Here is a 144,179-nt window from a genome sequence, read left to right as displayed (position 1 = left end):
AAATCGTTGTTATAAAATTTAGATGATCAGAACAATTTACTGTATTTACTTGTGTAATTATTTCATATGGCATTAATCTTCAATCATCCCAAAAAACCACAAATTTTGCCAGATTTTGGTGGCTTGCGTGTCGCGACGGTGCAGATATCCGTACAGTTAGTGCAAACCATAACGGAAGGGGAACCCATGGAGAGGCAAAACACGATCCAGCCATATTCCTCTTCCACTAATCGCCCCTCGTTCACAGTGTCTTCATCTTCACTTGTGTGAGGTACATAATCATCATCTTCATCAATGAAGTCAATATCCGATTCAACTTTGGAATTCTCTAAGAGATGTAACACTATTTCATCAGAAAGTCCACGCAGACGACACATGTTCAAAAACGTGTTTCACGGACAAAGACTGCCTGAGTGACACAACATAAGCTGTGGCGGACTGAACCGTACACGTGCCAAGTTGCAGCAGCGAGGAGCAAGTGCTATGCGTTACTGCTCTCTGTTGCCACTGTATTGTTGGATGGTTTACTTATATTCAGAAGAGAAATTACAGTGGGGTCAAATTGACCCCTTCCGCTGTTCTAGGTATACGAAATGAAATGGCGAAGAAAATTAAAATATTTTGTAAATACTACAATATCTTCAGGAAGGAGGAGAAAAAAATTAGAAAAAGTCATATAATTTCATTAACGAAGTAAATAAATTGATTATGACAGCGAGCCAAAAACGTATGAGAGGGGTCACTTTGTCCCCTTCCGCCGTTCTAGTGTTAATGGGTAGCTTTGAAAGATGAAATAGTTAAGGAATCGACAGATGACATAAGGCCAAAAAAGGAAGAAAGATAAGGGTTTAATATCCCGTTGACAACGAGATCATTAGAGGCAAAGCACAAGCTCAGTGTTGTATACACGGCAAGAGGTACACAGCAATACCACGAAAGCCGCCATCACAAATGCACTATCACACACCTGCCATCTTCTCCGTTCTGTGCAGCCACCTCCAGATTTCGCTCACTAATAGAAACTAAATTCTGCTTCCACACCATGCCCATCAGCACGTCGTATTCGCCTGCCGGTAATGTTTCCAGATGCCAGACAGAGCAATGTGAACAGTGGAATACACTGTCGGAAAAAACTCACAACACCAAAAACTAATAAATGTTGTTGTCGTTGTGGTCTTCAGTTCAAACACTGGTTTGATGCAGCTCTCCATGCTGCTCTATTGTGTGCCAGCCTCTTCATTTACGAGTAACTACGGCAACCTACATCCATCTGATTCTGCTCGGTATTCATCTCTTGGTCTCCCTCTACGATTTTTACCCTCCACGCTTCCCTCCAGTGCTAAATTGGTGATCCATCGATGCCTCAGGACGTGTCCTACCAGCCGATCCCTTTTTCTAGTCAGGTTGTGCCACAAATTCCTCTTCTTCCCAATTCTATTCTGTACCTCCTCATTAGTTACGTGATCCACCCATCTAATCTTCAGTATTCTTCTGCAGTACCACATTCTTCTTGTCTAAACTATTTATTGTCCATGTTTTACATCCATACATGGCTACACTCCATACAAACATTTTCAGAAAAGGCTTCCCGACACTTAAATCTACACTGCATGTTAACAAATTTCTGTTCTCTAGAAACGCTTTCCTTGCCATCGCCAGTCTACATTTTATATCCTCTTTACTTCGACCGTCCTCAGTTCTTTTGCTGCCAAAATAGCAAAACTCTTCTACTACTTTAAGTATCAGTGTAAAGAAATTTTGAGAATTCGTTTGTCTTTATAACATATTTAAATGAGTAATGTTGCAGTATCACAGGTTTATTTAAGTACGAGATAAGTCATTCCAAATGTGAAGTGCTGGTACAACAGTAACCGGTGTAACCACTAGAATGTAGAATGCAAGCATGCAAATGTACATGTATTGTGTTGTACAGGTGCAGGATGTCAGTTTGTGGGATAGAGTTTCTTGCTTGTTGCACTTAGTCTGTCAATGCAGGGGCGGTTAATGGTCGCTCAATACAGGGACGGTTTATGCTGGTGATGGATGACGCTGGAGTCGTCGTCCGACGACGCCCCACATGTGCTGGGTTGGAGACAGATCTGGTGATCGAGCAGGCCAAGGCGACATATCAACAATATGTAGAGCATGTTTGGCTACAACAGCGGTATGTGGGCGAGCATTATGATGCCGGAAAACACCCCCTGGAATATTCATGTGTGGTAGCACAACAGGTCGAATTACCAAACTGACATACAAACTTGCATTCAGGGTGCGTGCGGTAACCACGAGAGTGCTCTTGCTGTCATACGAAATAGTAACCCAGACCATAACTTTAGGTGCACGTCCAGTGAGTGCAGCACGCAGACAGGTTAATTACATGTCCTCAACTGGCTTCCTTCTAACCAACATACGGCAGTCACTGGCACCGAGGCAGAACCAGCTTTCATCAGAAAACACAACAGACCTCCACCCTGCCCTCCAGTGAGCTCTCGCTTGACGCTGTTGAAGTCGCAGATGGCGGTGGATTGGAGTCAGAGGAATGCACGCTACAGGGCATCCGACTCGGAGATATACCTGAAGTATTCGATTTTTAACAGTTCGTTACGTCACTGTGGTGCCAACTGCTGCTCAAATTGCTGCTGCAGATGCAGTACGATGCGCCAGAACCGTACGCTGACCGCAGTGGTCTTCAAAATCTGTGGTGCCACGTGACCATTCGGAGGGTGGTCTTCTTGCCACTGTACATTCTCGAGACCATCGTTGTCAGCGATCATGAACAATGGCTACATTCCTGCAAAGTCTTTCTGCAATATCGCAGAGGGAACAGCTAGCTTCTCTTAGCCCTATTACACGACCTCGTTTGAACTCAGTGAGCTGTTGATAATGGCGTCTCGTCGCCTTAAAGGCATTCTTGACTGACATCGACTCACCATGTACACTTTCAAAGATAACTAACGCGCACGACTGTTACAAGGCATATTTAAAGCAAACTCGATCTGCATCCTCATAGTGACGCTACAAGCGCCACTCTTATGCGTCTGACGCGAAATCTGAACAGACATCATCTTTTAGATGCTGAAACACGCCTACCAACTATCGTTTATGTCGCTCAACTTCTTCTTGGTGTTGCGATTTTTCTTCCAGAGAGCGCGTATTGCTTCCGCCTAGTACTCGCACAGACGGAGATTCTTCTGCCAACGCCGACAAAAGACGATACGCCACCGACGCTCATTCAGTTCGTGCAGTTCACCTCTTCTGACACTGCCGGCATCTCCTGCAATTACTCTGTGGAACACAGTCCCGGGAGTTACACTGAGAAGAATGCAGTTCCATCTTTGCAGTCGCTGTTTGTGGAGAAATAGAAGCAGTTAACGGGGGTCTGCTTAGTACTTTCAGTCGCAGTGACTAAATCATAGACTGCCACGAGACCGCAAAGTTATTTAGTTTCACTATATTGGCTATAGGATCTCAAGTGCCACGAATCAAACTGCTGCCAAAGTTAAGTTAAAAGTTTATTTTCACTTTTTATAAATTGTATTGATAATTACCATATCTTCATTCTAGTGCAGCCCTGTCAAGCAAATATTAAATAGATTTTAACGAGAGTACATACTGCTACCTTTTTAGTGAACTATAGTAGAAATAAGTTTTCTGCTATATTGGAAGTTTGGGCTGAATTGATAATAACATTCAGTTACACATCCCAATACTCTGACTTTTTTTTAAGGATGAGTAAGGATTTCGGCCTTGCCCTTTCAAAGGAACTATTCAGTCATTTGTCTGGAGCAATTTAGGTAAATCACCGAAAACCGAAATCTCAATGGTCGGACGCTGATTTGAAACGTCTTCCTCTCAAATGTGAGTCCAGTGTTCTAACCACTGCCTCACCTCGTTCAGTCGTTTTGGCCCTATACCTTTAGATAAAACATCAGGTACTGAGTTTAATTGACGGAAGGAAAGCATGTAAAAATGCAGCTGGCAAAAGGGAACACTGACGTCTGTAAGTTGTGTTTGACAGCAGGTGCAAATAGCTAAGCAGGAATGGCGAAAAGAGAAAAGAAAAGCTATAGAGACATTCAAGAGTATGGGAAAGATAGTTGCCGCGTAAAGGAATATTAAATAAACTTTTAATGAGAAGAGACTCAGCTCTGTGAATAACAATAAGGATGGCGAGCGAAATGTTAGTAAAGAATAAAGTGCTGAAAGGTGGAAGGTATGTGCAGAAGTACTATAAAAAGGAAACAGACTTGAAAGCTCTATCATGGGAAGAGAAGAAGAAGTATATGTTGATGATATGGAAGATACTGTGAGAAGGAAGTCTCATAGCTCTGAAAGACAAAAATTGAAACAGTGCACATAGGGTACATAAAATTCCAACAGAGTTATTGAGATCGTTTGTAGGATCAACCATGTGAAAACTATTCTACCTCGTGTGTATATGAGACTGACAAAATATACTCAGACTGCAATAAGACTGTAATAATTCCATTTTCGAAGAAGACAGTTGTTAACAGGTGTCAATATCTTCGAACTGCCAGTTTAATAAGCCAATCGTCATGGATAGCCATGCACATTAGCGTGCCACTTTCAGCATTCAGGGAGGCGTGCCGCCCCTATGTCTAATCCACTCAGCGGATTAACGACTAGGGCCGGCGGTGCTGGCCAGCCCTGATGTGTGTGCGTGTGTGTATGTGTGTACGTGTCTGTGTGTGTGTGTGTGTTTTCTGCGACGTCTAACTTCGGGGATGCTGGGCTGGACCCACAGCCCGACTCAGTTACACGATTCGCAAATGTTTAGAAAACGTTCGCAGACTAGCATGGGATATACATCTATTGCTGGAATTCAGTACCCTGCACTGCCTTATATTTAGTCACCAAAGTGTTTTTCATTTATGGAAATTTACGTATATTTGTGAAAAATAATAGCCTGCACCATCACCAGACCCGTCAGTTCAGTGAAGTATCTGTAATTAGTCAACAGCAATGTAAGGCGCATGGGAGTTCTTCCATACGACAAGCTATCAGAAAGCTTAAGCCGAATAGAGAAGGATTGAGAGCAATAGTGAAAACGTTACTTCAGAAGTGCTGCTTGCATTTAGTTGAAGAATTTATGAATGCCGGTCTAAAATACCAAGATGAAAATTTTCTTCTGTACCATAAATTTATGGCTGGTTAGTGCTTCAGATGTTATATTTCGTACTGTAAGTCGAAAATAGCCAAGTTAAATGTTTTCTTGAATACCATTGGTTTTTAGTTGTTTTTTGTTTTCTTTTCTTATCATGAATAATTGTACCTTAATACTGTAACTTGCCCCACATCCACATCTATTGTCTTTCTCGTATTATGCGTTAATTAAAACATTTGTACAAACTGTAATTGTAACTTGTCCCATATCCATAGGTAACAGCACACAACAGGATTTCTGGAGTCAACAAGAATCAAATCAGTTGACCCATTTCACATCATACATACTGACATATGTGGAGCCGCCGACGCGAAAGCATTATAAATGAACGTGTGGAATTTTGAAATTGCTCTCATACGGTAGGTGTTTCACATGATCACATTCAAATAAATCCATTATAGAATATTACAGCATACTCGTGTGTGTTTTCTTCCATAAATACATTAGTGACAGTTCCGGATATCTAGTCTTCTGCTTTACAGTCATTGATTAAATATATGGGCGTAAGTGGCAAAGCGATATGAAATAGAACAAGCGTCTAATAATGAACTTACTATGGAAGGAGAATGGTCGACTTAAGTTCTTTTTGGAAGAATTATAGGAAAGTGTAGATCATGTATAGGAGTCTAAGACAAGAACGTGGCGTAATCTTTACCAATACGACCGATCGCTCGATTTGGTAGCTGCTGATTTAAAAACATGCGAAACTCCATACCTCAATTCATGTGTGTCAGTGTATGGCGAGGGGAGGTTGGAGGTGTTCCATCGTACTGAGAGACGTAATGTGTTTGAAGATGTAGCATCACCCATCGCAGAAGAGTGGGACATAAGAAAGGCTTGAACTTGCACTGTACCCGAAATCGCTTTTACACAGACACGATGAATAAATATAGGCCTATATCATAAATACTGCTGCGATACGATTTATCAAATCCGTTCCTATATCTTCGTCACTATAAAATATCCAGATATGCAAAATCCTATGGGATCCCACTATTAATGCCACAGTACTGTAATTTGTGAATTTTTTTTAATGAACGAAAATGACATAGTGTGTGTACTGACATTATAACAGATCGATTCAGCTGCAATCATATTCACTTTGATCGTTTTACATTTGAGCAGCTCACAGTTATTAAGGGTAAAGTTTTTCGTTCCATGATAGTAGTCGAAAGACTTGGTCGTTAGAGTTTTCCTTTTTCCTCTCCTTCCCATAATGCGGTTAAAAAATACGGGAGTGTGAAATGCATGCTGAAAAAATAATTTTATAAACGTGTGTAATGATGTAGATGTGCGGAATAATTACATTTAACAGAGTTGGGAAAGGCGAAAATGCCATGTAATAAATAGTTGGAAGAGACAGTACAGGTACTCCGTAGTGTCAACGAGAAATAGAGTGCATTGTTCATGGCTGGAAATTCTACGTACTGTAGAATGTTGCTTTAAGAATGTTCAAAAACTACTGCTCAGCGGATGCTTTGTATTACATTTAAGGTTCAGAACGGGTAACTGAAACGCACAATGTACAAATAAGAGTAGCAGCAACAACAGCTGGATATTTAAAATGTGATGTCGGTGCTACTACAATGACGATGAACTGCAGAAGGTAATGTAAGTAACTTGGATTGATACCATTCTTAAGTTTGGCTGTTGCTGATGTAGCAGTGCCATGTATGCCGTCATTTTTTATATCACGATTAGAATGTTCGGGCGAGATCAACAGCAATAGTGCACATTAAACTGATGGTAGAATCTGAAGTGTACTGTATATAAATTCACCTGTAATTCGTTTATTTTTTAAATACATAACCTTGTACTGAGCTACTCTATATTTTGTGTGGATGGTTAAGAATGACCGACCATGAAGTCAAAAACTCTACAACTGACGTCAGGTATTACTAGATAGCCGCTACACAGGGCGGCCAGCAACAGTCTGAAAAGCTTGTAAGACAGTTGCAGGGGAGACTGTGCTGAGAAATATTTCGTAAGAAAAATATTCGATACGTTGCACCGTATCTGAGTTATTTAGCGTTAAATTTAGCCAATCATGTCCTTGCGCGCGAAAATTCACGCACTAAACTGCGGTAATGGACAAACATCTGTAGGACCGTGAGCTACCACTTGTTGAAACGCCCATTACCGGTGTAAAATGTGCATGATTTAGAAGTGATGAATTTGAGCTAGGTGAGCAAAAGCTACGTTTGTTCCCCAGAACCTCTGCTTAAACCTAACTAACCTAAGGACATCACACACATCCATGCCCGAGGCAGGATTCGAACCTGCGACCGTAGCGGCTGTTTTAGTCTAACGCATGTGACACTCTTTCCATTGCTTTAAATACATAAAAGTGCACCTACTGGTGGCTTTTCCGTTGTATGCTGCAGTTGGTAACAGTGGATCGTACATGTAAGATAATTTAAGATTTTGCACGAACGTACGAGCCACACTTCGGATCGCAAATCTATTGTACGATAATTTGAAACGCTTATTATTGTTAAGACTTGATCTTTCTTATTGTTTTAATTTTATGGTTTATTTAATTTTTGACATTTTATTTCACAAATACAATGAGCAGCCTACATTGCGAGTCCGTCCATCCGTGGGATTCCCTAAGTTCATTACGCTCCAGGTGCACAAGTCAGCTTGGGTTATTCCCCGAGATGAATCCCCAGAGAAATTCACCATATTGACTGCTTTGCACCCTGAACGGTGTTCATACATAAGTGAAAAAGATTACAGTTAACTTGATGGCTTAGTTGAGAACAGTGAGCGAGTCATAATGCGTAAAGTTGTGCAAAATTGAGTCAGTGGTAACAGAAGAAAGTGACAGTGACCCTACTACTCCCAAGAATTCTACAGCGGGCGTGTTTCAATGTAAGAGGCGAAAACAAAAGTATAGAAAAGTCTCGGAAACTAATCTTGAATTTAAAGGTTGGTTGTGCGCTGATGAGTAGAACACTGAAAGGGATAGACGTAGAATTTGTAACGTAACTTTCGTGTCTGAATTGGAATGTGTTAAAAAACATTCGAAAAGTGAAAATCATGTCAAACGGGTGAAGGTGGTAGCATCTAAAAGTCAGACAATTTTGAGTACATTTATGAAATCAGCTACAAGTAATGTGCCTTAAAATAGTTAGGCTCTCATTGCTGAAATTAAAAAAAAAAAAAAAAACTGGCTCTGAGCTCTATGGGACTTAACATCTACGGTCACCAGTCGCCTAGAACTTAGAACTACTTAAACCTAACTAACCTAAGGACATCACACACATCCATGCCCGAGGCAGGATTCGAACCTGCGACCGTAGCAGTCGCGCGGTTCCGGACTGTAACGCCTAGAACCGCTAGACCACCGCGGCCGGCGCTGAAATTAAATTGGCAGGATTCTTGGCAGGACATAATCTTCCTTTCAGTATTGTAGATCATGGGGAGAACGTTGTTAAGAGTTGCTTTGCCGATTCTAAAATCGCAGATGCTATGTATATGAGTCGCACTAAATGTTCCCAGATCGTAACGAACGTGATAAGAAAGAGCCATAAGAACGAACTTTGCAGAAAAACTGAGACATACAAAATTCAGTGTTCTTACTGACGAGTCAATAGACGTAGGGTCTATAAAAACGTCGGGCGTCGTGGTTGGATATTTTGATATAGACACAAATAAAGTTAAAAGTAAATTTTTAAATCTTTGTGAAATTCGCAAGCAGGGTGATAATGATAAGGCAAACGAAAGTGCAACAAGAGAAAACCTTTATTCTAGTCTAATGGTTTTGTTTTCTGAGTACAATGTTTCCGAAAACAGTATTATGGCATTTGTTTCCGATGGTTGTAATTCTATGATGGGGGCAAAACCTCTGTTGCTACTCGGATAACTGAAAAATGTTCTGGGCTAATTTTTCTGAAACGTATACGTCGCTCGCTTTACGTATGTGCCAGTGAAGCCTCTAAATCTCTGCCCAGACGTTGTGAAGACCTAGCTAGGAACATTGATAATCATTTTAAAGATAGTGCTAAGAGACAGGGACAAGTGCATGAATTTCAAAATTCATAAAATGTTGGATCCATCACAGATATCTTTGCGGGCCGTTGCAGTGAGAATTTTAGGACACTGCAATGTTTTGCGTCTCTGTTTTGATTCTTAATACCAGGAAGAGGGGCTGGTTGCGGCAGAAGAAATTCGCCGATCCCCCAATAACAATTTTTTAAATTATTTATTTTTGGCCTATATTTTACAGAAATTTACAGATTTAAATAAGTATTTCCGGAGTGGTAAAGTTGTTATTATTGACTTGCATGAAAAGATGATAGAAGAGAACAAGGACAAGTTGCTTTGATACGTGGACTGGAAGTATATCGTATCCAATAAATTGACTGACATTGACCCTAACAACAGGTGGAAGTTCCTTCCTGACAGCCAAATGAATGTAGGAGTTAAAGTTCTGAAAGCAATTCAGAAACCAGGAATATATAAGAAACGGGATGCTGTGAAAGACTTTTACCGCAGATGTAAGGATTTCACGCAAGCAGGATAATCGGAACTGAAGAAGAGATATAACTTTGATGATGATTTATTGCCATTACTTGCGGTTTTGGCATTTAAAAGTGTTCTTTCAAACAAACTCCCTCTCTTATATACGTCTTATGTCAAAATTGCCAAGAATAGTCTCTTTAGATTATGATAAGCATCTACGACAAATCGATGATGACTAGAGGAAACTTTCTATCGGAAGAATAGACGAAAATATTAAGAACTATTCAGAACTGGACGTATTTTGGGGGAACATACTCAACGTAAAAGCTTTGTTGGGCGAGAGAGAATTCCCAGCGCTGCCAGAGTTTGCGCTCTCATGTTTATCACTTCCACACTCAATTGCTGACTGCGAAAGAATTTTTATTAACAGGAATTTTATAAAAATGAAAAATAGGGGTAAACTAGTTACTTCCACAGTGAATGAATGTTTGCAAGCCAGCCAATGTGCGAGAAGCAGCAGCACATGCAAAAATTTTATTCGTATCGAAAATATGCTCAGTAGCATGAATAAATCGCAGTTACATTCGCGGCCATCCACTTCCAGTTCTTCTGTTCCTGGTCATCCAGAGATTGAAGAGCACTGAAACCACGAGTAGGCGACAAGTTGGGCGTCCATAACTCATCACAGAACACATGGATCAGGGGTTTGCCCTTTCTCTAAAGCAGAATATGGGGCGATGTGGCAGATCTGACGACAGAGCACAGTGCTGCCACATGCACATGTGTGTAGGAGCACACCGTTCTGCGCACACAGTTCGGTGTTCCGCATCAGAGGACCCCTACGTGTTCCCATGTTGATCTGACAACATCGTGAATTATGATTACAGTGGGCCCGGGATCATCGAGATTGGACCGTTTATCAATGGAATCACGTCGTGTGGTCAGATGAATCCTCTTTATTATTAAACCAGGTCAATGGTCATGTCCAGATACGCCCTCATCCAGGCTGCTCGAAATATGCAGCTTGACACGGACGCAGGCCAATGGGAGCAATATTATGTTTAGGGGGAAATTCACCTGGGCCTCCATGGAACCTGTAACAGTAACCAAATGCACTATGGCAGCTGTGGACTACGTGAACTTTATTAGACACCACCTGTAACCTCTTATGCTTGATGTCTTCCTCAACAGCGATGGCACCTTCCAGCAGGACAACTGTCTGTGTTCCAAGACCACTATCGTGATGCAGTGGTTTGAGGAGCGTGATAGTGAACTCTCGTTGATGTCTTGATTATCAAATTCGGCTTATCTGAATCCGATGAAACCCAACTGGGACGCTATCGGGCACCAACTTAGCATCCACAAATCAGCCGCCCGTAAACTACGGGAAGTGAGTGACATGTGGATAGGCATCTAGTGTTACAAACCTATCAAGTACTTACCGAATCCGCGGCATGCAGAATCACTGCCGAACTGCATTCCAGAAGTGGGCCAACACGCTTTTAAGTTGGTGGTCATAATGTTTTGGCTCATCAGTCCATGTAGAAAATGTGTACAAAGTGTGTTGCGAATGTCAAACTACTTAAGAAGTAAAAAATTAAAACTTCATGGCAGACGCTGAATTTTGATCACACGAGCAGCGAAAATGTAGTAAGTGATATTTTTTCTCCTTCCGGTATTTTGTGGGGTCTGTCAGCGAGAAAATGTTCTGTAAAGATTTAAAACATATGTGATGTGTTGGCAGTCACGAAGTGTTACCATTTTCGAGTCATGGATGAACCAAGTTGGAATACACTACTGGCCATTAAAATTGCTACACCAAGGAGAAATGCAGATGATAAACGGGTGTTCATTGGACAAATATATTTTACTAGAACTGACATGTCATTACATTTTCACGCAATTTGGGTGCACAGATTCTGAGAAATCAGTATCCAGTACAACCACCTCTGGCCGTAATAACGGCGTTGATACGCCTGGGTATTGAGTCAAACAGAGCTTGGATGGGGTGTACAGGTACAGCTGCCCATGCAGCTTCAACACGGTACCACGGTTCATCAAGAGTAGTGACTGGCGTATTGTGACGAGCCAGTTGCTCGACCACCATTGACCAGACGTTCCCAATTGGTGAGAGATCTGGAGAATGTGCTGGCCAGGGCAGCAGTCGAACATTTTCTGTATCTAGAAAGGCCCGTACAGGACCTGCAACATGCGGTCGTGCATTATCCTGCTGAAATGTTTGGTTTCGCAGGGATCGAATGAAGGGTAGAGCCACGGGTCGTAACACATCTGAAATGTAACGCCCACTGTTCAAAGTGCCGTCAATGCGAACAAGAGGAGGCCGAGACGTGTAAACCAATGGCACCCCATACCATCACGCCGGGTGATACGCCAGTATGGCGATGACGGATACACGCTTCCAATGTGCGTTCACCGCGATGTCGCCGAACACGGATGCGACCATCATGATGCTGTAAACAGAACCTCGATTCATCCGGAAAAATGACGTTTTGCCATTTGTGCACCCAGGTTCGTTGTTGAGTACACCATCGCAGGCGCTCCTGTCTGTGATGCAGCGTCAAGGTTCACCGCAGCCATGGTTTCCGAGCTGATAGTCCATGCTGCTGCAAACGTCGTCGAACTGTTCGTGCAGATGGTTGTTGTCTTGCAAACGTCCCCATCTGTTGACTCAGGGATCGAGACGTGGCTGCACGATCCGTTACAGCCATGCGGGTAATATACCTATCATCTCGACTGCTAGTGATACGACGCCGTTGGGATCCAGCACGGCGTTCCTTATTACCCTCCTGAACCCACCGATACCATATTCTGCTGAAAGTCATTGGATCTCGACCAACGCGAGCAGCAATGTCGCGATACGATAAACCGCAATCGCGATAGGCTACATACAAGCTCCTAACCAACACAAGTTCGAGTTTCTGTCTTCCACTGAAACCAAAAATGAGCCAGTAAGACCTCCATTACCTTTTGGGAATGGTGAGTCTCCTGTCAAGGGAAGACTAACAGAGAAGGTTAAAGGTCTGTTAACGGTTGGCAGTTCAAACTTATGGTGAATAGTGATGTCCCTTAGGGAAATGACAACAAGTGATAGGACGAAACACCGTATTCACTCAGTGTGTGTGTACCTGGGCGCCTCATTTAACATGTTGAAGAGGCTATTCTGGTAGCCACTGAGGGAATAGGGTGTAACCAACTGCAGATTGTGACGCATCTTTTAACAAACAATGCCTGTATATCTCTGTTCGGAGGTCATACTCGGACCATTCTAGCGTCTGGCAGAGAAGGTGCCCATGGTGTATCAACAAAGCTCACAATCTTCAGCAGTGTCCCTGGAACAGATTGTCGCCTTCTGGTTTTTAGTTGAGTGGAAAGCTTGAACCAGAGTCTACGAAAGTTTTGTGAGAAACTAGGCTGTGACTTCCTGGGTGTACATCTGAGTGGTGACAACTGTAGGGTTCCCCTAAATGTATCAGGTGTACACTTTTTTAATAAGAGGCTGCTACCCAGGTAGCTGACTGCGTGTGGGGTCCATGCAAGCGTTTTTTTATTAGGTGACTCTTCATCCGGTTCAAATTTGGAAATTTGTCGTAAGATACTATGGAACCAAACTGCTGAGGTCACCGGTCCCTAAGCTTACAAACTGCTTAATCTAACTTAAACTAACTTACGCACCCATGCCCGATGGAGAGAAAGAAGTATTAGTGTAAGAACCTGTCCCACAGGTGAGAGTATAAAAACCCTAGTGATTGGCTGTTGAAGCATTCGGAACAAACTGCCAGAGTTTGGAGCACTCCGAAAAGGCAGTGAAGCGCACATAAAATACTAGGTTCAGAATGCTAGTTAAACCCGAAGTTGGTAGCAGATACACTTTTGGGGAATATTTAAGCACATATCGAAAAGATAGGCTAATGGGAAATGGAGGTGTTGTCTTTGTCGCAGTAGACAAGAAACTCGAATCGACCGAGATAGAAACTGAAGCTGCACATGAGATCGCATTGGTAAATTTTAGTGTCAAGGATGGGCATAAAATTATAATTGGATCATTCTCTCGACCAGCAGACTCATCTCTCTGTAACCGAAATATTTAGAGAACAAGTCAGTTTTCAGTTTGCTAGTATGTAAGTTCCTCAGTCATATTGTAATCATCCAACAATCTGTTGGGGTAAAGACAGTTTTGTTAGTCGGTGCAATGACAGGACTTCCAGTGAAATATTACTAAATTCGACTTCCTGTGAAATATTACTAAATTCGTTCTCTGATAACTGTCTAGAACAGATGGTTTGGAACCGCGCTCATGATGAAAATACATTAGGTCTATTGGTAAAAATAATCCTGATCTCTTTGAGGATGTCAACATTGAATCTGGTATGAGTGATCATGAGGCAGTTGTAGCAATAATAGTTATAAGAAACAAATGACATCTATAGTAAGGTTAAATGATGATGATGACATCCTATTGGGTTAAATATTCCACAGGTAAAATAGTCCCCCATTCGGATCTCCGGCTGTGGACTACTCAAGAGGACGTCATTATCAAGAGAAACAAAACTGGAATCCTACGGACTGGAAAGTGGAATGCCAGATCTTTTAATCGGGCAGATATGTCAGAATAATTAAAAAGGGAAATGGATAGGTTAAAGTTAGCTGTAGTGGGAATCAGTGAAGTTCAGTGGCAGCAGGAACAGGACTTCTGGTCAGGTAGATGCAGGGTTATAAATACAAAATGAAATAAGGGTAATGCAGGAGTAGGTTTAAGAATGAATAAAAAATAGGAATGTGGATAAGCTACTATGAACAGTATAGTGAATACATTATCTTAGCCAAGATAGACATGAAGCCCTGGCCTACCATGTAGTACAAATTTATATTACGACTAGCTCCTCAGATGCTGAAGAGATTGAAGAAATCTATGATGAGATAAAATAAATTATTCAGTTAGTTAAGGGAGACGAAAATTTAATAGTCACGTGGGACTGGAATTCAACAGAAGGAAAAGTAGTAGTTGAATATCGACTGGGGGAAAAGAATGAAAGAGGAAGCCATCTTGTAGAATTTTGCACAGAGCAAAATTTTATCGTAGCTAACACTTGTTTTAAGAATCATGAAAGACTGTTTTAGGTTGATAATGTAAAGGTAAGACAGAGGTTTTGGGACAGACATTTCCAGCGTCAGATGTGGACTCTGGCCACAATTTATTGGTTATGAGCTATAGATTAAAGCTGAAGAAGTGCAAAAAGGTAGGAATTTAAGAAGATGGGACCTGGATAAACTGAAAGAACCATAGGCTGTAGAGAGTTTCAGAGGGGGCATTATGGAACGAAGAACAAGGGAAAGGAATACAATAGAAGAAGAAGGGGTAGCTTTGGGGGATGAAATGTCGCCCCGATAGCTGAGTGGTCAGCGTGACGGATTCCCGTACTACGGGCCCGGGTTCGATTCCCGGCTGGATCGGGGATTTTCTCCGCTCAGGGACTGGGTGTTGTGTTGTCTTCATCATCGTTTCATCCCCATCCGGCGCGCAGGTCGCCCAATGTGGCGTCGAATGTAGTAAGACCTGCACCAAGGCGGCCGGACCTGCCCCGTAAGCGGCCTCCCGGCCAATGGCGCCAAACGCTCATTTCCATTTTCCAGAGATGAAATAGTGAAGGCATCAGAGGATCAAGTAGGTAAAAAGACGAAGACTATTAGAAATCCTTGGGTAACAGAAGAAATATTGGATTTAACTGATGAAAGGAGAAAATATAAAAATGCAGTAAATGAAGCAGGCGAAAGGGAATACAAACGTCTAAGAAATGAGATCTACAGGAAGTGCAAAATGGCTCAGTAGGAATGGTTGAAGTACAAATGTAAGGATGTAGGAGCATATGTCTCTGGGGTAAGATAGATTCCGTCTAGAGGAAAATTAAAGAGACCTTTGGAGAAAAGGCAGCCACCTGCACTAATGACAGGATATCAAATGGAAAAACAGTCCTACACAAAGAAGGAAAAGCAGAAAGGTGGTATGAGTATATGGATGATCTATACAAGGGAGATGTACTTGAGGGAAATATTATGGAAATGTAAGAGGACGTAGATGAAAATGAGATGTGAAGAATTTCACAGAGCACTAAAAGACCTAAGTAGAAACAAGGCCCCGAGGGTAGACAACAATCCGTTAGAGCTGCTGATAGCCTTGGGAGAACCAGAAATGACAAGTTGGTGAACAAAATGTATGAGACTGGCGACATGCCCTCATACTACAAGAAGAATACAATCATTCCAACTCCAAAGAAAGCATGTGCTGAAATACGTGAGTATTACACAACTATCTGTTTAATAAGCCATGGTTGCAAAATAATAACACGAATTCTTTTCATAAGAACGGAAAAACTGGTAGAAGCCGACCTCGGGGAAGATCCGTTTGGATCCCAGAGAAATGTGGGCACACGCGAGGCAATACTGACACTACGACTTATCTTAGAACATAGGTTAAGGAGAGGAAACACCTACCTTTATAGTTTTTATAGAGTTAGAAAAAGCTCTTTAAAATGCTGAAGGTGGCGGGGTAAAATAGCGGGAGCGAAAGGCTATTTAAATATTATAAAGAAACCAGGTAGCAGTTATAACAGTGGAGGAGCACAAAAGGGAGGCAGTGATTGGGAAGAGAGTGCAACAGGGTTGTAGCGTATACCCATTGTTATTCAATCTATATATTGAGCAAGCGATAAAGGAAATAAAAAGAAATTCAAGTAGGAATTAAAGTCCAGGGAGAAGAAATAAAATCTTTGAGGTTTGCCGACGACCTTGTAATTCTGTCAGAGACAGCGAAGGACCAGGAAGGGCAGTTGAACGGAATGGGAGTGTCTTGGAAGGAGGATGTGAGATGAATATCAACAAAAGCAAAACGAGGATAATGGAATGTAGTCGAAATATATCAGGTGATACTGAGGGAATTAGATAAGGGAATGCGACACTTAAAATAGTAGATGAGTTTTGCTACTTGTGGAGCAACATACCTGATGATGGTCGAAGTAGAGAGGATATAAAATGTAGACTGGCAATGGCAAGAATAACGATTCAGAAGAAGAAAAATTTGTTAATATCGAGTATAGATTTAAGTGTCGGGAAGTCTTTCCTGAAAATGTTTTTGTGGAGTGTAGCTATCTATGGAAGTGAAACATGGACAATAAACAGTTTAGACAAGAAGAGAATAGAAGCTTTTGAGATATGGTGTTGCAGAAGAATGCTGAATATCATATGGGTAGATCGCGTAACTAATGAGGAGATACTGAATAGAATTGGGGAGAAGAGAAATTTTTGGCACAACCTGACTAGAAGGAGGGAACTGTTGGTAGGACACATTCTGAGGCATCAAGCTATCACCAGTTCACCAGTTTAGTACTGGAGGGAAGCCTGAGAGGGGGGGGGGGGGGGGGGTAAAATCGCAGGGAGAGCCCAAGAGATGAATACAGTAAGCAGATTCAGAAGGATGTAGGTTGCAGTAGTTACTTGGAGATAAAGAGGCTTGCACAGGGTAGAGTAGCATGGAGAGCGGCATCAAACCAGTCTTTGGACTAAAGACCACAACCACAACTGTGCCATGTCTCAATGAGAAAGTTGAAACTTTAAGCTCAGGTCAGGAGCATGTAGAGGAACTATGGATTAAGTTTAAAAGAGCAGTTAACCATACTCAGGATATATATATACCCAATAGAACTGTCTGTTGTGGGAAGGATCCTCCATGCTAAACAGTCACTTTTAAGAAACTTCTAAAGAAACGGAGACTACTGCATAGTAAGTATGAAACAAAACAAACAGCTATAGATATATAAATCCTCAACGGAATTCATTCGGCTATCAGGAGAGAAATGCATGAAGCCTTCAAGAACTACCATAACAGAATACTGTTGAACGATATTTCACAAAAAAACAGAGAAATTATGGTTGTATCTAAGGGCTGTCACTGGCAGGCACCAAAATCGGTGTCCAGTCACTCACGTGTGAGAAATGGACTGAAATTGAGTGTAGTGGAATTGGTTAACAACATTTTTTAATACTCCTTTGCAAAGTAATAGCCAGGAGTATTGCCTCAATTTAGTTCTTGTGCCACTAAAAAGATGAGTAGAATTATTATTATAATGTTGTTCTACCAAGAACCGACGGAAGATTCTGTTAATATGATAAAATGTGCCACAACAGCACAATTATCCGTCTTTTATAGTAGATTACTGAGACAAAAAGCTAAATCAACACAACACATTTGGTTTAACAAACAGTGTTTGCAACGCAAAATCACGCCAAAATACGTCTCCATAAAGTCAAGAGGAACATCCGCCGCAGCAAACAAAGCCGTTGACGTCGCAAGATACACGTGGATAAAGGAAGAAATGAAGAAATGGTATCGTGTTCGTGACAACGTGTGTACACATCTAAAAGTGGTACATATGGCAATCACATCTAAGTTACACCCGTGTGAGTTCGATGTTTTCGATCGAGAAGTTCGTCAAAGTGTAAGTGATCTTATTCACGACGTATTTTTGCGTCAGAACAAGAAATTATCTATGATTAGGAAGGTGAGTGAACCTCTAACCTCAAACGGTAAACAAAATTTTTCGCAACGTGTAATTAACTTATCGAACTTGGTTCTGTCCCCAAAGGAACAAAAAGTGCTTGAAAAAGGTTTTAAATATGCTCCTCCCCACCCTCCATCAGAAAAACAACTGGATGTTATGAAAGTTGATATTGAATATGCCTTAAGGGGAGTTGGAATGCCGGAAAATGGAAAAAATTCACATTTTCAGTTTTTAACCTTATAACTTAATTTGAAATTTTCTGCTTAAAATGGTGCAAAATTTGTTAAGAAATTCCAATTGGAAGTATTTTTATTTAATTTTTCAAAATTACATGTGCGCCCAGCAAAGTTACCCATCTTGTGATTTGTACACATTTAAATCTTCGCATTTCCGAAAACATTACATATAGAAGGCTGTGGATTTCACTCTTCAGTTGTAGAATCTTTGATCCTTCCATAGGTACCATTGTTTTTACGACTAGCTGTGTTTATTGTTCAGTTTTTGATCTGTGAGTGTTTGTTTTGAGCCTCGAGTTTAGTTTGTCGCTCATTTGGAGTTTGTTATCTGTCTTGTTTTGACTTTCAGTGGTGAGTGCGTAGTTTCTACGATGCCTAGGAGTGCATCATTATTTAAAAAGCGAAAGTTTCGCGGTAATAGATTTACAAATAACGTTTGTTCAAGTGATTCTGCTTCAGCACCTGTTGATGCTGGTGAAAGTTCTGACGTTTGTACAGCTGAGATGTGTGAAGGAGACACGCCCACCAGTGCATCAAAAAAGAAGTTATCAAACTGTGCAAGTGAAATTACAGATGAAGCTTCTAATGAACAATATGTTTTAGTCGACTTTCCTGTTTTTACTGAGTTTATGAAGAAATGTTTGTGTTGTAATCTTTGTGGAGGTTCTTTTGATATGAACATAACAAAATCTATAGGACTTTCCTGCAAAATTGCTATAGTTTGTGCCAGTTGTGAAAATGAGACCTGTTTTTGGAGCTCTAAAACATGCAGTAGCAATTTGTTTGAGAGTAATATCAGGCTAATGTATGCAATGAGAGCAATTGGTAAAGGACATACTGCTGCTCAAACATTTTGTGCCATAATGAATCTTCCACCTCCACCTGCTAAAATTGACAATTACACTGAAGTGATAGGAGATGCTGTTCAGTCTGTAGCAGATTTATCAATGAAAGCTGCTGCCAGTGAAGCAAAATATATAAATGAAGGAAACCCAGATATCCCTGTTGCTTTTGATGGAACCTGGCAGAAAAGGGGTCACACATCCAAAAATGCTGTTGCTACTGTTACTAGTGTGGACAGCGGTAAAGTTTTGGACTATGAAGTGCTCACTAAACATTGTTACCATTGTGCATCTGGTAAGATAGAAGCAGCTCACATATGTAGCAAGAATTATGAAGGTACGAGTGGAGGCATGGAGGCTGCCGCTGCTGTGAAAATGTTTAGCAGATCAGAAAAAGAACGGGGAGTATTTTACACAAAATTCCTTGGAGATGGGGACTCCAAGGCATACAAAAGTGTTACAGAATCCATGCCATATGTCAATAAGACAATAACTAAACTAGAATGTGTCGGTCATGTTCAGAAACGAATGGGCACTCGTCTAAGGAAACTGAAACAGAATCTGAAGGACAAAATTTTGTCAGATGGTAAAACCATTAGAGGTCGCCTGTCAGATAAAATTATAAATGAATTACAACAATACTATGGTATGGCAATAAGAAATAATGCAAATAATTTGCAGGAAATGAGACAAGCTGTATGGGCCACATATTTACATCGATCATCAACTGATGATAATCCTCAACATTTTGCTTGTCCAGATGGTCCTCAGTCATGGTGCAATTATAGAAAATCTCAAGCTACTGGGGATCCTTATCACCATAAAAATTATATTCCATTGGCTGTTATGGAAGTAATTAAACCAATATATAGAGACTTGGGGCATCCTGATCTTCTGCGAAAATGTCTTCATGGTTGTACCCAGAATCAAAACGAGTCGTTCAACAACCTCATTTGGACTCGTGTACCTAAGAATGTATTTGTTGGGATAAAAACATTGAAATGGGGAGTCAGTGATGCTGTTATTTCATTCAATGATGGTCATATGGGTAGGCTAAAGGTCATGGCAAGGCTCGGCATTGCTCCTGGTATCAACACCATCAGAGGTCTTCAGCTTCTGGACAGCGTGCGAGTAAGGAAGGCTCAGTATGCAGCTGAATTTAATACAAAAAAAGCAAGGGCAGCAAGGAGAAGAAAGCTTCTAGGTGAAGAAGAAGAACTAGAAGATGACCCTGATTACTCTGCTGGACACTTTTGATAATAGAATAAAAGGTATTTGTGAATTTTCATAATAAATTACTTTAATCGCATTTTCTGGCATTTGACATTTTTAGTGTTACATGTACCTTTATCTCATAAACCACTCAACCAACAACATTCAAATTTTCAGAAATGCTGCAAAACAGTTCAAAGAGGCCACTGAACTAGAATCATGACAAGAACTGGCTTATTCTCTGAACTAGGGAAGTTTATGTTATACTTTTTCCAATAAAAAATGGCTTAATGGTAAAAAATTCATAAATACTATACCAACAAAAAGAAAACATTGGTTCTAGTTCAGTGGGCTCACAATATATGCTGAAAACCTCTGCCAGAATTTCAAAGTTCTGAAGATAATAGTTCCAAAGAAAAAGGTACACAAAGTTAGCAAATTTAACATTGGCGAGATAGGGCATTCCAACTCCCCTTAACGAAAGACACCACTGCAAAATATATAGTTGCCAATGCACTAAAGAACGAAACCAAATTCGTGTGTAACATCCCACGGTCTATTGACTTTCACACCCTCAAGTCCTTAAAACAGAAATTACAACACCAAGGTATCATTGCCACAAAATCTGATAAAGGCAACAGCATTGTGCTTTTGAACAAATGTGATTATGTGGATAAAGTTAATGATTTTCTGAATACCACAGGCTTCCAAGTCTGTCCTAAAGACCCTACTAAATTGTTCATACAGAAGCATATTCTCTGAATTTGAAGTAAAACTGTTAACTAACATGAACCCAATGCCTCCTAGAATGTACGGCCTTCCTAAACTGCATAAACAAGATATTCCTATTCGTCCAGTTGTATCATCATTCACTGCTCCATCTTACAAACTAGCCAGTAAACTTGATGTCCTAATTAAGAGCAAGACTAAATTTAAACCACAGCATGGTATTTCAAACTCTGTGGACCTAGTAAACAAGTTAAAAGGTATATCTGTCTCACACAGTGATAAATTAGTATCCTTTGATGTCAGCAGTTTGTTTTCTAACATACCAGTAGTAGAATGTATAGACATTCTGACAGAGCTGATGCACAAGTCTAATGTCAATCCTGTGGAATTGAATGACTTGAGACTTGCCACACAGACCTGCCTTGCACAGAATTATTTCCAGTTTATAAACAATTAGATGGCTTAGCTATGGGTTCCCCTCTTAGTCCACTGTTGGCTGAAATATTTATGGACCATTTTGAACAAAATTTTCTAAAAACAGAACCTTTGAGTGCAAACATCAAATACTGGTTTAGATATGTAGATGATGTCCTGTGTATGTGGACTGGTACTACAAGACAACTCAACACATTCTTGAAAAACCTAAACGGTCAACATAAAAATATCCAGTTCACTATGGAAATTGGCAACAAATCCATAAACTTCTTAGATCTCACCATTGACATCAGTACACACACACATTGTTTCAAAATTTACAGAAAAACAACAACTACAGACACAGTAATACCTTCTTGCTCACAACACCCCATAGCTCACAAACATGCAGCTTTCCACTCAATGGTACACCGTCTCATATCCATCCCCATGTCCAGAGATGATTTTAAAGCAGAGTTAGATACAATAAAATTTATTGCCTCAGCCAATGGCTACAATCCAGTTCTTATTGACCACATCTTGCACAGGAAACAAAAACGGAAAATTATTCCCCTCCTCTATGCCCCACCTGCTTCCCCATCCACTGTCTGCAAGAAATGGTGTACTCTACCATTTCTAGGTAAGGTATCACAGACTATAGCCAAAGCACTGAAATCCTGCAAGTATAGGGTTTCCTACTATGTCAGGAACACTACAGCCCAGTGTGTTTTTAATAGCAAAGATAAGATCCAGTTATTAGCCAACAGTGGGGTATACAAAATCACCTGTTCTGATTGTGACAAATTTTACATTGGTCAGTCAGGCAGAGACATATCAACTAGGCTGGCTGAACATGAACGCAGCTGGAGGTTGCAGAATTCAGACTCTGCATTTGCTGAGCATGTACTGAGTGAGGGTCACAACTACCAGCCAGTGTCCCATGTACTTCACTTAGCAAACAAAGGCCCTAAACTCAACCTGCTGGAAGCCCTGGAAATTAACAAACATCTTGCTCACAGTCCAGATCTCATCCTAAATGACCAGACACAACTCAACACTTCCCCTCTCCTAAACTTCATATAATCATCTTTGTTGTTCACTACTTCCCACACCCTCTCTTCCTACATATTCCCATTTTCCTGTAGTCATTAAGTTGTTTTATTTGTTGCAGTTGTCTTTGTATTCCACATATGCTGTAGTTTCAATAGTTAAGGGTTTGCTTTTAACTTGTACTTGTATTACTGTCCATGTTTAACTCCCCTTGTAGTTGTCTCATCAAATACTGTTCATATTTTACTTTGCTCATTTATTTAATGTAAACTGGTATACAGCCACTGCTTTGATTATAAAGTTAATGTTAAAATGCAGTACCACCACACTCTCAAACTGTAGGTTCCCTCAAACACCTCAATTTTCCTGCATTTATTAATTTCTGTTTATCGTATTGATATAGCTTAAGTTCTTCGTGTATTCTGTATTTACATTGACAACTGTCTCTTCTTTTTTAATTGGTTGTGTATCACTCTCCATGTTTCATACCTCTTGATGCAGCCTTGCCTAGTACTAAGTTTATCTTAATTCAATAGTTTTGTTTATCAATAGATACCGTTATGTAGGCATGTTATTCTTATATTGTGCTAAATGTTTTCGTGTCAACTCCATTGTTATTTATGTACTGTTCAGTTTTTACTATTTCATTGCAAAGATGTTACTCATTGTATGTTTCTACTTCACTCTAGATGTGTTACTTCTCTTCCAGTGTTGTCTGCTAACATTTAACTTCTTTGGTGATAATACTCAGTAAATGCCTGAAGATGGCCTTGTAAGCCGAAAACCGGTTAGCAATAAAAATAATATTGTAGAACAAAAGCAAACTGGTGCTTTTCATTTATTATGAGTAGAACAGCTGTTAGTTCCAGTGACAATGAGAAACAGCTGAAATCGTTCAAACTTAACGCTCCAGGGCCTGATGGAATCACCAGCAGATTATATAATTAATTTGTGGCAGAGTTAGCCCCTATTCTAACTATAATCTGCAGCAGAGGCTTTGGGGGTGGGGGCGCCCAGTATGGTAGTTACAAACAAGCACATGTCATATTCATCTACAAGAAGGGTAGCAGAAGCGCTCCACAAAACTATCACGCATTATCCTTGCCATCCATTTGTTGTAGAATCTTATAATAAATGCTGACCTCAAATTTAATGACGTATATCAAGCAGAGGGACCTCCTCTGTGCCAACCAACATCAGTCCGAAAACATCGATCGTGTGAAACCCAACTCGCACTTTTCTCACAGGACATACCGTACTGGAAGCCACGGATTAATACAATCAGGTAGATACAGTACTTCTCCAATTCTGAAAGGAATTTGACACACGACCTCATCTACGCTTATTATAAGAAGTATGATCGTGTGAGGTATTAACTGAAATTTGTGACTGGACTGGGGGCCTCAGACTTTTCGCAGGTGATGCAATTGTCTACAAAGAAGTACTGTCCCAAAGAAGCTGCACAAATACACAATGAGACATTGATAAGAATTCAAAGTAAGTCATCAACTGGGAACTTGCTTAAGAAGTTCGGAACTATAAAATTGTGTATGTCACAAAAGGAAAAACGTAGTAACAGTAACTATAATGTCAGTTGCAGTTGGAATGGGTCAACTCATACAAAGACGTGGATGTCAAAATTTGTAAGGGTATGAAATGGAATGATCACATAGGCTCAGTCATAGGTAAAGCAGGTGGGAGACTGCGGCTTATTGGTACAATGCAAGGGAAGTGCAACAATCAGTTTACAAACCATACTGCATATAAAAGTTTCGTGTGATCCATCCTACAGTACTCCTCAAAGGCGTGAAACCCATACCAAATAGCTCAATCAGGCGACACTGAAATGAACGACGACAGCATGAATGGCCACAGTTTTGTTCGACTCATGGGAGAGTTTCACAAAGATGCAGAAGGAAATGAACTGGCCAATACTTGAAAATAGGTGAAAATTGTTCTGTAAAAAGCTATTTAGAAAGTTTCTAGAACCAACTTTAAGTGATGAATCTAATAATACTTCACAACCCCCAACATTTCACTCCCGGAGAAATTGCAAAGAGAAAACTAGTCTAATTATTGCATACAGAAGTATTTTAGCAATCATTCTTCCCATGCTTCATACATGAATGGAATGGGAAAAAGCCCTGATACAATGTGATGTACCCTCTGCCAGACACTTCACACAATATTTTCCAGAGTACTGTTATATATATAGATACCAAACATAATCAGTTCACATCTTCTGCTGAAAGAAGTCATCAGCCCAAGTGATTGTCATCGTCTACCGTATATTATCACCCAGTTGGCTTCGGCCAAATCGACAAATTGCCAAAAGCAGCACGCACTGCCAGGGTTGCCAACACATTATTTTCTTTACTTAACGATGGCCATGAAAGTGTATAGACTGCCATAGTGTTTGTTTCAGTTTCATACATGTGACACTTTGTTTTAAATTTCCTTATCGTTTTAGAGTTATTTTTCATTGCTTTATATTGGGATATAAGCTGCAACAGGCAGAAGACGTGCTTTGTTGGTGCTATAAATTTCAGCGTTTTTGACTGAGATAAATTCACGCTGCAGTGTTCTTTTTCGGCACGCCATGTAGAAGTTTGCACAGAAACAACTAAGTGAAAAACCGTGCAATTCGCACGTTTATTTGTATAAAAAAGCCGACATCGGGATTATTTTTTGCATGAGACCGTATGTGCAAGATTCGTGTGCCGATCGTAAGTAGTAGATTCGAGTGTTTGGCAGTGCACGTCGCCTCTGTGTATAATCTTTCATTGATTGTTGTATCGTTGTTATAACGTGGAATTTCGAACAATTGCGAGTACCGCGATAAACTGATACTGTTATTGTCAATTGTAGGATAAATTTAACTGTGCTCTTTCAATTTTTGAGAACAATAGCCCTATTCTAGTTCAAAACAATCGTTTTCTAATTTCATTGTATAATTACGTGAGAAATAAGTTACTTTCGAGAATTTTCGGAAGCTTACAAAACCATATTTTCGTAAGTTAGAGATACGAATGTTTTGGATAATACATAACTTATTTCGTAGCAAATCAGCGTTTGTGGTTTATAACATCAGCCCTGAATGTCATTATATATCAACGCAAATAAACATGCGTTTTGAGAATTTTCGGAAGCTACTGTGTTGGCGTAAAATATCCGACTGGAGAACAGGAAGATCGTGCACCGGGAGGCGAGGAGAGTATATCCACAAGCTACGACCTTGCCTAGTACGGCGGTGCGGGTCTCCCGCATCGTTCCCCTACGCTCTGTCACGGAGTAGGGACTTCACCATCATCATCAAGTTGACACACGGCGCACTGGCTGTTGGGGGCGACTGTAAAGGCAGTCGCTCCCATCAGACACCACACCGAGTGTCAAATTTGTTTGTCCGTATAATGTGCTCCGTCCGCTGGTAACGATTACACTAGCTATGTATGTTGTGCTCAGTAATAAACAGTGTAGTAATCGTATCTCTGTGGTGTGTCACTATTCTGCTATCACGCCTCTGATAGCCCATTTCCGACAGTGGTGAACCCGAATTTCTGCGTCGCGCTGCGATTTTGCTGTCAAGTCGAAAATCTGAAGCGTCGGTTGCACCACAGAGAATGCTACCATTACAAACGGTACAGCGTCACTGTTTCTTGGTCAGTATCCACAACATCTCTTAACAACTGCCCATCAATCCAACAAACATTCTGTGTGCAAAATTGATCCGCCAAGGCTTGGACAATAGTACAGTGTCGAACGGCATAGCGACAATGCCTTCATTGTTCGCCACATATTCGGACCAACCTCGCATCGCTCCCGATGTCAAACATCGAACTGTGCCACGACGGGTCTCGAATTTACCGAGTGACTTCGCGATAAACATTCGAGATTTGACATGGAGTACTTTACACAGAAGTGCTACAGAGAATCACAATAAACAGTGACTGCCCGCCTCCGTAACAAACGTTACTCTAATCGATTTCGACCTTCGCACAGGGCAGATCATCGCCTGTTTCAGTGCTAGTGATTATCAGCCTTATGACACTCGCTTTAACGGCCCGAACCATGCGGACGCCTCCCACAGTCCCGTTACGGTTGAACAACAATGACCCATGCCATACCACTCCGTCACGCTGTTTCGTCACCCATCTGCTAGCGGACCTCGGGATCAAGATTTACATCATCTTTCATTACCTATGCATTCAGATTTTCCAAATCCAGTTCCGAACGTTGCAACTAAACGCGAGTACCACTAGACAGACTGTGACGTCACTTATATCCCAGCCATGCCAGCCGTGCCGGGCATCACAACCGATTCGCTTCCAGTCCGGCAGTGTGCTTCGCATGTGTAACACCCGAATGCAGCTCCAAAATTGACTATGGACTCCAAGAACACGTTTTTCACGACCTCGCCTCGGCAAGGTCACGTACCGCTGACTCCCGATTCGAGTGATGTTGCCCCAGCGTCAGCTGGGTCGCGAACGTCTGCATGTCTGCAGAACTCCATGAGACACCGCCTGTACCGCTGGTTAATAAATGGACCACGCATTCCTTATTTAGGACACTATACCTCATGCCCACGTACATTTTCCGCCATCTCAGACATCTGACATTGGGAAAGTCGTACCTAACCTGTCGGCCTTGGAACTTAAATCACACGTGTTACCATTCTTTGAACAGCCACCCGAATTCTACACACATTGCCGCGTGACGCCGACGCCACGCTTGCCGCAACATGAGTCGCCTCATCTCGCGCCTCCCTACATTGAGCCGCATTTCCTGCCCGTCTCGCGAACCAAACCTGCCGCGCTAACCGCGTCTCTCGCGCTGTCCCACGCCCACCTCGCGATGGTGCTTTACAGTCAAACCACTGACGGCCATCATACCATCCACCACCCTCCGAAGCTATCGTTGTTTCACGCGGGTCCTCCCGCGATTTGATTTCCCCTCAGGCAAGTAATTGACGTCAGCAGTGGCATCATTGGGGACGACGAGAAGTTCGCCACTCTTCTTAACCACCTCGGAGAGAGTGCGGACCTAATTATCGGCTTGCTTTTGCACGTTTCAGCTTTTTACAGAGACGAAACTGCCAACACGCTACTGCTACAACGACTAACACGCACGTGTGAACAGCAGCTATATCTCATCATCAGCGAGACTGCTTTGGACAACAGCGTGCTGTCTTCGCACTGGCGCTACTTGCAAGTCTAATTGATCCAACGCTACTGCCTGATCGGGCGCTATGGACGCTTTGGCTCCTACAATTGCCAGAGAACATCCAGACAGCGATCGCATGAGGAGGCACCTATGCAGTTTAAACTTCTCCTCGCTGACAGAATATAGGCACTACCACAACACTGCACTCTAATCAACGCTCAACAGCGCTACGCTGCAATCAACGCCCAGTGCACCTGCATCGAAACCGAATTTGCACGACCCCGCCCGAGCTGCCCCGATATTCCGCGCAGCCGCGGACTGCCCGACGACCGGACCGACACAAACAGGGCTGTGCCACCCACCACTACCGCCTTTCACGGCTTGGCGTACAACAATCGCTTACCACGACAGCCGAAGTCATTGCCCACCTAGCTGACTACCGCCCCAACTCTGTGTATAAACAAATGCCGCGCCGACCAAGTGAATCGCCTGCTTCCACGCCCAACACATAGCAACGCTACTGCTGGTTTCACACTAGATTGGAGCAAGACGCATAGCAGTGCAGACAACCCTGCGCCTACCGAAATTAGAACGGCGACCTGATGTAGGCACACTAGGCCGCTCTTCATTAACAAGACACCTCTGGATACCACGGCAAAAGAGCAGCGACGCAGCGTTTCAATGGGCAGACTGACTGCCAACTATACGTCCTTGATATGCGCCTGCAAACGTTTTTCCTCGTTGATACCAGGGCTGATGTGAGCACTCTACCGCCTGCTGTCGCGCCAGCTACACTGCGCTGTCGTCTCCTGCAATTGCGGGAGGTCAAAGACACTGTAATCGCAGCTGCTGGAACAGCACATATCACACTTGGCCTGATTCACAAATCCCTTGGACATTCCTAGTGGGAGCAACAGTTGAACCAGTTCTGGGAGCTGATTTCCTCCGGCACTACCAACTACTGCCGCGTTTAAATCGTGCCCTCCTATTACAGTGGGATGGCCAGCAGCAGACCTGTGGTGTGCTCAGCGATACACTACCGGCACAGTAACGCCCTCGGTTACGCTGCCACCGATCGACACACCACTCGACACGAAGTTACAAAGTGAGCCGATCTTTGCCATCTTGATACCGATCACTACTGTGGCGCCACTACTACAGACACATCTCAAGTTAGTGAAGATGTCAATCCCCACTCGAATGCACTCCTGAGACAGTGCTAACAGCGAAAACAAATCACATCGCCCTCTGCCTCCTGGGTCATAAATTTCTACAGGAACCAACTACCACATGCTGCTGAGACTGTACTGCCATTCACGCAAGCGTTCTGGCGCAAGAATACATCTGATAAACGATGCCTCTATGGGCACCGCAGATGCAGACGGTCTTTGACAAAATAAAAGGACACCTGTTACACGCCATGACACTCACCCATCCAACACCTGACACACATCTAATTATCGCGTCTGATGCTAACGATCTAGTGATTGGGGTTGCTTTACAGCATGAGATCGACGGACTCACTCAGCTGCTGGGGTTTTTTGACCGAAACTTACCAACACCAAGAAAAAATGGCCAACATCTGACTGAGAACTACTAGCCATATACGAAGCCAGTCTTCACTTTCAAGATGATGTTGGGGGGAGACCTGTTACCATATATACAGATCATAATCCACTGGCAGATGCATTCCGCTATGTGGCAGCTGCACACTGTCCCCTTTGGTAAATTTCAGCACGTTCACTTTGACATCGTGGGACCCACTACCCAAATCATGTAGTTACAATTACATTCTGTCAATGACAGATCACGTGACACACTGTATGAAGGCCACGCCCATTTCCAACATATCAGCAGAGATGGTAGAAAAAACTTTTGTTCGCAGTTGGATAGCCAGATTCGGTAGTCCAGCCAGCCTACTTATTGTCGGACCAGGGTCAACAGTTCGAATCTCAACTGTTCAATGGCTTATGCCACCTATTCGGATGCCACCGGTTCTACACAACTGCCTACCACCCCAGATTCAACGGCCTCATGGAATGCTGGCATCTGATGATGAAAGCTGCTCTCATGTGCCATTCAGAATCGTGAATGGTGGCACTTCTATCGGTCCTCCTGGGCATCTGCATGGCACATGGAGATGACCTTGATGTGTCACTCACCAAAATATTATGTAAGGAGCCCCTCATACTACCCATTGCAATTGTAGTGTTTGAAAAAGGGTCCCAATAGAGTAAGACTTAACTGAATTACTCACACATGTCCGCACACATGTACGAAACATCTGTGTGGCACCCCCTACATACAGATGCAGTGATACCTGAGAATTGTTGGAAAACAGTGTGTCAGTGAACTGACTTCAACTGGCATGGACATTAGTGGACCTGTCACAGTAGTCACTCCCACCCTGCCCCTTCTTATGCACCCATTAATCAATTTATAATTGTGTGTGAATCTCCATGATTTTCTAAATAATTACTATTAAAAACAGTCTTGATCACGATTTATTTTACAAGGTGACCGGTTTCGACCACTACTGTGGTCATCTTCAGACCATTGAGTAGGAACCCCTTTCTGTTGGAGAATCACAGTTGTGACTCTCCAACAGAAAGGGGTTCCTACTCAATGGTATGAAGATGACCACAGTAGTGGTCGAAACCGGTCACCTTGTAAAATAAATCGTGATCAAGACTGTTTTTAATAGTAATTATTTACAAGACATTGATCACTGCTGTCCCCATAATGCATTCAAAAGTAATTCCTTGATTTTCTGCCTGATGACATGTTTGTCACGTTATGTGATACTCTACTTGTGATTACCGCTACCTACACTGACAGGCAGTCAGGTACAAGCACCATCACACAGTTTCATGCACATCACTTCTGCCTCACTGGAAGTTGACACAACAGGACTCACCTTCTGTCTGTCAGCAGATGGTATGCTCAGCATCATTGTCCCAGCTTACACTGCCACATGCTCTGCCAGCACCTCCTGTGAACAGAACAATACAAGACAAAGCTGCCAACATACCTCCCTCTTCAAATACTGCTGTCGAGTCAGCTACAATTAAAGGTGCCACTGGGAATACATCCTTATCTGCTAACACTGCTGGCAGCAATCCGTTAGTTGCACCATCGACATTGTGCTTTGGGTGTGCCTTGTGCCCCCCAGTACACATTGGTGACTTTTCCATCACATACAAAGTCACACAGCTGTGTACATCACTTCCAACACAAGACAACCCACCACAGCTTCTCCCCAAGTGCTCTGCACTACTGGGGGAGGGATGGGGTGTCTGCAGCAGCGTAACATCTCTGCATTGAGAAAAGGAAGATTGCTGCCCCAGGATGTGAGGAAAGTAAGTTGTCTCTGTAAACTTGTAACGAATACACTTGTTATGTATATTGTGCTCAGTTATAAACATAACAGAAATCATATCTCTATAGTGTCTCACTATTCTGCTATCACACCTCTGGTATCCACATTACCACTGTCCACTCCATAATCCAAGAGTAGTTTGTAGTAGATCAGCATTAGTGTTTCAGTTGCTGTAGCAGATATTCTAACTAACATATTGTGTTAAAGCTATTTTTCCCTTAAAGAATGGAAGCTCTATATTATCTACATTTATTATAAATTAACTTGATTTTTGAGTTTGCTAAAAGCTATGATTAACCTCAAAGAGTTTTAGGAAACTAGTAAGTTTTACCACAAGTTTTTATGTTGCCTTAATAGAAATCTGTTTTTGTGTATTTGCTTCAATGCTTATATGCAATTAGCAACTTTTGGCTCAACAGATTAAAAAATAATCAGCAAGCTTAATTTAAAGTTTTTGTTCACTGTCCTGAATACACTGCACCAGCCAAAATCCAGCCCCACTGTAAATCCTATTCACAAACATAGGATGAGTTTGTTGAGGTTTTCCAATCAGACAAAAATTGCCCTGACTACTGTAAAATGATAGGCAGCTGCTGCAAATTAGTGTGTTAGAAGAGCTCCAAAGAGTCAGGTATCTGTGTCACTGGTACCAGAGGTACCCCAACTACTGTTCACTCCTGTGGATCCTGTCTCTCCTGCAGAAAGTACAAGATCTGTCATTACTCATTCACTTGACTGTGAGCAGCCTGTCAATGGTAGATCTATGTCACCTGCACAGAGTGGATGTCAACTGAGGAGGTGCAGTCTTTCAATGAAACGGAAGCTGAGCCAGTAGAACTCGCTCCACCTATTTTGGGGAAACCTGTTTTGTCTGGCGTCAAGAGGAAGCAAATGCAAACGGGTATGGTTTTATTAATCATCGGCAGTTGAATGAAGGTATCCCTTAGGGGAATGGCAGCAAAGGACAGGAAAGGACACCAGGTGCACTTAGTATGTATATCTCAGGGCCTCATTCAACATGTTGAAGAGGCTATTCCAGCAGCCATTGAGGGAAGAGGAAGCAACAAACAGCAATTTTAGTGCAAGTTAGAACAAATGATGCCTGCCACCTGGGCTCTGAGGTCATACTTGGATCATTCCAGCTACTGGCAGAGGAGATTGAGAAGACCAGCATCATGCCTGGAGCTCACAATTCCTAGCAGTTTTCCCAGAACTGATTGTGACCATTTTATTCAAAGCTGAGTGGAAGGACTGAGCCAGAGACTTCAAAGGTTCTGAGGTTCTGTGACAAGATAGGTTGCATCTATCTGGATTTGCACAATAGGGTTGAGAACTGTAGGGTCCCTCTAAATAGGCCAGGTGTACACTGTACATCAGATGCTGCTACTCTGGAGGCTGACTGTGTGTGGTGAACACACAAGAGCTTTTGTAGATTAGGTTAACTCTTCATCCAATCCACATAACAATAGCTATAGTTTCCCAGAGGTATCAGATTCTGATCAAAAGAAATGCCTCCCACAGATGAGGGTATTAAAATCCTAACGGTTAACTGCTGTATCAAGGATGGGCATAAAATGATAACTGTATCCTTTTGTTGGCATCAGACTCATCTCCTGATGTAACTTAAAACTTGAGTTAAAGCCTCAATTCATTAGTAAGTAAGTTCCACAGTCATACTGTAATCATCACTGGAAACATTAATAATTCAACAATCAATTGGGAAAATTACTGTTTTGTTAGTGGTGGGTTTGATAAGAGACCCTGTGAAACATTGCTAAATGTCTTTTCTGAAAACTACCTGGAACCTATAGTTCAGAAGCCCATTTATGATGGAAATATATTGGATGTTATGTCAACAAACAGATCTGAGCTCTCTGAGGGTGTCCATATCGAAATTGTTATCAGTGACCACAATGCATTTGTGGCAACAGTGATTACCAAAGTACAAAGGCCAGCTAAAAGACAGATATATACATTCAGTAAAATAGATAAAAAATCAGTAGTGTCACATCTCAATGAGGCTCTTGAAACTTTTAGCAGAGGGTAGTAGCATGTACAGGAACTGTAGCTCAAGTTTAAAAGAACAATTGGCCAGGCACTCAATAATTATGTACCCAGTAGAACATTTCATAATGGGAGTTACCCTCCATGGTATACAGTCACTGTAAAAAAAACTTCCAAAGGAAGAGAGATTACTGCCAAATGTGTAAAACAAAGCATGGGTCTATAGATAGAGAAATGCTGAATGAAATGCATTTGGATGTCAAGAGAGTAATGCATGAAACCTTCAATGACTACTGTAGCAAATTATTGTCAAATGAACTTTCACAAAATCCAAACAAATTCTTGTCATATGTAAAGGAAAGCAAAATTAGTGTCCAGTCTCTAGTGTATGAGACAGGAACTGAAATTGTGGGTAGCAAAGCAAAAGATGAAACACTTAACTCTGTTTTCATATATTCCTTTACAAGGGAAAACCCAGGAGAATTGCCCCCATTTAAGCCTTGCACCACTGAAATGAAGAGTGAAATGAGTACTAGTGTCAGTCATGTCGAGAAACAGCTGAAATTGTTAAAACTGAACAATGCTCCAGGGGCCAATAGAATCCCTATCAGATTCTACACCTAATTTGTTCCTAAATATAATGTATTGTAGATCCCTCAAACAAAAAAACAATGCCCAGTTCTTGGAAAAAAGCAAAGGTCACACTCATCTACAAGTAGGGTAGTAATAGTGATCCACAAAACTACCATTCAATATCCTTAACATTGATTTGTTGTAGGATCTTAGAATCTGATGATGGTGCCCACAACTGCAGAGAGTACCACACCACAATCAATAAGCCACACTTGAAACACTTGTAGTGCATCAGCTGATGGGTCGACAATATGAGCTATACTGATGTCTGCCAGGGGACGCAGCTGCCAACCCATGTGCATCAACTGTGTGGATAGTGGTTGGTTGCTGCCTCGCTAAATACCGGAACACTGAACTATGGTGGATCAATCTCTTCAGTGCGCTGAGTTGTATGCAGTCTCCAGTTACTGCCAAGACCACAAGCTACAGTGTCTCCAAGACTTAGGCTCTGTAGGTGTCACAGGCCAGTTCTAGACCCCAACGTAGGCATCACTCAGAGGCACACTGACATGAGTTTATAATTTTAGAGGATTTGTAATAATTTAAACGTTTAATTGTATTGGACATTCCCACAATAAGAAGCATCATTTAAGTTGACTTTTCTTCATATTTAATAAACATCAGTGTATTACTAATTGTTGTGAATCTATCATATTGAAACTAACCAACAACATCTTTCTATATTTCCAATGTAGGACTAGAATGTATTCTGAGCTCAAATATAATGAGGTATTTTGAACATAATGACCTCCTCCATGACAACCAGCATGGATTCCAGAAACATCACTCATGCAAAACTGAACTCTCACTTTTCTTTGGATCAAGGCAGTCAGGTAAATGCAGTATTTCTAGATTTCTGAAAATGGTTTGATTCAGTACCATGCCTACGATTATTGTCAAAAGTTCGATCATATGGGGTTGCTATTTGCTGTGGTCTTCAGGTCGAAGACCAGTTTGATGCAGCTCTCAGTGCTACTGTATCCCATGCAAGCCTCTTCATCTCTGAATAACTACTACAACCTACATCCCTCTGAATCTGCAAACAGTCTTCATCTCTTGGTCTCCCTCTATGTTTTTCCTTCCACTCTTTCTTTCAATACTAAGTTAGAGACCCCTTGATTGTTTCAGATTGTGTCCTACATACTGATCCCTTCTTCTAGTCAGGTTGTGCCACAAATATCTTTTTTCCCCAATTCTGTGCAATATCTTCTTATTAGTTACGTGAAAAAATGTAAATGTTGTGTGACTAGGGCCTCCCATTGGGTAGACCGTTTGTCAGGTGCAAGTCTTTCAATTTGATGCCTCTTTGGCGACTTGCACGTTGATGGGGATGAACTGATGATGATTAGGACAACTCAACACCCAGTCCCTGAGCGAAGAAAATCTCCAACCCAGCCAGGAATCGAACCTGGGCTTTTAGGATTGATATTCTGTCACACTGATCCCTCAGCTACTGGGGATGGACAGTTATGTGATCTAATCATGTAAACTTCAGTGTTCTTCTGTAGCACCACATTTCGAAAGCTTCTTTTCTTTTCTTGTCTAAACTGTTCATTGTCCATGTTTCACTTCCATACATGGCTACACTCCATACAAATACTTTCAGAAAAGACTTCCTAACACTTATCTATATTTGATGTTAACAAATTTCTCTTCTTCAGAAACACTTTTCTTGCTATTACCAGTCTACATTTTATATCCCCTCTGCTTTGGCCACCATGTGTTATTTTACTTCTCAAATAGCAAACCTCATCTGCTACTTCAAGTGTCTTGTTTCCCAATCTAATTCCCTCAGCTTCACCTGATTTAATTTGACTATGTTCCATTATCCTTGTTTTGCTTTTGTGGATATCCATCTTATATCCACTCAACTTTCAAGACACTGTTCATTTCATTCGACTGCTGTTCCAAGTCCTTTGCTGTCTCTGACAGAATTACTATGTCACTGGCAAATCTTAATGTTTTTATTTCTTCTTTCTGAACTCTAATTCCTCCAACAAATTTTTCTTTTGATTCTTTTATTGCTTGCTCAATGCACATATTGCAACAATCAGGAATACACTACAATCCTGTCTCACTCCCTTTACAATCATGACTTTCCCTTTCATGCCTCTTGACTCTTATAACTGCTGGCTGGTTTCAGTACAAGTTGTAAATAGCCTTTCACTCTCTGTATTTTACCCCTGTTACGTTCAGAATTTCAAAGAGAGTATTCAGTCAACTGTCAAAAGCTTTCATGAGGTCTACAAATGCTATAAAGTTAGGTTTGCCATTCCCTAACCTATGTTCTAAGATAAGTCATAGTGTCAGTATTGCTTTACATATGCCCACATTTACTATCTTAAAAGTTTTTGTTATCTGTAAGGGACTTGTCTGTCTATCTGTGCAAACCATGTAAACAGAGTCTCTGCTACTGCAGTTTGCAACCTTGAGGGGCAGATGTAGATGGAGAAATTTAGAAGTATGATTTCATTGAGCAATTTGTGATTATTTTCAGAAGTGAGTGCACTGGTATTTTGCGAAGTTTGTATCTCAGAATCGCTGAGAAGAGTCCTTTGAAATTAAAGATAGTCAAAGGTGACTCATGTTGATCACCCAAAGCTATGCAGAGGTCCATTTTGAGAAATGATTGAGCAGCAATTGCATTGAAAGAATTTGTGCCAAAATGACATGACTCCACCAACAGCTGATGTAACGAAGAGAGAATACTTTTAAAATTTGTGAATATTCTGAAAAACAAGTGACAAATTAAATCCTAAGAAGGACAAACTTGATCACTTTCTGGTGAATTTACTGCAAAGTGTGAACCATGACTTCATCAAGTTCGTGCAAAAGCTGTTATGCATGTTTCATGGAAATACTACAGCTGAAAGAGGTTTTAATGTAAACAAAGAAGTTATAGTCAAGAACTTACAAGGAACCCTTGAGTTCAAGGTGGCAAGCTCAGTCTTTAGTAAAGCTCATTTGAAAGTGTTGTGCTAACAATTATGACAGGAAAAATGTTAGCTGCTCATGAATCACCATGCACATCAGGAGGGTGACTGAAAATGAGTGACTGGGAGGTGCAGAGATCAACCGTCTATGGGATGTGTGTTTTATTAAACTTCACAAAATGGACATCGTCAGCATTCAAGAAATGTTCATAACAAACCATTAACTTGCACCATGAACACCAAATGAAAAATGGTGCACCACAGTGGTTACAAAGTTTTGCACCATAAAGATCAAAGGCAAACTCCTTGGGAGTTACAAACCACAAAGGATGTTCAGCAAGGAATCCACAATTAAAGAATGTATATAGAATCATATTAACATAGTTGGGTGATGAGAACTGATGGAATGTGATGGCATGCAACCAAATGTGAAACAACCTATTATGGTGCTTATTATTAAACTGGCAATCCTTTAAGGTGTAGCTGCAGATAGTGTGATAATATGTTTTATAGGCACAGGAAAAAGGCTGAATTTGTCCAGTGGTTTCAGTTGGTACGAATTGCAATGTCACACACTTTTTGCAAATGGTAGTTTGCTCTAAAGGAGCATGATTGTTATACACAGACCAGGAATCAAGCAAAAGCAAGTTATTTTGATCAGCTATTGGCCAAAAGCAGTGCTTATACCATAGTTGTGGTTCCCTTATGCCAATTATCCAATTCTTGCTTGCTGCAATGAAAATATTCTCTACTGCCCTTGCAAGATAACACACATGAGAAAACAATTGTAGGGGAGAAGAGTACCTCCTACTTTTCACAGCACAAATAACTTTCCAACCAATTTACCATCCAGATTAACTGTCAGTGTAATTTATATGTAGACACCCTGTTCTAAATCCTTTCATTTGTCCTGTAGCCATCCCTGTTTAGCCATTTTAGACCTTCTGTCAGTCTCATTTTTTAGACAATTATATTCTTTTTCCCCTGCTTCATTTGTTGCATTTTTGTATTTCCTTCTTTCATCAATTAATTTCAGTATCTCCTGTGTCCACTAAGGATTTCTACTAGACCTTGTCTTTTAATGTATTTGATCCTCAGCTGCCTTCAATGTTTCATCTCCCACAGCTTCTCATTCGTTTTCTACTGTAATCTTTTCCTCTGTTCTAGTCAGTTGATCCCTAATTCTCCCTCTGAAAGTCTCTACAACCTCTGGTTCTTTTTATGTATTCAGGTCTCATCTCTTTCATGTCCCACCTTTTTGCAGCTTCATTAGTTTTAGTCTACAATTCATAACCAATAAATTGTGGTAAGAGTCCACATCTGCCCCTGGAAATGTCTTGCAATTTAAAATCTGGTTCTGTTATCTCTGTTTTACATTATATAATCAAACTAAAACATTCTGGTGTCTCCAGGTCTCTTCCAAGTATACAACCTTCTTTCATGATTCCTAAACCAAGTGTTAGTGAAGATTAAATTATGCTCTGTGCAGAACTCTACCAGGTGGATTTCTCTTTTATTCCTTTCCTCCAGTCCACATTCATCTATCATTTTTCCTCCTCTTCCTTTTCATACTGTCAAATTCCAGTCCCCCATCACAATTAAGTTTTCATCTCCCTTAACTATCTGAATAATTTATTTTATCTCATCATACATTTCTTCACTCTCTTCATCATCTGCAGTGCTAGTTGGCATATAAATGTGTACCAATGTCATTGGTGTGGGCTTTGTGTTTCTCTTGGCCACGACAATACATTCATTATGCTGTTTGTAATAGCTTACCTGCATTCTTGTTTTATTATTAATTAATAAACCTACTCCTGCATTATCCCTATTCGATTTTGTACTTATAACCCTGTATTCACCTGACCAGAAGTCCTTTCACTGGTGACAACAAACTTCACTAATCCCCACTATATCTAACTTTAACCTATCCATTTCCATTTTAAAATTTAACTTACCTACCCAATTAAGGGATCTAACATTGCATGTTCCTATTTGTAGAATGCCAGTTTTGTTTCTCCCTATGATATCCTTCTGAGTATCCCCATCTTGAGATCCAAACAGGGGCCTTTTTTACCTTCATAATATTTTACCCAAGAGGATGCCATCATCATTTAACCACACAGTAGAGTTTCCCCTTGCTTTCAGCCATGTGCAGTACCAGCACAGCAAGACCATTTTGATTGATGTTACTAGGCCAAATCAGTCAGTCACCCGGACTGTTGCACATGAAACTGTTGAAAAGGCTGCTGCTCTTCTTTAGGGACCACATATTTGTGTGGGCTCTCAACTGATACTCTTTCATTGTGGTTTTACCTACAGTACTACTATCTGTATTGCTGAGGCATCCAAGCCACCCCACCAACAGTGAGATCCATGGGTCATCAGGTATCAAGTGAAATTTGTGAGTAGTATGAGGACTTTTCGGTAGTGAGGATGCAGCAAGTTATCTTGGATGGAGAGTCACTGTGAGATGTGGAAGTAACTTCAAATGTGCCCCAGGGAAGTGTGTCTGGACACATACTGTTGCTGTTGTTTATTAATGACCTTGCACACAGTAGTAACAGTAACCTCAGACTTTTTGCCGATGATGCAGTTATCTATAATAAAGTACTGTCTGAAAGAAGCTGCATAAATTTTCACTAAAGTCTTGATAAGATTTAAAAGTGGTGCAAAGATTGGCAACTTGCTTCAAATGTTAAAAAATGTAACATTATGCACTCCAGAAAATGAAAAAATGTACTATCCTATGACTATTATATCAATGAGTCACTGTTGGAATCAGCCAACTCATACAAATATCTGAGTGTAACATTTTGCTGGGATATAAAATGAAATGATCAAATAGGCTCAGTCATGGCAAAGCAGGTGGTAGCCTTCGGTTTACTGGTAGAATACTGAGGAAGTGCAAACAGTCTAAAGGAGGTTGCTTACAAATCACTCTTGTGACTCACCCTAGAATATTGCTCAAGTTTGTGGGACCCATACCAGATAAGACTAACATGGTACATTGAACATATGCAGAGAAGGGCAGCATGAATGGTCACAGGTTTGCTTAATCCATTGAAGAGTGTCACAGAAATACTGAAGGAACTGAAATGAAATGGCAGATTCTTGAACACAGACATAAACTATCCTGAAAAAGTCTATTAACAAAGTTTCAAGAACCAGATTTAAATGATTACTCTAAGGATTTACTGCAACCTCCTACATATCATACACCATGCACAGAGGGATTCAAACAATCATTCTTCCTGCTCTCCATAGATAAATGATACAGGAAGAAACCCTAATAACCTGTACAATGGGCCTACCCTTGCCATGCACTTCACAGTGTTTCGTGGAGTACAGATATAGATGTAGAAGCAAGTAATTTCAGTTTAACAAATGTTACCTCCCATGCCATGTTGAGAATGGTCCTCACACTTTGTCTTCACTCAATTATAAATCAAATGATACTGCACTAATGCCATGTTTCACTTTTTTCAAAGGGAAGTTGCCTGTGGTAGGAGGAGAGAAACATATCCATAAATATGTTCTGTTTAAAATGCTTAGTAAATTTTTTATAAATCTATTTCTGTTGGCTGAACCACAATCACAAACTTCAGCATCCAGAATGGATGACATAAGTTTACATTTACAAACTTTCATCACTTTTGGAGTGCTGTGTGTCAGAAACACTGTACTTGATTCACTGTTTCACCCATTGATGGTTAAAGTTTTTAAATTCTTCCAAAGTTATGCTACTTAATGTCTGCAGTAATTTTTGTTTCACTGAGCAAATACCTCTTTATTAGGTCTTTCTTCAGTGTAGAGAACAGGAGACATTTGGAGATCTAGATGCAGTAAGTAGAATGGATACAAAACTGTTGCCATTTTGTTTGTGCCAAGCAGTGCGTGACACTCAATAATCGGTGACCAAAAGCATTGCCATGGTCAAGGGGCAAATCCTTTGATCATCATAATGCTAGTTATTTTTTCCACATGCCTCTTACAATCATTGTAGCTTTTGAAGGTAATGACTCTGGTCAACTGAAATACCATGGTTAACCTGACTGTGGGGGGGAGGGGGATAAAAAAATATTTCTATTTTGGTTCTCACCAGGTTTCTTTTGTCACAGTTATGCACTTCCATTGGCTCAATTGTTGCTCTTGCTTCTAGGACATAACAATACACTTTTTGCTGCTGAGTCACATAATGGGAAACATAACTTCATTTTAGCATGTTGTTCTGTCATGATTACCACTGCAAAATTGTGAAACATATGAAATACTATTAATCATATACAACTGATAGTCCTGAAATATATTGAGTCTCACCTTTATCTACAATAATGATGTAGGATGAAACAATGAATTAATGCCAGGATTCGGACGTGAGTCTCCTGCTTACTAGACAGATGTGGTACCTGTTATGCCACACTCAGGCATCTGCCTAGTAAGAAGGCACAAATTTTAACTCATTGCTTTGTCCTACATCTTTATTGTGTATCAAATAGCGCTTATAAAAACTAGAATTCCATCCTGATTCTTTTGTATGGAAATTTTTGCACGACAAATTCAAAACAGGGTGTGGTGGCAGCAGCTAGCTGTATAACCCATTACCACTAACCCCTTGCCTGTAACTTTTGTCTCTCTTGCACATAATTACAATTGTCATTTCACATATTCTTCATAAAACTGTTTGTTCTGAAATCATTAACAATTCTGTTTTACTTATTAACTACTGCTTTTGAGTCTTCACTTTTTGTATTTTGGCTAATTGGCCATTGTAGTCTGTTACTTTTGTGTCTCTCTCATACATAATTACAATTGGCATTCCACATATTCTTCATAAAACTATTTGGTTTTGAAATCATTAACAATTCTCTTTTATTTATTAACAGCTGCCTTTGAGCCTCTACATTCCCTATTTTGGCTAACTGGCCATTATAGTCTGACAACACATTGTGACTGTTTCATTTACTCACCATTTCATTGTAAATAAAATCTTATCTATTATTTTATAAGGTCATGATTGAGAACTTTACAGCTAATAAACATTATAAGCATGCATCAGCAGCCAGAGACAGTAATCATGTATTGTGTGTTTACATTTGCATGAATATGTGTGTACATGTATGTCGTCCAATTTGGGAGAAGGCCTTTTGGCTGAAAGCTTACTTGTTAACAGTCTTTTTGCTGTGCCTATCTGCGACTCAACATCTCCACTGTATGATGAGCAGCAGTCTATTCTTTTCACAATATTGTCATTAAGTATTAAATAATATTTATGGATCATGTGTTTGAGTGACTCTTTAAAAAATAGTTCTGAAATAACAACATAGAGTTATTTGCTTCCTCTTGTCCTACAGTTACATAATAATGTTTCAGACATTTTCACAAATGTTTGGGAACTTGTTTTTAAGAATTTGTAAACTGTAATTATATGAAGAGTATCATTTCACATGTTCATTCTTGTATGTGTTGTTCTTTGTAAAAACTGCTCATACCTCTAGTACTGAATTTAAGATCATTTATCACATAATAGCTGCTCTCTTAATCTAGCTTCTACAATACCAAGTTTTTACATCTATGTCATTCAATATTTATTTCTCTGTTTTAAATTATGTTCAGCAGGTACAGTACAAGAATGTGTTTTTTCATTAACTAATTTAGTTAATCCTACAAGAGATCAACTACTTTATTTTGCAGTCCTTTACATTTTTAGCTCACTATACTAAATACCATATCTACGTCATACTCCACAAGCTACCTAATGGTGTGTGGTGGAGGGTATTTCTAGTAGCACTGACTGAATGCTCCCCCCCCCCCTCCCCCCCCCTTCCCTGATCCACTAGTGAATGGTGCATGGGAAGTGATTGTTGGTAAGCCTCTGTATCAGCTCTAATTTCTCAGATTTTCTTGTTGTGGTAATATCACAAGATGTATGTGGGAGAAAGGGGTATGTTATCCGACTATTCCTCAAAATTTCTGTCTCGAAATTTCTGTCTCGAAATTTCAGTAATAAACCTTGCTGTGATGCACAGTGCCTCTCTTGTAACATCTGCCATTGGAGATTGTTGAGCACCTCTGTAATGCTCTTGTGTTGACCAAATGATCCCATGACAAAACACGCCACTCTTCATTGGATCTTCTCTATCTCTTCTGTGTCCTACCTGGTAAGGATACCAGACAGATGAACATAACTCAAGAACAGGTCAAACAAGCAGCTTGTATGCCATTCCCATTGTGAATGAGTCACAGTTCTGTAAGGTTATTCCTATGAATCTCAATCTGGTAGCTGCTTTTCCTAGTATTTGTGTTATGTAGTCATTCTATTTAAGGTTTCTCAGATATTTTATAGTAGATGCAGTTTCCAGCAATTTGTCATCAGTAGTGTAGCTGTGCAGTACTGAATTTCTTTTCCTGAGTATGTGCAATATCTTACATTTATTTACATTCAGGGTCAACTTCCAGAGCCTGCACAATTCATCAGTCCTCTGCAGGTCTTTCTACAAATCAATAATGTCTTCAGTTGTCACTCCTTTCTTATAGACAATTGCATCATCTGCAATCTTAAATAACTTCTGATGCTTTCTACTACATTGTTTATATACATTGTAAACAGTAACAGCCCTCTCACACTTTCTTGGGATGCTCTGGAAATTATAATTACATCTGTTGATTTTGTTCTGTTAAGATTAACGTGTTGATTTTTTTTTCTGCAAATAAGTCTTGAATCCAGTCACAGATCTGGTCCAGTACTCAGTAAGCTGGTATTTTTTCGCTAAATGGCAGAGTGGGCCAGGGTCAAATACATTCCTGAAGTCAAGGAACACAGTGTCAGCCTGAGAGCTACAGATTTCATGGAAGAACAGATGAACTTAGTTTCATTAGATCTCTGCTTGTGGAATCCATATTTATTTTTACACATTCTCTGAAAGCATCAGAATTCTTGAGCGTGAAACATGTTCCACTATTCTACGACAGATTAATGTCAACAACATAGGCCTGTAATTATATGCTTCTGTCCTACAATCCTTCTTGAAAATGGGAACAACCGGTGCTTTTTGCCAGTTGCTAGGTATCTTGTGTTGCTCCAGTGATTTACAATAAACTGCTGCTAGAAGGGGAGCAAATTCTTTTACATAACCTTTGTAGAAACTTAAGGATTTCTCATCAGGTCGTGATGCCTTTACACAACTAAACAACTGTACCTGCTTTAATATTCTGTGATCAACTATCACAATATCTGCCATTCTGGCTAAGACTGAAAGGAGGGACCAAGTTGTGGTCTTCCACAGTGAAACAATTTTGGAAGGCCAAATTCAGTATTTCAGCATCATCTCTGGTTTCTTCCACTTTTGTGCTAGTATTATCAGATTGTATGAATAGAGGATTTCAAATCACTTACTGATTTTATGTAAGACCAAAACCTTTTAGTGTTTTTACTCAGTTCAGTTGACAAAATTTTACTTTCACATTTATTAGATGCATTTATCATTGGATTCCTTACTCTCATTTTCACTTTGTTCGACTTGTTTCAGCTGGGTTTTGATTTCTCTTTAACCTGTGTTGAAGCTCTCTTTGCTTGTGTAGTAGTTTTCTAACATGGCTATTAAACCATGGTGGGTCTTTTCCATCCCTTAGGGGCTTTCTCAGAACATACTTATCTAAGGCATAGTGAAAAATGCATTTGGATTTTTTCCGTTTGTTCTCCACGTCTTTGTCCACAGTACTGAATATTTGACACTCACTACTCAGATACTCTGCAATTTGTATCCTGCTATTGTTGCTAAACAAAAATATTTTCCCACTTTTCTTAACAGTCCTAGTAAATCCCATAGTCATAGTTTCTATCACAGTCTTATGATCACTGATACCTTCCTCTGTGCTAAGTTATTTGATATTTAAGGCCTGTTCATTGCTAGTAGGTCTAACATATTACCTTCACAAGTTGGTTCTCTAGTTATCTGCTTTGAGTAATCTTTGGACAACACATTCAGAATAATGCTACATGAATCCCTACTCCTGGTATCAGTTTTGATGCATGGCTCTCCCAATCTATACCTGTCAAGTTTAAGTCACCCCCTAATACAATTCCATGACCAATAAACTTATAAATGACATTCTACAAGTTTTATCTGATACACTCCTGACCTAGGTGGGCCATCAACACAACCATTAACAATTTTTGACTGATCTTTGAGGCTTAACTTTACCCAAAATAACTCATATTCAGAATCCATGATAACCTCATTACATATTATCAAAGTCAGTATTGCCATAAACACGCCACCACCATTGCTGACTAACCTATCCTTATGATACACATTCCAATCTGAACTTAGGATTTTGTTGCTATTCACTTCCAGTTTCAACCAACTTTCTGTTCCTAATTCACACATCAAAAAAGATTTTGCTTCACCTCGGTTCTGATAGTTCCAGAACCTGTACAGAAAATTGGAGTAGAGATGAACATAAACATCATTTCCACCTTTCTTATTGCTCATGAAAACCACAAATTGCATGTTGTACCACCGTACAGTGAGACCTTCAGAGGTGGTGGTCCAGATTTCTCTACACACCTCTAATACCCAGTAGCACATCCTCTTGCATTGATGCATGCCTGTATTCATAGTGGCATACTACCCACAAGTTCATCAAGGTGCTGTTGGTCCAGATCGTCCCACTCCTCAATGGCGATTCGGCATGGATCCTTCAGAGTCATTGGTGGGTCATTTTGTCCATAAACAGCCCTTTTTAATCCATCCCAGGCTTTCAAATAACTTCCGGGAATTCAGCCAGGTAACACTTTCAGCGACCGCCGATATTTCGGCGGGAGAACACCCCGCCATTTTCAAGGCAAACTGCAATGGACAGGCGGCGTACATGCAAACTTAATACCTCGGTTCTCGGACCCAAGCAGGAAAGATAACACACACACACTGAACACTAGTGCCACCAAAGATGGCCAAAGTCAGAGCTATCGATAGTGAGACTATGAATTCGCAGGTGAGGTAGCATTGAGTCTGTCCCTCTGTTTCTCGACAAGGGAGAGAGCCGGATTCCAAACAGAATTTAAACAGAAACCTCCATCCCTGTTAACAAGGTTGCTCGCTAATTTAATCTCAACTGCCTCCCGAATCACACTGTCCCAATAGCTGGACGTGCATGCCAATATCTCGGTGTTATTATATAACATGGGGTGACCAGTATCTAAGCAATGTTCGGCAATAGCAGATCTATTTGGCTGCTGTAATCGTGTGTGCCGTTTATGCTCAGTACATCTGTCCTCCACGTTCCTGATAGTTTGACCAATATATGCCATGCCGCAGCTACAAGGGACACGATATACACCCGCCTTACGCAGTCCAAGATCATCCTTAACGGAACTCAAAAGTGCTCTAATTTTAGATGGAGGTCAGAAAACACATTTGACATCGTATTTCCGTAAAATACGACCGATCTTATTGGACGTGTTTCCTACGTAAGGCAAGAAGGCAGTAGACTTAGGTGTTGACTCAGAATTATCATCAATCACCTGATGTACAGTTGGTCGATAGCACAACGCACGTTCAATCTGTCTATCACTGTAACCATTTTGACGAAATGTAACTTCAAGATGGGACAGCTCAGCTGGCAAAGTCTCAGCGTCAGAAACGATATGTGCCCTGTGTACCAAGGTACGAAGTACCCCTTCACACTGAGCCGAATGGTAACAACTATTAGCTTGTAAGTACAAGTCGGTGTGAGTACATTTCCTGTAGACTGCATGTCCCAATGATCCATCATCCTTCCTCCTAACCAACACGTCGAGAAAGGGAAGGCAACCATCCTTTTCCACCTCCATCGTAAAACGAATGTTCGGGTGGATCGAGTTCAGATGTTCTAGAAAGACATTCAAATTCTCCCTACCGTGAGGCCAGACAACGAAGGTATCGTCAACATATCTATAGAAACAGGCGGGTTTTAAAGGCGCCGACTCCAATGCACGTTCCTCGAAGTCTTCCATAAACAAATTTGCGATCACAGGAGACAACGGACTACCCATCGCAACTCCATCTGTCTGCTCGTAATACTGGTCATTAAATAAAAAGTAAGTGGATGTCAACACATGACTAAAGAGATTAGTTAAATCAGCACCAAACCTGGCTTCAATTAACCGCAACGAATCAGACAGAGGAACACGAGTGAAGAGAGAGACCACATCGAAACTCACTAAAATATCAGAGTCATTCAGCCTCAGTCCCTTCAAACGACGTAAAAAATCAGCTGAGTTCCTGATATGATGTTCACACCGTCCTACTTGTGGACTCAACAGAGAAGCAAGATGCTTGGATACACAATATGTCGGGGCGTCAATGTTACTCACTATAGGACGGAAAGGAACCCCTTCCCTATGAACCTTTGGAAGGCCATATAACCTAGGGGGAACCGCACTATAGGTGTTAAACCTCTTGATTGTGTCCTGCGACAAACCACTTTTCTTCAGGAGGCTGTTGGTCTTTCTCTCAACACTTTTCGTGGGGTCAGCATCGATTCTGCGATACGTTGAATCAGATAGTAAACGTTGCATCTTTTGTACATAATCATGTTTATTTAAAACAACGGTGGCATTGCCCTTGTCAGCAGGTAAAATAACAATACTGGGATCAACTTTGAGAGAGCGTAAAGCAGCCCTCTCTGCTGCTGTTACATTACTCTTGGGTGGACGAGCCCTAGTCAAAACACGGCATGCCTCCCTCCTAACTTCCTCTGCAGCGTCAGGAGGTAGTTTGCAAACTGCCTGTTCAATTGAACTAATAAAATCAACTACCGGCAAATTCTTTGGAGTGGGTGCAAAATTTAATTCCTTCCCTAGCACGGATAAGGTTGCGTCGTCAAAAGATTTCTCTGTGAGATTTATCACAGAACGTCGAGATATAACATCCGACTCCGCGCGATGAAAACGTTCAAACTTTGCCTAATGCCGGGCAGTAACGGAGTTGTACTCCCAGTCAGCTTGGGTCCATGAGGCACCGTCCAACCAATCCCAAGTGAAATCAGACACTTCAGATGCAACCATTAAATGAAAATGATACAATTCTTTGGAAACAGAATCCAAACGTCGACGAGTAAAATGAATCCTTTCGCGAACAAGAGGCATGCCAGCACGTTGCTTAATTCGATTGGCGGCAGGAGAATTAATATGGTGCACAACCTTAGCAAATGTTGGGACATGATTTTCATCACGACACCTCAATAAAACGAAAAAACCCCTTGCAGTCTAACTCGACAGCTACGAAGTTTATCCAACTTACGTAAACACCGATACATTTCCTCCCCGTAGAGGTAAACAATGTGAGACCTGAGTTTCTCCTGGGGTATAAAACTTTCAAATAACTTCCGGGAATTCAGCCAGGTAACACTTTCATGGACCGCCGATATTTCGGCGGGAGAACACCCCGCCATTTTCAAGGCAAACTGCAACGGACAGGCGGCGTACATGCAAACTTAATACCTCGGTTCTCGGACCCAAGCAGGAAAGATAACACACACACATTGAACACTAGTGCCACCAAAAATGGCCAAAGTCAGAGCTATCGATAGTGAGACTATGAATTCGCAGGTGAGGTAGCATTGAGTCTGTCCCTCTGTTTGCCGAACATTGCTTGGATACTGGTCACCCCATGTTATATAATAACACCGAGATATTGGCATGCACGTCCAGCTATTGGGACAGTGTGATTCGGGAGGCAGTTGAGATTAAATTAGCGAGCAACCTTGTTAACAGGGATGGAGGTTTCTGTTTAAACTCTGTTTGGAATCCGGCTCTCTCCCTTGTCGAGAAACAGAGGGACAGACTCAATGCTACCTCACCTGCGAATTCATAGTCTCACTATCGATAGCTCTGACTTTGGCCATTTTTGGTGGCACTAGTGTTCAATGTGTGTGTGTTATCTTTCCTGCTTGGGTCCGAGAACCGAGGTATTAAGTTTGCATGTACGCCGCCTGTCCGTTGCAGTTTGCCTTGAAAATGGCGGGGTGTTCTCCCGCCGAAATATCGGCGGTCGCTGAAAGTGTTACCTGGCTGAATTCCCGGAAGTTATTTGAATGTTGTATACACCAGGAGAAACTCAAGTCTCACATCCCAGGCTTGTTCAATAGGGTTCATGCCTGGTTGAGTGATGTCGTTTTCCTGAAGGAAGTAATTCACAAGTTGTGCACTATGGGGGCACGAGTTGTTGTCCATGAAGACAAATGCCTTGCCAATATGCTGCTGATATGGATGCACTATTGGTTGGAGGATGGCATTCATGTATCGTACAGCCATTACAGCACCTTCCATGACCATCAGCAGTGTATGTCGGCCCCACATAATGCCACCCTAAAACAGCAGGGAACCTCCACTGTGCTGCACTTGCTGGACAGTGTGTATAAGGCATTCAGTGTGACCACATTGCCTCCAGACATGTCTCCAACATTTGTCTGATTGAAGACATATGCAACACTCATTGGTGAAGAGAACATGATTCCTATCGTGAGCGGTCCATTCAGCATGTTGTTAGGCTCATCTGTGGTTGCAAAGATGGATCTTGCCATGGAAGTCAGGAGTTAATTTGCGCATCATGCAGCCTATTGTGCACAATTTGAGTCATAATGTGGCATCATGTGGCTGCACAAAAAACATTATTCAACATGGTGGTGTTGCTGTCAGGGTTCCTCTGAGGCATAATCCATAGGTAGCAGTCATCCACTGCAGTAGTAGCCCTAGGGTGGCCTTAGCAAGGCATGTCATTGACAGTTCCTGTCTCTCTGTATCTCCTCCATGTCTGAACAACATCGCTTTGGTTCACTCCGAGACGCCTGGACACTTCCCATGTTGAGAGCCCTTCCTGGCACAAAGTAACAATGCGGACATGATCGAACCATGGTATTGCCGTCTACGCATGGTTGTACTACAGACAACATGAGCCGTGTACCTCCTTCCTTGTGGAGTGACTGGAACTGATTGGCTGTTGGACCCCCTCCATCTAATAAGTGCTGCTTATGTGTGGTTGTTTACATCTTTGGGTAGGTTTAGTGACATCTCTGCACAGTCAAAGAGACTGTGTCTGTGATACAATATCCACAGTCAATGTCTATCTTCAGTAGTTCTGGGAACTGGGGTGATGTAAAACGTTGTTTGTTGTGTGTACTATCTGAGCATTATAATGTTTACCAAGTGATACCAATTCTGTGATCATTCCTTGGATGCTCCATAGTTTATTAATATCATGTTAGTGTTTTCTATATCTGATCTGCAAGGACAAACATTGTGGCTGATGTAACTTCAGTATTGTCAGGCAGTTCATCTCTGATTCCAAGGGGAGTTTCTCTAATCTAAAAAATCCCCATGTCCGTGCTACGTGTACTCCTCTACTCTTGTAGCCACTTCCTGCATGTAGTGCACACCTGACCAATAAAGAGAACCTTGAAATTCAGCACCTAATAGTGGAAGTCATGAAATTTTCACCCATTACCACCACAGAGCCATCTGAGCCTCTAGTTGAGAGCTTCCATTGTGCTCGAAATCAGAGGACCACAATCAGCCCTGGGTATGATGCTACAAATAGTAAGCTTAGCCTGTGCCCCACATGTGATGCTAGTTGTCTTCACCAAATCAGCCATCCACTACAACAAACTGAGGATGACCTCAGAACCCAAGCAGGAGGCATTTTTCATGCCGACATGCAGCATTACTTGCAGCTAGTTGCAGCCGGTCTACTGGCAGGACCTCTTTCAAATCACAAACAACTGCACACTTGTATTCTTTCCTGCCCTGCATACTATTTCCCTGAGAGGCTCCTTTACCTGTCTAACACTCAAGCTCCCAATTACTGGCAAACTCACCCTCTGCACTTGTCCTATTTGGACAGGATGTCAGCCACTAGCCCAACAGGAGAGGCACCTTGTGCTTAATCAGAGGTATTATGAATACTGTGTTGCACCTTGTACCTCTTGCTAAGGCATAAGGAACCAACCATGCATCCCATTCCCTCTTTCACCTTCTGCCCAGAGACACACAAACTTACCACTGCCTGCTGCTCAGTGGTTTGCATTTCTTGAATGTGTCTAGATTTCAGGCATTCCTTTCCAGTACATAAGAATTTCATAATCTTAATGTTGCCCACATTATCTCCTCAGCTAATGAATCTTATAATCCACCTCTTTATAAACTGTAGGCTGCACTTCATGTGTCTCCACTGCTTAGCTGCAAATTTTATGCTACTGACTGATTTGCCTAGCAGTATGAGATTTATGAAGAACAGGAAACATTTACACTAAAGTAACATGTTTTATGCCCTGAAAACACTGCGAGGAGAAGAAACAATGACCTAGTGCTCGCATCTGGACACATATTGAAGCTCTACAGCAAGAAGTGCCTATAGCAGCTCATGTATAACTCTTTAAAACTTATTTGTGCACGTTAGATTCTGTCTCACAATGATCAAGAGCATTTGAAAATGGAAGTCTTTCATCATAAATGAAAAGTCGCTCAACAAATTCAGTGGCCTAAGAATTATTTCACTGCATTGGAAATGATGATATTAAATTATCTATGATAAATGCAGTTTAGCTCCAAGGCTGTAGATTAAACTACTTGAAGAAAAAATGTTGCAGCCAGCCACCTATGTTAATAGCTTTATTTAAGGCAATACATGTTTTGAGTTCTCATCCATCTTGAGCTCCTGTAATACAGTTATACACTGAAGAAACTAAACATTATCTCACACTGAATAATGCCTGTCATTGTTGCAGGAACGTGATAAGCCAAGGAAAGTATGTATATGGTGTAGAGACAAATGGGGAATCATTCTAGCAATGATATGGGCAGCCGATTTACAAATCCACATATATAAGCAACTTCGACAAAGGGCAGATTTTTGTGGCACAAAGATCTCAGAATTGGTGAAGTCAGTTGGCTCTTCATATGCTACTGTAATGAGCACCTATGGAAAATGGTTGGATGGTGAAATCCGAAGTAGGACACAAGGTATCGAATGCCCACATGTTATCACAGAATGTGGAGGTAAGCAGCTTGGTCATTCTGAAAAGCAGGGCAAGCAGTGATGTGTGGCAGATCTGGTGATAGTACAATCCTGGTGCAGGCACAATTGTTTTGGATCATACCATTCATGTCAATTGCTGTGCCTGGAATGCCATCTGACGGAATGGCAGTTTGAAGTGTGCACTGCATCACTGGCACAGACCAGTGAGGACATTATTAAGTTATTGCAGAACATTAATGTGGACTTACACAAGACCTGTGGTAGTAATTGAAGACACCGTGACAGCTATGGACTACGAGAACATTATTGTAGATCACCTGCATTTCTCATGTTTAATGCCTTCCCTGATGACAGTGACATCCTCCAGTCAAATAACTGTCCATGTCACAAGGCCAGAATTATGCTGCTGTGGTTTGAAGCAACCATATTTTCCCAATATAAACCTGATGGAAATCATCTGGGACATTACTGGGCATCAGTTCCACACCCACAAACAACTGACCCATAATTTACAGGAATTGCATGATCTGTGTGTAGACTTCTGGTGCCACATACCTCTGGAAACCTACCAAGGACCTGTCAAATGCATGCCATGTAGAATCACTGCTGTATTGTGTTCCAAAGACTGACCAACATGCTATTAAGCTGGTGATCATGATGTTTTGCATCATCAGTATATATTCGTAATGGTGAACATATAACTGTACTGCACCACTAAAAGATGAGTTAAAACTCAAAAATTGTCTTGATTGACATAATTTGATCTTGGACAATGTTTGTCATGCACCATTTAAAACAATATAATGATTTTTTGCACAGGATATTTAAACATATACAAGGTATTTAAAAAAAAATTTAAAAATGAGAAAAAAAGGTAGACTCTTATTGTGATAAATAATTTATTTATCTGCCAGCGTAAAAATTAAATATCAGAACTAATGTAGGAAAAGGGGCACCAGAGGTGTGATAGCAGAATAGTGACACACTGTAGAGATACAATTTCCACACTGTTTATTACTGAACACAATATACATAATTCGAGTAATCATTACAAGCATACAGAGCATTCCAACTCTCTTTGCCTCCTGGAGCAGCGATCTTCCTTTTCTCCAATCAGAGATGGTACACCACCACAGAGACACATCTCCCCATAGGGTGGAACATATGAGGAGATGCTATCAGAACTGATGTAGACAGCTGTGTGATGGTGGATGTGATGGAAGACACATTGTAGTCAGCAAGGTGCAAAACCTGCAGCATCAGTAGTGCAGCTAACAGGTTGCTGCTGGCACTGTCAGCTGATAGGGATGTACTCTCAGCAGTGTCTTTAATTGTTGCTGGCTCAATGGTGGTATTTGAAGAGGGAGGCATGTTGGCAGTTTGTCTGGCATTTATACATCCACAGGAGGTGTTGTGGGGCCTTTGTCAGTGTAAGTGAACCTCTGCTGAAAAATAGGAGATGAGTCCTGACGTTTCAACTTCTGGAAGGACAGGAGTGCTGTGCACAAAACTGCGTGTGACGGTGCTTGCACCTGACCACCTGTCCATGTAGGTAGCAGTAGTCATAAGGTTAGTATTGCATAACCTGACAGATATGTTGTCAGGCAGAAAATTGTGGAGATTCGTAGGCATTTGTAAATTGATTATTGGGTGCATAGAAGATGGTGGGGAGGGCAGTGTCTGCTGTGACAGGTGTACTAACGTCCATGCCAGTTTAAGCTGGTTCACCAACTCTGTTTCTTGTCTTTCAGCAATTTTGGTATAAAAAGTGTATGTATCTGATTTCAACACATGTATTAGTCCTATAAATGGTGGATCTAATGTGGTCTTAATGAATAAAAATTCGCTTTGTCATGTGATGGGAGGTGAGTGGAGCATGGATGCTTTGTATATGCATGGGCAAGTACGCGATTAAGTCTGGTAAGTACTGGTCTGTGGGGACTGTTTCATGCACCACGAACTCAGCAGGTATGGTGATGGGTTCATCGTATAGTATTTCGATGAGTGACACATCAAGGTCATTTTTATGTGCTATGCAAATGCCCAGAAGAACACATGAAGATACTCCACCCATAATTCTGAGGGGCACACAAGAGTAACTTCCATCTTCCAATGCCACTGTTCCATGAGGCCATTGATTTGGCAGTGGTAGGCGGTTGTGTAGAACTAGTGGCATTGGTACAGGTGGTGTAAGTCATTGAATAGTTGGGACTCAAACTCCCAACCCTTGTTTGATGTTAAGGAGGCCAGGAAGCTGTATCTTGCACTCCAGCTTTTCAAGAAAATTTTTGTTACTGTCTCTGCTGATATGCTGGAAATGGGTGTGGCCTCCACCCAGTTTGTCATGCAAACTATCATTGACAATATGTAATGTTAACCATTGGAGCTCTTGGCAGTTGTTAGGATGTGGGAGGAGGCATATTTCTTAAGTTTTCTCAGCAGTAGGACACACCCCATATGCATCAATGTGGTGTCTGACAAAGGTCATGTGGGGTTGCCGAGGTTGCTACTTGTCATCCCTGTGACAGTCCAGCTTATCAAGGATGATACATAGGGGGTCATCTTGGTCTTGCTTGTTTTGCAGAAAGATTATGACTTCATGTGGACAGGCATAACAAAAGTGCAAATTCAACAGTACATTGTTAATAAATCTTTGCCATGTCTGTGCCACATATTTTAGTCCACACAGCATGTAGAGGCACTCAGAGAGACCAAATGGTATGATTATGACAGTTTTTGATATGGCTTCTGCTGCCATCAGAATTTGCATTCAACGACACCGAAAATTTTTTCCCCACTCAGGATGTGAGAAAAATGATGCAACTTCAGCTGTCAATGAGTGTATGTGCATTGAGGTAGCAGTAGCCATACATAGATGCCAAGTACTGCTCTTCTTGTGAACTGGTTTAATGGGAGAGGACCAAGCACTGTCTGATGGCCTGAATATGACAGCTTACAAAAGTTCATAGACTGCAGCTTTAGCCACTTTAATTTTGTGAGGAACTAGACGACAGGGGTGATGATGGACAGAGAGACCTGGTGTGGCTGTAATTGGTGGGGTGTACCACCCAACATGCACAAATTTTTTGTGGTCTAATGTGATTCTCTGCTGCAATTTTGTGTGAAGTACCTAGAATAGATTCACTCAGTGTCAAATCTGGAATGTTTATCATAAAGTCATTTGGTAAATTCAACACTTGTCATGGCACAGTTTATTGCTTGACATTGGCCATGATGCAAGGTTAGTCCAAATATGTGGCAAACAGTGAAGGCATTATCACTACGTTGTTTGGCACTGTTGTATTTTCCAAGCCTTGGTAGATATTTAGCAATTTTGCAGACTCAACATTCATGGAATTCATGAGAATTTGTTGAGAGATATTTTCGACATTGCCAAAGAAACGGTAAGATTGTGCCATTTATAGTAGCATCATTCTCGATGGTGTAACCAATGTGGTAGATTTTCAACTTAACAGCAAAATCGTAGCTCGACACGGAAGTTTGGGCTCACCCCTGTGGGAAATGGGGTAACAGACGTGTGATAGCAGAATAGTGATACACTATGGAGATTCATTTTCCACACTATTTATTACTGAGCACATATTACATAACTCATGTAATCATTACAAGCTTACACAGCATACTAACTCTCTTTGCCTTCTGAAGCAGTGATCTCCCTTTTCTCCAGTGGTAGATAATACACTACCACTCTATCTTTTCAAAATCAGAAACATTTAACAGAAGATTTGTTTTTAACACTGTAATATGACAGTGCAAGAACAATTAATTTGAAATATGTCCTACACTGGTACTTGAGAGACAGTCAACTAAAATAATCAGTAATGCAGCAATGTGAAATCGTTATATTACTTATCAAAAACTTTATACTCCCCTGTTAACTAATGTAAATTTGAAAGCTAGTTAACAATAGGGCTACATATCCCAGAGAAAAGAAATATTAATTTTATGTTTTCTGCAGTAACCCTGGTTACACAGCTGAAAACCTTACACTATTGAAAAAATGAATCACAGTGGCCTTAAAGAGGAAGTTGTGTATAATCACCAGAATATACTGAACAGAAAAGGAGACAATTCTGCATCTCAGCTGCTTTGCATAAAGTAAGAACATGCTAAGTCTTGGACTTACTTTCCCTCACAGAAGGCCATAGTTGTTCAGCACACAATGTCTGACCATGTGAATCTGTTTATAATACACGTGATCCAAGCCTTGTAGTTAGTAGAACAATAGGCAACTTCCAGCAAGGATGCATGACAAGATACTGATAAAAACTCATGAAATGTCCTTATAAACTGTTCATTGTTGTAGTTATGACAATAACAGGTTAATGATATAGTATCTGAGTATACTATTTCATTAAATCCATAACAAGCAGTTCATCACTGCATTTACTTCTGCAGAACATGCAGATTTCTATTATAGATATATCTAAAATTCTAAACCAGTATTTGTTCATCATTTTCAGGATAATGGGCTGATTTTGGCTTGTGAGAGTTTCACCATCTTGTAACTGGCTTTCCAAGCCAGCCACAATAATACTTTGAGAGCAGGCTTAGTTTGAACCCAAATGTTAGGAGAAGCATCTAGCATCTGCTTGTACCATTGAGATTTTTGCTCCATATACTTTGAGTATTACATCACTGTTTCATTAATAATGAACCAGTCCCAAATTAACATAAGGGGTCATAAAAATCTGCAGTGTTGTTTTGACAAATTAATTCAAATCAAATACTCTGCAGCTTTCTATTTGGGGAAACTAAGTGCATATCACATTTAGTTTATCTACTGATTTTTCCACTGTGGTAATTGTAGATAGTTTTGTCCTTAGGCTTTTCAGAAGAAAGTAAATGTATTGACTGGTTTTCAGCTTCATACATACTACCACCTAATATCATCTTTAGTCCTTGCCTCAGTTGTGTTGAAAATCAGTTGCTATGTATTGCACTAGCACTAATATAAATATGTCTTCAGTTATGGCACACATTTTGATAATCTCATTTGCTGAAGTATTATACTGATTCATGTTAAATCATTTGCACTTGAGGAACCACCATTTTCAAGTTCATGATGATTGTTGTAGGCTTCTTTGTGGTAATCATCCACTGCTAACAAAACTGGCTTCAGAAATACCATTTTGTGTAGCCATGTCCTTTTTGTGTGCTGTGAAACAAAACATAGATTAATTCACTGATTTGAGGTTTTTTCATACTTGCAGAGACAGGGAATATTTCAAATCTCCAATAAATCAGTTATAACAGTTAAAAATACACAACAAGAAATATTACAAAAAGAGGAAGAACTGGCCCCTAAACAATAAGTATACATTGTCCTGGTGTAGGGAACTCTTGCACCCATCACTCAGTGAGAAATAACTGCAGTCAGCCTACATCTACATCTACATTTATACTCCGCAAGCCACCCAACGGTGTGTGGCGGAGGGCACTTTACGTGCCACTGTCATTACCTCCCTTTCCTGTTCCAGTCGTGTATGGTTCGCGGGAAGAACGACTGCCTGTAAGCCTCCGTGCGTGCACTAATCTCTCTAATTTTACATTCGTGATCTCCTTGGGAGGTATAAGTAGGGGGAAGCAATATATTCGATACCTCATCCAGAAACGCACCCTCTCGAAACCTGGCGAGCAAGCTACACCGCGATGCAGAGCGCCTCTCTTGCAGAGTCTGCCACTTGAGTTTATTAAACATCTCTGTAACGCTATCACGGTTACCAAATGACCCTGTGATGAAACGCGCCGCTCTTCTTTGGATCTTCTCTATCTCCTCTGTCAGACTGATCTGGTACGGATCCCACACTGATGAGCAATACTCAAGTATAGGTCGAACAAGTGTTTTGTAAGCCACCTCCTTTGTTGATGGACTACATTTTCTAAGCACTCTCCCAATGAACCTCAACCTGGTACCCGCCTTACCAACAATTAATTTTATATGATCATTCCACTTCAAATCGTTCCGCACGCATACTCCCAGATATTTTACAGAAGTAACTGCTACTAGTGTTTGTTCCGCTATCATATAATCATATAATAAAGGATCCTTCTCTCTATGTATTTGCAATACATTACATCTGTCTATGTTAAGGGTCAGTTGCCACTGCCTGCACCAAGTGCCTATCCGCTGCAGATCTTCCTGCATTTTGCTACAATTTTCTAATGCTGCAACTTCTCTGTATACTACAGCATCATCCGCGAAAAGCCGCATGGAACTTCCGACACTATCTACTAGGTCATTTATATATATTGTGAAAAGCAATGGTCCCATAACACTCCCCTGTGGCACGCCAGAGGTTACTTTAACGTCTGTAGACGTCTCTCCATTGATAACAACATGCTGTGTTCTGTTTGCTAAAAACTCTTCAATCCAGCCACACAGCTGGTCTGATATTCCGTAGGCTCTTACTTTGTTTATCAGGCGACAGTGTGGAACTGTATCGAACGCCTTCCGGAAGTCAAGAAAAATAGCATCTACCTGGGAGCCTGTATCTAATATTTTCTGGGTCTCATGAACAAATAAAGCGAGTTGGGTCTCACACGATCGCTGTTTCCGGAATCCATGTTGATTCCTACATAGTAGATTCTGGGTTTCCAAAAACGACATGATACTCGAGCAAAAAACATGTTCTAAAATTCTACAACAGATCGACATCAGAGATATAGGTCTATAGTTTTGCGCATCTGCTCGACGACCATTCTTGAAGACTGGGACTATCTGTGCTCTTTTCCAATCATTTGGAACCCTCCGTTTCTCTAGAGACTTGCGGTACACGGCTGTTAGAAGGGGGGCAAGTTCATTCGCGTACTCTGTGTAGAATCGAATTGGTATCCCGTCAGGTCCAGTGGACTTTCCTCTATTGAGTGATTCCAGTTGCTTTTCTATTACTTGGACACTTATTTCGATGTCAGCCATTTTTTCGTTTGTGCGAGGATTTAGAGAAGGAACTGCAGTGCGGTCTTCCTCTGTGAAACAGCTTTGGAAAAAGGTGTTTAGTATTTCAGCTTTACGCGTGTCATCCTCTGTTTCAATGCCATCATCATCCCGTAGTGTCTGGATATGCTGTTTCGAGTCACTTACTGATTTAACGTAAGACCAGAACATCCTAGGATTTTCTGTCAAGTCGGTACATAGAATTTTACTTTCGAATTCACTGAACGCTTCATGCATAGCCCTCCTTACGCTAACTTTGACATCGTTTAGCTTCTGTTTGTCTGAGAGGTTTTGGCTGCGTTTAAACTTGGAGTGGAGCTCTCTTTGCTTTTGCAGTAGTTTCCTAACTTTGTTGTTGTACCATGGTGGGTTTTTCCCATCCCTCACAGTTTTACTCGGCACGTACCTGTCTAAAACGCATTTTACGATTGCCTTGAACTTTTTCCATAAACACTCAACATTGTCAGTGTTGGAACATAAATTTTCGTTTTGATCTGTTAGGTAGTCTGAAATCTGCCTTCTATTACTCTTGCTAAACAGATAAACCTTCCTCCCTTTTTTTATATTCCTATTAACTTCCATATTCAGGGATGCTGCAACGGCCTTATGATCACTGAATCCCTGTTCTGTACATACAGAGTCGAAAAGTTCGGGTCTGTTTGTTATCAGTAGGTCCAAGATGTTATCTCCACGAATCGGTTCTCTGTTTAATTGCTTGAGGTAATTTTCGGATAGTGCACTCAGTATAATGTCACTCGATGCTCTGTCCCTACCACCCGTCCTAAACATCTGAGTGTCCCAGTCTATATCTGGTAAATTGAAATCTCCACCTAAGACTATAACATGCTGAGAAAATTTATGTGAAATGTATTCCAAATTTTCTCTCAGTTGTTCTGCCACTAATGCTGCTGAGTCGGGAGGTCGGTAAAAGGAGCCAATTATTAACCTAGTTCGGTTGTTGAGTGTAACCTCCACCCATAATAATTCACAGGAACTATCCACTTCTACTTCACTACAGGATAAACTACTACTAACAGCGACGAACACTCCACCACCGGTTGCATGCAATCTATCCTTTCTAAACACCGTCTGTACCTTTGTAAAAATTTCGGCAGAATTTATCTCTGGCTTAAGCCAGCTTTCTGTGCCTATAACGATTTCAGCTTCGGTGCTTTCTATCAGCGCTTGAAGTTCTGGTACTTTACCAACGCAGCTTTGACAGTTGACAATTACAATACCGATTGCTGCTTGGTCCCTGCATGTCCTGACTTTGCCCCGCACCCGTTGAGGCTGTTGCCCTTTCTGTACTTGCCCAAGGCCATCTAACCTAAAAAACCGCCCAGCCCACGCCACACAACCCCTGCTACCCGTGTAGCCGCTTGTTGCATGTAGTGGACTCCTGACCTATCCAGCGGAACCCGAAACCCCACCACCCTATGGCGCAAGTCGAGGAATCTGCAGCCCACACGGTCGCAGAACCGTCTCAGCCTCTGATTCAGACCCTCTACTCGGCTCTGTACCAAAGGTCCGCAGTCAGTCCTGTCGACGATGCTGCAGATGGTGAGCTCTGCTTTCATCCCGCTAGCGAGACTGGCAGTCTTCACCAAATCAGATAGCCGCCGGAAGCCAGAGAGGATTTCCTCCGATCCATAGCGACACACATCATTGGTGCCGACATGAGCGACCACCTGCAGATGGGTGCACCCTGTACCCTTCATGGCATCCGGAAGGACCCTTTCCACATCTGGAATGACTCCCCCCGGTATGCACACGGAGTGCACATTGGTTTTCTTCCCCTCTCTTGCTGCCATTTCCCTAAGGGGCCCCATTACGCGCCTGACGTTGGAGCTCCCAACTACCAGTAAGCCCACCCTCTGCGACTGCCCGGATCTTTCAGACTGAGGGGCAACCTCTGGAACAGGACAAGCAGCCATGTCAGGCCGAAGATCAGTATCAGCCTGAGACAGAGCCTGAAACCGGTTCGTCAGACAAACTGGAGAGGCTTTCCGTTCAACCCTCCGGAATGTCTTTCGCCCCCTGCCACACCTTGAGACGACCTCCCACTCTACCACAGGTGAGGGATCAGCCTCAATGCGAGCAGTATCCCGGGCAACCACAGTCGTACTCCGATCAAGGGCTGCGTGGGACGAGCTGGCCGTCCCCGACAAACCCCCATCCGGACCCCAACAGTGATGCCCATTGGCAACAGCCTCAAGCTGTGTGACACAAGCCAACACTGCCTGAAGCTGGGAGCGAAGGGATGCCAACTCAGCCTGCATCCGAACACAGCAGATGCAGTCCCTATCCATGCTAAAAACTGTTTTGCAAAGAACGTCTGAACTAATCTACAGAGAGCGCAAACAAATCAACAAAATTTAAACGGTTATTAAAATACAAGATTGCCTAGTAAATGCAGTAATGCTGCTACTTGCGCACTGCTGACACTGCTCGGTGGCGGAAGGAGACTACGCGAAATTACACTATTCAGGTACTAAAACGCGATGCTACACTCTCAAATACTATAATACGCCCGAAATTTATGAATTAAACAATGCAAGTACCAAAAAGACGCAAAGAAATTAAGAATTAAACTATGTAACAAATGAGTGAGCTAGGAGTATACGACTTGCTGCTCAGCTGCTTATCCAACGGCAGCAGGGAACACACTGACTGTGATCAACCGACACTGGCTGTTCAAAACAAAAACAGAAGACAAACGACTACGCGAATTTACACTATTCAGGTACTAAAATGCGATGCTACAACTCTCAAATACTATTATACGCCCGAAATTTATGAATTAAACAATGCAAGTACCAAAAACACGCAAAGAAGTTAAGAATTAAACTATGTAACAAATGAGTGAGCTAGGAGTATACGACTTGCTGCTCAGCTGCTTATCCAACGGCGGCAGGGAGCCTCCCAAATACTGGAATAAAAACTATGTTTAAAGCATAGCAAACTAGACTAAACAATTTACATCTGCTTAAAATCCTGCTCAGATACATATGTGGAATGGTATTAACCAGACACAAACAGTTAAAGAACTGAAAAAATTAAAAATAGTAATGGAAGTGGATCTTACCTCCGGTAAGGCCCTCTGGTTCATTCTCCTCATGATAAACAACAAATTCTGTTTGGAGCATTTTCTCTATGCTGATCTTTGGTTAACAGAAGGAAAGTGGTTGTTGTCACTTACTGAAGTCATATGTAGGGAATCACCTGTAAGTAATTAATAACTAAATTCTCTTTCCTCCTGAGGTGACGTCACTCATGTGTTATCACGTTATGCTACAACAACATTTGAGGTCTGTTCAGAAAATCCTGGATCTTTATCCACAACATTTTTATTTTTATATGCTTACCTTTGACTTGTTGTGCATAGCCTCCTTCAAAATACTCTCCACCACAACTGATACAATATTTCCAATCCTGTTTTCACTTCTGGAAGCAGTCTTGGTATTTCTCTTGCTGGACTGCATGAAGTGCCGTTTGCAAATTTTCTTTTATCTCATCTATCATTGCAAGTCTTCATCCTTTCAACAGGCTCCTCAACTTTGGAAATAAAAAAAGAAGTTGGAAGGGGCTAGGTCTAGAGTGTACAAAGGATGAGGCAGCACAGTGATTTTGTTTTTTGTGCAATACTCATGCACCAACAAGGATGAATGTGTGGGTGCATTTTCATGATACAAGAGCCACAAGTCATCTCACCACATTTCAGGCTGTTTTCTTCTGACAAATTTTCTTGTAGGCATTGCAACAGATCCTGATAATACCACCAATTAACAGTTTGTCACTGTGGTATGAATTCATGATAAACTAATCCTTCAGTCAAAGAAAACTATCAGCCTTGCTTTGACATTTGACCTGATCTGTTGAGCTTTTTATGGTCTTGGAGAACGTTTCTCAACCCACTGTGAAGACTGAACATTGGTTTCAACATCATATCCATAGACCCACATCTCATTATCAGTTTTGATTCTCTTAAGGAACATCTCATTCTCATTTGTGTGATCCAAAAGGTCTTCACAGATTGTGTGGCAAAGGTCTTTCCTTTCTTGAGTAATGAGGGATGGGATGAACTAGGTAGCAAGATGATGCAATCCAAGAGGCTGAGTCAGGATTTCATGACACAATCTGATTGAAATGTTGCATTCTTCTGCGATCTCTCAGAAAGACAGTCTTTGATTGGACTGCACAATTTCATTGATGTTCCTGACATGAGGATCATCGGTAGACGCCGAAGGGTGTCTTGAATGAGGGTCATCTTTAACTTCCATCCATCCATTTTTTAAACCATGTGAACCATACCTAACATCAAGGTCGGCTTAAGCACTCATCACTGTAGGCTTTCTGCATCATTTGTTGTGTCTCTGTAAAAGCTTTCTTGAGTTTCACGCAAAATTTAATGCAGCCACATTGCTTCTCAAACTCTGCCATCTCAAAATTCACATACTGTTTGACACATACAACAATGAAAATTCCAGCAGCTACATATTAAACACAGGTGTGTGCAGGGGTGCCAACCTCATAATGCTCCAACACACCACTCATACAAAATTATGAATGTTTCAGGATTTTTTGAACAGACCTCGTATTTATTGTGATGAACATATTTCTTATCATTTCAAGTGGAAAAACCAAGTCCTAATTAACCATAAATATTTTATTGTTAATGTGACACATGATAGCTGAATTGGGAATACACGTACATATTTGCATTGAAGTGGCACTTCCTAACAGGTTGCTGAAAAATATACTACTACAGTCATGACAACTTGCTGTCAAATATACTGCTACAATCCTCGATGAAAATGAGAACATAAGGAATTAACATAATGAGGGAAACTCCTTCATGGAATACAAATAATACTGCAACAAAAGAACAGAGAGAGAGAGCGAGAGAGAGAAAGTTTGTTGGGGGGGGGGGGGGGGGGGCGCAGATGCACATGCACTTTTGTGTCAGCATGCCTGTGGCTCATACACACATGCCTGCAAATACATCCTGAGTAACTGGAGACTTGACAGATTATCGAGCGAGGTGGCACAGTGGTTAGCACACTGGAATCACATTCGGGAGGATGACAGTTCAATCCCATGTCCAGTAATCCTGATTTAGGTTTTCTGTGAATTCCCTAAATTGCTTCAGACAAATGCCATGATGGTTCCTTTGAAAGGGCATGGCTGATTTCTTTCCCAATCCTACCCTAATCCAATGAGACAGATGACCTCGCTGTTTGGTCTCCTCCCCCAAATCAACCCCCAATACAAACTAACAGATTATCTATAAGAAAAAATAAAATAAAAAGTATGATTAGAGCCATTGTGTTTCCATGGTCACATAGTGAGGAAATCCTCATTGATGTGGAACATGTCAGAATACAGATCTTTCTAGATAACTTCTCTCCATTTTCTTGTGTGGACTTTACTCAGTCACAGGATGCCATATTACTTTTAGGTACTGGTAATTAGAATTGTTGTTTTCATGACAACTTTTCTGGGTGCACAACCACATTGTACCACTGTCATAATCACCAACATCAATGTCACTGTTCTAAATGGTCTTTATTAGTATGAATGAGTGCCAAACTCAGCTCTTATATATTGAGATTTCATTCATTTCATAATACACATAAACTGAGCCTTGTAGTTAGTGGAATGATAGGCAATTTACAGAAAAAATGCATGACAAGATACTGATAAAATCTCACTGTAAGATCCTTATAAACTGTTCATTATTGAAATTATGACAATAACAGATTAATGGTACAGTAACTGAGTATACTGTTTCATTATATTCATAACATGTAATTTGTTGCTGCCCTTACTTCTGCAAAATTATGCAGATTGCTCTTATAAGCATATTTAAAGTCTAAAACCAGTATTTGTTCATCATTTTCAACACAGTGGGCTGGTGTTAGTTTGTGAGAGGACTGGCTTTCCAAGCCAGTCACAATGGAACTTTGAGACCAGGTGTAGAATGTTAGGAGAAGCACCTAACATCTGTTTGTACCATTGAGATTTTTGCTCCAAGTACTTTGAGTATTACATCACTGCTTCATTAATAATGAACCAGTTCCAAATTAACATAAGGGGGTGATAAAAGCCTGCAGTGTTGAGTTGACAAATCACTTCAGAGAAAATACTATGCAGCTTTTTTTTGAGGAACTGAGTGCATTGGTTTATCTATTGAATTTGTCACTGTTGTAGTTATAGATAATTGTGTACTTCGGCTTTACAGAAGAAAGTAAGTTTCAGCACACAAAGGAGTTTTAAATCTAATTGTCATGGGGGACTGGAATGCAGTTCTAAGGGAGGAGTAGGAGAAAAGGTTACAGAAGAATATGGGCTTGAGACAAAGAATGAGAGAGGAGAAAGACTAATTGAGTTCTATTATAAATTTTAGCTAGTAATGGTAAATACTCTGTTCAAGAATCACAAGAGGAGAAGATATACTTGGAAAAGAGCAGGTGACGCAGTAAGATTTCGGTTAGAGTATATTATGGGCCAACAGAAATTCTAAAATCATATACTGGATTGTAAGGAATATCCAGGAGCAGATACAAACTCTGAACACAATGTTGCAATGATGAAGACTACATTGAAGTTTAAGAGATTAGTCAGGAAGAATCAATATGCTAAGAAGTGGGCTATGGAAATACTGGGAAATGATGAGATAAGCTTGAATTTCTCTGAGGCTATTTATACAGCAATAGGAAACAGATCAGTAGGCAGTACAGGTGAAGAGGAATGGACGTCTCTAAAAAGGTCAGTCACAGAAGTTGGAAAGAAAAACATAGATACAAAGAAGGCAACTGCGAAGGAACCTTGGGTAACAGAAGAAATACTTCAGTTGATTGATGAAAGAAGAAAATACAAAAATATTCATGGAAATCCAGGAATACAGAAATTACAACTAATTGAGGAATGAAATAAATAGGAAGTAGAGGGAAGCTAAGATGAAGTTGCTACATGAAAAATGTGAAGAGATTAAAATAGAAATGATTGTCAGAAAAACTGACTCAACATATAGGAAAGTCAAAACAGCCTTTGTTGAAATTAAAAACAGGGGTGGCAACATTAAGAGTGCAACAGAAATTCCACTGTTAAATACAGAGGAGAGAGCAGATAGGTGGAAAGAGTACATTGAAGGCCTCTATGAGGGGGAAGATTTGCCTGATGTGATAGGAGATAGGGGGTCCATGATCAGAATCAGAATTTAAGAGAGCTTTGGAGAACTTAAGATCAAATAAGGCAGAAGGCATAGACAACATTCCATCAGAATTTATAAAATCATTGGGGGAAGTGGCATGACTATTCACTGTGGTGTGTAGAATACAAGAGTCTGATGACATACCATCTGACTTTGGAAAAATATCATCCACACAATTCCGAAGACTGCAAGAGCTGACAAGTGTGAGAATTATCGCACAGTTAGCTTACTACCTCATGCAACCAAGTTGCTAACAAGAGTAATATACAGAAGTATGAAAAAGAAAATTGAGGATGTTTTAGGTGATGATCAGTTTGGCTTTATGAAAAGTAAAGGGGCCAGAGAGGGAATTCTAACATTGTGGTTGGCAATGTAAGCAAGATTAAAGAAAAATCAAAACATGTTCATAGGATATGTTGACCTGGAAAAAGTGTTCAACAATGTAAAATGGTGCAAGATGTTCAGAATTCTGAGAAAAATGGAGTTAAGCTATAGGGAGAGACAGATAAGACAAGAGGGAATAATAAGAGAGGATGGCCAAGAATGAAGTGCTGGGATCAAAATGGGTGTAAGACAGGGGTGTAGTCTCTTGCCCCTATTGTTTAATCTGTACATAAAAAAAACAATGATGGAAATAAGAGTAAGGTTCAGAAGTGGAATTAAAATTTAAGGTGAAAGGATATCAACGATACAATCTGCTGATAACATTGCTACCATAAGTGAAACTGAAAAAGAATAACATGATCTTTTGTATGGAATGAATAGTTTAATGAGTACAGAATATGGACTGAGAGTAAACTGAAGAAAGTTGAAGGCAATAAGAGGTAGCAGAAAGGATAACCTCAAGAAAGTTAACATCAAGACTGATGGTCATGAAGCAGATGAAGTTAAGGAATTCTACTACCTAGGCAGCAAAATAACCAATGACAAATGGAGCAAGGAGGACACCAAAAGCAGACTAGCAATGGCAAAAAGGGAATTCCTGACCAAGAGAAGTCTACTAGTATCAAACACAGGCCTTAATTTGAAGAAGACATTTTTGAGACTGTACATTTGGAGCACAGCATTGTACGGTAGTGAAAGAAGGACTGTGGGAAAACCAGGATAGAAGAGAATCAAAGCATTTGAGATGTGGTGGTACAGATGAATGTTGAAAATTATGTGTACTGTAAGGTAAGGAATGAGGAGGTTCTGTGCAGAATTTGAGAGGAATGGAATGTGTGGAAAGCACTGACAAGAAGGGATAGGATGACAGAACATCTGTTAAGACATCAGGGAATGATTTCCATGGTACTAGAGGGGGCTGTAGAGGGCAAAAACTGTAGAGTAAGACAGAGAGTGGAATAAATCGAGCAAATAATTGAGGACATAAGTTACAAGTGCTACCCTGAGATTGAGATGAAGAGATTGGCAAAGGAGAGGTTTCTTGTAAGCTTGTTTGTGGTAGGCATCCACTACTGACAAAACTGTGTTCAGAAATACCATTTCATGGATCCAGGTACTTATTGTGGGCTGAGAAACAAAACATAATTTAATTCACAGATTTGAGCCTTTTTCATACTTACAGACATAGAAAATTATAACAGTTAGAAACACAAAACATGTAAATACTACAAAAAGCAATAAGTTCATTAGTTCTGGTGTAGGGAACTCTTGCACCCATCACCCAGTGTGAAACCATTGCAGGCAACCTACCAAATACTGGAAGGAAAACTATGTTTAAAGTGCAGCAAATTAAAGTAATCAATTTACATGTGCTTAACATCTTGTTCAAACACGTGTTGAAGACTATTAAACAGAGACAAATAGTTACAGAACTAGAAACATTACAAGTAGTAACAGAAGTATATCTTACCTCTGATAAGACTCTCCAGTTCATTCTCATCATGATAATCAACAAATTCTGTTGGATGTAGTCCTTGGAACATCTTTACTATGCTTGGCTTTAGTTTATAGAAGAAAAGTGGCTGTTGTCTCTTACTAAAGTCAAGTGTAAGGCAGTCAACCACCTGTAAGTAATTATGAACCAAATTTTCCTTTCCCCTGAGATGAGGTAACTGCTATATTATGTTGTCACCTTAGGCTACAACAACATATTTATTGTGATGATCATAGCAGGCAGCATATAGCACACAATTTCTTATCATTTTATGTATCAAAGCAAAGTCCTAATGAAACATATATATTTTACTCTGAGTTTCTATTCAGTGTGACAGTTATAACTGAATTGGGGTTGCATATACACATTTGCAATAAAGTGGCACTTTCTGACAGCCTGCTGAAAAATATAGTCTACTGCTACAGTCCTTGAAGAAAAATTAAACATAATAAATTGATGTAATGATGGAAGCTGTGTGTGTGTGTGTGTGTGTGTGTGTGTGTGTGTGTGTGTGCGTGTGTGTGTGTGTGTGTGTGTGTGTGTGTGTGTGTGTGTGCGCATGACGCGCACTTTCTTGCATGCATGCATATGTATGGGGCACACATAAATGCCTATGAATATGCCTTGTGCAACTTGAGACTTGACACAGTTTCTATAAGAAAAAATAAAGTAAAAAGCATTATTAGATACATTGTTTTTCCATGGTCACACAGTATGGAGACCCTCATTGACATGGAACATTTCAATATACAAATCTTTGTATATAACGTCTCTTACTTTTCTTGTGAGGACTTCACTCAATCTGATAATGCCTCCTTATTTATGGGTACTGATAATTAGAATTGCGATTTTTTGTGACAACTTTTTCTGGGTGCACAACCATATTGTATCACTATTATATTCACCAACATTTTTCTCGCTGTTCTAAAAGGTCTTCATTAGAGTGGACGTATACCAAATTAATATCTTATATATTGAGATTTCATTGAGCTCCAAATGTCAGTTATCAAGCAACTTACTGAGCTCAGTTTTTGATTGATTGGATGGATGACAAGGGTAGGGGTGAGAAGGAGGCGATGCCATTTATTGACATAGTTTTTATATCTATTTCTATTGTTTCACATTGATGAATGAGGAGGACTCTATTACTGCCACACTAAAAGAGGTTGTCTTTTAACCACTATCAGTCTGGAAATTGACTACTCTTAGATTAGATTAGATTAGTACTTGTTCCATAGATCATAAATACGACGCTTCGTAATGATGTGGAACATGTCAGGTTAATAAAAGGTGTCTATACAAGATATTACATTAGACAAAATATTACATGACACTCAATATTTTTAATTTTTTTTGCGGGGGTTGGGAAATTACCCACTTACTTTATCCAAAAATTCATCTAATGAGTAGAAGGAGTTGCCATTAAGAAATTCTTTTAATTTCCTTTTAAATGCTATATGGCTATCTGTTAGACTTTTGATGCTATTAGGTAAGTGACCAAAGACTTTTGTGGCAGCATAATTTACCCCCTTCTGAGCCAAAGTTAGATTTAACTTTGAGTAGTGAAGATCATCCTTTCTCCTAGTGTTGTAGCCATGTACACTGCTATTACTTTTGAATTCGTTCGGATTGTTAATAACAAATTTCATAAGTGAATATACATATTGTGAGGCTACAGTGAAGATTTCTAGCTCTTTAAATAAGTGTCTGCAGGATGATCTTGGATGAGCTCCAGCAATTATTCTGATTACACGCTTTTGTGCAACGAACACTCTTTTACGCAATGATGAGTTACCCCAGAATATGATGCCATACAAAAGCAGAGAATGAAAATAGGTGTGGTAAGCTAATATACTCAGATGTATATCGCCAAAATTTGCAATGACCCTAATAGCATAAGTAGCTGAACTCAAACGTTTCAGCAGATCTTCAGTGTGTTTTTTCCAGTTCAACCCCTCATCAGTGCATACACCTAGAAATTTTGAATATTCTACCTTAGCTACCAATTTCTGATCGAAGTCTATATTTATTAATGGGAGTCATTCCATTTACTGTGTGGAACTGTATATACTGTGCTTTGTCAAAGTTTAATGAGAGCCCATATGCAGAGAACCACTTAATGATTTTCTGAAAAACATCATTTACAATTTCACCAGTTAATTCTTGTCTGTCAGCTGTGATAGCTATACTTGTATCATCAGCAAAAAGTACCAGCTTTGTATCTTCGTGAACATAGAATGGCAAGTCATTAATATATATTAAGAACAGCAGAGGACCCAAGACCGAACCTTGCAGCACCCCATTCTTGATGGTTCCCCGGTTTGAGAAATCACCAGTTTTTTACATATAATGTGAACTGTTTATTTCAACTTTCTGCACTCTTCGAGTTAGGTGTGATTTAAACCATTTGAGCACTGTCCCATTCATACCACAGCACTTGAGCTTATCTAGAAGTATTCCATGATTTACACAGTCAAAAGCCTTTGATAGATCACAAAAAATCCAATCTGACAGCTAAAAGACAGTGGAAGGCAACATCCATAATTTCACAACACCAGGCATTCCTTGTATCTTTCTCTTAAGGGTAAATGGCTGCAGAGATATATTCAAGATTGTGAAAACAATAGTTTCGTTCCACACAATATGATGTTCTGCCACACAGACTTGCTGTGTTGTCCAGTCTGAATGCTTGCCTCATGCTTCATGAAACATGTGCTGATGGCTTAAATATCAGTAAAGGCATGTGTGGTCATTGTTGTCCTCAATAAAGCTTTCCTGGGTAATGACCATGTCATCTGAGTTCTTTGTGTACTAATGTTTCAGTCATTGGTGCATGTGGCTTTTGTCAGGTTGATGTGTTTACTGTTGATCCATTGGCACATTAGGATCTGATATTTCATTATGTTGGTAGTATAAATTGTTAAAAATGTTATTGAACCTGATTTTGATTCTATGGTAGAAGTAGGAATCCAGGGATCGATCATTATTGCTAGCATTCATGAGGCAGCCTCATTGGGGACGGCAGTAAACATGGTATTGTCTCCATCACCTTAAGTACTTTGGTAGTAGTACAGTAATTTGTCACTGTGCTCACCTGCTTCTCATCCATCAATCCATAACTCTCAGTAAAGGGGAACTGACCCCACCTCCCACTCCTCCCACAGAATTGAAAATGGACTTCATTAACAATCAACACTAGAGCAGGATGGAATGCCAGTAAATGAGACCTTTATATTGTACTGGCCAAATACATCACCCTGATGAATGGCACTTGCAACAGCAGCCAAAACAGTGGTGTGAATAAGAACACATCCAGAGAGTCACACACTCAAATTAGTTTTATTTAAGACTATCTGCGTACCCAATGTTGCCAAGGTATGTATTTATTCCAATCTTCTATTAATCCTCCTCTTCCATCAGCCACTCTCTGTCAGTCTTCTTGTGCCCCTCTCTCTATCCATCTCCTGCTCCCTCTTCTCTCTGTCAATCTGCCCCTCCTCCCTCTGCCCATCTGCTCCTTCACCCTCGGTCCATATCCATATCCTCCATCCGAGTCCATCTCTTCCTCCCCCTCTATTTGTCAAGCTCCTCCTACCCCTCTCTTTGCTGATCTCCTCCTCCCCTCTCTCTGTCAATGTCCTACTCTTCGCTTTCTCTGTCAATTTCCTCCTCTCCATATGTCTGTTCATCTCCTCCTCCCCCATCTCTCTGCCTGTTTCTTCTTCCCCCTGCGTCGGCCCATCTTCTCTTCTTTCCTTTCTCTGTCCTTCTCCCTTCCCCTCTAACCATCCATTTCCCCCTCCCCTATCTCTGTCCATCTGCTCATCCTCCTGTCTGTGGTTATCTTCTCCTTCCCCCTCACTGTGTTTCCAACTGTTAGTCCTCCCTTCTCTCTCCACATCATCACACTCACCTGAATGGGAGACTGGTGGTTCTTACCCCTACAGTACTTATTTCCAGACTGTAATAAATATATGTATATGTACCAAATTTGATTGAAATCATTTCAGGGGTTTAGGATGAGGCTGAAAAGGGTCAACTGGAACCTCGAGTTCCTGGATTCTGCACTGGGGAAGGAAGTAACAGTTGTGAACGCTAGGTATTTTTTCCAATTTTAGATGTGCCTGTTGGTAGTATCTGGAACTTTCTGGAATTTTGCCAGCTAAGTACTTCTTCCAAGTATTTTTCCAATGCTATGACTCACACCAACCACTTCCAAGTTGAGTACTACTGCATACGTGTGTCTTAGCAACTGCAGTTGTGAAGGTGGGTGAGAATAATGATGCCCAGTGAATGATATGGTAGTGAAACTGTAGTAACTCAAGTAATATGGATATGGTTCAGAATAGCAAAGTTTGTATATGATTGGACAGCTGGGCACAACTTTATTGTTCTTGACTGAATCTCTGTGAGACATTACATGAAAGTTTGCAGTATTTGGGAAACAAAGATAAATATGAGGACTGTTTTTTTTTCAACCTCCGATCGTCCATCTAAGCAAGTAAGAGGTAGGGAGGGGCCAGACCTGTGCGTCATGTGATTGCGCAGCTCCTCCACCACAACCTCTGCCGTTTTCAGCTTCAGTGTGTCAGTCATAGCCGAGCTATGTCCATGTAAAAATGGCCGCTACGCTCGATGCTCCTGCGAAATGTGAGTTACGAAGTGTAATCCATTTTCTGCAAGCAGAAGGATGTATGGCTGCGGAAATCCATCGCAGAATGAGTAACGTGTATGGTAACAACGTTATGAGTGATGGTAGTGTTCGGGAATGGTGTCGAAAATTTAAAGAAGGACGAACAGACATCCATGATGAAGGTGGACAAGGTCGCAAGTCTGTCACCACTGTAGGCCTTGTTGACCGTGTTGATCAGGTGGTGAGATGCAAACAAAGATTTACAATTAGCGAACTGTCTGATGAATTTCCAGACATTTCAAGGTCTGCTTTGTACACAATTGTGACTCAAGACCTATGCTATCAGAAATTGTGTGCACGTTGGATCCCAAAAATGCTGAGTACTGACCACAAAACCAAAGGACAGCGTCAGCATTATCATTTCTCACACGTTATGCCAATGAGGGAAACGTGTTTTTGAAGTCGATTGTTACTGGCAATGAAACGTGGGTCCTCTATGACAATCTTGAAACAAAGGAACAATCAAAGCAGTGGCTGCACACAGCTTCCCCAAGCATGCCAAAAAAGTTTAAACATTCACTGACAGAAAGAAAAACAATGGCCACTGTGTTTTGGGACCATAAACGAGTGCTGCTGGTAGACTTCATGGAGCAAGCTATGACAATAACCAAGGAAGTTTATTGTGAAACTTTACATCATCTCCGTAGAGCCATTCAAAACAAATGCAGAGGAATGCTTTCGTCTGGTGTTGTTTTGATCTATGACAGCGCCCGACCACACAGCGCCAACATGACAAAAGACCTCCTCAAAAAGTTTAAATGGGAAGTTTTTTATCATCCACCGTACAGCCCAGACCTAGCACCAAGTGATTAGCACCTGTTCTGAGAACTGAAGTCATGGTTAGGTGGGCAGCGCTTCGCTACTAACGAATAACTTCAGGACGCCGTCAAGACTTACCTGTCCTCACTGGCAGCAACATTCTTCGAGGAAAGCATCGAAAAGCTTGTATCACGGTATGACAAGTGCCTCAATTGTTTTGGCGATTATGTAGAAAAATAAGTTAAGACTTTACTGTACTTTTGGTAATAAAATTATTATTTTCTGTACATTTTACTTTTATTTACAGCCAATCAGAGGTTGAAAAAAAAAAAAACAGCCCTCATAGTTATATTATGGAAAAAGTAAAGCCAACTGCAATTTCATTTAGATTAGGAAATCACTGTAAAAGCTGGCCAGAACTAATCTACATAAGGCAAAATTTCAGTATTCCTGATATACAGTATGTAGAAAAACTATTGCTTAGATTTTGGAACAGTTAGTTCCTGTCACAGGGAGGAAGAAGGGACAGGTTTTGAAGATGAGGCAACCCACCTGTTATGAAGAAGATGATGAGAAACTGATAAAGAGTGAGTCATCTCTGAGAGTAGGAGGTAAAAAATGTTCCATGATAAGCACTGCATCAGCAAACTGAAGTTCTGACCTGACAGAAGGACAGAATGAGAAAGAGGATAAGAAGTGGTTACATAGTGTGATTAAGATCCAAAAAGAAAGCAGATGGAGAAAAAACAAAAAAGAGTAAGCTAAACAAGTTATGGAATAAATAAAAAACTACAACAATGAAAAATAATACTACCAGCAGAAACCAAGTTTCGAAAATTGTATGAGGCATGGTTTTTAAGTAAGGTTTGTTTTGTTGTAGACACTAGTAGTTCGCTCCCATACCACAACAAGCATGTGCGCCATGTACTGGTATGCTTTGGGAACAACTGTGTTCAGTTTCAGCTCTGTAGCTAACCTGTACAGTTCTGTTTTGTGCTTTCAAAATGTTTAAGACTATCAACTCGCCCACTGCATGTGAGGTTCACTCAGTAATACGGTTTTTGTCAGCAAGGAACTTGTCTGCTGCAGAAATTCGTTGACAGATTTGCGTAGTGTATGGTGATGCTGTTATGAGTGAAAGTAAAGTGCGTAAGTGGGTATGAGAATTTAAAGATGGCTGTGACATGATGAGGACCACTCCAGGCACCCTTCTTTGATTACAGATGATTTGGTGGCTTCAGTTCAAGTGAGGATTCATGAGAACAAGCACTTCACAATAACAGGTCTCTTAAATGAATTTCTTGATGTGTAAAGATCAGTGCTTTACAACATTTTTTCTGAACACCTAAAGTTTAGGAAACTGTGCTCCCATTGGGTCCTGAAACTCCTAACAGAGGACCACAAAAACCAAAGATTTGAGTGTGTGATGAAGTTCTCAACTCATTATCATGAAGAAGGTGATGGCTTCTTGAGTCAGATCATAATTGGAGATGAAACATGGGTTTTTTCACGCCTGAATTGAAGCAACAGAGCATGGAATGGAGACACACACAAACTTACCTGTAAAGGTGAAGGCCAAACAGACTCTGTCCCAGCGCAAAATAATGGCGTCAGTGTTGTGGTATAGGCATGGTGTTTTGTTGGTCGACTTCATGCAACGAGGAACAACTATCAATGCAGAAGCATACTGACAATCCCTGAGAAAGCTATGCAGAGAGATTCAAAACAAAAGACGCAGAATGCTGACAAAGGGAATTGTCCTTCTCCATGACAATGCAAGACCTCACACTGCAGGTCGGACCTGTGATTTATTTGATGGTTTTGGCTGGGAAGTTTTAGACCACCCACCCTACAGTCCTGATCTTGTGGTGAGCGATTACCATCTCTTCTTCCACCTCAAACAACACCTCAGTGGCAACCATTACAGTGATGATGACGACGTGAAAATGGCAGTGAACTCTTGATTATCAGAGCAGGTGGTAAGTTTTTGTGAAGAGGGTATTTTAAAATTGGTTGTGAGGTAGGATACGTGTTTGAACAAGCATGGCAACTATGTCGAAAAATAGAGTGAAATATGTACTTTCTGAAAATAAATTTACTTTTTTGAAATACCCTTTCATTGTGTTCTTATGTTCAAATGGACCTTACTTAAAAAACATGCCTCGCAATTACTGGGAGAGGGAGGACTGTTAGTAGAGGCTTAGCCAGATAGCTTGTCATATGCAAGAATGTAGTGGGTGCAATTTCCCATCTCAACTTTACAACTTTACAGGGAAAGTACAGCTGAGTGGGAGGATTCAGGTGGCCTCTGGTTCCTTGAGGCACATAGATTCGTTAAATCCTGGTGATGAGCATGTTCAGCAACTGAACTGTGAGTTCCCACATGGTGGTCAATTTTTCTGTGTCAAAAGCAAAATTTTAGGTGTTGCTAACAGACAGATTTAAAAATAACCAAAAACAATGATTAGCTCTCACAATTGTTAGTGCCTTCCTCAGGCTGGAACCTAGGAACATGATGTTCCAGGTACACTCTGCTCAGTCTGGGATTTGAGGTACCTGCCCCTCCATTCCAACCTATCCTGGCTTGTCCCTCTTTCCTCCCTAAAATACAAACTAATAGTTTTAAAAGTTAAGTACTATTTATGCCACTTTTACATGGCAGTTCCACAAAGAATTTTGCCCCCTGGAGGTAATACATGGCCAGCCAGACTGTCTCCTGGTAAATTTACAATTATCCCAAGTGAAATTTCATTTTCAGCTCATGAGATACTCATTGGGGTTACCATTTATTCTCATACATTTTTCATTGCCCCTTTTCAATTAAACATTTGTTTTAGGTACTGTCATGTGGGGTGCAGAAACTGAGGTGATACCCCAACTGGCAACCTGCACATGTATTGTATTTATGCAAGGATAATATTCTCCAGTAGTGTGGTTAATTTGTTGTACACAAATTGGAGATAAACAGCACCTAATACATTACCAGTATCTGGTATGGTGCTAAGTGTGTCACCCACAATTTCTGCTCACACATTGATACCAAAGCGAATCTAATGTCTCACTTCCAAGATTGCTTGAGGATTTATGTACATTTGCCCTCATGTGGTTACTGCTTTAATTTATTATCCCACTCTCTGTGGATTGTAGCTCATGCATAAATTAATTTCAGGCCTTGAACTGTGTCTTTTTGTTCACAGAAATGTACTAATGAAAGGATAAAATAATTTATTACCTTGGCTGCAGTGTAGTCTGATACAAATATATGTGAACAGTTGATTACAACAGGCATATCATTCCTCATGCTTTGCTTCACCACCAGGTTGCGTACATATTCAACAGAAGGAAAAATAAGACACCTATCCGGAGTAAGCTCTAGGTAGTCAGTGCCCTCTGCAGTCTGAAATGAATGAAAAGTTTACCATTAATGAGAATCTTGTTAACCTGTTAAAATGCTACTAGTAATTATTCATGTAAAAAAGCTTCTGTACTTATAGAAAGTGCAAGAGTTATCACTTTATGTGTACAATATACTCTCATGTTACTTTTCAAATAGATGAAAGTTTGACTGTTCATGGAAATGGAAGAAAATGTTAGACTTTCCAGAAATAAATTGAAGTTGGTAAAACTGAATTGGAACTTTGGAGAGCAAATGCCATCTACAATAAAATCTTGCGTTGTCAGGTACCAGAGTTTCATTTACACCATATTTTTTCTTTTTCCATCCCTTCCTTTCTAACATCCCAAATCCTGAGCATCCATCTATTTTATGGCCCCATTAACCTTCATGTGCCTAAAAGACATGTGTTTGTGTTCCTTTTATAGTGGTTTCATCTTCCATATCATTACACTGAGTATCTCTTCTACCTCTTTTGCTTCATTTCCTGTGACTTTTAGCTATGTTAAGAGTTATTACAGCTCTTGTTGTTATCATTACATTACATTCATTGTTTACACTTATATTTTCATTCCTAGTTAAAATGACTAAAAATCCCAATTTTCTCCTATATCTTTATTTAATGGGGTGGACATGTTGATCATCTATGATGGAAATCTTTTTAGCGGATATGTAGTAATCTGCACAGCAGTTCATCTGGGTATCCTGTTTTGCAGATTTTTATTGATACATTATTCAGTTCTTGAATAATTTCTTCAGAACCTAACTCCTGAGTCATACACCCACTGTTCCTATCTGTGTTAGTTATAAGCCAACTGTGGTGAGACAGAAATTACCTTTCTCTATATCCTTTTGAATCTCTCAATTACATTTATTAACATGTGCTTCATTCCAAAATTATACTCAAATACATGTTTTTTGATAATTTATTTAGAATAACCTAGAATTTCAGTTGTCATGTTGCATACATTCTCTTTTGTGAAATTTTCTCCTGTCAATATTAAAGGTGTAGTAATGTATGATATTAGTTTTGGAAGCTCAGAATTCAGTTTTAAGTTTTGTATTGGTCTGAATACGTTTGTTAGGTTACTTTTACCAAGTGAAATGAGGATAAGGCAATATATTTCAAACTGTAAATGCTTACTTTCTTTGTTTCAATTGTTATTTTTGGGCGTGCAACATTATAAAGAATGAATAGTACATTCAAGCCAATTCCCACGAGGATGCCCAGTTCCAGTTGCAGTATCAGGCAGGCAAAAAGTGTTGCAAATCCAGGAATAAGATCATTTTCTGGAAAGAAATAATATTGTGATTTTGCAGATTATAATCAAGTAATGAAACCAATGCAGTGTAGCATAAATACTCCACAGAAGTAGTTATGTAACCTAGAATTAGTCATGTAGCATTATCATCTGGCTAGCTCCAAAGAGTGGACAAGCTGCTTATGCAAAAAAATGATTCAAATGGCTCTGAGCACTATGGAACTTAACTTCTGAGGTCATCAGTCCCCTAGAACTTAAAACTACTTAAACCTAACTAACCTAAGGACATCACACACATCCACGCCTGAGGCAGGATTCAAACCTGCGACCGTAGTGGCCGCGCGTTTCCAGACTGTAGCGCCTAGGACTGCTCGGCCACCCCAGCCGGCAAGCTGCTTATTAAGCAAAATTTTCTTTCAGGAGATGCATACCGTATATACCCATTGCAGAATATGTGTTTACAATAAACAAAAGTCAGGATTATAAATGTAGATTTGGGCACATATTTGCATTTAACAATGCAAGGAATGCTAAACACTGTAGTGGAACTCTTCTATTGTATAAAGTGATCCTTCTAATAGGAACTGCCTTAAAGTTTTTTTAAACAAGAGCTCATCTTCTACCAAACACTTAATTCCTGAAGGGAGGGCATTAAAAATCTTACAGCCAGTGGAAATGGGCTCCTTTTTGTACCATACTTAGATTTGCCTGTTCCTAGTGGATATCATGTTTTCTTCTCATGTCGTGACTATGATACTCACTATTCAGTTTAAAAATGAATTTTTCTTCCCTTATGAAGCACATCAAAGAGAATATGTATATTGCACAGTGGATGTAAGGAGTCCAAGTTTCTTAAAATGATTCCAAGGATGGACTCCACACTTGATACTTATGGCTCTTTTTTGTGCACACAGTACTTTTTTAGCCAGTGACTGATTACCTCAAAATATAAATCCATATGCCATAATGGCATGAAAATAACTATAATAGGCTGACTTTATGGTTTCCATACTTCTATAAGAAGAAATAATGCAAAATGTGTAAGTTGCTGATCCAGGATGTGGCTTGACCAGTTCAGTTTGCTGTCAATATGCAAGACTAGATATTTTGAGGTATCCACCCTGGTTATCACCTGCTCACCTATTTTCACTACTATTTCTTCATCTTTGAATGATGTGTGGAACTGAACATAGTTTGTTTTGGTGTAATTTAAAGAAAGACCATTAATATTAAACCAGTACACTGTTTCACTTAAAACCTTATTTGCTGTTTCCTCAAGTTTATGTACTGAATTATCAATAAGTAGTGTAGCGTCATCAGCTAAATGGTGAATCTACAATGTTCCTTACAGAGAGTCATATCATTTATAAAGATAATAAAAAGTAGGGGGCGCAGAACTGGGTCTTGGGGCATTTCACATGTGATGGTACCCCATTCTGAAGATAATGAAACTGCATTTTGACTATCCACTACAACTTCTGTTTCCTGTTTGATAGGTACGAGTCATGCCATTTCTCTGATGAACCACTTATATTGACATGTGCAGCTTTTTGTAAAAGAATCTGGTGACTGACACAGTCAAATGCTTTTGTTAGGTCACAAAAAATCCCAACCACCTTTAGTTTTTTGTTGATAGATTCCAAAACTTTGCGAACAAATGCAAATATTGCATCTTCTCTTGACAAATCTTTCTGAAATCCAGACTGACTTTTCCTGAGGATATTTTGATCCCTGAGATGCTTAACTATCCTGGCATGCATTAGTTTCTCTAAAACCTTTGAAAACCTGTCAGTAGTGATACTGGCCAATAGTTAGCAGCACCCATCTTATCTCCCTTCTTGTACAACAGTTTTACAACTGCATACTTAAGCCTCTCAGGAACTATTCCTTGCTTAAGTAATGCATCAAAAATGTGGCGAAGGACTTTACTTACATGGCTGCAGCAGTATTTTAATAATTTTTTAGAAATATTGTCAATCCCAGTGGAATTTTTACTTTTCAGACGTTTAATTACTCTTTCAATTTCTTGAACAGTGACTGTTGTTACCTTCATGTGTTGTACTGAGGTAGGCACTCTGGCTTTCAAAAGGTTGATGGCTTGGTTCATGGAGTCTTGTAAACCCTTTTTTTTGTTAATGTTAAAAATGTTTGTTTAATGTGTCTGCAACTATTTTCGGATTGCTGACAAGATGACCCTCATTTTTTATTTGGATATTTTCACTACAAACTGCAGTTTTCCTTGTTTCCTTCTTTACAAAATCCCAAAAAGTTTTTACTTTATTGCTCAAGTAATCTATTTCTGTCTTCAAGCTCATGTTCTTTGCTGCTCATATGGTCTTATTCATAACTTTATTGTAGAGTTTATAGTGCATATTCCTACTGGGATCATTTGATCTGTTGGCCACTGCACATAGTTCTCTTCTTGTTTTACAAGGAATTTTGATGCTCTTAGTAATCCATGGCTTGTTTCCAGATTTTAACAGGTTTTCTCTCACTGCCTTTTTTGGAAAGGTTTCTTCAAAGAGACTTGTAACTTTATTGATAAATATATTAAATTTTGCGTTAACATCAATTGCGGGCATACACAGAACTTAATATGTTGTGTCTCTTTTAGTAACAATGACAATTCTCACTACTATCATAGCTCCAATGAAAGAAAAATACGTCACTGAAATGTAGACTAATTTGAAACACAATTATGTGAACCTTTGAAACCCTAGGATATTGTCAGCATTAACTATATCTGACATATTGAAGAATAAGTATATGCTCTATGTACAGTGCTCCTATTGTAATGATGTTAACATTTGGAGCCAATAATACAGTCTCACAGTAGAATTTACTTTTCTTTATAAAAGCTTTTATTCTTGTCTCACAGTGCTTGTTTCTGTCCCCTCTGATTTACTAGATAGTCGGTATATAAAACCCAATGTTTTCAACTGACACATTTTCTTTGTTAACAGATTTCATATTGAGTTTAAGATCATACTATAGCCTGATAAGAGGCACACATATTAATATCAAATGTTGCTTCTCCAGCTTGACTAAACACAGGGAAGTCATTGTGTCAACCACAAGCTGACCCCCTGATCTCGTCCAGAACAAGGCAAATTTATGAATCTTTAGTTAAAGTGCATATTTTGTTCTCAGCAACTTGATTTTCCAGTCATTGCTTTTGTTTTTGTAGTGTCGGCAGACTTGCCAACACTACGCACACTAATTGAAAGAGGCGGCCAAGATGCACGCGCTAACTCACGAAGGATGGAGTGAGGTCTGAAACAGGATACGTAATGAATGCTATAAAGAAAAGTACGTAGCTTCTGGAATACTTAACTTTAATCCATCCTTTGTATACATCGTTCTTGATGAGACATGCTTCATACGATACAAGTAGGACTCTATAGTTTCAGACAATATACTGCTAATGGCGCCTTGCTAGGTCGTAGCCATTGACTTAGCTGAAGGCTATTCTAACTATCTGCTCTGCAAATGAGCGAGGCTTCATCAGTGTGCATCGGTAGCTACGTCGTCCGTACAACTGGGGCGAGTGCTAGTACGTCTCTCTAGACCTGCCGTGTGGTGGCGCTCGGTCTGCTATCACTGAAAGTGGCGACATGCGGGTCCGACATATACTAATGGACCGCGGCCGATTTAAACCTACCACCTAGCAAGTGTGGTGTCTGGCGGTGACACCACAGTTTTCATGACACAGATTTTTATAGTTTTGTATTGGCAAATTTTTAAAATACTGCAGTCAAAGAGGCAGATGGATTTAAGCCCTGGATTTCATTTTTAATCAGACAATTAATTCATCTACACATGATTAAAACTCTTATTGTATGTCTTCCTTTGCACATTGATAAATAAATTAACATATTTTAGCATGTGAATACTTACTCTTTGTCTTCCAGATTGGGACCACAACTTTGACTTCTACCATAAATATCACAGCAGCTATGATTATGGCAGCAAGACTTGATTTTGGTATAAAGTAGAAATAATCAGCAAAAAAAAGAAGAGATAAAATCACCAGAAGTCCTGTGAAGAAAAGAGAAAAAAATGTGGAAGATTGCCATCTTCATTTCACATTTATAAGTTAGTAATGCATCTACATCTACATGATTACTCTGGAATTTACATTTAAGTGCTTGGCAGAGGGTTCTTCGAACCATACTCATACTATCTCTTTACCATTCCACTCCTGAACAGTGCGCAGGAAAAACGAACACCTAAACCTTTCTGTTCGAGCTCTGATTTCTCTTATTTTGTTTTGATGATCATTCCTACCTATGTAGGTTGGGCTCAACAAAATATTTTCACATTTGGAAGAGAAAGTTGGTGACTGAAATTTTGTAAATAGATCTCGCCGCGACGAAAAACATCTTTGCTTTAATGACTTCCATCCCAACTAGCGTATCATATCTGCCACACTCTCTCCCCTATTACATGATAATACAAAATGAGCTGCCCTTTTTTGCACCCTTTCAATGTCCTCCGTCAATCCCATCTGGTAAGGATCCCACACCGCGCAGCAATATTCTAACAGAGGACGAACGAGTGTAGTGTAAGCTGTCTCTTTAGTGGACTTGTTGCATCTTCTAAGTGTCCTCCCAACGAAACGCAACCTTTGGCTCACCTTCCCCACAATATTATCTATGTGATCTTTCCAACTGAAGTTGTTCGTAATTTTAACACCCAGGTACTTAGTTCAATTGACAGCCTTGAGAATTGTACTATTTATCGAGTAATCGAATTCCAACGGATTTCTTTTGTAACTCATGTGGATCACCTCACACTTTTCGTTATTTAGCGTCAACTACCACCTGCCACACCATACAGCAATCTTTTCTAAATGATGACCTTACTAGACGGTAAATTACAGCATCATCGGCGAACAACCTAAGAGAACTGCTCAGATTATCACCCAGGTCAGTTATATAGATCAGGAACAGCAGAGGTCCCAGGACGCTACCCTGGGGATCACCTGATATCACTTCAGTTTTACTTGATGATTTGCTGTCTATTACTACGAACTGCGACCTTCCTGACAGAAATCACGAATCCAGTTGCACAACTGAGATGATACCCCATAGGTCCGCAGCTTGATTAGAAGTCACTTGTGAGGAACGGTGTCAAAAGCTTCCCAAAAATCTAGAAATACGGAATCAACTTGCAGTATATAACACACTGAAACATCTCATTTATTTACAAAACACTATTTTTTAGTATTGAGTTACAATAATGATCAACAGAAGATTGTTAGCGCCATCTTTTAACCTCCCCTGACAATTTTTCTATTTGTCTTAAATACACCTGTAAAAATAATGCAGAACAATACCACATAAGTGTAAATGACACGTTTGTCAATTCAAAAAAAAATAAATAGGCCTACAGAAATGGAAAACTAAGATGTTATTAAGTTAAAAATTGGATTCATTTACTTTGTAACCTGAATGGGATAAGCAAAAATATGCATTGTTTTACTTTGTGGAAATGTTGTCATCACCAGCTATTCGGCAACCACTTCCAAACGACAGTTTCATCCCTACATCTCTATGCATTTTGGTATTTAGCTATTAGGATTGATGTTGCTCCTCTGTTTTAGTTAACATCACCTACCCACCTTTAGATCATCTTCTCATTCTTTTCTTATTTCTAAAATCCAATGAAGAGATTCCATGTACCATCTACAACTTATGTTCTTGACTACCGGTACATGTCTTGATCATCGCCATTATGACTATAATAACATCCTCCACTTCAGTTTGTTCTCCCATCCATGTGCTTATTTTCTTTACTTGCCTATCTGATTATTAGCTTAAACTGCACTAAATACAAAAACTCATTTGGCTCTATAAATACATGGCAGCATAACATCTCTGACTGGAGAAATGGAAGATCACTGTCCCTGAAGTATGGAGAGTTAGTACACTCTCTGTGCTTGAAACGATTACACAAGTTATGTATATTGTGCTCAGAAGTAAACTGTGTGAAAATTATACCTCTATAATGTATGACTATTCTGCTATCACACTGATCGATAGTACCGCACTCCTCCCAGTGGTGACCACGAATTTCTGTGTCACACTGTGATTTTATTGTTAAGTTGAAAATCCGAAGCATCAGTTACACCTCAAGAATACTGAAGTTACAAATACTACAACATCACTGTTTCTTTGGCAACGTTGACAACATCTCTCAACAAGTGCTCATGAATTCCACAAACATTCTGTGTGCAGAATTGCTTAATATCCACTAAAGCTCAGACAGTACCACAGTGCTGAACAACATAGTGACAATGCCTTCATTTTTCGCCACATTTTAGTACCAACCTCACATTGCCACTGATGTCAAGTACCTAATTTACTGAGTGACTTATTGATAAACTTTCCGGATTTGACTCTAAGTGAATCTGTTCCTGGTACTTCAGAGAAAAGTGCAGCAGAGAACAGCAATAAACAATGGCTGCCCACCTCCAGAGCACATGTTAAACTAAGTGCCTCTGACCATTGCATCCGACAGTGCCATTACGGTTGAACACTGGCCTACACCATACCATTCCATTACTCTGTTTCACCATCCATCTGCTAGCAGACCATGTGTTCAAGGTTTGCATCATCTTTCAGTACCAGTGCATTCCTATTTTCCAAATTCAGTTACGACCATTGCCATTAAACGTGAGCTCTGAGAGACAGACTAAGACACCCTTCTGTGCAAGCCATGCCTTGCATCACAGCTGACTCCTTGCAGTCCAGCACTGTGCTTTGCATGTGCATCACTCACACCCAGTACCAAAAACAACTATGGACTCCTTGAACATGTTTTTCACTGTCTCTCCTTGGCAAGATCAGATACTGCTGACTCCCAGTTTGAGTGACATCACATCTGTGTCTGCTACATTGTGAATGACTGTGTGAAATCCATGACATACTGTGCCGGTTGATAATAAATGGCCACACCTTCCTTCTTTATGGTGCCACAACCTCATGTGCAGTCTCATAAACATTTTACACCATCTCAGACATCTAACATTGGGAGAATCATACCTACTGCATTGGCCCGTGAACTTCACTCACATGTGCAGCCATTCTACAAACGGCAACCCAACTTCTACATACATCATCATGTGATGCCAATGCCACCTGTGCCACAACATGAATTGCCTCTTCACGCACCTCCCTATGTGAAGCCACATTTCCCACCCATCTCATGCTCCAACATTCTTGCACCTCCCATGTTTCCTACACCATGCCACGTCCACCTCCTGATGGTGCCTTACAATCAAACCACTGACAGCCATCACAGCATCCACCACTGTCTGAATCTACATTCGTTCTGTGCAGATTCTCTCAAGATGTTTTTTGTCCTCAGTGAGTGTTTGATGTCAGCCAGTGGCATCGTTGGGGATGATGAGAAGTTAGCCACTCTTCTTAACCACCTCAGAGACAGTATGGACCTTATTAGTGACTTGTTTTTGATATTCCAGTTTCTCGTAAATACTAAATGGCTCAGACATTACTTGTACAATAACTAACACACACACCTGAATAGTAGCTACACCTTGTCATGAATGAGACTACTTTGGGCAATAGCATGCTGTCTTTGGTCTGGTGCCACCTGTAAGCTCTAATTGATCCAACACTACTGCCTAATCGTGTGCTATGGACACTTTTGCTCCTAAAACTGCCAGAGAAAATCTAGATAGCAAGATTAGCACATGAGGAGGCACCTCTGGAGTTTAATCTTCAACTCACTGACAGAATGTAGGCACTATTATAACACCACATTCTAATCAACAATCATCAGCCGTACGCTGCCGTCAATACCCAGTGCACCTGCACCAAAACCGATTTTGCACAATCCCGGCTGAGATACCCTAACATTCTGCACAGCCAAGGACTGCCTAACAACTGCTGTACTGACCCGAACTGGTCTGTGCTTCCCGCCTCTACCACCCCGTGTGTCATTCACTGCTCAGGTATACAACAGTCACCTACCATGACAGCTGATTATGACATGTCTTCCATTGCATCCACCATCACACAGCTGTCTACATCACTTCTGACAGACCACATCTCACTGCAGCCTCTTTCTCCTCGTGTGTTTTCTGCACTACAAGGGATGGAGGGGGGATGAGAAGGGTGTGTTTCTCTGTTGTGGTGTATCATCTCTCACTGGAGAAAAGGAAGATTGCTGCTACCGGAGGCAAGAAGAGTTAGTACACCCCATATGATTGTAACAATTACACAAGTGATGTACATTGTGGTCAGTAATAAATAGTGTGGAAATTGTATCTCTGTGGGATGTCACTATTCTTCTGTCCCACCTCCAGTGCCACATTTCCCACAAATCCATTGTTAAAATCTATGATATTCCTTTTAATGTGTCGATAATATATTACTTTAGTCATATTATATCTTGAGTTCTCCAATTTGTTGATGAAGATTATCCACACTACAGACAAACAAGTTGGTCATGGTATGATGCATTTAATCCACATACATTCTTAATTTTCACAGCTTATAAATACGAAGACTTCCTCTATAGTTCCTTACTATAGAATGACTGTTCAGAATGTTTCAGCATCAGCCTCCATTACATGATAATCTAATCCAAAAACACAATACTCTTTAGTACTTATAGTAAAAATGTGGGGACTTAAGTGTCAAGTCATGATTGTGGAGCTTCTCATGGCCTGACTTATTTTATGATTCTGAATTTCCTTTTATTGTGATGACATCAAATGTAAGCTGTCAGTATACCAATGCACTTTACATTAGTAATTGTGTGTTCAGTGGCTATGAGTCCCAGTTATGTTGAAATTGAATAGAAAGCTTTCCAAGAGGCAATGAATCACAGCAAAGTGATAATACATATTCATTTACTATAATTTCATTCACAATTTGAAAAAATAAGCTCACCAGTCATGCCACTGGCCAGCCTTTACAGTTTCAGTTATACCATGTACCCACATTGAAATCACAGTCATGCTGATAATTTTGATCTTTAAGAATGTTTCAGAATCTGCCTCAGGTACATCCCAAAACACAGTATACCCTAATAATTAAAGCAAAAAAAGTGGGTTTAAAAGTGTCAAGTTATGACTGTAAAGCTTCTACTACTCAACTCTTCACCTACCAGTTGAAGTCTTCTTCTGACCTATCAATAACTGCATACTGAGATGATCACTCATAATCCTACCCAATTAATGAATGACTTATTGTATGTTATGATCATTAGATCAAAGTAGTCATCACCATAATTGGTGCTCATGTAAGCACTAGTGGTAGCTAGATAAATGTGGGAGTTGGTCTGCATGAAAAATTATCCCTGCTTATCTCAACTGTGAATCATCATGTATTGAATGCTAGAAGGTATTACCACATAGTCTTTACTTCATTGTAGTGTAGGTAAGAATTTGATAACAAGACAACCATCAGTAAAATAAGAGCAAATGCCATTGCTATGATAATAATTTGCATTGAATAATAGTAGAATATATCCTGGAATGTGCAGTCTTTCACCACTTAAATGAAGCAGTGGTTCTCTGAAGAAATGATGTAGCTGCCATTATATTATTCATACTACTTTTGCCCATATTGTAGGGAAAACATATCTCTAATACTGACATCTCAGATTCAGGTTTTTATTTTTGTGAAGTTCATCAGCTGTGTCTCAAACATAATGTAATTATTTTTTGCATTTTGAATCCTTCAATTAAGTAAGGGGCCAAAATATCAAGGGCAATAGTGTTAGGTAACTGTGATAATACGATTTTTCATGTGGAATTCCTGGGAAAACCGGCTGCCCACACAGTAGATTTACAAGCTCTTGCTCCCTGTATCTGCTGCTTCCCCTGCTGCTTCCCCTGAGTGTTTCACATATGATGCCTGTGCTCAGTCTGGGACTTTCCTGCCCATATGATTGATTGTATGGGTGTTTTCCCTTGAGTTTTTTGTCAGGTTTTCATTTTCTATGGTATACACAAAGGATCAATGAGTGTTTCTTGTGTTGAACTAAGTAAAAACAAAATCTTGTGTGGAATGTCAGCTTGCATTCATACGAAAATTTGCTAGCATGTGCATTCCCAGTGGTTTAATGAGTGCAGATTAGTGAAGAAATTTAGAGACTGGATTCATATTAGACAAGCAGAGGTCTAGAGAACTCAGTGTTTTAATTGAGAATTAATTAGATGAGGTATGAGAGGTCTCAGAAAGAAGCCTAAGAAAATCATTGTACAATTTAGCACTTCAGACCTGTGCGTCAGTAGCATCTCCTCACCGCACTGTACACAAACTCAACACTGAAACCGTGCAAAGTAACAGTAGTGCATTGGCTGGCTAACTCAGATGCTGTTACTTGACATCACTATTGCAACTAGCTGTTACAGTTTGTGCAGGATGGGGAGGTTGATCCTGAAATGCTCTTTTTTCTGATGAGACATGGCAGTATTTGTCAGGGTACGTAAAGTCATGGAACAATCAATGTTGGAGCTTTGAATGTCCTCATCAGTTACAGCAATCGCCTCTGCATTGTGCAGTTAGTTCAAGACAAATTATGGGACCTATCTTTTTTCATGAAACAGTAACTTCTGATAGGTGTGTGAATAACAGACTGAATACTTTGTTTAGAGAACTAGCACCTAATGAAGAGATCTATGATTATTTTATACAAGGCAATGCAAGACCACATACTGACAGTGCTCTGTTATGTTAATATGAAGTGTTTTTGGTGATAGGATAGTTGGTTGGCCTCCTCATTCTCTAGATGTAATACTATGTAATTTTTATCTTTGGGGAATGTTAAATGATAAGGTATATGCAAACAATCTCCATATAGTCGAAGACAGGATTTGGCTAGTCATTTTCCAAATTTCAAGAGCCAAAATTCAGCGAGTGTTTCATAATGTGTTGAGACGGTGTTCTTTCCACAGAGGAACATCATTTTGAGCAACTGCCTTAAATAAATGTAAGCTTAATTCAATCAGATTGTATCATAATTTTCACCCAGTTCAGGGGAAGTGCAAGCAGCCATCTTATGACAGGTGCTAGTGGCCAACAGCCAGTAAATTTGCTATTTGAGCTGTGGGCCTACCTCAGGCATCATATGTGAAACACTTATTATATAAAATCTGACTAACACACAAAAAAATAAATAAATAAAATAAAAATGTTACTAGAATAAATAAATAAATAAACAAATTACTGAAATGAAAGATAACAAAATGGAAGAAAGTAAACAGCTGTAAAATCTTCGCTGTGACTTCTATGGAGCATTTTATACATCTGCTGAATAGGTTTTGGTCACAATGTATCATTTGAATTTAAAGCACAATCACCTGTGTAAAGCCCTCCAAGTGTTGTCCTGACTCCACTGGAATTGTTAACAGCACTACGAGCTAGAGCTCCAGTTCCTGGGAAACCTTGGACAAATGAGTTACCAATATTGGAAATACCAATGGCAAGTAGTTCTTGTGTGGCATCTGTGGGGTTACCATTAGCTGAAAAATAAAACAGACTAACCTAACAGTGTTGTTATTTAAATTCATTTAGTTGTTTATGTTAACACATGTGAACAGTAAGTACTACAGACTAAATGTTTAAATTTTATTCTTTTAAAAATGTTTGAGAAATAATGACTGAGGATATAGAAATTTAAAGAAAAAGTGTATTGCCAAATGCTTTCAATAATTTTCACCATATATCAGGAAACATGTAACAACTGCTTCCTTAAATTTCTGAATATGTAACAAATGCAAGTAGCAATATCCATTGCTGTAAAAAAGAAAATGTTAATTGGCACAGTGATTATAGAGCCCACAATTTTCATTTTGGAGAAGTGGGATTTAAATTCCCAACTGAACATCCAGATTTAGGTTTTCCATAGATTCCTGAATCAATCATGCCAAATGCCAGGATGGTTCCTTTGAAAAGGACATGGCCAACTTCCTTCCCTATATTTGTTCTGTAGGATCATGTGATTCATACCTAATGATAAAAGCACAGAGCTTTCGCCGTTCTTGTTTGTGCCTGACCATTGAAATTTAAATTTTCAATGGTTTCCATAAATCAGCCAAGACATGTGCTACAATGTCTCCTCTGAAAAGGATGTGGTCATTTTCCTTGTGTGGTCATGTTTCTCTTGGGGTGCTACACCTGCTTTCATGGACACTGCAAGCATGAAATAACTAACTCATATAACTGAATACTAGTAATCATGTGTATAGACTCATGAATGATGATTATTAAAGACAAATGAGAATACCCTCTGAAGTTGTCAGTTGCCTTTCCAAAGAAGAGTGGAGGGTGAACTAATTGGAACTAATGAGAGAAAATGGGCAATAGATAATTACAGGGCAAACATACTTTTGTGACTGTTGGAGTGTGACTGATTTAGTGGAAACATAATTTAATAATTATTTTTCAATCTTCAGCTTTTTGCTTAGTCTTTTCTTTCTTTTGCATCTTTTCATCTTCTGTAAGCTTTTTCTTCAGCTGGTCTTTGTTGCTGTCCATCTTCTTTCCCACTTACAGTCTTTCCTCTTCATTTTTTTTTTTAACTTACTGATCACCTTGTCTCTCTCTTGTAAGTTATTATGTACATATTTACTACGTCATCAAAATCTTCAGAAACTGATCCAGTCATTTGAAAGGCATCAATCATGTCACAAACAGTTGCTAGATGTATCCCAACGTTGTCAAAATGGGGCCTGGCTACCAGCAGTAGACTTACAAACAACTCAAGATATCAGCTGTGTAGAAGTGCCCTTAAGAAGACAATCTGGACCCTCATCTTTACTGCCCAGGGTTAGCAAAAGTAGTCTTCTGTTCTTATATATTAATATACAGTCTTTAAGAAAGAAGTTGGAAGAATTGCAGTACTAGTTAGAAACTTCTAACTGTGGTATACTTAGTGTAAATGAGCACTGGCTATATTCATCAGAAATTGACCTCAATATTCCATTTGGTTACTCCTTAGCTAGTAGTTACTGCAGATCAACAATTGGACATGGGGGTATTGCAATATATATTAAGAATGAACTAAATCTACAATACTTTACTATTGCTGTCACAGACCTGTGCATAGACACCATCTTTGAGGCTGCAGTTGTACATATAACTAAACATAATATTATTGTTGCATCTGTATATCGCACACCATCTTCTAATGAATAAGAATTTATGGTAAATTTAAAAAAACCGTTAGTCTTACTAACTGGAGTAAATGTGCAAGATGGCGACGAGTATAGTGATGCATAGTGAACGAGTGAATAAAAGTTACTGTTCTGTCGTAAAAAAGGAATCCTGTGAAAACTGTAAAAGTGAAATCGAAAAACTAAACGAACGCATTTCAAGTTTACAAAAAGTTGTAGATGTTCTAAGACGTGAGATTGCGCATATAACTAATGAAAACTGTGAGCTGAAGAAGTTGCGCCATATTCTAAATGATAAAACAATAAAGCCACAAAACGGGAACCTGGTGAGTTATGAGAAGCGGAAAGGAAGCGATAGACAGGCATCAAAGGCAGCAAATGAAATTATAATTACAGATAAAAACAGGTACAGTGTTCTGTCGAATAGTAGTGATGCCTGCAATAAGGATATGCAAAACGCTAGTGAAGTGATGCAAGACAGTGAAACAACGTCCGAGTGGATAAAAGTGTCGCTAAAAGGTAATCTCTTGTCCACTAAAAGAATAACAAACTCCGTAAAATCTGTCACATTTTGTGATAAAAACAAATACGACGTTTTGCAACAAAGTGAAAATACAAATAACCAAAAACCGACGTGTGTGACAAAGAAGAAAGAATCAAAAGTCGACGTTTTTGGAGACAGTCACACCAAAGGAATTTCTCAAGAACTGCAAGTAAATAGTAAATCAACGACAGTCACAGGCATGGTTAAACCAGGTGCTGGTTTCAAAGAAGTGACGAAAAACATCGTAAAATATAACTATGACAAGCAGGACAGTGTTGTAATCTGCGCAGGAGCTAAAGACATTTACGAAAACAATGCTATGAAAATGTATAAACAGCTCTTGAGTCGTTTGCTAGTACTGTCAAATACAAACATTTTACTGGTGAACTTTACCCACAGGCATGATTTACCTGAATGGTCATGTGTGAATAAGGAAATTCACAGAATTAATGCGAAACTTAAAAGTAGTTGTAGGCTATTCAGCAATGTGAGATTAATTGACTCAAGCACACTTGACAGAGAATGTTTTCCAAAACATGGGCTTCACCTTAACAGAAATGGAAAGGCCAGGTTAGGAAACTTAATAAGGGAAGCAATTAAATGCAATTACAAAGTGACAGCCACTGAACTGGGATGGTATAAATCTCCAATAGCAGAAACACCAGCAAAAACAGGAGCAGCACGCAAATGGACCATCCAAAATACAGTAGCAACAGAGGAACCTACTACTGAACCAACATTAGCAGCAGCAGAACTAACAACAGAAGCAATAGTTACAGCATCAAAAACCAACCAACCAGAATCATTAGCATTCACAGCAACATCAGAAGCAGTAGTTCCAACATCAATAACCAAGCAATCAGAATCACTGGCATTCACTGCAACAGCACACAGCAGCAGCAGTGGTAATAGGAGCAGTCATCACACCAGAAGAAAGCAGCCACCCTTGAGAAGCCAGGATTTTTGCTGGGGCAAAGCAGTGAACAACAGCACATAACAGGGAAAGAGATAAATGCTTGCAAGCAGAGAATTTACAACAAGGATTTTTGGTACCCGGCCTCAGTTACAAGACTAACATAAGGCAGATACCTTCAGATACACCAACTTCCAAGTCTAACTGGCAACAGACTCACCTCCACTGTCATCAACAGAAGAATAACCATGCCACCAGCTCATCTAAAGGATTTTTTAGCATCAGGTCTAAAGGGAAAGGCACCACCAAGATAAGTGAAAACAAATGCCTAACAGTGTTTCACCAAAACATTCAAGCCATAAAGAACAAAGCACAACAGCTAGAAGTAGAATTGGAAAATTTTGATAGCCAAATTTTGTGTATCACTGAACACTGGTGCAAAGGGAAGGAAACTGAACACATTGCATTAGCCTCATTTGACCGTGCATGTTACTATAGCAGAATCTCAATGAATGGTGGAGGTTCATGTATCTATGTAAAAAAAGGTATGTCATTTAAAGTTAGATATGATCTTTTAGATCTAAGTGAGGACAAATATTTTGAACTTTCCGCTGTTGAAATAATAGGACCTGGCATAGCAAAAAAATTAGTCATATTTTGTGTGTACCGCTCTCCCAGTGGAGACATTAATATATTCTTCTCAAAACTGAATCAAAGCTTGGACAAGGTTTCTGGACCAAAAGCAAATGTAATTACCTGTGGTGACTTAAACATTAATATGATGAAGCCTGACAAGGCTAGCAACATATATGTGAATATTCTAAGCTGTTTATTTATTTATTTATTTTATTTATTTATTTATTATCATCCCAATGATCACATTTGTGATATAGGATTTGTCAGGGTACATTTTAACAACTATATAATATCTTTACAAAATTTGTATCTGTGCTGAATTCATACTAATCTATCTTATGTTTAATACAATATAAAACTAATAAGTGTTTTTATAACATAATTTATTATGCACTGATGTAATTTCATTTGTCACATTAACTTAAACATATATTTTATACAGTTGCGCAGAGATATTCACTTATGCTGTAATAGCATTTGTCAAGCATGTGGTTCTTTAGAACAGTTTTAAATTTATCCTCATTTTCCAGCTCTTTGATATGTTTTGGTAGCGCATTAAAAAGTTTGATGCCTTGATTACATACATGTTTCTGGCTTCGGGTCCTTGTTACGGCTTGTATGTGGAGATCTTTACATTGCCGTGTATCGTAATTATGGAAGTCTGTATTGGTTTTCATTTTGTCCCGATTTATTTTGATCACCAACAGACATTTCAGAATGTATAATGATGGAATTGTTAAAATTTCCAATGCTTTAAAAAGGGGCCTACAATGTGTTTGAGGTGGGCTATGGGTCATTATCCGAATAGCACGTTTTTGCAATTTGAAAATCTCATTTAGACGACAATTTGTTTTTCCCCAGAATACTATCCCATAGGATGCAATGGACTGAAAATAGCCAAAATATACTAATCTGGTACAGTCATTACTACAAACTCTTGAAATTATTCTAAGCACAAAACATGCTGAATTTAGTTTTAGTGCTAAGTTCACCACATGGTCCTTCCAATTAATCTTCTCATCAATGTGCATACCCAGGAGTTTTGCACACTGTACTCTTTCAAGTTGTTTGCCCTCCATGGTGGGATTTAGGTCGTCCTGTTCACTTATTTTTCCATATTGCACATAATTAGTTTTTTTGCATTCAGTGTTAGCTTGTTAGCACTAAACCATTTTTGTATATCTTGTAGGACATGGTCCACAGTACTGTGCAATGACTGCTTCATATCACTAACTATTAAACTAGTATCATCAGCAAATAACATGATTCTAGCTTTTCTCTCTGACGCCTGAATATCTTTAATGTAAATGAGGAACAGCAAGGGGCCTAATACACTTCCTTGAGATACTCCTACTGTGACCTCCCTTGGATCTGATCTTAGTTTAATTTTTTGATTAATATTTGGTGCTGTAATGTCAACCACCTGCATCCTCTTTTCCAGATAAGACTCAAACCACTTTTTTATCGGTCCTCTGATACCTATAGCTTCAAGCTTTTTCAAAAGTATGCTGTGGTCAACAGTGTCAAATGCTTTTGACAAATCTAGATTTATCCCAACTACACTATTTCCCTCTTCCAATTTAGTGATTATTTCTTTTGTGTATTCTAGTACAGCTGTTTCAGTACTTCTCCCAGCTTGAAATCCATGCTGATTACTGTTTATCAGATTGTGCATATTAAGATAATGTGTGACTCTATATTTCATTAGTATCTCTAAAACTTTAGAGAGAGTTGGGAGGAGTGAGACAGGTCTGTAGTTTTCTATTTTAAGTTTATCACCCTTTTTCAACAGGGGAATGACTTTAGAAATTTTCAGTTTTTGTGGAAACACGCCCTCAGTCATTGACAAGTTTGCTATGTGCGTCAATGGTTTCGCTATCTGATTAGCTGTTTTCTTTACTAATATTATTGGCACCTCATCTACTCCAGCTGACATCTTGGACTTCAGACTTTTAATCACTTTTAAAACTTCTTTTTCGTTTGTTGGAACTGCCATCATACTGCTGGCTGCCTTGGGTGCTTCCATCTTAATCTGCTCCCCAAGATTCCTGCTTAATGTCTGGGGTACATTTAAAAAGTAATTATTTATATAATTAGGCATGGCATATATATCTACCATTTTATTCTCCTCATCTTTTAGAATAATTTCCTTGTCTTTGGTAGGTACCCCGGTTTCTTTTCTCACAATTTCCCATGCTATTTTAGTTTTATTTCTGGACTGTTTTATTTCCATATTATTACTTAATAACTTTGCATTTGCAATTACTCTGCGGTATATTTTCCTATACCTCTTTACATATTCTATAAAATCAATATTTGTACACTCCCTCAACTCTGAATTCAGTTTTTTCATGTTTTCACATGATTTCTTAATTCCAAGAGTCATCCAAGAACTTGACTTTATGTATCCAGTAGACTTGACTCTGGTCAGTTTCTTTGGAAAATACATCTCAAAGTTCATCATGTAAATCGATGCAAATCTCCCTTGTTAATTGTCCAACTAGAATAACGAAAGAATTCTCCTCATCTATAGATCATGTAGCTACAGATATTGATAGTAAAAAATGTTATATTGTTGTACAAAACCTGGGCCTATCAGACCACCTCTGCCAGATCTTAAAAACTAACATTCATATAGAAACTCCTCCAAAACTTTGTACATACAAAAGAATGTTTTCCAAATCAGCCCTGTATCAGTTTAAATCCCAGCTATAATATGAAGATTGGAGGGAAGTCTATGCAGAAACCAATGCAAATCAGAAATTTATCAAGTTCATGCCAATTTTTAAACTCAGATTTGAAGAGATGTTTCCCAAAACTCTTTATCAAATTAAAACTACAAAGAGAAATCAATGGGCGACTACAGGTATCAAAAACTCCTCATAAACTCTTAGATATCTCAACTCCATAAAAAATAATCAATCTAACCCAGAAGTTCTGCAATTCGACAAATGTACAGGAAAATATACAGAAAGGTGTTTCTAGCCGCAAAAAAACTTTCAAACAACAAAATATTACTTGAAGCTGAAAACAAGAGCAAAGCAGCCTGAAACATCGTCAAACAGGAAACATCTAACTCTGCTAAAAAGGACCTCAATTCACATACTAAAAACAAAGATGTACCAGTAGGTAACCCTAAAAAAATAGCTGATTTTGCAAACTCATATTTCAGTAGTATTGCAAAAAAATTACAGCAGAAATTTCCAGATACGTATGATTTACCTACTCAGAACCAGCCAACAAACTCAATGGTGCTCTTGCCAACTACAGGAAGGGAAGTGTCACTAGTAGTACACCAACTAAAAAATAAAACTTCAGTAGAACTTGATGAAATCCCAGTCTGCATAATTAAAGATTATATAGACTCCATAAAGGGCCCATTAACAGACATAATTAATGAAACTTTCGAATCTGGATACTTTCCGGAGTACCTAAAACAAGCAAAAGTTATACCTATCCTTAAAAACGGAGATGTGGAAAATGTAGAGAACTACAGGCCGATCTCTATACTGTCTATCATTTCTAAAATAATAGAAATACTAGTCAAAAAGAGACTGCTAAATTACCTGAATAAATATAATCTTCTTTCCAATGACCAATTTGGTTTTAGGCCCGGAAAAGGCACACAATCTGCTATAGCACAGTTCACTAAAGTAATTTTAGAAGCACTGGACAAAGGTGAAAATGTAAGTGGTATCTTTTTAGACTTGTCCAAGGCCTTTGATACAGTTGACCACAAAATCTTACTTCATAAATTAGGGCAAATAGGAATAAAAGGTGTGACAAAGAAGTGGTTCAAATCATTCTTGGAAAACAGAGTTCAACGAGTTGAGATATCACAAGTTTCAAACAATTCCCTTATAAAACACCTGTCTGACCCAGAAGATGTGAATATAGGCGTCCCACAGGGAAGTGTATTAGGCCCAATATTGTTTCTTATATACATTAACGACTTCCCACAAAGTATCAGACATGGAGAAAAAATACTTTTTGCTGATGACAGCAACATAGTAATAACAGGTGAAAATCCAACACAACTGTCAGAAAGAGGAAACGAGGCTCTCAATGATGTCCACAACTGGTCATTAAAAAATAAAGTAATCCTAAATGTAAAGAAAACTAACTATATTAACTTCCAACTGAACTAAAAACACAATGCCACTAGAATAAAAGTTAATAATAATGACTTAGAATGTGTAACAATTACCAAATTCTTAGGGATGAATGTAGACAGCCAACTGAAATGGACAAACCATGTCAACATTTTGGCAAAGAAATTATCCACAGCATGCTATGCTCTTATTATCCTTGCACTGGTATGCAATAATACCTGTCTTAAAATAACGTATTACGGATATCTACACTCAGTCCTCAGCTATGGGATCATGTTTTGGGGAACAAGTGCCAGTAACATACAAACTGTGTTCAAAGTAGAAAAAAGAGCCATAAGGATAGTAACAAACAGCAACAACAGGGCCCACTGACTAGAATTATTTAGAAAGCTAGGCATTCTAACTGTTTCTTGTGAGTATATCTTTCAGAACATAATGTTCGTTAAGAAAAATCTCAACATGTACAACACAAACAGCCTAATGCATGACCATGAAACAAGAGCTTGTCACCACCTCCATCTAGATAGAAAGAACAAGGCAAAGACACAAAAAAGTATATTTTATAATGGGATAAAACTGTATAACAAATTACCACAAGAAACTAATGGAATAAATGAGCCCCTCACTTTCAGACAAAAGCTTAAAACCTTTTTAGAAAGTAAAAGTTGTTATATGGTAAAAGAATATTTAACATAGATGTAGATTATTAGCAACATATGACATTATCACCAAAATATTATGTAATTGTAAATGTGTGTATGACTAGTTATAAAAACTACACAAAATGTGAGAAACCTGTTTCATTGTAAATGTAAATGTGTGCTCATGTGTTGTAAAGTGACGACATCCATACAATATTTATTGTTCCACGGATGAATAAATAAATAAATAAAATAAATAAACTAAGCCTAAATATAAATATCAAAGAATCTTAATTTTTGGTGATATTAATATGGATATCAGGGTACAGAGTCATATCATATTGGAATTCTTGGATAGCCTAAGAGCTTTTGATTGCTATTGTCTAAATGACAAGCCTACAAGATATAATGCATGCTTAGACAATACAGGAAGTAATATCCATGAAAATAATGTTGAAATTGGAGTAGTCAAGTTAGGCTTAGCTGACCATGATGGCCTATGGATTACAGTTCCAGTCAGCATTCCAGATGAACAACACAAAACTGTTAGACCTATGAGTGAATGCAACATAAGAGAGTTTAGAACTAGATTAAGGTCAGTTAACTGGAATGACATCTTATACAAAGATATGTGTGTGTGAATAAGACAAGAAAATTATTTATAGAGGAAATTGCAAGAATATTTGATGAGTGTTGTCCCAGATTAGTAAAAAGATAGAATAATAACCAAGCTCATAAACCACAGAGACTAAATAATTGGTTTACACCATACCTCAACAGCTTCAGGATTATGCTTCTTATGTTTAAGGACAGATCTCATAACAGCAATGAGTACAAAGAGGTACATTAGAATAAGAAAAATTTATAGATCTGAAATAAGTTTGGCAAAACATAGGGTGAATGATAACTATATTCTTGAATCCAGAAACAGCTGTAAAGCTGCCTGGGAAGTAATTAAAAGTGAAATAAATAGACCAACAACTCAACTAGCTATACCCATAGCCCCAGATATCTTAAACTCACACTTTGTTAACTTCAGTTGACAACAAGATTTGTCTCCCCTCAACGCCATGCTTGATGCTAAAACTCTTTTAGGTTCAAATAAGTATGTAGTCCATAAATTCTGCTGGGCAACAGTAACTGAAAATAATGTTAGCAAAGCAATAGGCAAACTAAGTAGTTCCAGAGCAGAGGACTTCTATGGTCTGTCAAACTTTGTCATAAAGAAGATGTCAAGTGATCTTCTGCCCCCTCTAACCACTCTCATTAACCGTATATTACAGCAAGGGATTTCCCCTGACTGTTTGAAAATAGCAGTAACTATTCCCATATTTAAGAAAGGAGATAAATCAAATCCAAGTAACTATCGTCCTATCTCATTAATCCCAATAATATCTAAAATAATCGAAGACTGTGTTCACCAACAAACAATCACTATTTTGAGAGGAATAATTTGTTAAGTAACTTACCGTATGGATTCAGGTCTAAACTATCCACAGTTAAAGCAGTTGAAAATATTGTTAGTGATATATATGATGGCTTTGAAAATAAATTAATCTCATGTGCTACTCTCCTAGACCTGAGTGAAGCATTTGACAATGTATCTCATAGTACTTTGATCATGAAATTAAGACACTACGGCATGGAAGAGGACACCCTGAAATTATTAAAATCCTACAGAGTACAATTTGTTAGTATAAATGGGCAGCTGTCAAATCCACAAACAATAAAAAGAGGTGTGCCACAGGGCTCCATACTTGGGCCCTTTCTGTTTGTAGTGTATGTTAATGATATGCCACAGTATTTACCCTGTAAAACAGTCCTCTATGCAGACGATACAACTTTTATCAATTCAGGACAGACTCTTGAATCTGTACGAGAAAAAAATAATATAATATTTGAAAAATCAGTTCATTGGTTTAGTCCAAACTCCCTATTCATAAATGAAACAAAAACTGAGGAAATATTCTTTAATTTGAAGGTATCAAACAAAGAAAATAAGTCTGTTAAACTGCTAGGAATGATGATTGACCAGAAACTTAGCTGGGATAAACATGTCACTTATGTCTGTTCTAAACTTGCATGTGCTATGTTCCTACTTTATAAGCTTAGGAGTAATGTCAGCCAAAACTTACTGCTGCATTCATATTTTGCTTATGTCCACCCCCATCTTTCATAGGGTATTCTGCTCTGGGGAAATTCTCCCAATTAAATATCAATTTTCAGATGGCAAAAAAAAGCTCTTCGATGTATAGTGGGTTTATCTCCTAGGGATACATGCAGGGAACATTTCAAAAAACTTAACATCATGACAGTTTCTTGTTTGTACATCTATTATTGCTTGCTACACGTAAAAGAAAACATAGCTCAATATCCCCTTAGGTCATCTGTTCACACCCACAATACAAGACGAAACCACACAATTGATCTGCCATACTCTAGACTGTCTAAGATACGTAATAGTTATAAATATGTAGGCCTCGAACTGTTTAATATGCTCCCTAAAATTGTACAAACAGTATCTAAAAGTAAATTTAAGACAACATTGGGTCAATGGCTCAAAGGTAAAGCATTTTACTCAGTTGATGAATTAAATGATTGTAATATGGCAGATTTGCTGTTTTAACATAGAGAAAGGGACCTCTGCCTGTAGTAGGACCTAAATTTGTATCAATAGCTTAGGATAATGACATAGTGTTGTCAACGTGTATATGATAATGAAATAGTGTCATCAACATGAATACTCCCTGCTTAATATAAATCTGTATAATGTTTTCCTTTTTATTGTAAAATTAATAATATATAAAATTACAAATGTGTGCTATTGTACTACACTAAATTTCATATGATTTATATATACATTGTTATGAGAATATAACCATCTTTATACTGTAATTGAACTTATTGACGAAGCCCATTGTATAAGAAAATACTGAACAGCTAATAAAGATTCTTATTCTTATTCTTACAAAAACTTGTTTGTCAATATTATAGTGTTGAGTACCTGGGATATCTTTTACTCTAAGTTTTGACATACCGGAGGTGTTTTTTTTTTTTTTCTTTTTTACATTTTTTCATAATTAAGGTGATGAGAGGTATTGCCATATTCTGGACAAATATATATAGCACACAAATGACTGTTTCATCTCAGAGACAATATTATGAAAAGGATAGATTGCTACACATCATATAGAGGAAACACTGAGTAGCAGACAGGTACAACAAAAAGATCACTATACGTTTAAGTTCTAGGCCAAAAAGCCTTCTTCAACACTACAAAACACAAACACATTCGTGCAAGCACAGCTCAGACACACATAAGCACTGCCTCTGGCCACCAAGACCAAACTGCAATTGCAGTCCAGCCTCAGTAGCCAGAGACAATGGTCATGTGTGTGTGTGTGTGTGTGTGTGTGTGTGTGTGTGTGTGTGTGTGTGTGTGTGTGTGTGTGTGTGTGTTTTGTTTGTGTGAATGTGAGTGTGTTTTCTACTTTAGAAAGGCAGCTTTTGGCCAAAAGGTTAAATGCTTAACAGTCTTTTTGCTGTACATGTCTTGGACTCAACATCTCCTCTGCATAGTGAGTAGCAATCTATCCTTTTCATAACACTGTTGTTATTGCATCCTGAATGTTCCATAGTTTAAATTTTATTTCATCCTAAAGATGTTACATGATTTTCTGGTTCAGGTTTGGGACTTGAAATGTGTCACCCAACAAGATGGCCTAATTTTCTTCAACCCATCAAGGAGATGGTTGTTGCATTGTGGCAAGTAACATTATTCCATTGATACATAAATTTGGTACTGAAAAAAAGTAGTGGTCCATACCCAAACCAAGAAGAAGAATTTCAGACAGTCAAACACCATTCACCAAATTCAGTGTTACCACAACATATTGCAGAAAATGCCTTCCACAATATATTTTACAATCATGAACAATACATTAGACTCATGTACATTAATACAAACTTCCTGCTCCACTGTAACTAGCTCAGCACTCTGTATTAACACATTCTGACAGAAAAAGAATCTACAGTGTTGATGCACACTGTGTGATATTGGACACTCTTGGCTGCATTACCTGGTGTTATTGAGAATAGGCATTATCTATTGGTGGTGTTTGTTGTCTGTCCCTTCACTCTGACATTCCATGTCTTTCTTGAGAAAGAATACTACTTAATACTACAATAGTTCTGTCTCTACCAACCTCTTCCTTCTTTTGTTAGATGAAGAAACCTAATATGCTGCATGTTAGTGATATTATTGCTTCTGTTCATGTATATCTGTTGTCACAACTTAAGCAAAAGTTTTCTCTGTCATAATGTAACTCAAAGGCCTTTCAGTACAGCTGAAGAAAAGGGTAAAATCAAATAATATTGTGTAACAAAACCTGAACTTACAGAATGCCTTGCAGACAGCAATATTTTCCAGTAGTGCTACAAGAGGTACAACAAAAATTCCAGATCCAAGGTTTGAACACATGTCAACAAATGAATATTTGACTGTGGAATTTGCTGTCTCTAAAGTCACAGTAAATGGTGGTAACTGAAAAGGTGGAAGTCCAGGAGGTATGGGACCTAAAGAAAAAGGAAATTCACATATTAGTCAAAGTCACAAACAGTTATTATTAGTACTCTAGAACTGAACATTAATATTTCTGAATTTAAAACCAAACCTATTAGGTTAAGAGGTGAATCTCCTGAGAGTGATAGCTGATGTCCTATGATACCACATATAACCATGAGGATAGCATTGCGAGAAGTCCCAATAAGCCAGATAGCTTTATTTAGAATCCTGTGGGTGGTTGTCTTCCTTTCATCTTCTTTTGGTCCTATTTTAAAATTCGCCAGTACCTGTAACAATCAAATTTGTCCATAAGTGATGATTAATGTAAAGCACTAAAAATAAGAATCTGAGAGCTCGATTTGTTCATACACATCCTGCCATTTGCTTTGTTCAGGTGCACAGTAAAAAGGTCATTGCAATGGCAAGAGCAGTGTACCATGTGTGGTGTACCATGTAGGATTCCAGCCAGTAGTGTCATTCTGCCACATCTGTCTGCAACTTGTACTTCAGGATAGTTGCAGATCATTTAGCAGTGATTTTGTCATTAATTTAGAGTAAATGTGGCAAATATAATATGAAGAACTGACAACAACAGTTTTCTTAGCATCAAACTCTGCTGTATTAATGTTAGATGGGAAAAAAGATGTTTTCTTAAGATACTGAATTACATATGCAACCATACAATACTATTGTTAATCAGATTACATTTCTTTTTATGCACAAAATGAAAGTATTGTCACATTCTGCTATTTGAGAAACTCATTTTTAAAGAATATTATCTCCCAAACATGTTTCAACGTGTTAGTGCCATCATCAGTAGGTTAATATTTATTTTTTTAAAGTGCTTGCATCAGCACTGATTACCCAACATTATACAAAGGGCATTAAAAAGTTTTGCACAAAAGATATCATTCTCCTCCTGCAAATAAATAAATAAAATAAAATAAAAAATAAAATAATATAAAATAAAATAAATTAGAGACGACTTTGCAAAACTTTTTGAATGCCCTTTGTATATACAATGAAGTGACAATCTGTCATGTTTTTAGCTGTGATACCAAATTATCTAGCAAAACAAGAAATAAATATGCTTCTCACTTATTTTTATATTCAAATTATATGACAATTTCCTGCACACTATTTGGAAAATAACTTGTTCATTCATGCATGAGCATTTTTCCAGTGGTGTTATGGAGATGACAAGACATATTTGAGCTGTTGTAAAAGTGTTTGTATTTACTAAGCAAAATGGTTTTTTGCCTTGTTTCAGAAAACTTAATTATTTTTTTACTATACAAGTGTCAGGTTACAAGCTCATTTTCCATTACATAACTGAATCAGGAAAATGACCTACAACCCATAACCGAGGTCTTACAAAACTAATGAAGTTTTGTGAAACAACACAAAAAATTAATTTGCTTGACTGACACAAAATGCAACATTTCAGAGAGAAGTAACATTGAATCAATTGAAATAATAAATGTCCGGGCTTTGCTAATAGTGGAATCACACTACAGTTCCTATTATTTGATCACAAGGTAACAACTCACCCTCATCAATAGTAGCACCACAATGCAAACTGTACCCAAAACACTATCATAGAGTTTTGTGTTATGCATGTTGTGGAAAAGACTTCCCCATACTTCAATGAAAGTACTGCCTTCTGCTGTGATTCCCAACAGATCCTTCATCTGTGATGTTACAATCATGAGAGCAGCTGCTGATGTGAAACCTGATGACACTGGTCCAGATATGAAGTCAATAACGAAACCTACAAAAACAAAATGAAACAATATTTTAATCCTCTGCTAATCCATGATCCAGAATTCTATTTTTATATTGGGGATGCGTGATTATTATATTATTTATACTATATTTTTATTGCACATTATCTGTGTAAACCTTGCATCTCAGCTACCTGTGAGTGGATAAAATGTAATTCTGTATAGCATTGTTCACAGGGTTCAGCCACCTAGTTCTGAAAATCTTTCTTTATTCACACTTACTGGACTCTTTCATTTTCAAGTGTAGATGTATCATGAGTCCAAACTCTTTCCAGCTGGCAGGAATCATTTTGTTATGGAAGTCTACTTAATCAACTTGGTCTATGATAGGGTAGAGGTACAGAGGAGTGTGCTAGTGGTAGCACTGCCACCATGTTTCCTAAACTTGTGTGAATTTCATGACTGTGTGCCAATTTCAGGTTCCCAACTGTGCGGTCTAGATGAAACAACTGTAAGGACATTTTTATGTCTGACTTTAAGTCCCAATAATGAAATTTTATCTGAGATATTTGTTTTATTTTTATGTTTTAAGATAATTACTATTACTAGATGAATGGGGTGTAACATACAGAGTAATTTTTGGTAGCTCATGTGTTTCTTGCATGTTTCACATACATATTTCCAGATATATGCATACATAAGAATAAATCCAGAACATGAAGTTTCATTACATCAGAAAACTGAAGCTAAAATAAAATGAAAATATTTGAATGAAAACTAAAAAAGTAGTCTACATCACATAAAATGGATGGATGTTACACAAATTCTTTGCAGTCATGAAGTGAAGCAGTTCTGAGAAAATTGCTCCTTTGTTGGAATGACCACTGGTGAAGATATAATAGACAGGCAAACACAAATTGGGTCTCTTTTGAAAAAAATCCCAAATTATTGGGGTCCGTTACAGGTTATAAATGTAGATGCTTGACATTCAGTGTAAAATTTTTTGTCTGCCTTGGCAATACAACCCATTTACAAAATGTAATGTCTTTCAGAGGTTACATCTGTCACAGTTCAGTTTTAAATGTCTAACTTTTAATCATACCCTGACAATGGTTGATTCATAAGTTCCTTCTATGAGACATCACTAAACACAGGATATTTAAAACTTCACTAATAGCTCTTGTGTGTGTCAATTTGGAAGGCACTTGCTACCTCAAATGAAGCCCACAATTTTCTAACATTTACATTGTGATGCTCTTTGTAAGAGATGCACTTTTATCTCTGTTGCCAAGAAAGCTTTCCTCAAGTACTGGTGACTGTTATGGTGTCTCATCTGAAGAAGAGGGGACACCATTGGCACATGCAGTTGACAAAAACTATACACTGAATGTTGCATGCTTCTAGGGATCCATTTAAATTTCAGTCTATCTTTTAGACATCCCTCATTTGTACAGAGACAAACAACCAGATGTCCTCTTGATAAATTTTCAGTCTCACCCTTAAATAACATTTACATGACTCACACTTAAATAACACTCAAATGATAAGTTTTCAGTTTCTCATCCTTAAATAACAGTCACAACATGTATTAGTTGGTTTTATTAAATTGAAAAATAACTGAAAACTGAGCACAGAATAACAATGGTAGCAAAGCTTTTTTATCTATGAAGATATTTTATGTAAATTACAGATATAAGCATTGAAATTGCACTCTCAACATCCCTTCATCTGATCAATGATTTTATATTTAACAGTAACAAAAATTAAGGTAAACCCAACAAGCTTCTCAAAGCAATGAATCTAGGTGCTGGTAAGCCTTTGGTAAAGATATCTGGAATCTGGTCCTCCAAATGCACATGCTCAACAGTGATTAATTTGTTGTGGTGAAGCTGACACACAAAGCAATATTTAACATTGATGTGCCTCAGCTGATGATGTTCCCATTTCTTCAGGAAGCATGTACAGGACTTATTATCCTTGAATACACAAACTGGTAGCTGGAGTACAATTTGAATGCTGTCCAGCAAGTATTTCAGTCAGAGCAACTCAGCAGCTGCTGTTCCCAGAGTACATACTCTGCCTCTGCAGAAGCCCAACAGACAGTATTTCCAAACAGTTGTAACAGATAATCACATTCACTTCTCCATAATGTAATTTCAAATAGATAGTTCCTTTGATTTATCTCAAAATACTTTTCAGGTATTCCCGGCATTCTTCCAATGGATTGTTTTGGTACCTGCTTAAGAGGTTGACCTCAGCACATGTTTCTGGTCTGTTGTTGTCATTGCATACATCAAGCATCCAATCAACTCTCTGCATGGCTTGTAGATCCTTTTTTCTTCCCTGATTTCCAGTTTAACTTCCATAGGTGTTTCAGCCAGGTTAAAATCTTGCATCCTGAATCGTTTTAGCAAACACTTCAAATATGGCATTTGACTTAGAAGATACATTTCTGTTTTGATCCTTGAAATCTCAATTCCCAATTATGATTGTGGTTTTCCTAATTCCTTTATTTTAAACTTCTTCTCTAACTTAAATTTGTATTGTATTTATTGGTCCAGTAAATCTTACATGTACAGTACAGCACATCAGATATTGGACAGGTCAAAGTATATCTTACAATTAAAACACTTTAGAAACTAGAAAATTATCTTCACAAAATTTTACAGCGCTTCATATACTGGGCAAGTCAATGTGTAAGTTATAATTAAGCCACATTAGAAACTTGAAGTTTACAACTGAATACATGTATAAGCCAATATTAACGATTACAGTATTTACATGATCCTCACTTAAGCTCTAAGGATTTTTGAGAAGCTCTTCTACACTATGAATCGACATGTACACTAGAGAATTACATTCACAAAATTTTACTTCATATACTGGGCAAGTCAGTATACAACTTATACTTGAACCCCATTAGAAACTTGAGAATTACATCTGAATGTATTTATAGGCCAGTATTAATGGTCACAGTATTTGCATAATCATCACTTAGACTCTCGAGGATTTTGGAGGATCTCTTCCACGCTATAAAAGCAATGTGTCAACAGATATTTTTTTAATGCTGCTTTAAAATTTTTTACATCAGTCTTTACTTTAATTTCTCTGGCAATTTATTGTAGATAATTTTTCCATGGTGTAATGTTCCTTTTTGGCACAAACTGGTTTTTGTATGGAGTACATGAAAGTCAGTTTTCTGTCTTGTATTATGATGATGAACATTTTCATTTTTGAGGAGGATACTAGGATTTGTTATTGTTATTTCTTTATAAACATTGCACTTTCAAATAGGAAAATACTCCGTCAAATTCCTCTGCATTATTTTGTACCATCAGAATGTCAACAGAGAGCAAATAACAACTACCAGTAAAATTATATATTAAAGACATTTATCTGCTTCTGACTGAGTGAATCTTATAGAGATAAGAAACGTATGAATAGAATGATTCAATGCTAGTGGTGCTTCCTTTGAGCCGCATAAAGCCTTCTGTAAACTGGAAAGCAAATCAATTGTGTCTTTTAGCTATCCAGGAATAGCTCTTCAGAAATAATCATGTATACTTCCTCCTTGAGTAATCCATGAAGAAAAGCATTGCCAACACCATATTGTTCCAGAACCAGTACTTGTTGGATTGCAATAACTAGCATTATTCTAACAGTTGCAAGTCAAGCCACTGATGAATATGTTTCCTTGTAACCAAATCCTTTTGTCTGTGAACATCCTTCAGCCACAGATGTAGCTCAGTGTCTTATGATATTTCCATCCTTGTCCTTCAATTTGAATACATGTTTACTGCCAGTGGCCTTACTTCCAGGGGTAATTTAACAAAAATCTAAGTCTTATTTTCCTTTATAGAGTCGGTTTCATCCAGTATAGCTTTATATCAGTATTCCTTATCTTCACAAGTTGCAATTTCCTTGTAGCTTTTTGGTACATCATCCACAAATGATTCAGCATTCAATTAAGAACAGCATGGTTATCTAAATATTTGGGAGGGTTCTTCTTCCTGATGGAACATTGAACAGCTTCATTTTCAGTTTCCTGTTCATCATTGGACACTTCTGGTATGGGAATTCTTTCACGACCTCCATCACTTGATTTAACATAATCTTCGATGAGCTCACACCTCCATTATCATTGTTGTATTCCTTCTCTGATGATTTCTGAACAGATTCTGGAATGCAGTCCTTATCTGGTACACATTCAAAGGAAAATTTTCCTTTGTGGAAAACAATGTTCCTTCCTGTGACTATTTTTCCTTCCTCTGGACACCAAAGTCTGTAGCCATTAGGATAGTAGTCAGTTAAGTAGCACTTCAAAGATTTGCTGTCAAACTTCCCTGTTCTCAATTCCACGTAGGTAAACAATACATTCAAATACTCTCAGCTTACTCAAGTTAGGTTTCTCATTGTACCACAAAGCTGTAGGAACATTTCCTTCCAAAGCCACAGTAGGATTCCTATTTTGCAGATATACAGTATTACAAACAGCTTTTGTTCAGAATGCCTTACTTAATTTGCATTGAAGTATCAAACAGGGAGCTTTATCAATAATGGTTCTGTCTATCCATTCTGAGACACCATTTTGCTGAGGAGTATATCTGATTGTAAACTCAAACTGTATTCCTTGTTCTTCAAAAAACTGCTTCAACTCATTTGATATGTACAAGGTGTGTTCCATAAGTGATGCGACCAAATTCATAAAAAATCATTTATTGAATATATTTGTACAAATAATCAAAAATTTTCAAAATAGCAGCATCTTGCATTGATACACTTCTGGAGGTGGTGTTTCCATGCCTGGAAGGCATCCTGGAATGCCTTTTCTGGATTGTCCTTTAGAGCTGAAGTAACATGCACCTGGATGCTTTCAATTGTGTCCCTATGTTTTCCTTTCATGACTCCTTTTAACTGAGGAAACAAAAAAAAGTCAGTGGGAGCAGGGTAGGACTGTAGGGAGGCTAGGGAACCAATGGGGGTCTTGGTCCTGGCCAGGAAATCATTGACAATGAAGGCGCTGTGACTCGGCACATTGTCGTGGTGAACTTTCAACATGTCCTTGATGTCACTTTGGCAGCGTGAGACCCTCCTTTTCAGTCTTTCGAGCACTTTCAAATAGAAAGCTGAGTTCACTGTTGTCCCAGTAGGTACAAATTTGTGGTGGACAATGCCTCTGACGTGAAAGAAGACAATGAGCATGGTTTTGATCCTGGACTTGCTCATGCGTGTCCTCTTGGGATGGGGCGATGATGGGGTGTGCCACTCTGAACTCTGCCTTTTTGTCTCAGGGTCATACTCAAAAATCCATGACTCATCACCAGTGATAACTTAGTTTAAAAAATGAGGATCATTTTCAAAATTTCCAACATTTCTCGGCACCAAAGCACTCGCATGTGCTTGTGTTCGTCGCTCAACACTTTTGGGATGAGTTTGGTACACACCTTTCTCATGTTAAAATCTTTGGTCGCAATGTGGAAAACGGTTATTTTTGACATGTTTAGAGATTGTGCTATCAATTGAAGGCTCAGCCGTTTGTCAGAGTTTAAACAATCATGCACAAGCGTCACATTTTTGTTGACTCATGTGGTTGATGGCCATCCACTGCGAGGTTCGTCGGTGATCTCCTCTTGGCCCTCCATGAATGAGTTGTGGCATCAGAAAACTTGTGATTTGGACAAGCAATCATTCCCAAAGGCATGCTGAAGTAATGGAAATGTTTCGGTGGCAGACTTCCCAAGTTTATCGCAAAATTTGATAGTGTACCGTTGCTCTGCAGAATGATCCACTGTGCCGTGTTACATAAACTCAAAATGGGGTTGACGGAAATGCATGTCCTGACTCTCCGGCAGCTTGCAGCCGAATGAGACAAAGAGCTTTTCGAAGCTAACACAACCCTCCTCCACTTAGCCCAGCCAGTTACAACATGCTGTGGTGTACCGTTGCGTCAGAAAAAAATTGGTCACATGAGCTGTAGCCATGGTGTGAAATATCTTCAGATAGTGAGTTACCTCTGACTTTGATTCCAGTGTGTAGGCCACCACGAAATGTGTAAAGTCTGACAAACATGAGCACATACTCCATACAGTCAAACAATTCTGGTGAGATTGGCGCACACAGGTCACTATGGATGAACTCAAGAGATCTGGTGACATGTTTCCTAGTGTGATTGCATGACAGCTGTGATTGTTTTCCTTTGACGCAATCTGAACATTGTTCCATAGGGATTGTTGAAGTGTCCAGTTCCATACCATCAACTTATGACTGAAGGTGTTTAATGCTTCCATAACTCAAATGGCCTAACCTGTGGTGTCACAGTTCCACATTAGTTTCAGTTGAAGTGGCTGACAAGGCTTAATGTTGCAAAAAATTTAAAAAATATAGCTGTGATTCATTCCTAATTGCAATGATTTCTCTTCCTTTTTAATTAAACTTCGAGCTTTTATAAACGTGATACTAAAACCATTCATTTCCAGTTTCCTAACCGACAGCAGATTATAATTAAGATCAGGCACTGATAAAACACCTTTGAGCATTATCTGAATTTTCTTTCCTTTTACAACACTAGTGACTAATTTCTTCTTTTATTGTAGCCTCAAGAAAAATGTGTGACTTAGCTAATTTAACTTTAATTGGTTGTTCCAGGTTTTTTAAATTAGTGAGAGGTATCTTACTATTAATCAAGTGTTCCATTGTTCCATAGTGTAGGAACCAATTTATGCTGTTTGGTGACTGATCTTCACTTGATGTTGTAAAAGAAAATCCGTCTCCCTCTTCGACATTAGCCACAACAATTGAACTGCTGGTTCCTGAGTTCTTGATTGGTAACTTAACTCTGCAATTAGCCCTTTTGTGACCAGACTTTCCACAACAATGACAAGTAAAGTTGAATGGGTTCCCTGAAGTTCCTTGCTGATTTCTCGTTTTACTGTGTCTGACGAACCTTTTTTCTGATACCGTTGAGTCCAAAATGCTGTAGGAGGCAGTGTATCTTCATTTTTGTTTTTCCTGATGACTCCCTTCCCCTTCAAATCTTCATCCAGTAGCCTATTTTTCATAAAGCTCAATGGAAAGTCTTTTACTGACATTCATTGCAGTAACCTCTATGTTGTATTCTGCAGGCATGATTAAAAGCAGGTGGCATACAAAGTTGGTTTCTTTGACAGTCAAATGTAATTCTCGAATCAGTATATCAAACTTAACTAGCAAATCACTTGTTGCATTAAATTTCATAGTTAACAACTGTTATCTCAATAAAAGTTGACTAGCAATTCCTTTTCTCTCAAATATATTCCACAGAGATCCTAATAATATTTTATCTTTTGCATATTCCAAGTGACTGTTGGTGAAGCATTGAATAAGATGAGAATTGCATTTCTTGTCTTGTTTACCCAATTCAGCGGGTTGTGTTTCCTTTGTGACACACTGTATGTCAGTCTCTCCATCCACAAAGTAAACCGTTTTGAGATAATTCACTTGCACAAATGTTAAAATTTCAAGTTCTTTGAGAAAAGTTCCCATCATGAATTTCCAATTGTTGAAATTTGTTCCATCAAATAAAGAAATATGTCATTTTTCCACTTCAGTTGCCATCTGGAAAAAAATTAACATGAGCATACACTCGTGGCCATGTATTTTGTTACAAATTCCATTTTAAACCATACCCAGGCCCATAACCTGATAAATTTTCAATTTCTTGGCCTTACATAAAACTCTAAAAATGTATCAATAGTTGGTTTTATTAAATTGAAAAATAACTGTAGACAACTGAGCACAGAATAATGACAATGACAAAGCTTTTTTATGTACAATGTTAATTTATGAAAATCACAGATATAAATATTGAAATTGCATTCTTAACAGTTCTAATGTCACATACTGTCACATCCTTCCTATATGAAGTATGAAATATGGCAGGAACACCTGTCACAAATTTTGATTCAAATGTAATGAAACATTGCACTTTTGGACAGTTTAAAATGAAGTTTTCAGCATTTCTGCCTGTCCATTTTTAGTTATCTACTGAGAGACTACAAGGAGAAATTTGATGAAATCCCAATGTCATTGTTCCAGTACAGTTTGTCACTTAAGAACATGTATAATGCAACACTTTTAAGATGAAGATCATTGACTAACGTAACACAGATTGGGAATAATTTTAACCTGAGAAACATTGTTAAGTGGTCAAATTTTGATATCATTAATGATCTGGAAACTCTTTAGACTTTATCTTTCTATGTGGGTGTTACAATTTAGGAAAGAATGGGGAAGGAGACCATTGAAATGCTTAGGAACTGAGCTTTTTTTCAAGTAATTTTTTCCTTGGTGTGTCATGTACAGATGAAGAGCAGTTGCTTTATTGCAAATGGTATTAACCATTACAAAGAATGTGTTTGGTATTTTTCCTGAAGACATGAAGGATTTCCTTCCAAACTGCAAGGTGTTAAATGGGGTAGTGGAGATTGTCTTTCTACACTTTGTTCATCAGTATGAAAGATATAGCATGCACACCTGTAAAATGTAAAGAAATTATCAGAATAATAACAAAGAACTCAAGCTTTGATAACTGCAAATTTTGAGCTTTGTGATGTTGGTCACTACTACAGAACATGAAGCTGCAAACAGTACCATGCCAGCAAATGTCCTGAGCCATAACAGATGCAGTTTATAATCCACAATATACAGCAAAATAATTGGGGCTTATCAGTGATGTAATCCACCAGCTACAGCATGTGTGTAATACATAATTACTCAAGTTGTTTGAAGCATGATTGGTCTTGCAGTTCTTCTGTCATCCTTTCTCTCAGATTTGTACACATCTCATGTTTGAATTATTTCACCAGTAAAAGTTCACTACACATGTCTCATTGTGCTTGCCACAGCACAAGTTACTGTACTTTAATATAAATGTGGGATATATCATTAGGAGGAATCATACAAATGTTGTTTGCTTTTAACTATGCCATTCAGTGGGAAAAGTTACGTAATGGGCCCTCACCCCTTCACATTTTTCATAGTTTATTTACAGTACATGTACATAATATGCAACAAAATACCTGTTTGAGACTTGTCTACTATCTAACATATGTCTTCTGAATTTATCTTCCAGTTTTAGTTCCTATGTTGAAATATGCACAAACCTTAGGAAAGTGCATTTAAATATGGACCAAATGTAAACATTAGGCTATGTTACAACTCAGTCTGTCACTACATTCTTTATTTGGCATTCACATTCATTGGTTTTGCCTACTCTCAACCAAATTTTCACCTTTGAACGTAACCTAGACCTCTGGTGACACTAGAAATCAGTCTGTCATTGCGGTCAATTTCAGGGAGAAAGAGGGAGTCCAGTATCACCTTTTACTGTGCATAGTTACAATATTAAAAAATGGGCACCATCCCTTTTAAGATGTATTATAGTAAAGAATGTACTTGTTACTTTTCAGTCCAATCTTGTGTCAGTGTGGACTAATTTTGCTGTGCAACCCAGTAAGCTCTTGTTGAGTATCAGGAATAATCACACATAAAAGAATTAGAGAATTCTGCATCAGCTCAATAACAAATGGATCTGATGCTTCCAATGGCAGGAAACAGAAATCTTGGCATAGTAATTTGTGCTAAACCAAATACTTAAATTCACAATATGACCTAAACTTTCCAAAAGAACAAAATCAGGAGCTTCAGAACAGGTTTTCAGGCAGTAAACACAATGCAGAAAACAATCAGATATAGATGTTTGAATGTTTTTACTTCTTATAATTCTGAATGTTAACCTTTGTCATATATAACTGTGAATTCTGTCTTAATCTATTCATCACCACAATTACATTGCAAAAATGAAGCAGATCTGCTTACCAAGTCCCAGGATCCCCATGACGACTTGGACAGCTCCGGTGAGGAAACAAAGAAGTATGGCATGCTCGGGACCCATGCTGTGCACTGACTGAAATGTCAGCAGAGAGATGACTGCAGAAGGGCCCATGGGGACATCCTTGCAACTGCCAAACAATATGTACAGGAAGCAGCCCATGAATGAGCCATACAACCCATACTGGAACACATAAAAAGGTGGTGTCTGCTCTGCAAGTTCATGTTGTTGTGGAGTATAGTGTCCTGATCAATTGCCAATAAGGATGCAAAATGAAATAACCATCAAATGAGTAAGCTGCTACAAGGGGGGAAGTACATGGCTTCAAGTTCAACTAAAACATCTACAGTAGTCCCTCATATCCAACATTGCAGTCTCACAACAGATGAAATATACCTTGGTCTTGCCATATTGTACAAAGGAAACAAGTGATGTCAGCTTTTAGTCTACTGTAACTTGAAATTTACAAACATAAAATAAAACCTGCTGATGCCATTCTCAGCAAAGAGGGTACACCAGTCACAAATATTGTAATTATTTCACTGTGATATATTTGTCAAAACTGAAACATGTGCAAAATTTCGATTGCTTAACCAGCAAATTCCACCTAGATAACCTGAATGCTTATTCTAGAGAACAAGTCCCAATTTTTTATAAACTAATGACTATGTTATTTTCATATATAATGAAGAGGACCATTATGTGTCCTTTGTGGTGTCTACAGTTCAAATAAATTCTCCTAGGTATCAAGAATTATGTTTTATTGTACAGAATTTATATTGCACAGTTAGTATTGTATAGTATACGACACATGTATAAGGAAATGAAGATTACAGCTTTAAATTTTTGTTATGTTGCCTTTCTATAAACATAATACATTTTTCTTTAAAAATATTATATCATAAATTATCTATACTGTGTCTTATTCTCTACAACTGGAATGGCGCTTTTACTACTTGAATGAATTTTCTCATGTTGGGAACTATGAAGGAGCTGTTTATATTTTATGTGGGAAAAAACTTTCAATGGCCAAGACTGCATAACTTAGTTTGTGTTGTTGACAAACAGTTTCAACAGTTGTAACTGTCATTTCCTGGTCTTCAAAATTTTTGTTAAGAATTGTGTTCCATTTGTGAACTCATATCTCATGCCATGTTGTCATTATGGTGCATAAAATGCAGCACATTATACAAAGTTTTGTCAAAAATAAAACCATTCCACTGCTTTCCACATGCTTTGGGTAAGGTGGATCCCTGAAATATTTAACATGTAACACAAACATTAACAGATGGACAAATGTGAATTTTATTGTATATCATACATTATACACAAGCATCTTTGAGTGCGACATATGTGAATATTCCCATGTGCACAAGATGCTTTTTAAATGTAAATGGTTATAGTTTTGAGTAACCTATATACATTACTGGCCATTAAAATTGCTACACCAAGAAGAAATGCAGATGATAATGAGTATTCATTGGACAAACATATTATACTAGAACTGACATGTGATTACATTTTCACACAATTTGTGTGCATAGATCCTGAGAATTCAGTACCCAGAACAACCACCTCTGGCCGTATTAACGGCCTTGATATGCATGGACATTGAGTCAAACAGAGCTTGGATGGCATGTACAGGTACAGCTGCCCATGCAGCTTCAACGTGATACCACAATTCATCAAGAGTAGTGACTGGCATATCATGACGAGCCAGTTGCTCTGCCAACATTGACCAGACATTTTCAATTGATGAGAGATCTGGAGAATGTGCTTTCCAGGGCCGCAGTCTAACATTTTCTGTATCCAGAAAGGCCCGTACAGGACCTGCAACATGTGGTCGTGCATTATCCTGCTGAAATGTAGGGTTTCGAAGGGATCAAATGAAGGGTAGAGCCATGGGTCGTAACAAATCTGAAATGTAACGTCCACTGTTCAAAGTTCCGTCAATGCGAACAAGAGGTGACTGAGACATATAACAAATGGCACCCCATTTGCCAGTATGGCCAGTATGGCGATGACCAATACACACTTCCAATTTGCGTTCATCGCTATGCCGCCAAACATGCATGTGACCATCATGATGCTGGATTCATCCGAAAAAATTATGTTTTGCCATTCGTGCACCCAGGTTTGTTGTTGAGTGCACCATTGCAGGTGCTCCTGTATGTTATGCAGAGTCAAGGGTAACCACAGCCATGGTCTCCAAGCTGATACTCCATGCTGCTGCAAACATTGTCGAACTGTTCGTGCAGGTGGTTGTTGTCTTGCAAACGTCCCCATCTGTTGACTCAGGCATCAAGACGTGGCTGCACGATCCATTACAGCCATGCATATAAGATGCCTGTCATCTTGACTGCTAGTGATACGAGGCTGTTGGGATCCAGCACGGTGTTCCGTATTACCCTCTTGAACCCACTGATTCCATATTCTGCTAACAGTCATTGGATCTCGACCAACGCGAGCAGCAATGTCTCGATATGATAAACTGAAATTGCGATAGGCTACAGTCCGACCTTTGTCAAAGTCAGATATGTGATGGTACACTTTTCTCCTCCTTACACAAGGCATCACAACAATGTTTCACCAGGCAACGCCGGTCAACTGCTGTTTGTGTATGAGAAATTGGTTGGAAAATTTCCTCATGTCAGCACATTGTAGGTGTCACCACCGGTGCCAACCTTGTGTGAATGCTCTGAAAAGCTAATCATTTGAACATCACAGCATCTTCTTCCTGTCAGTTAAATTTCGCATCTGTAGTATGTCATCTTCATGGTGTAGCAATTTTAATGGCCAGTAGTGTATAATGTGCTTTATTTTATCCACCATAACGACAACATGGATGAATTATGAACTCACAATGTAATACATTTCAAAGCAAAAAATATTTTGAAGCCAAAGGGTAACAGTTGTCAACAATAAAGACTTACTTTGACATCTTGTTCATCATTGTATTTAGTTTGAACACACCATATGTCTTGCTTCTTTAAAACACATTGAATTATAATTATAGATGGGCAGCACTTTCTTTTATGGTTAATAAAGAATTGTAAACTTAAAAACTGTAAAACAAAAAAAATTAAGAAATTGCTTTTTAAATATAAAAAATTATAAAAAAATGTATACTCTGATTTGCATCATTGCCTGTATAATTTCATTGTAATCATGTCTACAGATTCATATTTGTGCCTAGGCTTTATTAGAAACTGTGTATTTCAGTTTGTTATGACTGTGGTGCCATCTGGGGCTGATTATAGTATCTACCATGTTTACCAAACAGTCTCAGTGTGTATCCAGCTTTCAAGGAAGCATGAGAATATATATTTGGTGCACTGTGTATGATTTTTTACACACTGATTGTTTTACCTTTGACATGCAGATACACTGTACCATGCATGTTCTTGGATTGTCTGTTAATTATGTGACACAAATCATTGTAGACTTGGATGAGATACTTTGAAGTTTAGCAGATAAGGTACATTATGGATCTACATTATGTTAATATCTCACACCTAGTTATTGTAGTTACTCAGTCTATGCTTTACAGATCTGAAGATGGCAACAAAGTTTTGCTGAAACCGGTAGCCTGAATAAATGGTCTTCTCAAGCGAGCATGGCACTTTACTAGATTGCCCCCAGAGTGGAATAATGTCAAGCATATATTGTGAAAAATATCTTACAGCTGCTATACTGACAATTTTGACATTTTATGAAACAGCACTTTTCAGTATCACTCATGGTTTAAAGTCATTCCCTCCTCCAGGGAAATCAAGTTTACATCCCACATACTAAGCAGTCATGGTGCATGGAACAAGTTATGATTCAGTGTGCAGTTCTTTTCATGGGGTGTGTTATGAATGTCTGAGGAAGACTTATTCAATTTGTCTGGAAGTCAAACTAGTGGATGGGCAGGGAGAAAAAACACATAATTATATCAATATACTTGACTGTTTTTCTAGTTTTGTAGCTCAAAGTGCTATACAGAGCAAACTGGAAATTTTTAGGAATGGCTGTTTCTTTGATATTCCTTGCAACTCTCCTCATCTATTTTTAATAGTATGACTTGCATAAGATATGAGACATTCTTATGGAATGGGCTACATACCTGCTATCAGAGAACTGGATTGTCTTTCACATTACAAAGAAAACTTGATGTTTTTGTTGATGGGAGCAAAAAACCCTCACTGCCATGTTTCCATAGGAGACTAGCAATCTTTTTGGAGATTGGGCATATAAGCAATTCTTGGCATCTCTAGTTGTTTATCGTTCTAAACATCTTCCTCAGCTTTCATTTATTTTGACTGCCACACTCACTCAGTTTGTCGATCTGAGAACCCAGAACACAGTTCGTAGGTCTTATAATTCTTTGGCAAGGCTGTCATTATTAGATGGCATTTGAGCTCTGTGGACCAGAATCTTTCACTTGGAAGTTCTTTGTGACACATGGCTCAAGGCATGGGTGTGTGGGTTTTCTATGTACACTGAGACACAGGGAATTAATTCCCTTGTTGGAGCTTTCCCTGAATCTGAGCTTGTCCACTTTATGAGTACATACTGACTCAAAGGTAAAACACCTGCCAACATTATTATGTTTTGTGGAAACTAAAGTACACAGTCTTACAATACTTTCTTTAAAGCAACTATTTTATTTATTTGCATCTTTTTAAAGTTATTTTTGTATAATTTTTAAACTAACTTCCAACAAAAATATCGTTTTCATCAATGATACTGGATCTAGCTGTAACATATTACCGTAGCAATATTTAGAAAATTAAATGCACATACACTTTGTCTCTTTGTTGCTCAAATAACAAACACTCATCGCTGCTGCTGCCCATAGCATCCTTTTCATGCCAACAGTGCGCTGCTGCCAACTTCTGTCTCACAGCTCCTCAAGAAACGAAAATGCCCTCCTCCCCCCCCCCCCTTCCCCCCCACAAACATGCACGTCACCCCTCCCACACTCCCCATCTCCTCTGCCCACCCATGAGATGCTAAATCTGATGTTGAGAACCACTGTGTTGAGGTGTCACACTTTGATTAGAGAGCATTTACATGTATATGCTCAGGTGCAGGAAGGGGTAGGGGGAGTTCAAGGGAGGGAGGACTGGCTAGTTGGTATGGGGAGAGATGTAAAGATGTATACATGAAGAAGAGCAACCAGAAAAATGTTCAGATGAAACAGTGTTGCTCTGATGGCAGCAGTACCTGTGGTGGAAGACCGGTGATGCTGGCATAGGCGAGTGACTGGGGGATGACAGTGAGTCCAACGGTGATGCCGGCAACCAGGTCCCCCACAGCATCCTCTGTGGAGTAGCGAGGCAGCCATGACAGGACGGGCAACCTCTTAAGCAGTGTCTTCTGTGAGAATGCCCTCTTCAGCCATATGTGCATCTTCTGGTGCAGGATGTTTACCGGTCAGAGTAAAGTCACTGTACAGTCAAAATTACTATGATGGTAACTGCTGCCATTAAGTGACAAATCACAACAGCCTTTATGGAACTGTTTATAGCCAAAAAATGTTCAGTATATGCCATGTATATAAAATATATGGAGGAAGCATTACAGTATATAGTGAATACACTATATACTGAAAATGAGCGACAGATTATTATAACTACCCATTCTAGTGAATAAAGCATTATGACTTTGAAACTATCAAGAATTTTTTTAGAATGAGGTTCACACAAAAATACAGTGTTCCAAAGTATTGTACACAATTTAAGGAATCACACACCCAAATTAAACTCCAGCTAATTATGTAGCACCAAATCCTTCAAGGACAGGATGATGCTCTTGCAGGTAACAAATTATTTCACTCAACACCAAGACACTTGTCAAATATTTTCTTTATAAATGCACACACCAATACATGTAAGTGTGCACATGGCGTTTACATATTTTTTTATTGCGACCAGTCTACAGTTCTAAGATTTTACAAAATGTTTCGCTTTGATCTAAGGCAAATGACAGAAATACTAATCTCCTCTCAAACATCCTCAGTAATTCCCTTGTCCTAGTTACAATTTACTGTTGATATTTGACTAAAAATAAACATATACAGCATCTACTGAAACTGCAAACCCTCTTTGTAATATCACCCTTTAGGCACTTCTTTACAGCTTCCTGGGATTGGCTTGGAAAGTACTGAGACTTCTACAATTTGTGTGCCCCCATAGACAATTAGGCAGGGAATCTACTTTTCAGAAAAACTGCTACCTTGATGAGAATATGAAATGCACAAAAGAAGGTTAGTGTGTGTGTGTGTGTGTGTGTGTGTGTGTGTGTGTGTGTGTGTGTGTGTGTATGTGTGTGCGTGTGTGTGTGTCTTAAAATTGTACATTTACCAGATTTGAACTAAATGTTCTCCATTCACCCTATAAGTGAACTGGTGGTGACTATCTATCTGTTAGAGCGAACACAAATCGCCCCCCCCCCCCATTATTTTTCTTGATGACCTCTTTGCCTTTTATGACAATATTTCTCATAGTACTGTACCATCATGGTCGGCAATCCTCTCTCATAGTTAAGACTCTCAAAACGATGTGATCAGTCTGTAGCCAGGAAATCAAAATATTTACTTCAATATTGGTTGTCGAGCTACTTCTTCAAGGCAGCTGCCACACAAAATATCCTTACCTACATCTGTCTAAATATACATACATACTCTGCAAGCCACTATATGGTGCATGGTGGAGGGTGCCTTGCACCACTAGTAGTCATTTCCCTTCCGTTCCACTCACATATTAAGTAATGTAAACATGGTTTTCTAAATGTCTCTGCACAGAGCCTTTATGGGCCTTACATGAAATATATGTTAGTGGCAGTAAAATTGTTCTGCAGATGGCCATAAATGCCAGTTCTCTAAGCTTTCTAAATGGTGTTTTGCAAAAAGAACGTCATCTTCACTTCATATTTGAGTTTGCAAAGCATCTCCATAATACGTATTGACCGACCTACAGTAATAAATTCAGCAGCTCGCTTCTGAATTGCCTCCAAGTCTTCATTGAGTCTGACCTGGTGGAGATCCCAAACACTGAAGCAGTACTCCAGAAAGTGTCAGACTCATGTTCTACATGCAGTCTCCTTTATAGATGAACTACACTTTCCCAAAATTCTCCCAAAAAACTGAAGTCAACCATTCACCTTCCCTACACCTCATCCCATTTTATATTGCTTTACAACATTACATCTGTATACAGTATACAATCGATGTGACTGTGTCAAGCAGTACACTACTAATTCTGAATTCATCTGCATTAACTTACATTTTTCTACTTTTAGGGTAGGCTGCCATTCATCACACCAAATAGAGGTTCTGTGTAAGTCATCTTGTATACTCCTACAGTTACTCAATGACAACACCTTCCTATGCACCACAGCCTCTTCAGCAAACAGCCGCAGACTGCTGCTCAACCTGAGTATCAGATCATTTATGCATATAGAGAATAGTAGCAGTCCTTTCACATTTCTCTGGGACACTCCTGATGATAGCCCTGTCTTTGGTGAACACTTGGCGTTTAGTACAACATACTGGGTTACGTTACATAAACAGACTTTGAACCACTCACATATCTGTACATCTATTCCATATGCACATATCTTCATTAACAGTCTACTGTGGTGCATCGTATCAAATGCCTTAATGGAAACTGCCAGTTGCCTTTCATCCATGATTCACAGTATATTATGTGAGGAAATGGCAAGCTGAGTTTCGTACGAGCAATGCTTTCTAAACCTGTACTAATTTATGGATAGAATTATTTACCTCTCATGGAAATTTATTATATTCGAACTTACTGCCAATAACATACGCTTAGTCTTCCCAGCAGATACTGGGCAGGTTTGTTATCACACACTACTAGCAAATGCTCAGGGTATTTCTGTGCTATCAGATTTAGGTTATCTTTCAATAATTCTATGACTGATGTGTGTGATTCTGATGAACAGTAGGGTTATTAATTTAAGTCCACCGGACTGGTTATTCTCATCCTTAGTAGTTCGGAATCGGATTCATTTGGGAGGTCGCTAACCTAATGTTTTTGCATACCCTGGTAAACAGCGTTATTCCTGGAGAGTCTAATCTATCTTTCCGATATATGTTCCACATGCTATCGAAAAATTCCCAGCTCCCGTCTTCAGGTTTCAACTGACTCTTAGTTCGTGGTATGATGTTGGAGCAACGGTTTTTTTTTTTTTTTAAAAAAAATCGAGAGACGCGTATTCTGGAGCCTTGCTGGATCCACTAATTTGACTTTGTATCCGGTCTGCTGAAGTAACTGTGTCATATGTTGCTGGTTTATCTGCTAGTAGTCTCGTAGTTCCACCTAATCATTTTTTAAGTGTATTCCACATAGTATCAATAGGGGAGATAAAATTTATTGTTTATTCGTTCCTCTCAAAGAATCGTCCCACTTGTGCTCCTTCTTGTACTGAGGGCTTGTGGCAGACATAATCAAAGTTAAAAAATGCCTACTCCTGATTGCACAGCTATGCTCATGCACGTCTGTATGGAGAAATAACAAAAGGAAAATGCCTCTTCTTTGTTCTAAAAAGGGCCACTTTGATTAATTATTGAGAAAGTGTGGGATTTACAGTGAGAATTATAGGTTCTTAAAATGGAGATTTGAGTCCTGTCATGCGCTTAAGATTTCTTACGTAAGATGATATTAATAAGCCTGCACAGATTACTAGTGGACTGAGTTACAATAATCCCTGTAAAACTTCAGGGTAAATGCAAGGCTTAACATGTCAGCCGTTAATCGCGGTGCTACCAATGGAGTTTCGACATTTCATGTAGGCTGTATCAGTAAAAATAGATATTCATAGTGCAGCATTACGACTCACGTGTCAGAACGTTGCGAGCTAGGAGTGTGAGTTCACTTAATGTGGATCCGTCAGCAATACAATACTTCCACTGTTATACACCTCGCTGTTACGTTAGACGTCGCCCCTCCAGATCCTACAACGAATTTCACGATACATCTATTCACGCAAATAAACCAAACTCCTTAGAGAAAAGCGGTGAAATTTAATCCGTCGTAAAGTTGCGGTTTGTTGCGAAATATATTGATACAATATGTGAAGTATTTCGAGAAGAATTTTACGGTGGTTGTCAAGTTGTTACGTTAAATGGAGGCAAGGTTTACAGCGCTAGATTTTTCTCTAGAAACCATGCCAAAGATCCTCATAATGTTCCAATCAGGGAACTGGACTGTTTAGGTGAGGTGCTGGAGTCCACCCGCATATTCGACGAACCACAGCTCAACTGAGGTAGCTGTGTGAATGTGGGCACTGTCATTCTGCAAAGACGGCCTTTATCAGGGAACAAAGTCTATCATGGGACATATTAAACCACTTAAATTGAACTTTCTTCTGAAGAGACTAGATGCGGTGGCACATATTTTGGAGGAGGGGGTTTTCTAATCTTTACTAACTATCTTGATTTATGTTCCTCGCAGATGATTCCTTCAAGAAAACCACAAAAGTTTTGTTGACTCATTTCTGCCCAGTGTGAGACCGAATCCTTTGTCTATTGGCTGTTCTGGTCAATTCAGGTTTGGTGTACCACATTCAAGTTAGACGCAAGCATAAGAAACAGTGTCTTAAAGCAACCGAGACTTGAGATAAGTGTCTTGCATTGCCAATGACAATTGGTTTCAAACACGATAAGAATTGCTGCTGTCACTTAATGCAGGTACATCTCCAGTAGATTCTGAACGAACACTATGAAAAGAAAACTGCAGTGAGCAATAATTTGTTCATGATGGGGTCGCCAGTGTCAAACGCGGATGCGAAAACAAATAGACAGTTTGATATAATTCTATTGAGTAGTCCGCTCTTTTCGTAAATAAAAAATCAGTTGAGGGCACTCGAACTACGCCCGTTCGAAGTTTAAGAAGGAAGGCCCTTTGTTCATTGTAAATTAAATTTGCGTGTAATACAAATTGTTTAATAGACTTCAAGGAAGTTGCAGGACAGAAGTTGCAGGACAGAAGTTGCAGGACAGAAGTTAAGTTGCAGGACAGAAGTTGCACGACTAATAAATAATGTCTTCAGACCATCTCTTGTTCAACGGTACACGAAACTCAAACTACACAATATGCGGGTAAAATCTGTCCTCTTTTATGGCAGCGAAGCTTGGACACTCTGCAGAGATGACGAATCGAGACCAAATTAGAGCGGAGATGCGGTTGGTGAGAAGAACAGTTGACTATGGAAGAGCAAAAGGTCTGATGACATCCTTAAGGATCTCAAAGCAAAAACAATGCTCAACACAGTACAGAATTATAGAACATTATGGAAACACCATGGAGACTGGCAGGAACCCCCCCCCCCCCCCCCGCCCCTCCGCCCCTCCCAGAAAAATCTTCCAATACTGACCTGAAGGTAGAAGAGTGGTGGGAAATCCAACAAGGAGGTGGACTGGGACAGTAATAGGCCAGCAGGCCTAAACGTTATAGGAAGAAGAAAGAGGTTGCTTCAGATGTAACATAAGACACTTCCCGCTATAGGATAACACTGTTTGAAATGATCTGTTTCTTTTCACATCAATTTTTTTACGTACATTTACTTTATCAGGTTTCGGAGTGCATTTCAAAGTTCTCGCGTTTTGTTTCCTTTTCAGAAATTATCTCCGGCATTGCTAACATTTCTTGGTAATCAGAACCATCTCCAAATCACAGTGACGTAATAGGTTATGTGCAGCATAGCTCCCATGACCTAATCCTGCAAAGCCTGAGGTTAGAATACTGCTCAACTTTCTTTTCGACACTCTCTTTAAGAAGCATTCTGAAGGAACTGAGGAATCACAGTTGACGTACTTTTCAACTGAAAGCCGATGCAGCTAGTATTTAACAGTTAAAACACAGATAGAAATACATCGCTGACTTGAGAAATATGTTGTCTTAGCGAACTGCGAGCCGTAATTGTTAATTTTAATTTCCTGTATAATCAGTATACTAATTTTTGTGTGGCTTTGTTATATTGATTTACTAAATCAACTTTTTATTTAAAAAATGGCATGGCGTACATGGCTGTGGATTTTGTCCATTGTGTGAGTCACCAAAAGCATTATTTTCTTGTTCTCTCCTCAATCAATAACACTGATGCTTTGTCTATTGTGTTTTAAAAAAAAGTTTCGTACAAAAAGGGACTACCAGATATTTACAGTGAGAATCTAGATTACGTAATTTTCCTCTGAAGGAAAGGGTTAAGACACCGTTAAATTGCGGAACAATGATAGGGCGCTGGGGGAGAATGGGCAGTCAGTACCTCTTTCAGTAAACCATCTCAATCTATGTCAGCTTGTGACTTATTTTCTCTCGTTCCGCCAGTGGAATAGATTGTCTCGGCACCATCTCCTAAGAAGTGCACGGGGAACGCAGTTGCATCATCAGTAAACACAATATTCATAGTTGAAAGCTGCGTTAAGCGTTTGTAAACATGTAGCTGAGAAAAAACGAAAGCCGCCTGCATCAGCACCCAGGTTTTGCGCATTCAGATAAGCTACTTTGTGTCTAGTCGCCTAAAAGAGGTTAACTGTTCTTTAATCCATCATTGTGAAAGTAAGTACTCTTACTGTAGTTACCTCCAGTAATTATCTAACAGGCTCTTATCATTAATATATCTAATGCGTTTAACGATCTTTCATACACCTCGTTACACGTGTGGCTGAAACACTGTAACTGTCTATGCAAACTTTACAGAAGCCTTCTAAACTAATGTGCGCATTGAGAAGTAAATTTGTCAAGCCCCAACAAGGTGGCCGGCCGCGGTGGTCTAGCGGTTCTAGGCGCTCAGTCCGGAACCGCGCGACTGCTACGGTCGCAGGTTCGAATCCTGCCTCGGGCATGGATGTGTGTGATGTCCTTAGGTTAGTTAGGTTTAAGTAGATCGAAGTTCTAGGGGACTGATGACCTCAGATGTTAAGTCCCATAGTGCTCAGAGCCATTTGAGCCATTTGTTAAGACCCATAGTGCTCAGAGCCATTTGAACCCAACAAGGTAATGAAAAAAATCAATCATTAAACGCTGTCTTCAGGAGTCAGTTTTCTTTCTAGGACATTAACCTCAAACCTCTTTTGAATACCCTACAATAAAAACCCGAAGCATTGGGAGAAACTGGGTATGCTGATGATTTCCTAATATTAGCCAAATGTAACAGCAGACTACAACGAGAAACGAACGAGACGTGGTTCAGGGATGTTGCAGACTAAATAAACTTTCTGTCACTGTTCAGAAGTCTACGTATGCAATGCTAAAAGACAGATTAAGCTACAGCCGAAATACTGTAACCCGAATTAATTATGTATCCAGTGGCAGTCGTCTTAGGTATATCTAAACCGTAAAGAAAAAAAAAATGTACCACGAAAGAAGTGTCCTAATGGGACGGAAATCAGTAGATGTGATATACACACACAGACTAACGAAAGATTACAATTTGAGGAAAATTAGATGATTTATTCAAGAGAAAGAGCTTCACCAACTGAGCAAGTCAATAACACGTTTGTCCACCTCTGGCCCCTATGCAAGCAGTTATTCGGCTTGATATTGACTGGTAGAGTTGTTGGACGTGCTACTGACGGATATCTTGCCAAATTCTGTCCAATTGGCTTGTTAGATCATCAAAATACCCAGACGGTATGGAGGGCTCTGCCCATAATGCTCTGAACGTTCTCGATTGGGGAGGGAATCAGCGATCTTACTGGCCAAAGTAGGATTTGGCAAACACGAAGAAAAACAGTAGAAACTCTCGCTGAGCGGGCATTATGTTGTCTAAATGTATGCTCAGGACGGCCTGCCGTGAAGGGCAACAAAACGGGGCATAGAATATCTTCGACGTACTGCTATGCTGTAAGGATGTCGCGGATGACAACGAAAGGAGACGTACTATGTAATGAAATGGCGCCTCAAGCCGTCACTCCAGGCTGTCGAGCGGTATGGAGGGCCGCAGTCGGGTCGGTATCCCACTGCTGTCCAGAGCTTTTCCAGACACGTCTTCGGCGGTCATCGGGGCTCAGTTCGAAGCGTGACTATCACTGAAGACAATTCTATTGCAGTGAATGAGATTCCAGGCGGAATATAATGGGCACGTTAAGATATAATAATATCTCTGAATTCTGTACAATTTGTTCCAAAAATGTTATATAAAACCATATGCTCCAATGAGTTACCTAGTTAATTTTGATAAAGATGCAGAAATAGATACAGAAATGATATAACAGAATTGTTGCTATGGATCATGAAATCTACAGAATACCTTGTAATTACCGAAGTAAAGCAAACAGTTGTTTTGTGGCGTAAATAGAGACTGTTATGCAGTTCATGGGTTTCGCGTGGGTTTCACAGCATCGCTTTGTAAGCGTTTATTCACAGTAACAGTGACTGAGCTCACAAAACTATATTTTATTTTTCCTCGGACCAGATATTCACCCAACTGAAATGAGAATGTTGTGACAAGGGAGAAAGTGAAACGATTACACCCGTAACATGTACACTACTTTTGAATTTTCTTCGTGGCTGATATCTAAAACGATACGTCATTCAATTTTCTGGCTCTTGATGTCTTGGCAATAGACGTTTTTTCTTGTGTTCATAGTAGTGTTTCTCATTGCCAGTACAGGTCTAAATCCATTGATATTACAGTTCTTAGCCCTGTAGAGTGTTCCGTCCTTTCTCTCACTTACACACACACACATACACACACACACTATGTGTAAAACTGAATACTGCTCTGAGCGTGTTGGTTCAAATGGTTCAAATGGCTCTGAGCACTATGCGACTTAATTTCTGAGGTCATCAGTCGCCTAGAACTTGGAACTATTTAAACCTAACTAACCTAAGGACATCACACACATCCATGCCCGAGGCAGGATTCGAACCTGCGACCGTAGCGGTCGCTCGGTTCCAGACGAGCGTGTTGGAATCGATAAATACACTGGGGCCGCGTCGGAGCGAGACTGGTTGAAACCCTGTTTCCCCGAGCTGCCTCATGCAAACGTGATTTCTTCTGCGTGTTCTCCCCCGTGTGGAACTGCGCCCGCAATCCCCTCCCCCCGCTCTTCCGCACCCTGCCTTACACACACACACACACACACACACACACACACATCAGAAATTTCTAGAGGTGTTATTTAGAAATCTAGACGAATAATAAATCAGTTCCATTTTTTATTTGAAGACAACTGGACAGGTATGGAATTACTTGGCGACCAGAACCAAGACCAAAGACTCCGATAAACTGCCAAAATGAAATACAAATGGTGTAAATATGCCGTATTTTCACTCACAACAGAGAAGAGTCTTCTTTATTTCAGATTCTTCAGAGAAAAGCATTCCTGTAGGAGAACAATGTACCGTTCTCTTTAATACGACGTACAACAAAAGTAATGAAGTATAACAGTATGGAAAATCGAAATTTATTCCTTAACGACGATAAGTTTTAATTGCTATTTCATGAGCAAGTATTTCGTAATAATAATTTTAGATGAAAATCCTTTCCTTCGTTACGACCTTATGGGTATGAGCAAAGAGACTTTTCATGATGTGGTGGCATCGTTCTTTAAAAAATCATTATAATTAACTAACTCTGCGTGTATCAAAGGTGAAGCCAGACTGAAAAAAGTCGTCAAAGAAAATCAGGAAACAGTAGATGTATATACGAATGTGACAAACGATTGCACTGGAAAGAAATAACATTAGTATTACATTACTTATGCCTCTCCTTAACGCGAATTCATTCCAGAATCAGCAAAGTTGCACAGGTAGCTGTAGGTGTTTCTTTCGATTCTTTTTCAAGTCCTGAGAAAGCTGGCAGTACCCAGAACTTGCCATGAGATGATTTTGTATATTCTACCCAAAGATTGAAAATGTAGTATAATGTCGTGGAATGAAACCAGGAAACGGTACTGTTCTAAAACTACGGTCTGAATACATATTTAATTCACCGCAGAAATGAGTACTGAAAATTTATAATCTGTTTTATCATCAACTACAATAACTTGGGAAGGATTCTCTTTTACAGATGGATTTTAGGATGAGGAGAAACCGAGAGTACTCTTATGCTTCAAACTATTTAAAATTATGTCTGACAAATAACCTATGTGAGTGAAGATGAATGAAAGTTTTCTATACAATCACTTAGTTTCTGTAGTGACAGTGAATGGGAGGAGACCACTGGTAGTGCCAGAATACTGAATTCAGTTTTTTCAGAATGTTTCTCTATAGGAGATGTTCACACAAATGTCGAAATTATAGTACATAAAATGAACTAAAATCGCTCAGCAAGGAAAAAGCAACAGGACCTGAAGAATTACCTCTGTGATCCTATTTAGATTGCATGAGTCAGTTTGTTCATGAGTAGCAGTTTATAGTAGACCAGTCAAAGAAAGAAACATTCTAAGCTGATGAGGAACAATTGCGCACGTAATTCTCATTTTCAAAAGTTATCGGACAGAGACACAACTACAGGCTTATGTTCCTTACTTCAGTCTGTTGTAAAATTATAATACTTTTTATGTTCGCGTGTTATGAACTTCTTTCAAGATCGAAACCAATATGTAGAAATCAGCGTGTAAACAGCGACCTAGTGAAGTCTAGCTTGTTCTGCTCGCACATGCGATCCAATAGGCAATCAACAACAGCGCCTAGGTTAACATCGTTTTCCTTCCTTCCGGAAGTCATTCCATACAGTTCCGTACGGCCGGTGTGGCCGTGCGGTTAAAGGCGCTTCAGTCTGGAACCGCGTGACCGCCACGGTCGCAGGTTCGAATCCTGCCTCGGGCATGGATGTGCGTGATGTCCTTAGGTTAGCTAGGTTTAATTAGTTCTAAGTTCTGGGGGACTGATGACCACAGATGTCAAGTCCCATAGTGCTCAGAGCCAGCCACGGTTCCGTATTGTTGCCTGGTGAACAGAATACGAACATGCAGAATTTTGAGACAGCTTTGTGATTGTAATGGGGCTATATCGAAGACAAAACTCAGCAGATGGTTCTTAATGGAGAGGAGGAGTCGTCGTTGTCGTTGTAAGTCAAAGTAACCCGTTACTGTTGACGACGTGTACGGGGTACAGCAAAACGGAGCTGCAGGGGACAGCGTCTACCACTAGGTTACCCACTCGGCAGCAGCCTTTACTGTGTACACTGGCGCCACAGCCCTTTGCGTATTCGGCAGGTGCGAACGTGTTCGACGCCATCTAGCAACCTGACATAATTTTGTCAGGCCCATTTCGATAAGTTTCTCTAGCGTCTGTCTGCCAAAGGATTGGCCTATTAGCAGTCTTTGGTCCCAATAATTCCGAAGTTCCTTAGGTTTGTTGGGTGATGTTTCCAGACTGGACTCCTACCCTTATTTTTTCTTCCTTTACAAAAACGTCGTCTACAGTGCCTCGAAATCGGTCTGCACAAACGATATGGCGGGTGAGGTTGGCACCTATATGAGACTTCCGGGATACAAGGAAATTGTAGCGAAAAGTAGAAATGCCTGCAGAGGATCGGCAATTGGTACCGTATTACCAGCCGACAATGAACGTAAACAAATGCTATGTAATGCACACAAAGAGGCGAGAAAACCCGTTAATGTTCGAATTCAAGACTAGCGCTCAGTCAGTGGAAACAAAACCAGCCATAAAATATGTTGAAGAATGATTTGCAGTGATTTCAACTGGAATGCGCAAGAGAAATATGCAGGAAAACTGATACCAGACAGAAATTCGTTGGAAGATTCGAAGGAATCGTAATTAGAAGTTTACCAAACCAACGTTCAACAGATTCGCGTTAGTTGCTCGTCAGTCTGGAATCTTCAGCAGGTAGGATTAATAGCGTCACGGAGATGTTCATCAAACTACAACATGAGACGCGACAAAGAGGCGTTGTGCATGTCTTCCAAGCAGAGTCATTCAGCGTCTTACTTCATCGCACATAAACCTCACGTAAAGACCGTGACACGTAAGTCACAGATATTCGAGCTCATGCGATCGCTTACCGACAGTCGTTCTACCACGCTCCTGTCGATAATGGAAGGGGAAAGAATAAAGTCAATAGTACCTGGAGTACCTTCCGCTACATTCAGTAAGGTTATAATAAATGTAGATGAGTATACGATGATTGTTTATCCGTCAACGCTTGGAAAAAGTGGTATGTACTCTTCACTTGCAGGTACCATTGTATAGAATATTATAATACATATTCTCAGAAACAGTCTTTGAACGAGTATCATCGTTTGTTCCGTGTCAGTAAAGTGTAAAGAAATAAAACTTGCATGAAAACCGTACAAAAACCATTGCCGGACTGTAGGATTATTTTCGTCTGTCTCTGAATTGCCTTAGAGTTACATAGAAGAACTTTTTAGCTGTTCGGCTCCCTTTACGGGGAATCTAAAGATTTCGATTTCTCTACTTTACATTATTCTCATTACACACTACGAACAGGACACCCATCTCTGATGAGATTTTGTAGGATTATCTACAGTGACATTTCCGCTACCTGTGTTTGCAAACAAGTATTTGTTACAGCGAGTACTTGATTTTCTGAAGTATGTTACAGTGTCGTACTTCATGGGGGAATAAAAAGGAATGACGTGCTATACCACAATCATTTTCGACGTTATGGATCGGTTTTTCTTCTTTTTTTAAAAATTCATTTTAGTGTAATGATGCTTCCTTTCTGTGATTATTGGTTACCGTGTTTGTTCCCCACTACAAATGAAATCCCGAGATACATGGCTCTCACGTGTGCCTCTGGAGCATGCTTTGTGTGTCCCACAGTATTTCCTCGAGTCAGTTGCTGTACATCATCATGTGTTGCGTGCTTGTTGGAAAGTAGAAGGAGCTACGATGTCCAAAAATTTGCTCACTTACAGGAAAGACTGGGATAAACAAAACGTGGTCCAGTGGCATACTGGAGAGCATATGTTGAACATACCCACCGGGAAAGATAAACAGTCACATCAAATAGCAAGCTATTTGAAAGGTGGGTTATCGTAAATATAAATCCCAGAGCAAATAGTAAGTGTGACACTAAGAGAAATTAGTCGCTGAGTTAAAAGAGGCAAGGGGTGACCTCCAAAGCCATTGACGAAAGTCAGACTGTTGCACCAAATGTTTTGTAGCGCCTACTTGGAAGACAGGGAAGAGACGCTGAGCTGCATTGCTGAAGAAACTCCGACTGTAATTTCATGTGGACGTTTTGATCACCTAGTGTAAGGTACTTTCTGTTGGTTGTGTCTGTCGGGGGGCGATTAATATTTAACGTTCCGTCCATGATGTCATTACTGACGGAACACAGGTTTGGATTAGGACGAGGAAGGAAATCTGTAGTGCTATTTGAAAGGAATTTTCGTCAAGCGGTTTATTAATACTATCCGTTAATGTATTAGACTAATTTCCTGCCGGCCGGTGTGACTGAGCGGTTCTAGGCTCCTTCAGTCTGGAACCGCGCGACTGCTACGGTCGCAGGTTCGAATCCTGCCTCGGGCATGGATGTGTGTGATGTCCTTAGGTTAGTTAGGTTTAAGTAGTTCTAAGTTGTAGAGGTCAGATGACCTCAGATGTTAAGTCCCATAGTGCTCAGAGCCCTTTGAACTAGTTTCCTTTTGCGCATTATTCTCTAATAATTTCTGAGGCCATTTTTATTTCTCCCAAGCTTTTTTTTTCTTTTCCTTTCGTCGAGGAGGAGAATGAGAAAAGATTAATTACGCTCAAATGTGACTCAAAACTGAAATACACACATACTGGCCAACTTTCATGGTTCAGATTCATACCGACGGTGAAAAATAGCGGACAATGTAACAGCAGTTAAACATGAAGGAAACAACAAGGTCTTTATACGAAGGACAACGATAGCTCCGTTGAAACCTTACTGAAACCAGTGGGGCATAACGCTGTCACAAAGTAACGTAACTGAGAAAAGTAATCCAAAGAAGAGGGTAATCTTAAAAGGACACTAAAAAATCAATAAATAAAAAAAATAAACAAAATAAAAACAGTATTAAAATGTTTGGGAGAGAAAAACAAAAATAGTTTTTGTTCAAGGCACAAGAACCAGATACAATTCCGTCGTTACTGACCTCGACCTTGTCGTCAGATGTGCACTGTGCTGTGAGAGGTGCGCGCTGCCGCTTTTCCGCGCTGCTGCGAGGGCTGGACGGCTGTGGCCGTGTTGGGGTCCCTGTCCCGTATGAGGCGCAGCAGCCCCGGTGCCGCCACTTTATAACGCGAGCCGCCTACGGCTGACGTCGCAGCGGCGCTCCCAGGCATTACCTCCAGTCCTGGTCATCGGTTGGAAAATCCACCGCCACGGCCCTGTGTTAAGTAGCCTCAAAGCTTCGCGTTTAATCAGGAGAGTTGTTTGTCGTACATTATCTCTACTTACTGGATTCTCTTTCCAGTAGCAGGTGATGACAGCACTTGAGCCAGCTGGGGCCGTAACTTTTCCCTATTATTCTGAATTCACAGATGACCGTTGCAAAACGCTGTGGTTTTTGTCTCTCTCTCTAGATTTTTCTTCAGATACCGTATGAACGACAATCGGAAATGTCCTACCAAATTTCTTCTTCCTTTCTCCATGACTTTCAACTTGTCCTTGTTTTCCCTCTTATTCTTGTTTATGTGTTTCCTATTTTTTCATCAAGCTGCATATCTTCCAGTTTCAATTGTGTTCCTATTGGAGGCTTTTTATTTTGTCTGCCGATATTTTTATTCTTCTTGGACAGTCAAGCAGCAGCATCCGACCGAGACAGACGCAGCAACAGAGTAGTAACCGATTTTGTGACTTTTACGAATTCCTAACCAGGAGCGAATTATATAATATCATCTGTGTGGCTTAATAGTTTAGTTTCTTCAGTTCCTGCATGTTAATTTAATATCTATAGCCAAAGTTCTCGCGTTTTCGTTTGCGTCGGAAAGTAAACCGACGTTGTGACATATTATAAGTTCCTAATTAAGGGGAAATTATTTAGTTTCACCTCAGTGCTTCGGCAGTTAGGTTTTTGAACCTCTGCATATTAATCTAATCTATTAGATACAGTTCCTGAGTTTTCGTCAGCATCTACAGTAGAGTTCTGCAGCACATACCGAGAATCCTTTTATCTCGGTAGTTTAATTTTTCACTGTCTTTAGTATGGATAGAAAATGTGATTGTTGTATGTGGAAGTGAACCGAGTTGGTGACACTTCGCTCTCAGCTCCAGGCTGTGATAGCTTCGGTTACACAGCTCGATGCTGCAGTGGATGGGAACCACTGTTGTGGGTCAGCCTTGGGGATCCAACGGACGTCCAGCACGTCAGCGTCCTCCAGTCGGTCCTCACCAGTGGTGAGCTCAGTTACTGCTCTCACTAAAAGTTAACCCCTCACCTTTGGTCGAGTGGGAGGTCTCCCCAGGACATAGCAGGCGACAAAAGACTTCCCAGTGGGCCGCACATAAGGCCTCCCCGGTTCGTCTGACAAACAGGTTCTGTGGCTGTCACTGTCGCTAAGCCAGATGCTGTCGCCTCTCGTGTTTCAGAGGAAACCTCTCAGAATGCAAGATCTGGGCAATCACAGACACTTGGGAGCTCCAACATCAGGCGCGTTATGGGGCCCCTTAGGGACATGGCTGCCAAGACGGCTGCCATTTACATACTGGGTGGGGTCATTCCAGATGTGGAACAGATCCTCCCAGATGCCATGAAGAGCAAGGGTGCAGCCAACTACAGCTGATAGCTCACGTCTGTACCAATCATGTGTGTCACTTTGGATGCCGACTGAGGTCATCAGTCCTCCAGAACTTAGAACTACTTAAACATAACTAACCTAAGGACATCACACACATCCATGCCCGAGGCAGGATTCGAACCTGCGACCGTAGCGGTCGCGCGGTTCCAGACTGTAGCGCCTACAACCGCTCGGCCACCCCGGCCGGCAAGGGCGGCTCGTTTCGTTTTATGATGAAATAGAGGAAAGAGTCTTTCGGGTATATAAGCGAGTTGGAATGGGTGTCATTAAAACAAAAGGCCTTTTTTCATTGCGATGTTATCTTTACAAGAAATTTCGAAATGCGTCAGCGTAAAGTCGGCCTATCAGTTTCATTTTTTATAAATGGTTCTAGTTACTCAGTCAAGGCACAGAAATATTTTTTTTACTTTTTTGTGTCGCGGGTTCCTATACGGAAATAAATATTACATGATGATTCGAGAGGTTACAATTTTCCTCCAACTATATATACTATCCATTGACATTAATGTTAACACCTGTCACAAACCTGAATGACCGCCTTTTGCAGCCCAGGTCGCTGAGAGACGTACAGGAAGAGAGTCAATGAAGTTCTGGGAGGTACCGACTGGGATGTGGAGCCATACCGACTCCATTACCTGCCAAGTTGCGCTTGCTTTCTCGTTTCAGGATCCAAGGCTCAAACAGGCCGATCCAGGTGGTCCCATAGATTATCGATTTGGTTTAAATCAGGGGAGTTTGATGGTCAGAGGAGTACGGTTAACTCATCCTGACGCTCTTCGAAACACGCACATACAATGCGAGCCGTGTGACACATTGGAGATGGTCCCCGAGGATATGGGCAAAATCATAGGTTCCTCACAGTGGTTATAGCTTCCACTGTTTTCCCAAGTGGGAAGCACACACAGAATTGTTGTGAATTTGTTTAAACTGAAAAATTAAGAGATTTGCTCAGGTAATACCAAAATTTTCGGAAGAGAGATTTACACTTTTGTTGATCCTCTGTGCCTTCCAGAACGACAAGATCGCTCAGGGAATGCCACGAAAGCATTCCCCAGATCATAACGCTCCCTCCTCTGGCCTGGACCCTTCTGACGGTTGTTACAAGGTGTTTGGGTTCTGAAGATTCAAGCCATACACGCTAACGGCCATCAGTCCGATGGAGCATCAAATGTGATTCGTCTGAAAAGGCCACATGGCGCCCTTTGGTGCAAGTCCAGCTCCGGTATTGCCTTCGTCGTCGATAAACAGCATTCAGCATGGGTGCATGAATCAGGCGTCTGCTGCGGAGCCCCATATGCAGCACCTTTCTCTGAATGGTCGATGAGAAGACACTGTTGGTAGCCTCTTGGTTCATCTGGGCAGTTAGCTTCTCAACAGTTGCACGCCTATTAGCCAATAAACATCTCCACGGCGGTCGTTGACTCCTGTGGTGCACCGCTGTTGCCTCGGTGCCAGTTTCGGATAGCGCCATTTTGTCATGCACGGTATCTTTAATCACAGAGACACTCAAACGGTTTACAGAATTAGTAATTTTTGGAAGTGCTTCCAGCATTTGCCAGAAAGCCAACTATTGCGCCCATTTAGGCGTCGGATAAATCGCTCCATTTCCGCAGTATGACAACAACTGCATGGTTTTCCGTCCCCATCCGACGCACTTTATATATCCTCCAATCCTCCACTGCTAGTGCCCCCATCTGATTCTGCGAGTGGTTATTGCAAATTGAGGTCGAACATAGATGTGACAGGACCGTGTATTTAACTGCGTTCTGGTTTGCTTTTGGTGTCTAGCTAGTTTTGGTGATTGCGACTTAGGCCGAACAGAGAATTTTTGTGGTAGAGCGGACTAATTTTCCGCACATGCGTGACACAGAGACGTCATCTGTGCTATTTGGGTGTAGATAACCTGCCAAGTACAGTGTCGACGCGCCAACTGTTTCGCACGAACAATCCCACAGTGTCATTGGTGAAGTGACTGCAACACATCTTTTTGCAAAGCTTTGAGGATCAACACATGTGACTGTCCACAGTCATTTTGAACAAGGATCACACCTTGCTGTATATCGAAGCTATGCCGACGTACAAAGTGTCGGCGAACGACCGGGTGCAATGAGCGAGGCCAAGATGTGCGGATGTATTTTAGCAAAATGTTCAATTCTGTATCAGCTACCGTAGTCTATGAAATTCTTCTGTAGTGCAGAGGAAAGATTGAAGCAATTCAAAATCGTGAGCGGCGATGTGACAGCAAGATACAGCAAAAGCGTCAAAGTCTGTATCAGGGCCAGTCGGAAGACTTGAAAGTGCGTCCGCATTACCATGTTGAGCAGTAGGACGATATACAATCTCGTACTGATACTGAGACAACAATCAAGCCCATCTTTGCAATTTTTGTGCATTTCGTACAGGAATCGGCTTCATCATCGGATGAAACAAGGACTGCAATGGCTTGTGATCCGTTACTAAGTAGAATTTTCTGCCAAACAAATAGTGGTGGAATTTGTTGACATCATACACAATAGCCAATGCATCTGTCTCTATTTGTGAAGAGTTACACTCGGCTTTGGACAACACTTTTGATGTGAAAGCAATAGATTATCTTTGTCGCTAAATCTGTGCGAAAGCACAGCACCGATTCTGTTAGAAGAAGCGTCAACTTGCAACACAACTGGTTTGTCAGAATAAAAATGAACCAAGCATCGATCATTGAGCAATGCATCTTTAAGTTTCTGAGAAGCTATTTGGCACTCATCTGTCCAAACGAAGGGGCCGTTCTGGCGACGCAAACGATGTAATCGAGCTCCGATTTGTGCAGCATTCTGTATGAACCGAATATAATAGTTCATTTTTCCTAAGACTGACTGCAACTCTGTGACATTGAGAAGAACTGGCAGGTCACGAATGGCGAGCAAATGTGACTGAAGAGGATGTACAGCTCGACTGTTTATGACATAACAAAGATACAGCAACTCGGGTTTTAAGAAAATCACACTTGTCCAGTCTATACTTTAGTCCTGCATCAGATAACACACAAAACAAAACACGAAAATTTGCAATGTGTTCTTCATGTGTTCGACCTGCTACGACAATATCGTCCAAATAGTTTGAACAGATTGGAACTTGAGCAGTCAGATGTTACAAATACCGTTGGAAAATGGCGGGTGCGGAAGCACTGCCAAAAGGCAACGCAAATATTCAAACAAGCGCAAATGACTGTTCGCAATACACACAGTTTGAGATTCTTCATGAAGTGGTATTTGAAGACATGCGCCTCGCAAATCAATTTTTAAAGAAGCGACCAGCGCCTAACCTGTCGATGAGATACTCTGGGCGTGGCACTGGATAAGTATCAATCACAGGTTGTGGGTTGCTGTAGACTTAAAGTCAACACAGAGGCGAAAGGGACCTGAAGGTTTGGGGAGCAAAACCAGTGGACTTGTCCAGAACCGTGCTGCTGCTACGGTCGCAGGTTCGAATCCTGCCTCGGGCATGGATGTATGTTTTAGTAGTTGTCAGTCTAGGGGACTGATGACCTCACTTGTTAAGTCCCATGGTGCTTGGAGCCATTTTTGAACCAGTGGACTTGCCCACTGTCCTGCAATTTTTTAAGTTCAGCAGCTACTTTGTCCCGTAATGCAACGGGAACAGTTCTGACCCCCAAAAATTTCGGCTGAGCATTGTCTTTCATAGTAATGTGTGCAACAAAATTGTTAGCCTTGCCTAAACCTTCAGAAAAAAGTTCAGGGAAGTCTTTCAGCAAGCAAGCTACGCTGTCTTTAGCGTTGAATGCAGTCACTGACATCACATTGTCACGAATTTGAAAGCCAAACAAACCAAATGAATCACAGACAAATATGTTCTCACTATCGCGTGACTATAGCACAGTGAAAGTTACAGTTCACATATGCGAGCGATACATGGCAGACAAAGTACATTTTCCGAGAACGGAAATGTCTCGTTCACTATAAGCTGTCAGGTGCGTGTTAGTTTTAGTCAGGCGCGGGGAGCCTGACAGCTTATATGTGTTACGATTTAGCAACGTAACAGAGGCACCAGTGTACAACGTAAATTTCACACGTTTTTCACTAAGATGCAAATGAAAAAAAAGTTTGCTGGGCTGGCGTAGCACTGAAGAAACGGTTTGTTTGCGATTTGCTAATGCCTTCATCAGGCTTCGAATACACTGCATGGGCCTTGTGACTAGATTTATGTGATCAAGCAGAATTCTTATGTTTCTTCCGTTGCAAACATATGGATTGTATGTGACATTTCTTGCCACGAGCATAACACTGTGCATGTCTGGACAGGCAGTCTTTGCGTTTGTGTCGTGAATAGCACCCGGGGCATGACTTAATGCTGTTCGCCTGTTTATAGAACTATTTACACGGCTTGGCGCGCGCGAGATGTTGCTGCATACTGGGACGGTCGTGAGCAAGCGACGACTCAACCAGAGAAATTGGTGACGATTCATATTTATCAGCCGATATGGCACCTGAATCATATTGATCGAGAAATTGCACTACAAGCACATCAGAATTTGCATTTCCTCGTCATATCCTGCAAATCAGTTACCCACTCGCGATGAGTTTGTTCTGATCTTTTCTTGTAAGAAAATAATTAGTACCTAGCTGCCATCACATTCACTCGTTTGTCTTAATAGTTACTTACAGAATCTACTACCTGATCATTGCGAAGTTCACTCGGAGTGGCGTTAAGGAACAATTGCTGAATGTGACGAAAGATGGCACTTCCTACTGTTGACAGAGAGTAATGCAGTTTCACAGTATCTGACACTTCGTGAGCCATGATGTGGGTTTCATACTGTTTCCACTTGTTTTTCGTTAAACTGGCGAAAAGGTGGTATGGCAGTTGGAGCTACCGTCGTTGCATTTTACGCTGCGTTGGCCGTTTGAGCGTTTAGTAACTCTTGCACCGTGTTTAGCAGAGTTGAGGTCTGCTGCGTCTGAAACTGAAACATCTGTGTTAGCTGCGCTGCATCTATAGCTTGCAGCAGAGACGCCTGAGCAGGGGGTGGGAGATGTGGGTTGCTCATTTTGGAATAGGCAAATGGAATAAACAGACAATGCAAGCAGTAAAAATAAGCAACCAAACAGAGAAAACTTGTGCAACACCCACCTGAAAACACTGAATAGAAAAAAAAACCACTATAAGAGACACTGTTAAAACATGTAAACACACTCCTGCAAAGAAAAGACAACGTAGAATTAACGCGCCAGCGAAACACAAAAACCCACGGCAGAACAAAATTCATGGCAGCCAGGCTCTGGGTTGTTGCTATGGGATTCATTCACCTTCTCATCGCCAAATACGTGGAGTCTACAAAGCCTGCTTACAAGGTTCGCTAGACAAACAATCAAACAAATCGTATCAATGAGTTTTATTACAATAAGTAAAGATAAAATACTTAACTTTTTCGACTACACAGATGTGTCACAAGCAAAGGGGGACATACGAAATAATAAATCTTTTTCAGTATAGACAGTTACAAATCTGTGCTACATAAAGAGTACAAGCCAAATGAATAGTGTCGACGCTGCTATGCAAGTGCCTGTTTTTGAAGCTGCTATTCAACTGGGCCGTCACCAGTCGCTCGTGGCACTTACGTCCTCTTCACATCGTTATGGAGAGAGGTCGGTCAGCGTGGAATTGGCTGATGTCTTCTCACAGCCACCTCTTCTCTGACGTTGCTGACTGGCGTGCCGGAGCTTGACTTTACGCCGTAACAGTGGATTACTGAAACGAAGGCAGACAGCCAGGTTCAGAGAACTTTCAGAACGAAATACGGGAAACGACCACTCTCTCGGCCACTCATAAGAAAATAACACAGGAAGGTCGTGGCAAGAGAGAGTGTGGATTTGAAGCGCCATTTAGGCAAGCCAAGAAGGAACGACGAAAATAAGGAGAGAATTTGACAGGTTTTCCAACGACACCACAGAACTCTGTTCGTAAGGCATCAAAAGAACTGCCAGTCCGTCGTACAACACTGCACTGGGTACTCCCAAAGGGTCTTCATCTGCTTCCGTACAGACTGCAATTGTTACAGGAAATCAAACCAAATGATAAGCCACAACGTGTTGATCTGAAGGCGAGGATAACGGCAGCTATTGAGACAGTTGACGCTGACGTATTCGAACAGAGAGTGAGTTGGGATGTCTACAAGATACTCTACTGCCACAAGAAGATCGCGTACAGAAGTTGGTCGAAGAACCAAAATAAAATTTGTTGAGTAGGTGCATCTGACAAATTTTATTTTTCATCTTTAAGTTAAATAAAAGTCGAGTTAATGACATTGAAGTTCCGAAGCACCTTTTGCGACAATCTGTATTTAACTTCAGTCATCAACGTGGGTTTCATCACGATGTCGTATCTAGCATGTAACACATACTATACACAATTACTTTTCAATTTATTTTGTTTCTTATAACCAAGGGGGAATTTATAAGCAAGACGCTCTTCCAAATCATCGAAAATGTCTTTTGTAACATTGAAGCCACTGTGAAGGTATGGTACATTTCAAACATCCAACAGAATTCTTGTGATTGAGAAACACAAAATGTGAATGTTGCACAGAAGCTATAACATTATTTTTAGTTTGCAGCAGAAAACAATGTGATGATGAGGAGAGATGGAAATAAATTATTTAAAACATTAACAAGTCATGTGTCTCATTCACGAATGTGAAATCGTTCCAGTAACTAGGAATGAGTGAAGCTGTCAGCATATCAAAACTCTCACTAGTACCTTCAAATATAAGTCTGTGTTTGTTTATTCATTTAGTTTGGACATGTAGATTGAGGTCTAATTTATTGAGTATAGAGGACATTGAACTAAGGCAACTCAACGGGTCACGTATTTTTGTCGTATGTACATAAGGGTGTTGATGATTTGGGCAGGGAAGCACAGTTTTTGCTTGTTATGGGTGATTAGGGAAAGTGAAGATGGAACAGAAGCTGTGACATTCTGGTCGTATCATACGGGAGAACAATGGTTCAAATCCGCGTCCGACCATTCAGATTCAGGTTTACCATTATTTCCTTACATCGCTCGTGTGAGATTCCACAACGGTCCCTTTAAAAGGGCACAGACGATTTTCTTTCCCATCCTTGACACAATCCCAGCTTGTGATCTCGTTGTCAGTGGGCCTTATCCTGATCTTTCTTCCTTGTCTTAGTACTCATGTGAAGGGTCTCGCAGATTTTATTGTTCAGATTCAATTGCCACTTTTCGCACGATTCAGATATCGTGCCTAAATATTTGTAATTCGTTTTCATCTCGCGATAAACAACGGCTTTATCTCATCGTGTCTCCTAAATCATTTATACAGATCCAAAATGAAAAAGGGCTATCACACTTCTCTTGGGAGCATCAGATTTGTCTTCGGCGTTCTCGTCAATTACTAGGTATTCTGACGTTTCTGACAGAAAATCGCGAATCCATTTCAGTAAGCATGCTACTTTGCGATTTTTCTAAATCGCGATAATTCTTAATGTAAGACTGCATTTACTTCCTTTCCCAGCACTCGTTCGATATGAGCAGGTGATCCATCATTGTCAGCCTACTTGTCAGCCACGAAGAAACATCCATTTATTATTAGCTTGCTATTTGTGAATTGCGTTACTTCCCACAGAGATAACGTCTGAAGTCTAATGAATGGTAATAGAAGACAATTTGTGCTGGCTAATTTAATGGAATAAATGCTGGAGTGCATGATGCACATTCTACTGCCTTCAATAAGTAGAAAAGCTTGGTAAGCAGCAAGCCTAAATTATTCGGTTCAGTGGTTTATCTAGACACAAAACCATTTTGGTGACTGGTATGAAGGAAAATCTAAGGAAGTCAGAGACGTTTCTGCTTAAGCGCCTCAAAAAGAAATTAAGTGCAGTCGCAGTACTTATGCTCGCCGCGAGGCGCCGCCAGGCCACTTCATGTGAAGCGGGAGAGTAGTGCAGTTGTACCAGTCTGCCGTTCGTAGCCGCGCTCAGCCGACAGCCAGCGCCGATGTTAGACAGTCATCGTCTGCAGCTCAGTCATTGCTGCCATCAAGTATTTGTAGCCCAGTTCCAAGTTAGTCTTCAAATTCACCGGATTCGACATTCAAGATTACGACAGATTAATTCGTCACTGCAAGATTTATGACTTGTAAATTATGTCATTCTACAGACGCTTAGTCTAGTCGCGTCTTCTATAATTGTCAACCAACAGATCTTGGACTACTTTCTTATTCTGTACTCCTGCTAATTAATTGTGTTTTTCTGTTGTAGCTACCTAGCAGTCTTGGCATAGTCGAACCCACGTTTCCACCTCCTTGGCTACCTCTTATTTGCTACTACATGTTGATGGACTCGGTTATGATGGAAGATAGAGAGCTATCAGCTGCAACGAAAGCGTAACAGGTTCAGGCTTTCCCCGCGCTGACGTGGTCCAGTGAGGCACGAAATTGTCTGCAGTGGCACAAGAGCGATGAAGCTGCGGACGCATCAGATGGCCCACGCCAGAACATTTGCCACCGTGGCACCGTAGCTAGACGATTTCGGCCCATCATAGCGAAATATCGCTGCTCAGTGCGGCGTGCTGACCACATGCCCCTCCATGATAGCATCCTTGGAGGCCTGTGCCCTAAGGATGATACTGCGGCCGGTCGGTACCTTTGGGTCTTCATCTCCTTTTCTGGCGAAGTTTAGTTTAGTTTAGTGGTAATCATGACGATTTTCACAAAGGGCAGTCTCTTTTTTATAGAGGGCGATTCGGTTACACCGTTACAAACTTTCAAGGATGATGGAGAAGGGTAAATGGATCAATTTGAGGTAAGGGACCCTAGACCGGAAACGACCGATTCGAAGGGCATAGCGAAAATCTACTCAATTTCCCTGCAACATTCAATCCAAGGTCCCAACTTCTGATCTATGATGAAGTAATAAATCCCACTGAATGCTCTCCAGTGCCTTCATATAACTTTCTCTGTCCGTGGACTAGTAACGGCGCGCGTATCTTGATGTCAGAGAGACCGAAAATCCTGAGTCTACAGTACAGTAATAACAAATTCCGTTTACCTGGGCAAGTTTCAGAATCTACTACATATACAACCGTTGCTCAAAATGGCGTCACCAGCGTCACTCCAGGCATGGCATCATCGAACAAAGTTCTGTCGTACCCATTATAATATATTGGATGTCGTCTGAACAGTGTCGCAGAGAGCAAGAACATTGTCAGGAGATCCTCTTCAGTCTCCGCAGGCGTCTTGTGTACACGATATTTTACATGAAAGAAGAAATGAAGTGAGGTGAGATCAGGTGAATGTGCTGG

At 39.8% G+C, this 144,179-nt stretch overlaps 1 protein-coding gene across 1 annotated transcript; it reads right to left on the bottom strand.

Moving 5' to 3' along the window:
• Nucleotides 1–56,948: 56,948 nt before the first annotated feature.
• Nucleotides 56,949–119,544, bottom strand: LOC124775336 (sodium-independent sulfate anion transporter-like). Its single transcript, XM_047250168.1, has 11 exons — nt 119,359–119,544; nt 114,135–114,330; nt 104,106–104,326; nt 102,665–102,842; nt 102,390–102,566; nt 89,331–89,492; nt 81,890–82,030; nt 77,875–78,020; nt 76,569–76,733; nt 67,861–68,014; nt 56,949–57,013 (listed from the first exon to the last, which is right to left on the bottom strand). The coding sequence occupies exons 1-11, from the start codon at nt 119,542–119,544 to the stop codon at nt 56,949–56,951; spliced, it is 1,791 nt and encodes a 596-aa protein (XP_047106124.1).
• Nucleotides 119,545–144,179: the final 24,635 nt, after the last annotated feature.

The sequence above is a fragment of the Schistocerca piceifrons genome, chromosome 2, assembly GCF_021461385.2.
Source record: "Schistocerca piceifrons isolate TAMUIC-IGC-003096 chromosome 2, iqSchPice1.1, whole genome shotgun sequence".
NCBI classification, from domain to species: Eukaryota; Metazoa; Arthropoda; class Insecta; order Orthoptera; family Acrididae; genus Schistocerca; species Schistocerca piceifrons.
This window is presented reverse-complemented; position numbering and strand designations above follow the sequence as displayed.

Coding starts and splice junctions, on each gene's coding strand:
- LOC124775336 (XM_047250168.1), bottom strand. CDS start 119,544: ATGCACATATGGCTGAAGAGGGCATTCTCACAGAAGACACTGCTTAAG. Junction 102,567..102,664: donor TTCACCTCTTAACCTAATAG/GTTTGGTTTTAA, acceptor CTTTTTCTTTAG/GTCCCATACCTCCTGGACTT. Junction 68,015..76,568: donor CAGACTACACTGCAGCCAAG/GTAATAAATTAT, acceptor AATTACTTACAG/GTGGTTGACTGCCTTACACT.